General features: G+C 41.2%; 2 protein-coding genes across 6 annotated transcripts in view; both read left to right on the top strand.

Moving 5' to 3' along the window:
- The first annotated feature begins 10,285 nt into the window (after window positions 1-10,285).
- On the top strand, window positions 10,286-104,376 carry CCDC88C (coiled-coil domain containing 88C). Its single transcript, XM_069858689.1, has 30 exons — window positions 10,286-10,460; window positions 10,546-10,646; window positions 18,720-18,828; window positions 48,812-48,881; window positions 57,425-57,483; window positions 59,088-59,171; window positions 60,499-60,639; window positions 61,353-61,537; window positions 62,112-62,193; window positions 62,629-62,787; window positions 68,751-68,897; window positions 70,315-70,459; window positions 71,992-72,173; window positions 76,056-76,193; window positions 77,642-78,712; window positions 80,942-81,069; window positions 81,958-82,099; window positions 82,362-82,550; window positions 82,916-83,077; window positions 84,001-84,278; window positions 88,407-88,550; window positions 90,183-90,369; window positions 90,608-90,753; window positions 92,159-92,248; window positions 93,035-93,276; window positions 97,045-97,227; window positions 97,634-97,702; window positions 98,493-98,561; window positions 99,326-99,627; window positions 102,062-104,376. Exons 1-30 carry the CDS (start codon window positions 10,401-10,403, stop codon window positions 103,073-103,075), a joined length of 6,078 nt encoding a protein of 2,025 aa, XP_069714790.1. The 5' UTR covers window positions 10,286-10,400; the 3' UTR covers window positions 103,076-104,376.
- A 9,472-nt stretch (window positions 104,377-113,848) lies between these two features.
- GPR68 (G protein-coupled receptor 68) overlaps window positions 113,849-113,901 on the top strand; it is a 17,673-nt gene continuing 17,620 nt past the window's right edge. For all 5 annotated transcript variants that reach the window (XM_069858746.1, XM_069858750.1, XM_069858749.1 and 2 more), the window contains exon 1: window positions 113,849-113,901. This exon is cut by the window's right edge and continues 180 nt beyond it. The gene's annotated coding sequence lies outside the window, so the exon portion shown is untranslated.

Below are 113,901 nucleotides of genomic sequence, written 5' to 3'. Positions count from 1 at the left end.
TTTCATAACTGAGAACAATGATGGTAGACTAACTCATCAGAATGCAAGATGGATGACTTAGGAATACCAGTATACTGACTCATTTGACTTACAAAAATAAAAAAGAAATAATTAAAGCTGAAGGAAAATGGCATTAGTGGTATTTTTTTAAAACCTCTTGATTCCCTTTGGAATACGAGTTTTAGCGGACAAAGATGGTTGTAGAATAAACTCTTTACAAGGATACCATCTTTTGAAATTTATTCTAACACTCGATTGAAAAACAGCAATTAAACTTTGGGTCTAACATTCTGTGCCCTTTTCCCAAAGATCTAAATAATATTAGTTACTAATGTGAAACTAGATGTGATATCCTGCTTACTCGCTGCTTTTAATGAAGAAGGCTTGGATTGTGCAGCATTGCTCGTTCTGAAGGGAGTCTGTGAAGGGGGAGATCAGTCTCTTTGCAGACAAGACACTTCTTGTGTGTGGTTTTGAGAGCTGATTTTGTTTGGGGCATTCAAAGCACTGATGTTAAAAAAATCGTGATGTTATACATGAATGTATCACATACATGTAGATATCAGATAAATGAAATCCGAGGCCAGATCGTATGTGATCACACCCTTTCTTTCTGAAAACCGTGTTGTGTGACAGGTTTTATGCTAACTACAGATGTCGAAGCTTTTGTGCTTGGCCTTTGTTAGTAAGTGCTAGTAACTTCAGATTTAAATTAACAGTGTGCGTTACAGGAAAATAATTAGCCACCTTTCTCTCAAAAAGTTCATTTGAAATCACTTTCCGAAGTTGAGATTTTACCATGAGTTTGACTTGTCTTTTGCAGGGCAAATTTCAGCAATAAATTTTACAGAAAGGGGTAAGAATTGAGCACTTGATCACTACCTGCTCAGGTACGATTCACTGCTGCAGAACAGAGTCCCCGCGCTGTCTCAGTAGCCTGTCCAAAACCTGATTTTTGCAACTTTGGTGTCAGAGCAGACATTGTGACAGGGTAGTCTATAATTTTGCAGGGTTTCTTAATTAGCCTGAATTTAGATCTTTCCCAATCTCCTTGAGCATAAAGCTCTCAAAATCTATCCATACCGTTGTTTTCATGTCCTCCAGGCTATATCTCAGGAAGTTGTTCTTCTGAGTTGGTTGAAGGAACATTTTTTTGACGTTCAAGTACTTAAAGCATTAAATTTAATAATACTATCCTCTTAAAAGGTTACTGGGTTTGGTCAAAATAATAATGGAAGTAGGAATGTGTTTGAACTTCTTTTTATGAAGCTCTAGAGGACTGGTAAGATATTAAGCTGCACATCTTGTAATGCTTTCTGACTTGCAGTAAGATGGTTAGTTGTCTTTTCAGAGATCTAATGCTTGTGACCTGACAGGACATGTCTACACTTAGATGATCTATTTGTGGAAGCTGGAAGTAGTCAGAAATTAAATTGGGGATGGTGGTGACATTGCTCTTGCTCAGTGACTTTCACTTTTGTATTCATGGAAATGTTGAAATATATTTCAGGGAAAGAAAACAAGAGTGGGAATGTGAGATGTGGATGAAAGAAAGGGGGAATGGTAAAAAATTATGTTACAGAAGAGCATTCTATTCTAGATCTTTCTCTGGGCTGATAATTGGGTTTTTTTTTTTAGTTTTAATACCATTTGTCCACATCCCAAGAGAGCTGCATGTGTATTGCATTAAACATGGCTCAGTTGTCATAATTGCATTTTAACTGAATACTTAAGTATGGTTTACAGGGCAAACCCTCAAGTGTCATATCAGCCCTGTATTCCTTCAGTGATTGAAAGACTTGATGCTGGTTATAGAGATGTACGCCTCACAGATTTAAGCCTCAGCTTGCTGGGGATGCTGGAAAAAAATATAGAGTACCTGGGGGAAGCACACCCTTACATTAACGTGTAAGCAATTCCAGGTAACCTGGAATATTTCCAGATTTTCTTCGACTATACGACAAGAGGGTGGCTGTTTTCAGGTAACAGTGCACATCAACAAAACCAGATCTCCTACATCACAAGGATGGGAGGATCGGGAAGCTGGTGCATCTAACAATAAGTTACTTCTAAAATGTACCTGTCTGTAATACACGTACTTGGAAAAAAGATCAGCCTGTTCATCCATCCCTCATGGCCCACCCAGGTAAGACATGGTGCTCTCATGGAATTAAGTGTCAAGTAGACCAAATCCTTTTAATATGCCAAGGATGAAGCTGTTGAGAGAAGTTCTGGCTGTGTTTATCTCTGCACACTTCAAGCTGTTCTTACATTGCAGTGTGGTTCCAGAGAGAATTGGCTACCTTTCAATGTCACACAAGTTATATTGTTTGCCTTGCTAAATTATGTTTCCTAGCACCTGTAGAGTGACAACAGATGTTCAGCCTTACCTTTATGAACCCTTTTACAACTGTAGAGGCAGCCTGAAGCCATGCTGTGTGTTCTAAAGCAATACTGCAGTTCCCCTGCCTTGCGGATGTCAAGACTTGAATCTAGGTAAGCTGTGAAAGCAGGAGAGCAGATGAGTTACTGCTTGGGCTCTCACACGGTATAAGCATTGAACTGGGCAAGCGTTCAGAGACGTTACCCACAACTGGAGTTTTTCAAGATGAGTTGCCCCCATGCATGTTCTTCACCTTATATTGCTTTCTACTGCTAGCGTCCAGGAGAACAGAAGGTAGATACAGCTTATAGTTCAGTCCAGAATGGAGGCAGGGTGTGCAGGCGTGCTGCAGATAGAGCAAAACCTCTGTGGAAGGATTGGTAATGCCCACCAGCAACCAGAGTCACAATATAAAGTCTATTGCTCGTGTGAGGGAAACACAACTTACTATTATTTTCATAGGTAGCTGGCTATCTGGGGAGCTTGTATCTCAATTTAATATTGCTCTAGTCACCACCACATTTGTTGGAGTGTGTAAATCTTCTGGGTTTTTTTTTTTTAATAAATTGAAATTAGGACTTTTCTAAGCTGAAATGAAACCCTGTAGACTGCTGGGCAAAAGGCAATCTAAAAAAAGAATGGGAGAGACTTAGTCCTCTGTATGCCAATTATATTTATGAGCAATAAAAATAATAGATAAGCCAGTGGATAATAGTAAACAAAAAAAAAAAAGCAGGTAGATGCTGCTGGCAAATGATTGAAATAGCTACTGAGGTACCATCATTTCAGACCTGTGCTGGTATCCTTGCTGTGCACTGCTGCATCTCCTGGAGATGGATGGTAGCTGTCTCAGAGCGGCTCTGAAATGGCTTCATCTGAACAACTGGTTTAGGCTAAGACCTGGACGTTATTCAGTGTAGGGTGGTATGTGCTCACAAAATCGGCATCTGTAACATAGACTGGGGATGATTTGGGCTGCATAAGGTTGACTTTGATACTCATAAGCTTTCTTATACTCCACTTATGCATGTAAATTAAAGTTTATACTGCCTGCGGGCTGCCCACCTGAAAGGGTTCAGAAGCAATTCAGTAGCTGCATGTCTCGCTGTTATTGAGCATTGCTTCTGGAAGTACATGCATACCAGAGCCCCCTTACATTATGCTCAGGAGTTTTCAGACCAGGCCAGTCATTTCTCTTCTGTACCAGATGTAGACTTAAGTGGCTGGAATCTTGGAAAGTTGATTTGAAATTGTTGCTTGCCACAATAAGGGTTATTTTAAACCTGCTGATGATGTGTGGCCCTTTGGCAGCAGTGGTGGTCAGGTAGTAGGTTAGGCTAGAGAGCTTGGGGCAGTTTCCCAACCTGGTGAGGCCAGAGATGGTACAGCTGTACCTTTCTCTGTCATCAAACTGCTGTTGAATGGTCAAGGATCCCCAAAGGAAGCTGTGATCAGGGATGTGCCATTTCTTAATCTTGCCATTCAGCAGGATTTGATCAACCTTGTGACCAGGGATGTGGAGGTAATTGGAAGCAGCTCTGGATGAACTGATTTACTAAAGTCCACTAACAACAAAATTCTATGCTAATAACAATGAATGTTGGAGAGAAACTTTAAAAAAAAACACATTTCACCATCTGCTTCTGCTTCTAACAGCTGAAAATGTTAAATTAAACCCACCTTATCTGGAAAAAAAAAGCTTGTTTCCTTCCCATGGCTCCCCCGATCTGCATAAGACGTAAATTTGTAGTTCACCACTGTCTTTGGGGTGTCCTTACAGTTACCTGGTCCAAATGTAAAAGCAAGCTGCAGCTTGCCTGTACTCCAGAGCCATACCTGGCAATTAAAAGAATTTTGCAAGCTAGATGTGTGATGTCAATAGCTAAACCGTTCACATCATCACCTCATCTATTCCTAGCTGTTATCCAGACATTGGAAAGGTAGTTCCATATCAATGTAGCCCAGCTCTTAATAACTGGTTGGTTGACAGCCCTTTCCCACTGAGCATCAAGGCTTCCTCTACTGTGGTACTAATACATGATGGCTGTTTTAGGATGCTGCTAGTATCAAAATGTGTCTGGCAGCTTGCAGTATTCTACAGGCATTTGTAAATATTAGCAAAATATGGCTAGATGGCTGATGTAGATCAGATACGACTGTGTACAGTGTAGTCAATACAATCGCTACAACAGATGTCTGGTCTTCCCCAGCTACTGCTAAATCAGGGGATGTTAAACTGGATACTAGGAAAAATTGCTTTACTGAAAGAGTGGTAGAGTATGGGAATGGGCTGCCCAGTGAAGGGGTGGAGTCACCGTCCCTGGAGGCATTCAAAAAACATGTAGACGTTGCGCTTTGTGACACAGTTTAGTAGGCATGGTAGTGTTGGCATGATGGTTGGACTGGATGATCTCAAAGATCTTTTCCAATATTAAGGATCCTATGAGTCTACCAAATGGTGAGAGAACTGAGTTATGCTGAGTGATAATCTGCCTACTGATTCTGCATCAGAGTATGAGGACAGGCAGGAGGTAAGTTTAGCTAAGGAGGAGAAGGGCTTTTGAAGAGCAGTCTCACCGAAGTAGTCTTTGCATGCTCTGCAGTGAGTTTAGTCACTACAGCATCTGTGAAGCACAGATTTTATAATGCAAATAGGATTCTCTCAAGCATCTGTAACCGAAAAATAATCTCACTTCTAAGAGAGAAAGTCAAGCCCAGGTGATTTAAAGTCAATTTCTGTTCATATTGACCTTGTCTAAATGAGATTAAACTTACATAATTCAACTAGAATCAAAGTCCTCCTTCTGTGTTTCAGCGCATTCAGACAGTGGACACGATACATAAACCACTGATCACCGATTTTTTTTTTTGCCATATTCCTGTAAAGCAGCTTTCTATAACCCCTTATTTGGGGTTATAGCTGGACAACCTTCAGTCAGTGCCTTCTGTCACAACACCTCAAAACTGGAGTCTTTAATTTCCTTAGTTCCTCAGATTCCCAACATTTGTCCCACATCTGTCTGACTCACACACAAAAGGGAATTCAGGGTGCTGTCTGAACAGGTAGCACAGACACAAATATCCATCGCGTTGCCCACTATTGCAAGAAATGTTTCTCCTCTTGGGGGATTCCAGAGGTGGTGGCAACAGCCTCCCTGACAAGGTTTTTCCTTGCATGTGAATTTACACTTTTCTTCAGCTCTGGCCAGCCTAAGTACTTTCCAAAGCCACTTATAAAGTCTTTGGTTGTGTTTGCCTGTTGTTTTTTAGTTACTCAATGTCATCAGTATAGATATTTAAATACTCTGCATAACTAAAATGCTGGAGCAATAGTTGAAGAATGAACAATTCCCTAAAGAGTTGAACCTTCAAAATAGTGTTCTGTTTTTCTAAGGACATTTGCTAGTGATGATTGATAGGAATTGAGTGATTATTTGAAAATATTTTAATTTTCAAAAAAAAGCCAACCAAATTTTATTCTCAAATGATCAGTATTAAACCTTTAATGTGATCAAAAGATATTCCACTTGATACATTTTAATTCTTTCTCTGATTCCCTTTTTCCCTTTAGAGTGGCTAGTAACAGTCCCTGGTGCGGTGCTATTGGTTCTTCTATTGGTTCTCTTCGTAATTCCCAGTTAGTGCTGCTGGCGTAGCTCCTTTTTTACCTCCTGCCAAAGAGACAGAAACTGAGGAATATATATGGCAATCATCTGCTTGGTTATGTTCTGCGCCTTGATGAGAACCCAAGCTTTTGGATAACGCCATTACACAATTATTTTGGTTCTTGTCCTTTCAGTAATTACCTCCTCAACAGCTTGGGCCCAGTTGTGCCTCTAAAAATTAACAGACACCTTCCCCTCTCTGCTGCTGCTTCAAATCACATCATCTCCTATTAGCTCGACGTGTAGTTCCCACACGCCTGTACCTGAGCTCACCACTTCAGATCACCACAGCCAGCCTTTGTTACTAGCACCTCTTTAGCTTATAAGGCTAACTTGAATAAATTTGTTCTCTTCCCTCAGGACGTGGAGCCCTCCTCTGCTACTGTGGCACTCATTGCTTCTCTGAAGGGTTCAACTCAAGGAGATTATGCCATCGTTCCTCTGTCTGCCTGGGATGCAGGTATTCTGCCCTCGCTTTCACGTTTATGCAAAGAGCTCTAAACCACTGCTGCTCCTTCATCTTCTCCCCCTATCTTTTGATCAGTATTGACGTTTTTGTTTGCCTTGTGTATTTATTGTCTGTGGACTCAGATGTTTAGGAGAAATTCTGCCCAAACTCTCTCTCCTTGTATTTCAGATACTGTGTTCTGCTAATCTTGTCAGCAGCCTACACAGCTGGCTTAAATTTCAGCATTAAATGAACATCTTGCCCTGTATCAAAGGTTAATGCTACTTTTTTGAGGGAGTTTCTCACTGAATATTTTCTTTCAAATACCAGCCACAGAGACTCTGTAAATCACCAGCATCTCCCCCACATTCAGATTGATCTAAAGTGCATAAACAAATAGTCCAGGGGTTTTGGTTTTGTTTTGGTAGCACATATGGTTTTGTTTCCTTTTATTTTCATTTGAAATTCTCTAACAGAGTTTCTTTACCAGCTTTGTCCAAACAAAATGAACAGTATCGAAAACAGCATTCCAGAATTGGATATTTTGAGGAGCAAAGCTATCTTCTGGCATTCTTCTTTCTTTTTTTTTTTTTATTTCCTGGCACCCATTGTTTACAGCTCAAGAGTCTATTTAAAGTAAACTTGCTTTGTAACTGAGAAGCTGGTTGATGAACAGTAGTGTCATATTTACAAGAAAGCTGCTTATTGACAGTCCCAAGCAAAGGAGAAGAAAAAGCTGTTACCCGATTACCGTGAGTTTAACTCTTGTATTGTAACCCTGTAAATTGTTACTCCCATCCCTCAGCAACTTACACTTCAGACAGAAGATGAATGGTGGAGCTTTGTTGATGGTTGTAATCGTTGCTAGGGGACAGTCTGAGGGAGGTGAATCATGCCATTTACAGTCAGCCTGAAGGGAACATTTGGAAATGCTTGAGCTTAGAAATTTCCTTCTGTGGCCTGTGTTGCTGAGAGTCACTGTTCTGTGGCTGTGAAGAGTACTTTACAAATACACATGATGATAACAGAGGCATTAAATATCCCGGTGCTTTTAGTTGCTTGTACCTTTGTAGGTGTTTTAAATCATTGTCCTAGTGCTTCTTACTTCTTTATATAATCATGTTTTTAGTTAAAAACTGACCATCTCTGCAAATGATATAAAAAGAATGTCGTTGCAAATCACATTAAAATTAAATACTACAAATTTTCATCATTTCTTTACTGTGAGAAGCATGATTTCCAAATGCAATTGCAAGTCCATGTCAGGATCTGAGCTTTCTTGAATGTGTATCATAGAATCATAGAATAGTTTGAGTTGGAAGGGAACTTAGAGCCCCTCCAGTTCCCACCCTGCCATGGGCAGGGACACCTCCCATTGGATTAGGTTAAATCCAGTGTTAAATCCAGCTGGAGGCCAGTGACAAGTGGGGTTCCCCAGGGCTCAGTGCTTGGTCCAGCCCTGTTCAATGTCTTTATCAATGACCTGGATGAAGGCATCGAGTGCACCCTTAGCAAGTTTGCAGACGACACTAAGCTGGCTGGAAGTGTCGATCTGCTGGAGGGTAGGGAGGCTCTGCAAAGGGATCTGAACAGGCTGGACCGCTGGGCTGAGTCCAATGGCATGAGGTTTAATAAGGTCAAATGCTGGTTCCTGCACTTGGGGCACAACAACCCTGTGCAGCTACAGACTAGGAGAAGTCTGGATGGAAAGCTGCCTGGAGGAGAGGGACCTGGGTGTGTTGGTTGACAGTGACTGAACATGAGCCAGCAGTGTGCCCAGGTGGCCAAGAAGGCCAATGGCATCTTGGCTTGGATCAGAAACGGCGTGACCAGCAGGTCCAGGGAGGTTATTCTCCCTCTGTACTTGGCACTGGTGAGACCGCTCCTCGAATCCTGTGTTCAGTTCTGGGCTCCTCACCACAAGAAGGATGTTGAGGCTCTGGAGAGAGTCCAGAGAAGAGCAATGAGGCTGGTGAGGGGGCTGGAGAACAGGCCTTATGAGGAACGGCTGAGAGAGCTGGGGTTGTTTAGCCTGGAGAAGAGGAGGCTGAGGGGTGACCTCATTGCTCTCTATAACTACCTGAAAGGAGGTTGTGGAGAGGAGGGTGCTGGCCTCTTCTCCCAAGTGACAGGGGACAGGACAAGAAGGAATGGCCTCAGGCTCCGCCAGGGGAGGTTTAGGCTGGACATTAGGAAAAAATTTTTCACAGAAAGGGTCATTGGGCACCGGAACAGGCTGCCCAGGGAGGTGGTTGATTCACCTTCCCTGGAGGTGTTTAAGGCACGGGTGGACGAGGTGCTGAGGGGCATGGTTTAGTGTTCGATAGGAATGGTTGGACTCGATGATCCGGTGGGTCTCTTCCAACCCGGTTATTCTATGATTCTAGGATAGGTTATCCAAGGTCCCATCCAGCCTGGCCTTGAACACCCCCAGGGACGGGGCAGCCCCAGCTTCTCTGGCAGCCTGTGCCAGCGCCTCCCCGCTCTCAGCGTGACGAAACTCACCTCACAAACCGCACGGGCTGCGTTTCACACGGCGCTTTCCCACGCGGGAGCAGCGCTGTTTGCCGCTGGGTTTCTGCTCCAGCCCTGGGAACATCCCACTCGCCGCCGCCAGGGGGCGCCCGCCCCCCCAGCTCCTGCCCCGCCGGCACAACCCAGCGCGTCGCATCCGAGCCTTGAAGAGCAGGAAAGCGGTCGTAGAGGCTGCGCTCGGCCTGCTCGGAAGAGGACTGTCTATTTTTCACGCGTAATTACTTCGGTTTTCTCTTGACTCGGTTGATGAACGCATCCGTGCTCTGCTGCGAGAGCTGCGGCGACGGCTTTAAAATCGTGTTCAAGGAAACTTGTTCACAAAGCAGGCGATTAGGGGCTTCGAGAAGTATACGTGTTCTCCTTCCAACTGTTTCCTGGCAAACCTCCCTTCTTTTCAGGTTCAGAAACACTTAGACACGATCAAGAGTTCATTTAACTGTGTGTCCCCTCCTCTCGAGAAACAGAGTGAAGCAGCTGTACCGGCTTGCAGCCTCACCGGGCTTCAACTTCATGACTCAATCATATTTCTTCAAAACCCGGGGCTGTAATTAACAAAGCAGTCATCATCCAGAGCACTGGGGATTTGTTTATTTATTTATTTTTAAACTAAAGATAGAATCGATCCTGTCCCTGCAGGAAAGTCTAGACCTCAGCTGCAGTACTGTGTCCAGTTCTGGAATTCTCAACATAAGAAGGATATGGAGCTGTTGGAACGGGTCCAGAGGAGGCTACAAAGATGATCAGAGGGCTGGAGCACCTCTGCTGTGAGGGCAGGCTGAGAGAGTTGGGGTTATTCAGCCTGAAGAAGAGAAGGCTCCATGGAGACTTTATAGCCTGAAGGGGCTACAAGAAATCTGGGGAGGGACTGTTTACAAAGGCCTGTAGTGGCAGGACTGGGGGCAATGGGTATAAACTGGAGAGGGGCAGATTTAGACTAGACATAAGGAGGAATTTCTTCATGCTGAGGGTGGTGAGGCGCTGGCACAGGTTGCCCAGCGAAGCTGTGGCTGCCCCATCCCTGGAGGTGTTCAAGGCCAGGTTGGATGGGGCCCTGGGCAGCCTGGGCTGGTGGGAGGTGTCCCTGCTCATGGCCGGGGAGGTGGAACTGGCTAAAGACGAGCTTGTTGCGGGGTCGCTCCGGAGCCTTGCAGAGCGGGGCGGCTCCGCCCCCCGGTGCCGCGCCGCCCCCCTGACCCCATTGGCCGCCGCGGGGCGCGGTGCCGGGGCGGCCGCAGCCGCCGCCGCTGGGCAGGGACCCCGCGCGGGCGGAGGGGGCGATGCGCCGGGCATTGTTCGCCCCGTAGGCGGCGGGGCGCGGGCTCCCGGCGGCCTTTGTCTCCCGAGCGCTCCCGCCGCCCCCCGCCCGGCCATGGACGTGACGGTGTCCGAGCTGCTGGAGCGGTTCCTGCGCAGCCCGCTGGTGACCTGGGTGAGCGCGGCGCTCCGCGGGCGCGGCGGGGGCGCGGCTCCCCGGCCACCCCCCGACCCGACCCCTCCGCTCTTCTCTCCCGCAGGTGAAAACCTTCGGGGCGCTGGGGAGCGGCGACGAGGACGGCCTCGGCGTCTACATGGAGCTGGCGGACGGCGTCGCGCTCAACAAGATCATGCTGCAAATGTGAGCGCCTTCCCCTTTATCCCCTTCGCGGGGCGGTTCGGAACGAACAACAACGAGGGGAGCACCCCTCCTCCCTCCCGCTGCCCCCTCCGCTTCTATATCTGGGGTTTTTCCAGCGATTTGTTGGGTGGCGTGGGTTTTTTCCCCTCTTTTTTTAATCCCCCGAGCGGTTTCTTTCTCGTAGCTGTTCATATGTGCTTATGGGGAAGGTCTGTGGCGGTGCAAATAAGGAAATGAAAGCCCTTTATCGTATGAAGCTTTGCTGGGAAGATTTCATCTGAAGTGTATCTACCCTCCCCTGTAAACTTCAATATCATATACGTAATTTAATGAAACAAAAACTAGCTTCAGTGATGGCGGTAGGGGTATTCCTTGAGGAAACTTACGGATAACTTGAAAGAGCAAACTTACTGATAGCTTAAAAGAGCAAACTCTGAAAATACGTTAATACTGAAGCTCATAAAAGTTAAATTTTTCTGACCACATCCTTTCCTGTTGCCAGTGTGACTGCGTGCCAATCCTGGCTGTTTTGTGTCATTTCTGTACTTGCTTTGAAATATTCTGAAGTGCATCTGTGAAAGAGTTTGTAGGGAGGCTTCTTTGACTTGCAGAGGAGGAGACCTCAGAAATTTTGGCACCTTGCCTTTTTTCACTAAATAAAATCAATTGAAGTGTGGCCAGGGATTTGCAGTGTTAGGCCTAGTCCAAGCACTTCAATGAAGAATCCATAGAAAAGGTAGAGAACCCATGTCCCACCTACTCAGGTTGGCAAGTTTTGTTATCTTCCTGTACCTGGCAGCTCCGTCTGGAAAGGAAATTGAATTTTCTTCTGGTTTGATGTCGCTAACAGTGGAAGTTGTGAACTGGAACTTGAGATAAAGAAGATTCATGATTCAGAACAGAATCCAGGTTGCATCAATTGGGGATAACAAATTAGAGGTGTAAAATGTTAGCAGGGATGGAAACCTGATGTAAAGAGAAGACTTAATTTCCAGCATTTTTCAAGGAGTAATTTTACTTTCTGTAAACTGGAGAACTTGAATATAAGTGCTAAAATCTAGACTTGTAGTTTTTTCAAGCTGTGAGAAATTGGATTTCAGTTTATGACTATTGTGTTTGGCACAGAGATGAGCAACCAAACTATCAAGGAACAGCAGCAGTTTAGTCTGCTGCAGGTTTAGCTAACTAAACTATCACTATTATCTGATATGTGAAAGAAGCTTATTTCAAACCAAGAAAAATCAACTTAGTTTTAGCCTATTTAATTAAAAAAATAATCAAGAATGGCTTAAGTATTACATGGCTTTTGAATGACTGTGGCCTTCTTATGAGTGATGGATTTTAGAAGTGCTTTACCAGCAAACTAATTTATTGCAAACAAGTAGTTGGTAGTTGGCCACTGAGGTATATTTAAGGAGACATAAAATTGTTAAAGTCTATGGAACAACTTAAGGCCCTGGGGACAAGGAGTGATCAATAGGATCTCATTAAAATGGGGAGATAAGCATATATGCTGACTGAGTGCAGTAACACTCATTGGCACTTTGTGGGATGTTCTGCATTTGTGAGAAATGTCCTGGTGTGTTTGCTTGCCTTAAGCAGTCAGGAAAATAAGTTTGTTTCTTCCAAAAGATATCTCTTCGAGCAGTGTTGCAGAAAGTGGTGGGAAGCACAAGCAGTGTGGAGTAGGAAACTGTCCCTTTATACACAATCAGGGCTTTTCACTCTCCTCTGTAGGCAGCCTTGGCAGTGCTTCTGATGGTGTCTGAGGAGCTTGACACCAAAAGCTTTCTTCTAAGAGCCCAAACCTGTTTAACTTGGGAAGCATCGTGGTTGTAGTGATGTATTGCAACCTAGCGAGGCGCTCAGGAGAGATGCTGTCTATGACCTTCAGTTTTCCTGACTCTAACCTTTAGACATTGTGGTGCAATTACTGCTTGTCTGCAAATCAGGAGAGCCTTGCAAGACGTGTTTCTGCCCCACAAAGCTTTTGGAATAGAAAAATACTTGTGTTTTTTTGAAATGCTTATTTGTTGCTTTTTCAAGTCCTGGACCCTAAAGATGACTTTCAGTGCTCAGCTTGAGATTTCTTCCTGCTGAAATTGTATTAATGAGAGCCTTTGAGATATGTGATAGAATTTGATGTGCCATGCTGCGATAGTGTTGATTGCCTGAAAATATAGACGTGTGCATGCACGCACGTGTGGAGAGTAGAGGGTAGCAGCATGAAGGACCTGGGATCTCGATGTGCCTAGCTGTCTCCTCACTCGTCTGTTATTTTGCTTTTAGTTTTTTAGGTTAAATATCCTACTTGCCTGCTCGTCGAAACACAGATAATACAGGCACGTGAGCCTGCAGGTAAACACCAGGTGTGATGCAGTACATTGCTGTAGATAGCAGGTTTCTTTTGGTGAAGATATCAAAAGCCAAATTCTGGGCAATTTTGTTATTAAAAATAAAACATTTTTGTCCTGCAGCTAAGCAGATTTAAAGTTTAATCCATGCCCAAAAAGACAGGTGGATCTGTGAAGAAATCCAGACATACCTGTTGAGTGGAGATTGCTGAGTGAAAGTGTGGCCTTAGCTGTTTGAGGTGCAAGTGGGCTGTCCAAGTTCTAGCAGCCACCTTTAGTTTTTGTTGTAATAGGTTGGATTTCATCCAAACGCTGTCTGGCAACTTAGAGTGTGTGGGGAAGATCCCAACTGCTTGATGTTGTGCCATCAACATTTTTTAAGTGCTGGGTTCGTATTGGTGAGGCAGCTGTGTCACCAGAGAGATACATGACACCTGCTTTTCCTGCCTGGGACCTGCTGCTGGCTGTGTGACAGGAGGTGAAAACAGGGATGTGTCTTCGCTCTGTCCTGTTTGGAGGTGAGCTGCCACCAGGAATGCTAGCCCCAAGGCACACCAAATGTGTCCAGGGTGCAAGAGTTGGGAAAGGGAGCCTGGCCTGAGCTTAGGTGGGCTCTGGCCACAATGTGGTCAGTAGATAACCAGCTGTTGGGCTTTGCTGGTGATCCCTAAAAAGTCAAGACCATTCTTAAAAGAGTTGGGGATTCCTTAGACCTCAGTATTGGTGCCTAGCTGCTTAACTGCTTAAATCTCACAGGAAGAGGCAGACAGCAGCATTTGGTTTCCCCAGTTACATTTTAAAACAAGACCAATGTTTTTTTCAAGTCATTTTGCTGTAAATGAGTGGTTTCCTTTTCCTGTGTTCTGTCCAAGTGCATACCCCAACCTGATCGTGTGTGGAGGGCGTGTTGATTTCTGCAGACTTGCGGTACTGGCAGAATACTCTGCTTACGGAAGTGTTTGTTAGCCTTCAAGGGGGAACTGCTGTGTCTTGAGCTTCTGTGTTTCTGGGGGATTTATGTGTATCAGGTTAACGAGCTTCTCTGTGGATAAATTTTAAAGAACTTTTTCAGGTGGTTGTGTGTCACTTCCTGGTGTGAAGCGAGCACGTGGCAGCGCTGCGCCCGCTGCCTTCAGTGGCACAGTTGCAGCTGTGGCAAAATGCCTGCTAGCAGAAGCAAATATTTGCCCTGCTTACCTACTTATAGAAAGTTTTACTTGGGAAATGGTGTGGGATTTTACAAACACAGGCACATACGCACATAAGTGTTTTCATATTGACTTATCCTAATTCTTCTAATTGATAGTAGGCTCAGCTTTTCTGTTAAAATGGAAATGTGTATGGAGAATAGAGCTGATAAAATTACTTGTATTAAAATTGCATAATGAAAATGCACAATAATAGGTTTTTCAATTTCAATTGCAGCTGTCATGGTTTGTAATACAGTCAGTCTGTCATCTTTAATGTAGACCATGTGACAGCAACAGCCACATTGTGCATGCAACTTCTTGTGGTTTGTAGCAAATGGCACGAACACTGGAAGGCTAAAGATATGCATGCATGCATTTACTTAAAAATCCTATTTAAAGGTACGTTCTTCTACCATTTTCCAGGCAATTTAGAGACCCTTCCAGCCCTCCATGATGTCATCCTGCTTCATGTTAGAGGGAGAGTTAAACTGGTCCAAGAGTGGGGTATTTTCAGTTAGCAAGCAAAGTGCCACAGGACGCTCAGCGTGTAGACACAGCTGGTTCCTTCTGGTGTCTCATAACCCTTGGGGCCTGGCTTGCAGGCTTCCCCCTTACTTATCAGAATTACTTGTCAGAAATTGCTTAAATGGGTTTTTCATTTTGAATTTTAAAAATGAAATGTGGTTTGGTTGGTTGGTTGTCTTTTCCCCCTGTTACTTTGATTTTATTAATTGGCGACTTAAGGGATTGCATCTTAAAGCACTTGTGCTGCTGGCCCCACCTCTACTGAACTCGTAACTTGACCTCTGTGTCCTGGCCCTTCCTTTCCTCTGTGCTCTTGTAAAAGTCATGAGGGTGTACAGACTGGAGAGCTTTAAAATGTTTGGGTGTATAATAAGGTTTGAGGCTTTTCTTCTGTTTATTTGGTTTGGGTGGGTTTTACTGGTTTGCAGAGGACCTCCCTTAGTCACACCTCAGCCATGCTGCTCAGTCTTATTTAGATAACTTTTTTGATCTTGAGGAGTAGGTGGTTTTTAAAAAACAGAACTGTAGTTTTCATTTTATTTCTGTGTAAGGGAAAGACCAAACATCAAAGGACTGAAAAAGCATCTTGCTGAGGTGGTGTTTGGGGACAGGAATCTATTCGAGTTACCTGGGTGCAAAACTCTTTAATTTTCACATGATCCTTGGAAAGAGTTTCTTTCCTTAAAATTCTTCATAAACAAATTTCACCAACCAAGCAAGTGCTACAGTGTGCAGACAGTGGTACCAAGAGCCCTGTTTTCTTTAGGGTAGAGACATCTTTGAAAGCAGGATTTGCCTCTTATGGTTTAATTTTACTTAGGTGCTTTCCTTGAGGACTCTCCTTCCCCCTCCTGCTTTTCCAGCTGTTCAGGTTGTAATGTTTCAAGTACATGGATCTTTCTAGGTTTTCAGCCTTTTCCTTTCACTTCTCTTGGGATTGGTGGGTGCGTGTGGCTGTGGGGTTTTCTGTGCTCCTTCTCTGGGTGCGGGTTACCCCAGGCCTGCTCAGTCTCAGGGGGTTCAAGAGAGACCTGGCTGCCTCTGGGCCACTCTCTGCCTCCCTCTGGAGAGGAGATAACTACTGGGTCCAGGTCTCCTTCTGTAGCAGGAGCTGCCTCTCCTGGCCTCTCTCTGTCCCCTTCCATGTCTCCCAGGATGTCTCAGGAGCCTGGTGAGTGACATGGAGGAGGCAGCAGCACCGGGAGGGATGCAGCAGACCTCCTTGCATAACCTGTGACACTGTTACTCTAGGCAGGAGGTGTGACTCCAGGAAATGTTTGAAAAATGCAACAAATAGGTTCTTTTTGAATAAACACATGCCTCAAATCCTTGATTCTTTTAAGTGTTCATCTCCATGCATATTAGGTCAAAAGATGTCTTGCCAGTTCAACTGGATAAAGCTGAGCTTACCTGGTAAATGTAAAAGAGTAAGTCTGTCTTTTGGGAACCTCCTACTGCCTCCAAGAGCAACTTTCTGCATCTCCTCCAAGTTCTTGGTTGTGGAGCTAGGACAGCTGTAGTCTGTACTTGAGCTTATCTGACTCAGCATTAAGGAAAAAAAATGATAATAAATGAAGAACAAATGGGATATTGCTTGTTGAGAAGGAATTGTTTAGTTTTGCCTGTGGAGACAATAAGCCCCGCAGTAGTTTGAGGTGTAGGCTGTGCTGGCTTTTTGCATATTGTGTAAAGTGTCCTCTCTGAAGTCGGCTGAGGTGCTGGATGAAGTAGGTTGCACAACATATTCAGAAATCCAAACCGTCATTTTTTCGAGCTATATTCTGTTTTCAGAAAAGCTTTTAGCTTCCTTGTCTGTGAGGTGGAGGAGGCAGGACTGCCAGGGTGACACTGTGTGCTGTGGCTTGGCTCCCGGTTAAGAGGGCCCACAGGTCAGTGGTGTTAAAGGCTCTTGGGGCAACCAGTTACCCTTAATGAATGTGATAGGATAAAAGCTCCAGAATTGCACAGTCCTGCCAGAGCCTATGTTGTTGTAGTAGACTATGAACTCCACTGCCAAAAGATGAGTGGGTCTTGCCTTGGAAGGAGGAGTTATTGTGTGTCTTATGTGCTTCTGAAAACCTCATAAAAGTCCTGCAGTTACACTGACTACAGCTGTTGAATAAATTGTCTCTCATTTGCTGTGGTCAGTGGGTGCTTTTTGTGGATTTTTGTCCTTTTCAGTGTAGTTTTGGGAAGGGTCATGGAGCATTGCTGCACTATAAAGTCAAAGCTTTCTCTTCCTGGCTGTAAACCTGGGTCACTGCCAGACAGTGGTATGGCAGCGTGCTGCCTACATGAGCTTTCACGTGAGAATAAGAAATGTAGGCTGACCCTCTGCTTGGCCAGCCTCTCTTTACTGTGCATTTCTTCCCTTTTAGTTTGCTGGTTTGTTGTCATGACCTTGCCTAAAGAGGCTAAGCATCCAGCTTCCTTCAGGATCCAGGATCTGCTCGGGGGGTGCTGAAGGCAAGGTGCACTCAGTTCAAGCCCGTTTACAGTTCAGCTTGCTGTGTTGCTGAAGACCTGTGCTGTCAAACTGTGTGGGTATGGCTTCTGCACTTGTACATCTGGGCATCAGGAAGAAGGAATACTTATTACAGATTTTACTTTAGAAATTTGTTACGGTTGCCTCTGTTCTCTTTGTTATCATAATTTGTGACAGTGCCAGTCAGTATACAAAATCCTTTGCTGCTCTAAAGGCTGTTCAGGGTCCTGCTGGTTTACATCAGTGGTGGTTTCGGCCATCTGTACTTCAGTTTGCTTAAACATAAATACTATGTCTGATATCTGCTGCCAAAGTAGTTTTCACTCACCTCTGGAATATCTACGGATTGTGTCATATTTATACATATAGCACTGCTTTCACTAGAGAGATGCTTTGGGATGGTTGTGCATTAAAAGAAAAAAAAGAGGGGAAAAGCAGTTTGACATACTTATGTAATCTTTGGCAGATATATTTTAAAAATAAATATTGGATCAGTTCCTCTTTTATTTCCTTGTCAATGCCCGAGTTCAATATTTGGCCCTGGAAGAGCTGTGAATGGCTTAATTAATAGCCAAAGTGAAGCTCTGGGAGGCAGGTGTTTAGATTGTGTAGGAGTTTGCTGATAACAGTCTTTATTAGAGGAGAAATGCAAGGCTTTGATCTATGCCAATAGGCAGATAAAGGTTTTCAAGTTCCTTTTTTTGAAATGTGTTAGGGTGTACATAGAGAATCTGAAGGTGCACATTCATATTACATTACTTGCAGCTTTTCTCTTGTGGTTTTTTTTTTATTTTAGAAATAAATTTGCTTCAGATAAAATCTCATTTTGCCTCCTTTAAAATCAAACAAAAACGTTGGGCTTCTTTACGCTGTTTTCCTGTCTTGCTTATATCTCTTACCTGTGTTTATATTTTGTTCATATCTTGAAGCTTACTAGAACTGTTTGTTTGTGACACAGTAGGTGGGTGTATGAGAGAGATCTCATTAGACCCTATGAATATAATAGAAGTTCAGTGCTCTCTTTACCCTTCACTTCAGTGTTTAAATACATCTGGGTTCCGCAGTTCGCGTAGTGACCATTGATCAAGTGTTAATGTACTCCTCTTGTCATGGAACTCCAAAGCCAAGGAAGGCATGGTCGTCTTTGCTAGGTTTCCCTTTATTTGAATAAGATAAACCCCTTATTATCAGAGACTGCTTTGATCTAGTGTGCACAAACTAAATATGCTCTTTGCTTTGGGGAAATATAAATAAGGAGGGAAGCTACCCTGAACTGCTGTGTGAGTTAACCTAAAGTAGGTTACTCTGTGGCAAACAGGAAGATTTCCAACTTACACATAGGTGCAAAGGTGATGAGTTTATTCTTTCATGAGTTAATGTATATGTAGCCTGTATAATTATGTCAGCATAATTAATGGGTAAATTTTTAAAGGTTTTCCTAATCGTGCGTTATTGAGATGCTGAATCTTAGCACTGATTAAACTAGTGATACTTTATTTTCGTTTTCCTCTTTTTATAGAGATCCTCGACCTACCAACCAACGTGTCAACAAGCATGTAAATAATGACACCTATCTTCGAGTTCAAAACCTGACCATCTTAATAAGAAACATTAAGACTTATTATCAGGTGAGATTTATGCTCTCTGCTCATTGATCTATGGTGATTGCTACAATGTTTCAGCTAGTGCAGGGAGTGGTGACTCACAAAGAAACTTGCTACAGGAAACAGAGGGGAAATTATATTTGTGTAGAAGTACTTGCAGCCTTTTTTCCCTCATGCAACAACAATGCTTCCCAGCAGCTCCCCCTCCCCAGCTTTTTTTTCTTTTTAGAAGAAATTGTGCTCCAAAGTTGTGATATCGCTTGGAGATATATGTAGTAAAAAGGCTCTTTTGTGTTGGGGTTGTGGAGCATGTTTGTGAGAGGGTTTACTGAAATTGAAATTATGTTTTAGGGTATAAAACTTGTTTAAAACAAGCAAGCTTCTCTTCAAGGGGCTGACAGCAAATACGTTATTACAAAGAAATGTCTTTAATGCTAGTATAAAAACCTCAAATTGATACAGGCAGAGGAAATTTGTACTTATCTCACAGGTAGACTTCTTATGCTGGGTACCTGTTCTTTGATGTTAAAGCAGCTGTTTGTTTTGAACTCCTTCTCTAAGAGACTTGAAGAGTAGGAATTACTGCAAATTCTCACAAATACTGCACTACTTAGGCGACATCCCTGAACTGGCTGTCAGTGTTCCCTTGCTCTAATAGTGCCTCCCTAATAGCAGCATGGTAACAACTGGGCATGTTTGCAGGTACAGATACATGTTGGATGCTGCTAGAAAGCCACAGGAGTGAACTCAGTTACTTCAAATAGAATTTCTGTATATACTCTGTTGTGTATATTTAGACTCCTTAGTGAGAGGGGTAACTGTTCTGCTGTTTCCTTTTACTCATCTTTTGCCAGATTTGAATATTGTGCAGTATAAACCAGACTGAAACCACTGAGGAGCATTAAGATGCTCCTCTACATACATGTCTCGATCACCTAAAGGACAAAACAACTAAATTGTAGGAGTTGATGTCAGTGTGCTCATTCTGCTGTTCTTCTTTTTTGTACATACAGAAGAGACTGTGCATTGGTTTTATCTTCAAAATACAGAAGAGATGTAATGCTTAACTACAGTAGTGCCTTTTGATGCTATTCTCTTCCAGAGCTTGCCAACTGCTATTCCATGTTATTGCCACTACTCTGCTTCTGGGCTTGCTTTGAGAAGCCTAGAAGAGAGAGGGCTTGTGAAAAAAATCCAGTGGGGTGGATTGCTCATCTATGCAAATTCCAGAGGCCTGCTAGGAAAATTAAGTGTGCAATTCGGGTTTTAGAGTTTGTAGGAAAGTATCACATATTTATAAAGACAGCCGACTTGTGTCTCAATTTTTGGGGACTGGTGATGCTAATGCAATGTGATGTCGTTCCTGAGAGTTGTGATTTCTAAGGGGGAATTCTGTTTGGTCATAACTAGAGTCTAAAGGGTGGTTGTTTTGTTTGTTTGTTTCTCTGTTACTCACTGAACAGTATAAATATATATGAAGCCTACAAGGAAAAGGCACCAGGTTTAAGGACAGGGACAGGACTATTCTTTCTCCCTCTCTCCTCACCCCTACAAGATTTTAAGTTTGAGAGTCTGGTTCTTAGGGTGTTGAAACTATAGCTTTTTATTCATGCAAATTCTTTGTCTTGGAGCTGATAATATAACAGCTTTTAAGAGTACTGCAAAAGAGATCAGATTCAGGAAAAAAGTGATTCAGAATCATGTGATATGTTACTTCATGTCCTGACCTAGCTGTTGAGCTGTGTAATCGTAATCCAATAAAGCTAGGAACAACTAAAACAGGGTAAGACACAGTTTTCAGTGGGAAACAGCGGTTGATGCTTGCAATAGCAGGCTTAACAGCAGTGTTCCTTCTGTAGTCCAGAAATAAAGTACTATGAATCTTGCTGCCAGAAGAATGTATATACTTTAGGTAAGCAAAGCAGTTGTGAGAGCTCATCATTCTTTGCATTTGGTGCTGAAATGTGTAATTACTACGAAGTTTAAAATAAAATCACTTTTTATTTTTTGTGATGATAGCATTATATAAGAAACTTATTTGTTCTTATCACAGTTGCATCTTCAGGGCAAATCCAAGGTCTTGATGCTAATCTGAGATTCCTTTCGTGTGGTGGCATGCAGCCTTCAACTCTCCATAGTCTGGGAGGAGTTAAGGCCATCTATGTTGTAACTGAGCTCTATATGTGAATGATGCAGAGTATAGTGTCATGTCTGTACTAATGTCTCTATTAAATATTTGGAGAGTTTCTTGTGATTTGGTGCCTAGGTAGCTTTTACAATTTTTTTCAACATGCAACCAAAGGGATGCTTTGGAAAATATTTAATATTATTAGGCCTCTTCTCTCTTGAACATTAAAGATATTTTTTAATGGGTTGAAGTTGTGGGCATTGTTTGGTGAAATAGTATTAATACGTTAGCTGAAGTTAAAATTAGGGTAATGTTTTACTGACTGAAAAAATGTGATGAAATTTGGTTGCAGGCTGGAAGTGGGAGGGAAAAGTTCCTGACAAACAATGGGAACATGAATTTGCTGCTTCCTCAAGAGAAACAAAAGCTCTAAAAATACAATGTTGGCCTTGACATTTTACATTCCCTTTCACTTAATGGACCCAAGTGTCATTTACAGCTTAGTTACTGAATTTGATAAACCAGGTAATCTAGAATAAGCAAAATGCCACCTCATGCTTTGTTGAAGGACGTTGGTGTGTGTGAGAGGATATGTGACCCTCCCTGCACTGGGCAGGAGCGATCAAGAGTATGAGATGAATTCATGGTACTATAAACTGTATCTGAGGAAAATGACATACGTGGCTACTAAAATTAACTGATATTCAGAAGCCAGTTGGCATTTCAGATCATGTAATTGTCTGGTATATCTGTTCCTAATATCCGATTTCATATATGTTTGTCCAGCTAATCTCTGTTAAACAAAATTCGCATTAACATAGGTCATATTACTTCAGAAAACAAGGACAGGGCTAATGCAGAAGTGTGGATCCAAATATTCTCCATGGTGTTGGGGCTTTCCTGATCTCTTATGAGAGTCTGTGCTGGGAATGACTATGAACAAAGCAGATTATTGATGGAATTCAGCTTTGATTTGAGGCGTAAAGATGAGTTCCTGTCTGTGCTTCAGCAAACGTTACGTAGGAGGGGTAAATGCAATGAAGAAGCCTTTTTCCAGTACAAATAACCTACAGTTTTTATGAGTTGGTGAACTTGAATTTGTCTGAAGAGCTGCCTTCTTGCAAGTTTCAGCTCTACAGAACTGGATTGTTCATGGCTGCTAGGGAAAATATTGTGTCACGACTCTCAAAAGGGGGGACAGCATTGGTTCCTGCAGGTTTTGGTGTTTGTTTGTTTGTTTTCATTGGGTATGTAATATTTGTTACTGGTGGTAAAAGGCAACACTTCTGCATTTCCTGCTCTCTGAGCAGCTGCATCTTTGCAGGTCTGTTAGTGGCTTAAAAGGCATCACTTGAAACAGGCAAGTGACTCATTTTGCTGTGGGATTTCATGAGTATTCAAGAGAATTTGTCATTAATTGCATTTAATAACTGTTACAGAACTGGTTCACTGGAGAAACGGCTGGTAATAAAACTTCTGGAATTGGTGCCATATCTTAGAAAAGGGCTGAGCACAGCAGAATGTGTTCATTGCTCATAGTGTGAGTTTTATGTGTCTCTTCTTGCTCTGACTGAATTCAGACACTTGGCTGTCCTGAAAATGGAATCCAAAATGGTTTTGTAGGGAATAGCTTAGTACAGAGAATTACAGGTTACTGTCTGTAACTGCAGCGAGGGTGCTGATTAAAGGTGTCAATGGAGAACTGAGTGTATCGGAGAAGAAACAGTTCAGGTCTGAGTAGTGCAAGACTGAAGGAAGTTTGGCTTCACTGAAATCGCTTGACCCTTGGTGACAGTTATTTTGGCCTTAATTCCCTGGGGCCTTGTGCTTCTTTTCCAAATGGTGATTAGTCCCAGCTGTGGCAACTGTCCTTACAGTGGTGTGGCACGATCCCTGTTTCTGGCAGTTTGTTGGCAATGTTTGAAAAAAGAAACAAGAAAGGAACAAAAACACCCTTAAATCTGCAACAACCTGTGCAAGAGCTATTATTTTTGCTAGTTCTGTCACTACTGAAGAAGAAAACTAGAAAATCTGAGGGGTGTTGACCCATCTTTTTGCCATGTTGTAGAGAATATTTAGATTGTGCTGGTACTTGAAATGTCCAGGTAAGAGCAGCTGCCCTTTCTGCAGCGTTCGGAGAATGTGTTCAGACCTATAGTTCTGGAAGAATCCTAAGACAGGCTGGCAGAGGAAGCATTGCTGTGCTTCCTCTGCTCAGGTGTCAGTCCTTGGGTTTAGATTGTTCTAAGGAAATAAAAATCACTTTGATACCAGTTTATAAAAACTGAAATTATGGAAGGATCTGTTTGTTGAGTGCTAGTTACCTGACTTTCAAAAATGCATGTAGCCACTCCAAAAGTATACACTGCACTCTCAAGCAAAAATTCCTACCATTTACATGAAAAACTTGAGGTTGATGGAGAGAAGAAGAAAAAATAACGTGATCATCCCTTGGCTAGTCCTGGCATGGGTATTACAGCGTCTGGAGTATATGGATGAGAAACACTGTCGAAAGAGGTGTTGCAATGTGGTCAGGGCTGTGGGTTTTTTGCCTCTATTTTCTGCAGTTGCGGCTACTAAATACCTAGCAGTGTACCTTGCTTTATGTTTCTAAACAGTCTGGAAATATCTCTTCATTTAAAAAAAATAATCTTGCTGCTAGACAGTTCTGAAACGAGTTGAGACTGTGTGGCTTCAATAAAAAACTACTAAGTCTTAGCATTTGCATTGAAGTGAGGGCATGGAGGGGTAAAGGTGAAATCACTCACTGAATTTTTAGCACCACAAATGCTACCTTCCCCATATAAACTCACTTAGCTGGGCTTGGAGATAATGGTGAGCAGGGATGCCTTACTTGTAAGGCATGTTTCCTCAATGTCCTTCTCCTTTTACCTCGTGGCTCTGCATTTATGTAACTCAAGTACAAGCAGCAGGGTTTTATAAGGCATATTAAAGGGAGTTAGTTGCCCATGAGTTTGGCTGTTGCTGTGAGCACTTTGGTGCTGGGGCTGCAGTTGTGCTGTGTATCCAACCTCTGGAAAAGAGAGACTGTTTTGTCTTCAGGCTGGGCAAAAGCTGGTTTACCCAGGGGTCAGCAAAAGCCTTGCAACAGCAGTAGCTCCCAGATCAGTATACAGCTCCTGCTTCTGTAATTGAAGCATTGAGTCAGGTTTAGAGCTCTTGACTGGACTGCAAAGAGGAATTCAGATTTGGAGCTCCAGATTTGGGCAGAAGTTATGGACTGGCAATTGTACTCAATCCATAAATAAAGTTCTGGAAGTAGCAATGTTGTCTTCTGTGAGCTAAAGTCTTTTCCTACTGGTGAGGCTGGTTCCAGTGGGCTAATAATAGAGTGCTTAGCAAGGTAAACACAGAAATGCTAGAAATGCACATAAATTTGCACACCTTGAAGTCAAGAAGCGTTCCTCTGTTTTGAGGGAGAGAGTTTGTACCCACATCTGCCTACTGACTTAGGGTGTACAATAAATGTTAGTATGACAAATAAGTCAGAAATAAGGTACTAGTGCCAAGATGCTCTGTTGTTTCAGTAAGGCAGTGAGCTAGGACTTGGAAGATACTGCCGCTATGCCACAGGCACAACCTGGAGTAGGACCTTATTAGCTCTGTATTTACTTCCATTCCTATTCTTCATTTGACTTCTCTATTTAGTTTAAGCTTGCTACAGGCACAGACTGTCTGTATGTATTTATGCAGTCCTTAGCTTAATGAGGCCACCGTGGTTCTGCAGTGACAAAAATGTTTTGCGTTAGGTTTTCTGTTCCGTAGTGGCATGATCATAGAGCATGAAGTCTGCATGTAAGACTGGTATTGTGAAGATGTTCAGTTATTGCAGTGGTGGCTACAGGGCAAGGGAATAACTGACCTTGGCACAGACATTCTTGGAAATGCTGAACTGGTGACGTTAGTCTCTGATTTAGTCTTTCACCTGAAAATACAGGCACTATCCTGCTGCAAGTAGAACCAGAGTAAGAAAAATCACAAAGATCATGATCTCTTTATATAGATTCTGTTATTAAGCATTTTGGTAGGCTAAAGGCTGGGACAGGTGACTCATCACTACCAGCCAGACCATCTGATGCTTTTTTAATGAGAATTGTCTTATTCATTTCCAGAAGAACTAGACAAAATAAACATTTCTGTCCCAGAGTTGAAATAAGTTTCTGTGGAGGTCAGTTTGAAAAGTGTTCCCAGGTTGATGAGAGCTACCATTTCAGATGGCTGGTAACATGCAGTTGGACACCTGCTTGAGATTACTGGCTGTGATTCTAAGATGCATTTCAGCCGATATATTGCATTGTGTCTGGAAGGCTAATGGAGGACTGAGCTTAGAGTGGCATATTTTCCTCACCGCCCCTCCCCCCCACAAAGCTCCACATTTTAATACAGAATGAAATAGTGACCCCAAACAGATGGAAGAGAATGGATTGGCTTTTAAACTACTTTATTGCCTGTAATTTCCTGGAGGCAGAATATGGGAAAGGGCAGAATAGGCTGGCATGTGTCTGTGTAGTCCTGTCTTTGTTTTGCTTAATAAGCCAGAGGGGTGTGTATTCGTTGTGCAGACAAATGAAGAAACTGAGCCAAGAAAAGCGAGGAGCAGTGTCCTAAAATATGGAGGCAAATGAAAGTGACCTGTGAAAATTTTACAGTATGGAATAGCTGTTTGGTTCCCACACAGCAGTACTTACTTAACCTCTGACATGTTAATTGAAAACAATTCTTGCGATGTCTGAATTGCAGAATGCATCCACTGTGCCCTTTATATGGCTTAAAAAAGGGTTCTGTGAGAGTGTGTGTGGCTTTTCTTAATGAAAGCCAAGGCCTAATGTTAATCTCCTTGACTGTTGCTGTGATTACCAGTGCTAAAGCCGCAGGGTACTTCAGTCCTCTACTATGTATGTATTTTTGGATATTAGGTTTTTAAGACGTAAGTCACTGTTCAGGCAGTCTCACCAGACAGCCGTGCTTAGTCCTGCTGTCTAGATTTCAGGCAAAGACCCATTTTTGTCAGCTGTAATTTTGTGAAGGAGTTTTGTCAAGCCTACCAATTTTGGATAAGTTAGAAAATAGCCTGCATGCCACTTGCAGCTGAAAATAGCTTTGAGATTTATTTTTCTAGAAGATAATAAGAAATGAAAGTTAAAGATTGCTTTATTGCTGGTTTTTCTGTAATGAATTTAGTGTCATTTAGTCCTTTTCATTAAACACTCTTTAAAAAGACAAGAAGATGAATTCCATAAATTTATGGAGTATGATTGCAAAACAAATCCTATAATTGCATACCAGTTCCCAGAGCAGATAATTTATATTTTTTCATGGCAGGTAGCAAATGAAACTGATTTATGTTCTTATTTTATTTACATGTTCTGTCTATGAGAATGGTGTTTAATCCAGCATGGCTTTTACTGAGGATATTGTCACGTGCTGTGTTGGTGGCACACTAGATTCAGTCCACAGTCTTACACAGCTTTGACTCTGGATTAAGGTTTGATATTAAGGTTGGTTCCCATCAGTTCCAGTGACATCTGTGACCCTGCTGTGCAGGAGGAGCAAAGGTTTCTCTTTGTGCCTCTAACTCATCTGGCCCAGGCTTTCCACTCTGACAATGTTGTAATTAGCTTTCTGTACAAAAGTCTGTAACAAACTCTCACCTTTTTGTACACTGATTTCTTCTTTAATTACTTACTAAACCTGAAAGCAGTTCTTCTACAGTGTGTTTTCATCTGATATTTGAGTTGTCATTTAAAGTGATACTTGTCATTTTGGAAGAGTGATTATCTGAGATCTCTCATGCATTTCTGAACCTGATAGAGCATCGTGTCCAGAAGCAGAGTTGTATTTACTTCAGGACACTAAATGTGGTTTTGCTTAAGCTTATGTTGACCTCAAATACGTTTGGCAAAGGTAAATGCTCTTGGGCCGAGAAATGGATGTGGAGGTTGTGGAGTCACTTACCCTGGTTAAGAATGATGGGATTTACCCTTCCAGTGCAGTCTCTGGCTCTGAGGAAGCAACAGACTTGGGGACAGGGGAAAGTTTTAGTATGCTAGTTTCTTTGCTGAAGACAAACCACAGGAAAAGGCTGCGTTTTTTGCTTTACATGCATGTGGACTTCATGTCAGCACAAATTAAGGAAGGCACCTGCTCATGAATACACAGAAATCAAGGCGCTGTCACTCGCCAATGCACGCATACATCTCACATTTGAAAATATGTTGTTTTTTAAAAGGAAGGATTTAAACAAGTGAACTCTAAGGAACAGGTAAAGCAGAAAATTAATGTGTATGTGCCCTGTACTTTAAATAAGCAGAATGACCTTTTTTTGTAGCTGTTTAGATGGGCTGCTTGAATGTGAGCTGTGTGCAAGCTGGTGCCTCTCCTGTTTCCCATTATGGTTAAGAGATGGAGCTGAAGGAGACTTAAGTGTTTAAAGTCTGCTGGGTCCTCATGTGGCCAGTAAGTGTCTAAATAAAAATCTGCTCAGCAGACTGAAATGGCCCCAGTGGAGCTGTCACTGTCTGTTCTCTTTCATAATTCGCATTATTGAAAGTCTCTAGATGTTTATTTAATTTGTTTTTTTAGACTTAGAATTGCATAGTTAGTGCCTGCTAGGTGATCAAGATAACAGTGATAGACAGCTGCTCCTTTGGGGGTTGGTAGGAAAGACTCGTGGCCTTTGCACAAAGGAAAAATATTGCATGTATTCCATTTAAATATCTTCCTGTTGTGTGCAAAATATTACTTACAGCATTATTAGTATTTTAAAAAATTCTAAACTATAGTAGGTGTTGTTCTTTCTGTAGGAAAAAGTCAACGATTTTAGTTAATGTTAACTGATTTCACAAACATCTAAGTTGCTTGCTGTAAGGTTGAGAGTCAAAAGAAGAAAGCTAAAGAGGTGTTTTGTTTTGATTTGAGGGGCTGGAGGGGCTGTGTGTTTTTCTGGTTTTGTGTTTTGATTTTTTAAGTGGTGCTTCCATCTGTCCACTGGAAAGCTGTTTGTAAGCATCAGATTTGTATTGCTGAAAGACCTGTTTGGCGCAATGTGTTAGGAAAAAAAGGGAAGGGTGGTGCTGAGGTTAATGCCTGGTTTATTTTGGAGCAAAGTGGCTGGAGTCCTACCAGAGGCATAAGCATTTATCACTAGAAACTGGAAGAAGGTGAAATTCTTTTTAAGTTGTAATATTAAATATAGAATTATTATGTAGGCTAAAAGGCTAATTTCTCAGGATCCGGGTTCCAAAGAAACAGAATCAGTCCTGAGAAGCAGTTGCCTTAAAAGTAATGTGTGCTTCACGTTGTTGTTTTTTTTAAAAAAACACGAAGCTTCTAGTTTGACTAATTACCAGTTTCAGTTACTCGGAGTCTCTCAAACGTGTTCAGTTACTTCAAAGGAGAACTAGAGTTTAACTACAAGGAGTTGCTTTTTAATGCAATAAATGTCTTAAAGTCACTTGTTCAATTTTGATCTTTCAAAAAGGAGGGGTGAGAAGAAGTAATAACCAGCCAAACAAAAAACCCACCCTGTGTGTTCTGTATTTTCCTGAGTATGAGAAAGCTAAGTGTCAGTATTGAAGGCTTTGTCTTTTGTTTTCAAGTTTTGTGGCAAATGCTTATCTGAACAGCACGTGGATGTATCTTTACAGTTTTACATGCAGAAGGAATTAGTCTGCAGTAGAGGACCACAAAAGCTGCCGTTATTAGAAGCCTTGCTTACACTTCAGTGCTTTGGCACTTAATCTAGCTCCCAGTTTCCAGTCATGCAGAAGAAACTAAACCAGAGTGCTCTGTTTTAATTCTCAAACTTGGTTGAGCTGTCCTGCGTTTCTTGCAGCACGCATTTCCTTTGTAGTCTGAGCCAAAACCTTGACTGGAAAGTTGATTTTGATCTCCCTTTTTCACATAGCCTTTTCTCTTCATAAATTGCTGGGTCCAAATTCTATGCAATTGAGGGATTTGAACTTCAAAACGTTTGTTATTGCTTGAAGATGTGTCTCTCTAAGATGCAGACACAGTTTGGCCTCTCGTTTCTGAAAGTATCTCAGTTAACTTGCAATTACACTTCCTTTGTATGACACAGGACCAGATTTAAATGGCACTGACTTTCTTGGACTGACTTGATGCGGTCTGAGATGCCGAGCATCTTGCATGCCAGGGTCCTTAAGCAGTTTTGCTTTGATACCCTTGGATGTTGTGAAGCCAGACTTGTCCACCAGATCGTGGTTTGTTTTGGCTCTTTTCCTTGACAGCATATTGCAGCTCTTACCAGTGTCAAACTATTTATCACGCTTTATCAGTACTTAGAGATTTTGCAGTGTTTATGGCTACTGTTGAATATCTGCAGAAGGACTCATTCTGACTTGCTTTCCCAGTTGTGAGCTTAGCAGTTTTGGAGGCTTTGAACTCCCTGCCCAACCTTCCAGTAAGAGACGCACTGTGTGGGTGTGACAGAGTAAAAAGTAATTGTTTAGCTAACAGTCTAAACTGAACTGTTGTATTCTCCCAGCATGCAGGATTTGCAGTCAGGCCTGTACTGTCACCCATATATAAAGGACCAATCACTTGAAGCTTCTTGTGAGTTTGCTTATAAACAACTAGAAATACGTTTCTAACCAGTGACTTAACCACCTGAGACTCTAAAGGGAAAATCTTAAATACATTTAAAAGAAAAAAACCAAATCCAAACAAAGTCACTCATGCAAGATGCAAAGAACATGGCAAGCAGGTGCATTCAGGACATTAGTTTTAAGTAAGTTTATTATATGGCAGTTTTTAATGTCCCTCTGCAGCACCATGAAACCAGAGGCTGTAGTTGCCAGTTGTGTCTGTGATATTTTTGCATAGGTGAATCTGAGACTCTAAAGCAGCTGTCTGACCAGCATGCCAAAGACTGTTACCAGGTTAGCTCTAGATTTACGTCATTATGGGGTGGGTTTTTTTCCAGTATGTACCATCACAATTCTCTGTTTGTGGGGGTTTTTTTGTGTTTGTGTAACTGGTAGAGAGGTGCTGCTGGAAGATAAAACTGCATAAGCAAAGAAGAGGTTGGAGATAACTTGTGTTTTACTTGCCAAAACAATCTGTATTTAAAAACAAACAAACCAACCTCAACCCCAGCCCCCCACCGAAGGAAAAAGAAAAGTTGGTATCAAAGACTACTTTTTTGAACTGTATTTTTCATTGAGGTTTTTTTTTCCTCCTTTAAGTAACAGTAAATGCACTGTGTGGGAGCATGCTGTGACCTTAGAGTTGCTTCCCTGTTTATCTTCTCTGTGTGCTGGTGCCAGTGATGGGGAGTGGTTGACTCCCACAGTATTCTTTCACTGGGGTACACACAACGATTGTATTTTTTTCTTTGCTGGGATGATAAGGTATGTTTCCCTGCCTAATGTGATAACAACAACTTGTGAAAGGGACAAGTGTACAAGTTCAGAGATACCTGGAACTCCTCACCATGGAGTTTTGTTGTACTGTCAAGTTAGAAAGTTATAAAGAAGTGTACGTGAGTGTAAAAGAGGAGAGCTGAAACTGCAAAAAAATACTGATAATTATTTCATATCCTTCTTCCTCCCTGCCTTCCCACCCCCCAGGGTGAAATGTTTAATATGGCCTGAAATGTTTCATTTGGGGCACTTGTAAGAAAAGCAGATGTAAAAAGCTAGTTTTACAAAACAAGAAAAAGACTGGTGTCAAAGTACATTTCTATGTCTTATATGAAATAGACTAAGAATATGAAATAAATTAAATGGAACTGTTGTCAGGGGGAAAGACCATGAATACCCTGAATCCAGAATACTGGTTGATAGATTTTCTTGGCAGAAGGGGAAAATCTGGGTTACGATCTCATGTGCTCGGTTCATGGTAGTTACTGCACCAACAACTTTGAAATTTCTACTTTATTGCTAGGTAGATTTCATAGAATCATAGAATAACCAGGTTGGAAGAGACCCACCGGATCATCGAGTCCAACCATTCCTATCAAACACTAAACCATGCCCCTTAGCACCTCGTCCACCCGTCCCTTAAACACCTCCAGGGAAGGTGAATCAACCACCTCCCTGGGCAGCCTGTTCCAGTGCCCAGTGACCCTTTCTGTGAAGAATTTTTTCCTAATGTCCAGCCTAAACCTCCCCTGGTGGAGCTTGAGGCCATTCCCTCTTGTCCTGTCCCCTGTCACTTGGGAGAAGAGGCCAGCACCCTCCTCTCTACAACCTCCTTTCAGGTAGTTGTAGAGAGCAATGAGGTCTCCCCTCAGCCTCCTCTTCTCCAGGCTAAACAACCCCAGCTCCCTCAGCCGCTCCTCATAAGGCCTGTTCTCCAGCCCCCTCACCAGCTTTGTTACTCTTTTCCGGACTCGCTCCAGAGCCTCAAGATTCGTTGATCTTGACAGTGCTGTTGACTCACCTAAGTCAAGAATCCATGTGAACAGAAACATATAGCTCCCCAAATTTCTGTAATTTGCAGCACAGGCCTTGGATCACTGCTGGGTTCTAAGAACCTGTTTTGTTTTCTCACTCTGTGACATATGCTGCGACTGCCGTGAGCAAAAATTGTCTCCAAATCGGTTCATGTTGTATGAGGGTGTGTGACATGAGGTAACACAGAATCCACCTTTGGGAGCTATGACAGATAAAGTAAATTCAGTTTGAAGAAGTTCCCTTGTGAATGCTCATGCTCCTGGTTCCTCAAGGGACAAAGCTTTGTGGGGGAGTGTTTGTTGTCTATTCTGGTGTCTTGCTGTTTTGCAATACAAAAGGAAGCTCCCATTGACTAGACTTCCCTCTTGCACCAAATGGTTTAATAGGGCCATCCGCAGTGACAGAAGCTGGTTTTTCCCTAGGTAAGGCAGCTGGGAACTGCAGTCATGATCAGCTGCTTTAACAAGGCAGCTCCTCCCCACATAAACTCTGAGGCTTATTGCACTACTGTATCTTAGTATGTACCATCAGTATCTAGCTGGGTAGCAAAGATGTGTCATTTAATTATTTTGTATACGCAAAGAAGCGTTAAAATGCCATGCTGGAATTGCAGCACGGTGCTTTTTGCTGGGTGCTCTGAAAAGCCTGCTAGAAGGGTATGCACAGCTCCTTCTGCTAGTCTTAAATTAGGAAAGAATACAAAAGATTTTTTTATTCTGGTGCAAATCTCAAGGCCTCAGGGCAGTTGTTTGTTCATGAAAAGGCAGAATTTGGCTCTTATAACGTTAACTGAGATCTGCTCACTTCACTTACTATTGTGAGGACGGGGAGAGGGAGTTTTTTCTGTCAGTTTAAGCACTCCAAGTCTGTTTAATCATCACACGCTCTGTGTGATATGGACCCTTTTGAGTTCCACACCTTTGGCACACGCTGCTGCTGTGTCGAAGAGAAATTATGAATGGAGTGGTATGGTTTCCTCGCACTTGGGAAGCCATCAAAGTTTGTGTTGAACAGGACAACCAGGCTGACTAATGTAATGCGACATTACATACACAGCAGCCCAAGATGACTTCTATTTGCAGGGACAAGTTTTGGTGGTTGGTTGGGGTTTTTTGTTTGTTTGGCTTTGGTTTTGTTTTTTTAGCATATCATCTAAACAATTATAAAACAGAAAAATAACATTTAAAAATTATTGTCATTTTAAGGAACTAGCTACGAGAGGGTAGAGTTTAACTACTACCTCTCACCTTTTTTAATGACAAGCCATTAATTTTCCTTTGATATTCTGAGCAAGTCTGTTCCAGTTCCCAAGACATATGCTGTATGCCCTCGAGGGGGAAAGCAGTTAAGAATTACAAGGAGTATTATGCTTCATAGAAGTAATCAACCTGCTGGAGTAATAACCTGCTGTGTGCTCCTAAGTCTGTCTTTATCAGGGTTTTAAAGTGGTGACTGATATATGAGGAATATGTCATTCTTGAGATTAACAAGACAGTTGCAGTTGAGAGAGGAGGAATGCATTTATTTTCGTGTTCTGTAACACTGACATTTGTGCAAGAAGTTTCAGACTTGAGTAACTGCTTAAACTGTTGCTGCAATCCGTGAGATATTCTGGCTCTTCTGCTGAGATAGAACAGGGTACAGGTTTAGCTGAACATACTTCATTATGCTGTAACTCTTAACAGTGCAAATTCTCATTTCTTGATTGTATTAACTGCCTGAGATTTCAGTGTGAGACATCTTCTATGGCAGAAACAGTCCATTTAAACCAGTCTTGCTTTCTATGTGTCTTACTGAGATAAATGTTCTCTGTAATAATTTCTCTAGCTTTCTTTCAGTTGGATAACTAACCCTGGTGAAGTGGTTCTTAGGTTGGTTTAATACACTGTGGTATAGGAGGACCTCCTGGTGTGGAATAGTGTCTCATTCTTGGCCACTGGATTTCATGCAGTCTGATTTGGGAAAAGCTTGGGAATGCAGTAATTCGCTTTGAAGAACTGTGGTGGATCTGTGTTTCATGCCTGTCTGGACCCAGGAATTCAAACGCTGTCTTCTGGATTAACCACTGGACTGGCCTCTTCCTCGGTTAATTGTCTGCATGTGAAGAACAGCATAGCTGATGAGGCAGATGAATTGAAAATGCACATCAAAGTATATGATTTAACATTTAATTACAAATTTAGTTAGTGAAAAAAGTTAGTGCTAATTAAAGAATTGGTGAGTATTAAGAGTTCAGAATTTAATGTTCACGTTGTTTGGCTGCTAAATTAAAAGAAAAAAAACTGCGTGAGGTGTCCAAAGAGAAAGTAAAGAGCTTACACATCTAGCTGTATATAACTGAGGTATTTTTAATTGATAATGAGGAGTGGTGTGTTACAAAGCAGTGGAAACCACTTTGCATTGTCTGCACTCTTAAAGAGGGGCTCATTAAAAATGCACTTTTAGTCACCACCTGTTATTCGTTTAATATGATGGGTGCTTTACATCAGTGTTGTATTATTTTTGTCATCCTTCTTTTCCAAAGTCATCACTTTGAACCATATGGGCAGAAATATATTCTGAGCATCTGATTTCTGTCCTGGACATTCCCTGAGGTAAAGACTCCAGTGTCCATGTTTATGACCAACCAGTGCAGCCTTTCATGTCAGCTTTTCACCAGGATTTCATACCTTCTGCATATGAAAGATGCAATTAGGAGATTCACAGCTGTGATGCTGCAAGGAGACAACAAGGGGCTGCACTTGATTAGGCAGCAAAAGCCTCTCTGCTCAAAGCAATACATAAAAAGCAACTATTTTAGAAAGGGGAGAGAGCTTTCTGCAGGTCTGGTGTCCCACACAATCCCTGCTTTCCCCCATGGTTTCCACCTGACAGCAGGCACGTGCTGGGGTACCTGTGGAGAAAGTTGTGCAGTGACCTGGTGTCTGTCTGGTATGGTGGCCCTTGTCCTTCCCTTGCTGAGGCTGACCCAAGGGTGTGCCCTGTCAGAATTTCTCAGAAACTTGTAGAAGTTTGAATCCTCTGGCTGCCTCTCATAAAAATCGGGATGAAAAATACTTGTTGACTTGTTTTCATTCCCTCTCCTTGACTGCTCCAAATCTTCTCCAGTTACAAGTGTAACTGGGAATGAAGAGCCCAATTAAATGTGCCGCAGTGCTGCAGTTCAGCACTCTGGCTTTTTTGACTGTGTATATCTTCTGTGCTTCGGAGGTGCAATGTTTGTACTGTGTTGTCTTCCATTTCTCTCTTATCAAAGTAGTATGTCCAGTTAACACTTCCATGAATTGTACATGCTGAGCAGAGTATACGTATTGTACTGCAATATATTTTCTCATATATAGGAGTGAGGGAATGAATAGATGGCAGCGTGTCCATTTCTTTTCGTGTGGTGTGAAATCTTCTATTTAACACGACCAGTGACCAGGTTTCATTCTCATTCTTCTGCCCTGTGCACGTACCAAAAACCTGCCATGCAACCTGGTGTAATCAGCAGTCTGCTCACAGGAGGCCCAGAGCTGAAAACAGCAGGAGTTTTGCAGCTTGGAGGCTGAATGGTGTTGGCAGAACTGTTTGCAGAAGCTTGCTTAGTTCCTGCCCACATTGTGCTGAGCCAATTTCAAAAGGGCTTTTGCCTGTACCTCATGAGAATGACTTTCAGTCACAATTCACAAGGAATCATGTATCTGCTAATTTGAAACACAGCAAATGCTCTTTTCATTTTCGGTTTCAGTTGTGTCTGTTTCTGTATCACTGCTTAGAAAGCGACATCAGTGACTACAGATTAGCTCAGGGGAAACTCTAGTTTTTACTACTGTGCATTAATGTTCAGTAGTAAATTTTGGAGACTTTACAGATTGTCCACGTATTTACACTGTCACTACAAATTGCTCAGGTTGGAGATTCAAACTTAAATGCCTGATTTCAGCACCTTATATTTACCATGTGTCTTAATGATGTGTAGAAAGAAACATTTGCTTATGTTGAGATTTAGAGAAATGGTGAATTCAGGTAGTACTATTGAGGTTCCGAGACTTGGATTCAGGTACTGCATCATAACTACTGCACTTTCTCTGATCATTTGCTCCAGATAGTAAGCATTTGTTTCTCTCTTTAAAATTAGTGGGAGCTGCATGTTTTCTAAGCACTGAGAAGTAAGATTAGTGGTTTAGATTCCCAGCATCAAAACGTGAGCTATTACTGTAGGTTTGCAAAGCACAAATTGTTGTACTGCGGCATTTCTTTTGGTGAGTGACTGCACTAATTCCCATACAGCTCCAGTTTCTGGTCAGTCATTCATCACTCAAGCAGTTCATGATGCTTTCAGCAAAAAACAGGTTTGTCGAAGTAACTCAATGCCTCCACCAAAGTATGTTTAAACAATGAGGCAGAGCCATTTTACTAAGTTATGTGAAAAGCTGCATGTAAACCAGAATAGAAGAGTCCTTACTGTAGCACTTAACGTCATCAACATTTTGGAGCTTACAGTGGACCTAACGTTGCTCCTTTCCTTGTTGTATAGCTGGATCTCCCTACCAAGGTTTGTGCTTTGCTGAGATGAAGGGTGTAAAGACTTTCTGCTGATAAAATGTTGTTCGTGCTACCTTTCTCTGGTTGTAGTGCCCCTTAAAAATTTTGACTGAGGCTGCTACAAGGAGTCAGACCTCTTCCAGGCCACCAAGGAAGTTTGGCATGCTTTGAACACTGCTAGGCTTAGATCTGCTGCTTAGTAGTTGCCACAACAACTTTTGTGTAACCTGCATCTTTAAAAATTCTAATAATCTTTAGTTTTACGGATCAATGCAGCCCAAATGTGCTAGACTGGAGGAGGTGTTGCTGCTCTCTGCAGCCTGAGGCTTGAATCGCGCTTACCTGAAGCAATCTTGCTGGGGATTTGCCCTCCCTTCTGCTTTCAGATGGCTGAGGGGCCAGCCCATCATGGTTACACTGCTGTTTTGTGATCTGTTTGATGGGAAGCACAAGTCACTTGATACGTCCTATTATGTTTCCCTCGATTTTGTTGCTTAAATAGTAAACCTGAGCTCTGCTGCTGCAGGTAAGGGATAGGCTCCACAGTGAGGCAGCTTGGAAATTGCCTAGAGACATAAATGCCTGTCACCTTCATGCACCATTAAAGGACACTGAAGGCTGAGAAGTGTAATTGAAAAATGACACCAGTAATACGAAAAGGTTTGGGTAGTATGCATAGTTCTTTTTCTGCCGGTAGCCAGAGCAGCTCCTTGTGTATGGGAGATCTTGCTGGTTTTGGAACTTTTGTGACCGTTTTTAAGCTTTTTCTCAGTAAATATAAGGTTTTGAAAGTCACTTTCTCTTTGAATTGTAGGTGAGGCTTTTGTGTGAGCACGTGATAGACCAGATTTGCTTTCAGGAGAACACTAGACATCACAGCTTAAGAGGAAATTGTATTTTGTTGACATAGAAAATCCAGTGGTCAGAAGCCTTAAAACTAGCATAGCAGGAGTATTAGAAGTTAATCTTTCCCGAATGTTAATAATAACATAGTGACACAGCTTACCTCTGTGACAGATGGCATAAAGAAAGGATCTTCTAGGATATAACTGCACCCTTCACATTTTTTCTTATTTTATCATGAGTATTTCCAGGTTGTTGTATGCATTAAGTGTGCCTTGACTGCTGGTGAGTACTGACAAAGAAAAGTATAAAATGGGGAGAAAAAGTCTTTAAAAATGCACGTCAATTATTTAACTGGGTTTTCTACATCAGAAGCTCACCATTGCTGCTTAACTCTGCCTCAGCTGTCTGCTAGGGCTGTTGGGAAAGAGAAATCTTAAATTGAGGTCTGTGGTATGAGGCTGATGGGGGAGCAAGAAGGGTAAAGCTCTACTGAGTTAATGAATGTGAACAGTTATGAGGTATCTGCAAGATTCACAGTAGATTACACAGATTGTATTAAGCAGAGTTAATCAGTCCTTTCAGATACTTAAGGGAGTGCTGTTAAGGACTGGCTAGACTGAAAATTCTTGAGTGAGTGTTTGCATGTGCAGATATGCATATGTGTGTGAATTCATGGCCTGGATTACTATTGATAAGTAAATTTTGCCCAGCAGCTACCACAGAGGGACATTGGCTATATCCTGTTCTGTGTATTGGTGAAACTATGACAGCTGTTGGAAGTGACTTTTCCTTCCGTCTTTTTTTATTTTTCCATAACTCTCCTCTTGAATATGAAGTATTTAATGAAGTATTTCCCCTGCTGTGCAGCTGCAACAGTAAGGAGATCTTTGCAATCCCGTGATGTTAACTGCTGCTTGACTTGTGGATTCATTGTGGCTTTGTGGATTTTCACAGTTAATTTTTTTAATGGTTTTCTCTCTTGCACATGTGTGAAATAGAACATGGAGGGGGACTGGGTTTTCTAAGTGTGTAGAGGAATCTGTCATAAGAGAGGATTTAATGATTGCAGATTTAAAATCTTAATATACCACTGCACTTTGTGTTGTGTTTTTCCATACTTGTTCATAATGTTTGAGGTTTTGTTTTATCTGTTTTTAAAAAAAAGGAAGTGTCAAAGCAACTCATTTCTTGTGTAATTTCTCTGGCTCAAAATAACTCAAATAACTGAATTTTCCTGACCCTGAAAGACCAGCCTTAAATTTTATCAAGTACAGAGTGTCACATTTTATCACTTTTGCGGACTGTTCTGTGTTTTGTGTTTAAGAAGCCAGCTTGTTCCTGTGTAGTGTGGGGTAAAACTCCTAGAACTCTCACTCCTATGCCGTGGGACTGTGAATGTTTGAATGTGGGACAGCAAGTCTAACAGTTTCCAGAAGGATTTTGTTTTACCAGGCTTTAATGGGTATATTAATTCCAAAGTAAGAGTGGGGAGAAATAGCAGAAACATTTATGTGTATATACACACATAACTGTGAGTGTGCGTATATGTACGGAGATGCTCATGTGTTTATCCACTTCTTCTAGGGCATAATATTTCTGTTACTAAGTGGTGCCCAGAAGGCGAGCTTAGCTGAGATGGGGATGGCACACGATGGGACCTGAGCCACAGTGTCCTGGGGCTGAACATGTCCTGGGGCTGCCCCAGGGACCCTCTTGGACCCACTGGCCTTGGGCAGCTGCTGAGACTTATCATGCATCGTGCAGCACCATCCCTTTTTGTCATGGTAGCTCCCGGGGAGCAGCTCACAGATGCCAGTGAAAAGTCTCCTTGGGGTGGGACCCAAGGGGAAGGCTCCTCTGCCACCTCCTCGGTGACAACAAGCTGGGAAAGCCAGGGAGGCTGTTCCTGACAGCCTGACCCGGTAATTACCTCTAGCTGGGCTTTGCCGAGGTGCAAATTACTATTGGCAGTAAATTCCGTGAATAACCAAGTGTCAACTGCAAATGACTGTCTTCTCCCTGCAGGTAACTGTTCCCTCCTCCCAGGGGGGTGCAGTAACTGCAGATAGAAAGGTTGTTGGCTATTGAAAACAAGTGAGCATAGAAAATGCAGAAAGGGGGTGATGAGAGAGGCCCAGAGGCAGGGAGGGCAGGGCCTTCCCTCTCACATTTTATTCACTATTAGATTTTACTGCTGCTAGTTTCGGTCGTCTCTCTCTTTATTCCTTTTTTTCATGCTGTTCAATATACGTTCTGCTTCAGCATAATTGTAAAGTTCGTAACGTTGACCTGCAATAATACCCCATAGAGGATTTTTTTACTGTTTGACAGGGATGAACTGAGGACTCTCTGTACTCACTCTATTTGAGTTTTTAGTGCCCTTGGTAACTGGTTGGTAACAAGAGTTTGATTGCAAAAGAGGACTCTTGGCAATGAGAAGATCAGGTTATTACAGGAGATGAATGAGAAAGCAGCTAATGTAATCAGATGAGTAGAAGGTATGGGCTCCTTTGTTTTTGCTTTAAGCTACAGACATTGTCAGTAAAACCTTTCCCTCCCTGTACTTTCCCAGCCATCTAATTTGTTCCATAGCATCTTATTGCCTGGTCAGGCATCCTTGCAAGGTAGGATAGCTTGTCCCTGTGCCACCTCTGTCTTCCTTTCAAACTAGCTGAAAGCTTCCCTCTTCTGTAAATCCAGCATGGATTTTTGCAAAGTTGTCTGCAAATGCCCCAAGGACCTCTCTTTTTGCCCATGCCGCTCTCCTCTGTTGAAGTTAGATAGTAAACCAGTGGGAAAATGTCTGCATGCTTCCTGAAACATGGCTTTGTTGTTCCATACTAGGTTGCCCATAAGATGACCAAGCACAAGAAGGTTAAAGCTTGTTGGAAGCACATGGTTGAAAATCTTTAAATAAGTTTTTGGAAATTAATCAGTTTAAACTTAATTGATTTATATTTTTTCTCCACGTTTATATACGTGTTGGGGCGGTGGTGAGGTGAAGTAGGATGAGTGTGTTTTATCCCATAAAATCCCTGTTGATTATCAATGCCTGAATGCTGTCCGTGTATTTACTGTTCCTCAGATTCTAGGTGTTATTTTCCACTTTTCTGCAGTACCATCCATTCAAGTTTCTCAAAACAGTTTAACAATGTAACGTGAATTAAATCTTGTTTATTTAAGGAGCATAATCTTGGAAAGACCAAGCACATGTACGCTTGTCTCTGAGCATTTAACTACCTTGTGTTTGAGCATGGATGTAGTGAAGGGAAGGCACGGCACCTTTTGCTAACAATAAGAAATACTTTTCTCTGTGAGCTGACCCCATGGCAATCAAGAGGGCTGCTGGGACAGCAGTGTTACTCAGCATTAGTAAGAGTGGCAGGGTGAAGCAGCCTATTTCTTTTGGGGACTGAGAGGTAGATTGAAAATTACCGACAAGTTCCTGCGTTGAGCAGGACATAAGAGTGTTGGATTGATAACAGCCAACCTGGATGTTAGTTTCACTTCTGTTACCCTTAGTCACTGATGAAATTTTACTCATACATTCACGTGAAACTCAATTGGATCGGTTAGGCCTTCTGATTGCTACTAAAATATTGTTCATAGCAAGGAGTTAATTAGAAATCTTTCTGTATCTCATTCTCCTGTGTGCCCCCTGCCTGCTTCATTGGCTTTTGTTTTCTAGTTTCACAGAGTTTTTTTCTTATTTACACTTCAATGGCTTTGATTTGATTTTTTAGTATTTGTACTAGCAATCCTCAAAATGGTTCTTGTCGCACATACCTCTGTGCCCTTCTGGGATTAAGAGTTTGTTTTACAGAGATTTCCCCAAGATGCATCATTGTCTTTCAGGCAGTGTTTATAGTAATAAATGACTTGATACTGGCAAAAGTGCAGAATGTGCATATGTTTATTCTGTGTAGCTTCCACTTGCTGTTCTTTAGGAAAGCAATATTTCTATGATGTGTAACCGATATTCCTACATCTTCCTGTTTCTAGCTCCTTTGTATTCCTGTACTTTTGGCTCCTGCTTTTTCAGGCATTGCGTTATGATTGTCATTCCACTGGTTCAGCTGCTGCTTTGGAGTTCTTGGTGCTTTTTCAGAGCCTGGGACTCAGACTGCAGTTAAAGTTGCAACATAGATCTCTAGCTCTGAACCTCTAAATAATCCACACAACACCATGTGCTTGCCTCAGGTTAATTGTTTTTGCACTTTTTTATGGCAGCATATAAGTTGTATTAACTAATTCCGTGTGTTTTATATGAACTAGTATTATCTGCCCAGCTAGGTGTTTACTGTGTCTGTTCCATATAAACATATAAAACTCCAAGTTTTAGAAGTACGTGTAATGAGAGAAATAGTAGAAAACGCGTTTTATGCATAATATCCTAGATATGCTTTTATTGCTTTGGTGTTTGTTTCTTGATGGCAAGCTGTATTTTACATTTTATTCCAGTTAGCAAGGGCAGTGGAGCAGAGTTTGTACTTCATAGCTCTGCATGGCTACTGTGCTTTGGGATCAGGCTTCAGTGTTAAAAGCTGAATTTAGAGTGAACACTTTTGGCTTTATTATCCCAGCAACATATGCTCAAACCATGTATGGGAAAACTGACTTCCATTTAAAACAAGTGAGTGTGCCTGATGCTGAGTTCCGGAGAATTCAGAAGTGCTTCAAGTCTGTTCTGATTGCCTGTGGTGTTTCTTTTTAAAGTGTGTTAAGCTGAATTATTACAGTCCTTGGAGACCACCATAGATTAGCTGGAAGCATGTTGAACAGATGGATTGCATTTTATCTGGTTATGTTTGTAATGTCAAGTGACAGGGCTTTAATACAGCACATTTCTTATTGCCTGTTACTGCATAAACCACCCCAGGACGAATCTAAGGTGAAATAAAATAGAAGTCAAGAGTAATTTGTCTGAATACCATTACAAACATGTTAAGTCACTAAGTCACTTGCATGAGCTTTGAAGAGAGAAGTTGAGGATAAATCAATAAGGTTTTTATTTTCAGCGAAGTAGGTAAATTAGTCAAAGGTGCTGCTGGCAATAAAAGCAGGAGAACAGAGTGTTCCACAATTGGATTTTCTTCTCTTTGGGTCAAATCAATCTCTCCAACTAGGCATAACCATAGGTCTGTATGTTTTATTAACGTTAGTGATTCAGCTTGGAGTCAGTTAACCCATGGCAGAAAATCTGATGTTACATGGTCATTGAACATTTTTTAATTTAGTTTGATTGAAACAAAATTATTTCCTCTGCAGCTGGTGGTAAGGGGGGCAGCAGCTTCTCCATTATTTATTCTACTTGACTGGAAGTAAAAATAATTGTACCCTAAAATATTTTATTTAAATATACTTTCATTTTTTTGTTATTTGATGTAAGCATTGTGCATTGTAAACTATTTGAATTGGTCTTAAAGCGAATGTTTTTATCAGGCTGTGCCTTGCTCACTTTGCCTTCTGATGTCCAAATCATCTAGTTCTGTGCCAGCCTGGAGCAGCTGATTTAACCAGTTCATAAAGCAGCAAGGGTGTGCATAGTGGATCATATTATGACCACAAAATCATATTTTTATTTCCTTCCTCCACTGTTTGTTACTACTTTTTTCATAAGCCCACTGATGCCTTGTGTATATATAACAAGCTTTTTGTTCCAGGGATGTCTTCCCATTTATTTGTACAGCTTGCAGCGGATGAGGTTTTGCTCTAGGCTGGAACCTTTGCACTACTCTAATACAAATAACAAAACCTGAGCCATAACAATTAATTGAGTGGATTATTGTGCCTGGGTCCTGTCTGTTTTTTAATGTGATACTTGTATTATGTGCTATTCAAATTGCATATGTGTGGATTTGTTCTTTGGTGTTTTTCATTACAGTATACTTCTCCCATGAGTATGTTTCTGTTATTTGGTGGGTTATCTTCACCCGTACAGGCTGAGCATGGTTAAGACTAGGTACGATTCCTTCACGTCCCCTCCTACTGAGATTCCAGTCTATGATTGTCAGAACTGATTATTTTCAGCAGATGAGGCAACAGTTATTTTAGTGGCTTTTGAGTTTCCACTTGAAGGATCTTTACAAGCATGCTTTGTAATTTGCTGGTTTTCAGGAAAAAAAAATCCCTTTAAAGACAGCTAATCCTCTAGTCTGTCACATAACAAATACAATTGTTACAGAGATGAGCAAAGTTCTTAATCAAACTTTGTCATGTATATAATGTGTTGACAGGGAAATGGTGAGCACTGAGTCACATGCATAGTCTCATCAGGAATGCGCGCATGGTAACATACACAGGGAAAACATCTCAGTAAAAGATTTGTTTGTGTTTCACTTCCTTGTCATTCCCCTGCAGCCACTTGTTTCATCTTGTCTAATCTTTTGTGGGACCTTGTCAAACAGTTTACCAAATATTGCTACACGTTATTTCCCTGACACTCCTCAGATAATTATAACTGAACTAAATTTTTTAAAAAAAGGTTAAAAGAAGCTCATATAGGTTGGAAGACAATTACTTTTTCTTTTGAAATGTAACCTCCTTGTTGTAGGCCAGAAAATAATTTGTTTCCATTACTATATTAAAACAAAACTGGAAACTTTGAAAAAAAGTGGTTTAAAAAACAACCCGTGTCTCAATTTGCTTTGCACAATATGTTTTAATGTTAAAACTTGTTCGTTAGCCTGAGTATTCACTCTTCCTTAGAGTTCTGATTGCAGAAAAGCTTTTCAGTTGTCCCCTGGCTTGGAGTGCATCTTGCCTGGGAAACAAAGCTTGGAGTCTGTCTTTGTGGTACCATCCAAAGGGACCTTAAGCTTTGTAGGAGCAAAGCTTAGTACTGCTGAGAGGCTCTGAGCTGGTTGAAATGGCCACTGCTGTGCCTCTGAGCTTTGACTCTTACTGAGACCGTATCTGAGCATGTATTGTCTCCTTCACCAAATGTTTTCCACTCCAAGGATGTTTGTGAGATCAGGTCCACGCTGAGGTGTTACTGGAGGAAGATGTTGGCTGTGCTGCATGGATAGGACTCTGCTAAACTTTCCTGCTCTGCTAGCCCGAGTTGCAGCTGAAATGTAGGACAGATTCACTGGCCTAGGTAGTGTTTGCTCTTGCTGATATAAATAAAGCTGAAGACGGTTTTCCTCATGGGCATTTTAAGTAGGAAAGCACAATTTGGCTTCCAGTCAGCTGGGCAATTAGCATTTTATAGGCAAGCAATATACTTAAGTGGAATTTCTTGGCTTGAGCATTGAATTACAAGGCCAATAGGCAGCGGCCGCTCTTACATGATTTATTTAGTACTCCCTCCTTGTTTAGGATGCAGGCAGAGGTTAATTTAATTCTGCATGGGAAGCTAGTGGTTACTCTACGTTAATGCTGTGCTCCACTGCAGTGCAGGGGAAAGTTCTTGTGTAGATGTTGCATTTGCCTGCTCTCTCAGCCATGGAAAGGACAATTTTACCTCCTTATTTCCTAGCAATGCATTCTTTTCAAGAGCCGTTTGCACGCTTACATGGACACTTAAATGCAGCCAAGAATAATACCTTAAGACCATTTAATTCCATGCTGTTGAATATGTGTGTTTAAGAAGCAAATGTGTATTGTAGTATAGTATGAGCCAAGGAGACTTTGTTCCTACAAAATTACAAGGGGCCCACTTACCCTGTTACAGGTAAATAAAACGTTAATGTGTGACCATGGTGATTTGAGTGTGAGAGCTGCCACTGCATCTCTTCCGATGAGGCAGAGAGCAAATATCCGGTGCGTGTGATCTTAGAATGTTAGAAAGAGTAGGGAAAACATGCCTCAGCACTCCAGAAACAGATTAGAAACTTTTAGATGGAAGGCATGAAAATATTTTTTTCATGCTCTTAATAAGCCTAAGCACTTAACTTGGTGCGTAGAATTTTACCCAGAACCTTGTACATGTCTTAATTTTTCCTAAAGGCTTTGACTCCTAGAATCAATGTGAGGGAATTCTGGGGGGGTGGTGTTTTGGTTTGGTTTTGTTTTTTTTTTTAATTTAAACTCTTTCTTAGCAAATTGATTGCAGAGACCCTGCAAATGTGAAGGGTGTGTGCAGCAAGGGCTTGGATGCCAGCAGGCTGCTGATGAGTACATAGCATTTATTTATGTTTAACCTCATGATTTCTAGGTAACTTATAATGTTTTTGAATCCCTGTTGTACCAGTCCTGGAGTGCCTCACTGCTTTCAGCAAACTTACCTCTGGCTGAGGCAGTATCCTTCTTGTTGTCAGATCTGCCAGTTGTCTCAGCCTGCTTTGCGCTCTGCACCTCTGCAGGCAAGCGTAGCAGAGGGAGCAAGCGAGGACTGAACACCCAGTCTGACCTTCCCTTAGAAAACCCTCCCTCTCAATACAAGGTCATGTAACTCTGCACACAGAAACCTTTTTGGGCTCTGTCTACTGGGTTTGGAGGTCTGGCTCAAGTAGTGTTGCTTCTGATGTTTACGTTTTAAGATAGTAGCATTGACCTGCCACCTGGAAGCATCCATTAATGCAATCATCACCGCTGTCAAATGAGCTGAGATTTTGGACAAATCTCTTCAAGCTTAAAACATCCTGGTCTTTGGCAGAGAAGCATTTCGGGCACCTACAGGTGCTGTGGTGAGGCTTGATAGGGATTTGTTTTGAATTGGATTCCTTAAATAACACTTCTGATACCAAAATTATTTTTTTAATGGAAATCTCATTAGCAACAGTTTTTTTTAAAAAAGCAAATGGTAGACTGGGGGGGGCTGATTCCTGACTCACAGTAGCCGGCCTCCGAGTTAATGGTCTCCTTGTAAAGCTGGCAGCTTAGACCCCAATTGTTCTAATGATCAGGGAAATCATTAACATATTTTGTTGCTGTAACCTTTACTGTTTTAACTAAGCTTTAATGGTTCTGTAAAAATTAAAAGGTTTCTCACAGGAGGAAGTACATTTTTTGCTTGTACAGTTGATTTCCAGAGTACTGTGGAGTTTTGTGGGCTAGTTAGTGTTTGAAAGCCCTGCTTTGCTCTCCAGCAGCTCCTGCCTGGGCATGCTGCCCTTAGATATGCCAGTCACCTGGGGCAGAAAGACATGTATGTGCCATCTCTGCCTCCTCTGCAGCATCTCACAGCTTTGTTTGGTTTCAAGCGTAACAGCATTTTTTTATATAATACGATAACTTACTGCCCTTCAGGGTAAACAATGGATTTTATCTACCATTTCTTTGGCTGGTACTCAGCAGCGTGTCCAGATTAACCCAGTGTCCCAGTGTAACTGTACTCTGGAGGATGTTCAGATCCGTGGAGCTTTTTGGTCCTCGGTGCCAATTCACAGGCTCTAGCAGCACAGCTTCCTGCCTGGAGCCCAAGTTTCACAGGGTCTTTTCAGTGGAATGGTAAAACATGAGGGGAGCGCAAAGGTCAGACTGAGGCACAGCATTTTGCTGTAAACCTGCATTGTTTCTGCTTCAGATAAAGAAAACAAGAAATTATTGGTGAGTGGATAGATATTGAAGAATTCCTTACTTGCTGCTAGGTCAGGGGACTTTGGTTGTATTTCCAGATGTGGGATTTTAAGCAATGGATCTGAGACACGGTCACATTATCCCTGCTACCGAGTCAGTCACTGGGCATCAGCTGAGCTTTACTAATTCTGTGGTTTTATCCTGAGCAAAATCTGAGCTAAATTGATTAGCGGCAGTGTTAGAGCTTTCAGTTAACACGTTTCATTTCACGCTTGTAGCTGTGCAGGTGGGTAGTTTATAAGTACATCTCTGTTAACAGCAGATAGTTTATTAAACTGAAGTAACTTTTGCTGTGACTCACTTGCCTTGTTTTGAAAAATGAGGGCAATGACATTGACCTTTCTTTATGAAGTGTTGAGATCTACTGGTGAGCTGCACTGCATTGCAGCTTGGAATGATTATCACAAGCACTACTCTGAAGGCAGAGACAATTAGAACAGTCAAGGTAGTTATCTGTTTAAATAATTTATTTTAAAAATAAACAGGTCAGAGTATCATCTCTTGCAACAATTTGCATCTTTCAATCTGAATTAAGAAATCACTCTTCGCAGGCCCTGGGCCATTTCTGCTTGTATTCAGTGACTTTCAGATTCTTGCCAGAAAATACGAAGTTCAAACAGGCAGGAGGGCGTTCAGTCATGGTTCTGTTGGATGGTATACTCAAATAATTTTACAGAAGGAGCTGGTGGGAATGCTAACAGAATGAAGGTTAGCTGTAATGTCTTTTGTGTCTGCCAGTTAAATAGCCACCAATCTGATGATTACACAAAGACAACACAAATTCTTTATGCATTCCTGCCTCAGTGCTGCTCCACATGCTGAGTGACTGGAAGCACAATTCTTTCTCTTTCTTGCCATGGAAATCACTGGTTAAAGCTCAGTACTTCAGTATATGCAAATGCTGAATTCTTGTTCAAAGCCTCAGTGCCAGGCTGTATCGTCATAGGAGATGTTGCAGTGCAGCCATTTGCTGTTAAATCCAAAAGGTTTGCACCCGTTTGGGAACAGGGTGCAAAGAGGGGCTAACAAACTTTTATTTAACGTGTCTCGAGTACACAAACTATAAAATGTGTTCAGCTAACGACTCAATGATGTTTGGTCCACATCAGCCTAACTTCACATTTTGTGTAAAGGTTTGTCGAGCCTTCTTTCTTAACAGCACCCAAACCCTATCAGCTGTGACACTGAGATATTTCTGCTTTATCCAAAAGAGAAACTGCTGAGGAGTGTGTTCTAGGTAAAGATCAGAGGGGGAAAAAAAAGATGTGTTATATCCAAAACGTTTTTTTAGGTTATCCATCCTGATTTCTTATCAAATGCTGCAGGCTCGCTGAAATATTTCCTCTTCCCATCAGGCTTTATTTTCCTCCTATGGTAACTTTGAAAGCAGAGAAATGACAATGGGGTGACTGGGAAGGGGAAGTGTTTGGGTGAATGGGTGATTGTTCCAGGAAACTGTCTGCAGTGCTTTCTCCCCCTGCTCTGAATGCGCTGCAAGTATCAATGCTGTGCCCTCCAAGTGGCCTAGAGCTGGGCTGGGAAACAGAGACAAGCAGGGAAAAGGCACCTGCCAACCATTTGGTAGAGCTGTATGTGTGACCCTTTGTTTCCTGAACACCAGCACAGTGCTTTAATCACAAAATCATTTTCCTCCCAGGCTTCTTATGTGAAATAAATACTGGACTGCAAAATGTTTTTTTCAGATGATCACAAGAGAGTGCTGGTGACTGCAGGGTGAAGCTAACAACCACACTCCTTTGCTCCATGTGTTACTGTGGTGCATAGCTGAATGTATTACCGTGCAGTCTCCTTTGCAATGTATTTATTTGTCTATCCATTCTGTCATTTCAGAGTAGCTTCAGGCAGTTGATGTTTAAATACTGAACCTGACGAACTAAAGCACCTCTCTTCCCTCATCTCCCTGAAAACAAAGACTTTTAAATGAGGTTCATTACTTACTTCAATCTGTTTTATTCTTCACTAAAAAAAAACCCACAAACAAGTCTAGAACTTTAAATCCAGTTTCTCTGAGCAGTGCCAGACCCCTGTTCAATACTTTGCCCCCACACCCACTTCCCCAGCCCATCAATAAAATCTCAAACCCATGAAATAATTTGACCAATTATTTGAATTACTCAGACTTCACAGAATGTCTTAGGTACCTTTGATGAACCAACTGCATTTATACAGCTGCTGTCATGTTCCAGGGTGTGTGTTGAACATCAAATGAATACAGGTCATGCTTGGAGTAAAGTCATGATTGATGGGTGTGCCCAGCATGGCCACGCACTTATCCTGATTAGTGCCATGGGACATTTAAGTTCTATATTAGCCATTGTTAAGAAAAGTGATTAGTGCATGTTAGCTGTGCAACCTGATGCCATCTTCAAATACTGATTTCTCTTTCAAGTGGGGCTTCCTCTTGTGACCTCTGACCTGCCAGTACATTAAAAGCTCTGTAATGGATAGAGCTCTGTATTCCTTGTGGTGTGATTGATTGGAATTCCTTCACACAGAACTTTGCCTGTTGTTCTCTTTTGTTTAGGAGGTCCTCCAGCAGCTGATTGTGATGAATTTACCAAATGTTTTGATGATTGGCAAAGATCCTCTTTCTGGTGAGTAGTTTGTTGGGTTCTTCACCCTCCTCCTCTGAAATGCTAAGTAAAACTTGTATTTTTTTTCCTTAAATAACAAACTTGCGTATAGTTTACTTAAAAGCATTTGTAACCAAACTACAAATGTCTGAGTACCTCTGAGTATCACAGTTCAAGGTATCCTTTACATACAGATACAATATTTAATATATGTGTGTTTGCACATCATACACGTGCACATATGATAGTTCTTGCCAAAGCAGAGCAGCAGTTATTTGTTTGAAAGTCATGTCTCTTCATTCCTTGCTGCAAGTGATCTAGGATACAGTCTGCCATAGGAGAATTGTTTGTCCTCCAAATTTTCTGTCCCGTTTGCCTGTACAATCAGTTCTGTTGTGGCAATATGTACATACTGGAAGAATCTTACAGAGATCCCATAAAGTGTGAAGGAACTGTTGTAAATGAAGCATGGGAAGAAAAATATGTGAGGACGGGGAGAAAGAAAAAAAAATAAAACAAATTGGAAAAAGTGAAAGAGAAAATGTACAAGGAGAAAAACATCTGTCTGTCCATGTTGCCTGGGCAAGACGTCTGTCACATAAGGTATCACATCACAAGTGACCTGGAGGCTAATGAACTCATGTGCAGAGTCCAGTGCCCTTGATGAGACAAAATGAAACCTGTTTATCCTGGAGATGAAGTTGATTTCTCCTTAGAACGACCTTTCTGAAATGAAAGGTTTTGTTACTGTGGTTTTTACTATGTTTTTTCTTCCCCCCATGCACGTTCTGTTTCTGCTTTAGCCCTGTGCCAGTGCCAAGGACAATGTATTTGTTTTTACCAAAGAAGGAAACCTGGGTGAACCCCGTCAGCAGTGATGGGGAATGACACAGTAATCGGCATCTCTAGAACAAACAAATGGCAGAAAGCTTGTGGAAGACTTTATTTTGCTGCTCTTAGCAGCAGTAGTTTGTGTATGTACAAAATAGGGTTTATATCGGAAAAGAATATTAAATCACTGAAACACAGTCTTGCCACTTCTGCAGTAAAATCAAGCTGGGGGTAAGGCATCCACTTCTTCAGCAAGCAGATTTAAGTCTAACATGCCAGTCTTGATTCTCCTGTACTGCTACTGCTTCAGCTAAAGAAGAAAACAGAAATACAAGTTGTTGCTTTTCTTGGTCACATGGGCAATGGGCAGAGCCTGGGCTGCCAGCATCAAGAGTGCTGGTGAACAGAGACATCTGGGCCGACAGGGCAATGTCTCTGCTGGCTAAGTGTCAATGGAAAAGGCTGGCTGGTTTCTTTTCACGGCCATTTCTCAGCGACAGCTGGCAGGAGACTCACAGTGCAGTAGCCATAGTGTTGGTTCCTGGGGAAGCTGCACACTTGAAAGCTGTCCTGCATTTAGCTGTAATTTCTCATTATTGACTTGCTGGATTTTGTCAGCACGTTAGATCTCTCTTTCTTTGAAGAAAGTTCCTGGTGTGTTTCTCTTAGGAAAGATATTGGTCATCCTTGGGTTCCTGTCATCCAACTCCTCTAATTACAACCAGAAATTTAACTTCACTTTGTGACACCTTTTAAAATGTGGTGGTTTGGTTTTGTTTGGTTGTTTTTTAAAATACTGTACTATAAAAAAAAAATTATCTATTGCTGATTTATTATTGCCATTATTCAGAACATGGGAAGAGAGGATAAAGAATGCAAAAAAGTAACTTCTGGATGCCTAAAATTGATGGGGTACGTGTGTATAAAAACTGATAAGTTCTTCTTTAGCTGTTCTAGATAATGGTTTTTAGAACCAGACCTAGGTTAGACTCTATAAAGGAAGGTGATGAGCAAAGAAAAAAGTTGGGCTGTACTTGCTTCAAGGAATGTATTCAAGGAGGAGAGTGTCTGAGGGGTAGGATTTTAAGAGAAGTTTGTCTTACTCGTACATTAGATAGATGATCACTAGGAAGATGCGCTGAGGAAATGGTTAGAGAAGTGGAGAATTAGAACTTCCTTTGGGAAGTCGAACCCATCTGAGGGCTGAAAGGAAGCTCAGGAACAGGGGAGAGGAAAGCTAAGAAAGAAGTTGTTAGTAAAACCTAATACAAAAAGGTGAATGAAGGAATAGGCTGTGGTGAGCAATGTGCGTGAATGGTGACCAGGTGACTGTCAGGTTGATGTCTTTGTTACTGGGTGTCTTGCAGAGAGGAGTGAGAGGAAGGCAGGGGCTCTTGGGAGGGGAAAAGTGAGTGAAATGAGAGATTCTTTCTGTGAGTGAGGCTGCAGATTGAATTGAGATGTGAGATCAAAGCAGTCATCAGCATGGGAAGCAATGCTTCTGGCTTGAATGCAGAGAAACTCCAGAGGAAGCTAACAGAGAGAGAGGAGACTGGTAACGACTGCAGTATGGGGAGAAGAAGTGATGGGAATGGTTATTTGAGGGAAGTGTTTAAAAATGGCAAGCACAGTAGAGGAGAAACGTTCTGTTGCTCTGTGCCAGTGATCCAGTCCACAACAGAGACTGAGAGGGAAGGGGGAGATTTGTGGAGAGGGCATTTGCAGGGACAGTGCTAGGCAATGTGAGGAGTGCTAGGAGCTGGCGATCAAGGTGCAGGTGGTCTGCAGGGCTGGGATGGATCTGAAGCAGTGATGAAATTCCAGTTTTGACTGTAGGAAGCTTTCTGGGAAAAAAGGTTCCTCTCGACCAGAGAATGAGAAATCACATTCCTCAAACAAATGGAACAGGCTGCCCATGGAGGTGGTTGAGTCACCATCTGTGGAGGTATTTAAAAGACGGGTGGATGAAGTGCTGAGGGCCATGGTTTGGTGGTTGTTAGGGATGGTTGGACTCGATGATCCTGGGCCTCTTTTCCAATCTGGTGATTCTGTAAAATGCAGTGTTACTTTGTACTGTTGGAGCTGGGAAGGCTCCTAAACTGTATTGGCTCCTTAGGTCCAAGGCCAGAAAGCTGTTAGATCATTTGATATGATTCACTGTGTAACAATTTCAGTGACTTGTAACAAGGCATGTGATGTTTAGCTATGCATGTTTTTCAGGGCTGTCTGTTCACCAGTGCTGTCTGCAAATTTTGGGGTTTTTCCTTCTAAATCACAGCCACAATTGGTCTTACATGTATTATCTTTAACACTGTTCAGTTTATAATGCTATTCTTACTATTTAGCTGATGTTTAGCTCTCAGTGGTTGGGAGTATTGAGGGCTTCTGCAGGTCTGCTTCGAACATGCGACTATTGGAAAAAAAGAGCTGCTGCCACTAAAATTGCAGTAGCAGTTGGGCTTTTACATAGGAGAAGTCACATGTCTGCTGGGTTTAAGGAGCTTTACTTGCTTTCATGTCCTCTACATAATTTTTGTTCCAGGCCATGACAGTTACGCCAACTTCAGTTCGTTTGGCCCCTGGCATAAAAGTTGCAAAAAATATTTATAAGAAGGTGAAGGTTTTGACTGTTTTCTAGAATTTGGCGAGCTGAAAGATTAACTCAAGGATTTAGAAATTTTTCCCAGGAATCTGACTCATAGAACGATGCAGCTGATGTTACAGGATTTATGCTCTTCTCTGCACCATACAGTAGACAGCTACTACTGTTACTTTTCCTCTCTGCTTTTGTCTTCCTCCATGTTTTTTTCCTTGCCGAGCAGTATTTTTCAATTAATCACTGCACCACAAATCCCTCTGTGCTCAGTATGAGAATCATCAGCGATTGTCATCAATATAAATCACTGCAATCACCTTTTATAATTCCCTCTGGTTTTAGCGTGCCTTATAAACGGCCACTCATTCATGTGCCGACACAAGGAATATCAGTGTACAAACCGGTTCTGAACCTCTATTTAGAGGCATTGTTTAATTTCTTAGTTTCTAGACATGCTTAGTTTAACACAGCCAGTGAGCATACTTGGAAACTAATGGCAGTCAATCCTCTGAAACAGTCATAGTTAATTTGTGCTGGGGCTGGGTGAATTGTACCTTATTTTGGACCAAGAATGGAAATGAACTTTTATTTACCTGAAATCAGATCATTTCTGTCTCTTCAAAAAACTTTGCTATTTCAATCCCCTTTTCAAATTACGTGGTAAGTTTGTGAATGAGAGTGCCCAAAATCCTTGTTAATACATGTGCATAGAAGGTGCTTTTCATTAAAATCATAAAAGATGTCTGCTCTCACTGGGATATTTTTTCATGTCTGGTTTCCTTCCTGATTTTGTTTCACTATCCTCTAGAGGCACAAAGGTTCATAAAATATGAAGTTAATAACAAAACACTGCCTCAGTAGTGTGAATTTAGCATTCAAGCTTTTTTCATTCAGGATGTCTCTACAGCTGGGAAAAGTGGCTTGTGTGTTTCACCCCTTCCCATGCTCTCTATACATCCACGAACTGTCACGTGCGGCATTGCATGCACGGGAGCTCCCTCTCCTCGGCTGGAGGAGCATTGAAGTAGAAATGTGCAGAAAGAAGCATCGCAAGCTCAAACTTTCATGTGCTTGGGCTTTCTTATTTCCGTTTTCTCTGACATTTTTCCTATCCCCCTCTCATTTTTTTTCATCAATTGTATTTTCTCTGTACCTTGATCCTCCTTTTTCTGTTGTTGTGTCTCTTAATCCCTCTGCCTGCCTTCTCCTTGAGTCCTGCCATCTGTTTCCCACCCTCCATCCCCTATGAGAGCAGAGGGGTCTCCTGGCTCTGGCACAGGGAGGCTCCCAGGATGCACAGGTGGTGCTCGGGCTTTCCCTCCCTTTATTTTCCAGAAAACCCGCTGGGCCTCTCTCACTGTTGGGAGCAGATGGTCTTTCTGCAAATCCCCTAGGTGGCTGGCTCCCTTGCAAGCACAAGCACGTGGGCTGAGAGCAGCTGCCCTGGAATTTTCAAAAAGCTGTAAAAGAAAAGAGGGGTTTTGAAATTAGCACCTTTCTGTAAGTGCTCGATTGAAACCTGTCCATTTGCTTCAGCTTGTGGGTACCTGTCTGCCAGGAGCTGCCCCAGAACTAAGCGTCTGCATCCTGGGTCATAGGAGGACACTGTGTTGCTAAGGTCAGCTAATAAGCCTGGGTGGACCCAGCAGACTTCATTCCCAGCTGTCTAGGAAGAACTTGTGTCATCCAAGTGAGCCAACACAGGGAAGCCTGCACATTCTTGCTTATGTACTGCACAAGGAACTTCACCACCTTGTTAGATTAGCACAAATCAAGGCTTTTGTAAAGCACTACAGAATCATTCACTGTTCAGGAGGCATGACTGAGGATAAAGATAGCTTGCTTTTGTTCAGCATACATTACAAGATAAACGCACTGTCCTGAATGTAGAACTTAGCTGCTCTGCTGTGTAGTAATCCTAGATGTGCTTCCAATTTACTTACTAACCTTGGGCACTCCACTGAAGTGTGTAGTATCTCAGCTCTACTGTGGGTGAGGTGAAAAGAGAGAGGGGTAATTAATCCCTTCCTGGCTCATTTGAGGCTTAAATGAAGGCTGTTTAAAACACTTCAGATTGGTGGAGAGGGTTTTTTTTTTCATACTCATACCCTACATCTACCGAATGTCTCCTATAAATGATGATATTCTATGAGGCTTATGAGTGATCTCGCAGTGCCTTTAATGCAAACAAACTGTCTCTACCTCATGGGAAACAACTTCTGAATGAAAGTCCAAGGAATTGAACTCTCTAAAAGTCAGGCATGATCTTCTGAAGCACTCCTGTGGCTGGCAGAGTAGATCTGCGAAGTAGGCTTTTCAACCTTTAAAGTGTTTCTAATGGGTAGTACAGTCTCATTTATGTTACCCACGCATAGCATGTCTTCAAGTGTAAACTAATTTGTTATTAAAGAAATCTTGGAAGAATCCCGAGAGCTAAGTTTTCTGTGAAAGATGCCAGTGGGGAGAGCAAACTGCCAAATGTTATCTTGAAAACAATAGCTAGCTAAAGTTATGATTACCTTGAGTCTTTTAATTTCTCGCTCCTTTTGGTAAACTCTGTCTTGGCCTTACCTGCCGAAGAGGCTTGCCCTGTCTGCCTCAGCGTCTCTTCCTGGCTGGAGGACTTGAGTGGGGACAAGGTCTCAAAGTGATCTTTCCAAGCAAGGTCAGTCCCTGGTGGGAGAACAGGATTGACCTGTTTCACCTCACAAGGTCATGCAGCATCAGTGATGTCTATCTATTATATCATGGAGAGAACAGCATAGCCTGCTACCTTTGGTGCAGAAAAGCAGAGTGTGGTTTGAATGGCTTATGTAGCTCACATGTCTTTAGGATGGCATAGATGCTCTCACTGTTGGGAGGTAACCCTGATGTTTTCTAAAATCAAGCCACTAGGCTCACCCTGGGGATAGCTGTGATGCCATGGTGCACAGATCAGAATTTATGGTCAACAAATGGATGTGCCCAGAGCATGCAAGGGTTAGAGCACCTCTCTGGCATGTTCCGGAGTGAGCAGTCTACTCCTTCAGTCTCTCATGGAGATGTCCTTCCCTGAGTAAGTTTGAGAGAATGAGAGACATGCACCGAGGTCACTTGCTCTCCATAGCTTAGCAACTTGCTCTCACGTTCCACAGGCATGCTCTGAATATGTTCCCTGTCTGGATCAGCTCTGGAGCTGGTGCTGAATAAAACCTATGCTAAATCTCTAACAAGAACTCTCTTTCATGAAAAGAAGTATTCTGACCCTGGGCTTCTTCTGGTGTTGCTGAGGGTTATTTTTGTGACGCTGTCTACATTTAAGGTTGTGTTATTCAGTATCACACAGAACAATCAGACTTTTGGAGGCTGAAATGTTATTCGTGTATTTCATTAAATTTTTCAGAAAAGAGCAGGCCACGTATGCTGCTAGGTATGGGGAGGAGAGTAGGAATGTACATCTTTCAGAGACAGTCTTTAAATATACTGAAGGGAAATAAACAGTATTTTATTGGCAGGGTGAAATGTGAATGTGCATGTCTTAAATATAGAATCAAAATAGTTGGGTTGGAAGGGACCTTAAAGATCATCTAATTCCAGCCCCCCTGCGGTATGTCTGTCTGCAGAAGAGAAGAATCCCTGCTTGAAAAATCTTACTGATAAATAATGAGGTACTTGGATATTGAGAATTCTGATGTTGATTTGTACAGTATACCAATTATTTCAGTAGGGCATTCTTGAAACATTTTAATGATTTGGATTCCTAAAAGTTGCTGAAAAATTGCTTAACAAGTAAGGTACATTTAAAGACTGGTTTAGGGCATTGTCGTGCCCTAAAATCAGGAAATCAAAAAACAAATTATTTCCTAAGCTGCCTGCTTGTGGCTGCGCTGGCTTGCAGGGTTCCGAGAGTGGAAGTAACCCCCATGGTAATTTAGGTCAGTGTGCCTTTGTGCATCTATGGCAGCTTAATTGATGAGTCAGTTTAACTCTGGTTCCCAGCCCTGGGTTCTGCACATGCCTCTAACTTGCTGCCAGTGCACCCTTACAAGGGCATGGAGGATCATAGTTACCCTCAGAAATTATTATTGCCTCTTTAGTTGTTGGAGCAATTGAACACCTGAGTATAGCAGGGTATAAGATGAAAGCATTAATTCCACAGTTACCCACTCTGTGTCAGGAAGCGTGAGGGTGTCTAAGGATGAAAGAAAACTATATGTGACCTGTTTCTTTTTCCCTGTCTTCCCCCAGTGTGGATGAGGACAGGCTTTTCCTGAACCTAACTCCGTAATGGTTTTTCATTTCCTTATGGAAGCTCCTTGCCTTCCATCTCCCTCTGTCTATCTTTAATATGTAATTTTCCTTTACCACCCCAAAATCCCCGCATTAATTTTGTTCAAACAAGATCTGGAGTTGGCCAAAGCCACACTGATTGCCTTTGTGTGGCTTACTCCTAACCTTAGGCAGCAGTGGGCAGGGCAGTTGATTGCAGCAGGATTCCCCGCAGTGACAAACTGCATGTGTCTCCCCGCCCCGCGGCTCCCCAAGCATATGGTTAGCTGCATATCCTCCCTTCTACATCACTCATTTTTTTTATCCCTCTTAGCACATGGGGTTTGCGCTTCAAAGTGTGAATAGGCTTTGGTGCAAAACAGAGGCAGAATTTATTTGAGAGGGAATTTATGTGCACAGAATGGCATTCAGCTTTGGGAAGTCTTGAATGGCAACTATTTTACAGTTAGAGAATTTGGGACAAGTTCTTTTTTGAGAGTAACCCTCCTTCGCTTCTACCCAGGGTGGTTTTTGTTTGGTTTTGGTGGGTTTTTTTGCACCACTGTTAATCACAAACCAAGGGACAAACATCAGGCATATGTATTGATCTTTTTAAAGGATTTATTTTTTTTCCTACCAGCATTGGTCAGAAAAATCTCAGAAAATATAGATGAGGATAACACATGAGGAAAGAAAAGTCTTGCTGGATTTGGGATTTTAAAATAATCCATAGGAGTTGTATTGTTACATGGAGAGTATGGTAACATTATAATGAGCGGATGCATATTGTTCAGGCACTTATTCTTTTCAACGGATGTTTTAGAGAGGATCACTTGCAGGTACTTAATTTGTTGCATATATGAACTGATTCCTTTTTCTTCTTCTCTAGGTAAAAGTATGGATGAAATTAAGAAGCTGCTGTTGTTGGTTCTGGGATGTGCTGTGCAGGTGAACATTCATTAAAGGCTCAAAAAATAAGATTTTTTTTTTAATATGTTATTTTTTTCTGCACTGAAAAAAATCCACCCAAAGATCAGTGCTGTCTGAAAAGATCTGCAGCTCAAGACAGCTTGTGTGCTGAAACTGTGAGAAGACTCAATAGGTGAATGAAAGAAATGCAGTGGAAAAGAAGCACACTTGGTGATAGTGGTCGCCTCAGTTTGTTGCAGTGCTTAGTCAGCCATCGGATGCGTACACTTGGCAATTAGGTAGTCTGCTGTGATAACAAAGTGAAAAGAGATAAGCTTTGAGCAGTGTTCTTGGTATCAAGATTCGTACTGGTTTATTTTCTCACCATTTTAAAGTACAAAGTGGAACAGTACATATTAATGCCAAACAAACAAGATAGCTAAACATTTGTTTAATGAATCCTGATCTTATTTGTATAATGTTTTGTTTGAATATTATGTGTAGAAAATTCAAAATTAATAGCTAGTTTATATGTTCATGTGGGGGTTTTTATGTGGCATTTGTTAAAATAAACAGACAGGCAATGTATATGGGAAACTCCTCAGAAATGCACGACAGTTACCAGATAAAGCAATCAGTGTTCTGCCCACCAAACTTCTGTGGTGGTGAACAATAGATGCATTGCAGGCTAGTGTTTGCTTATAATTGACCTTGTTTATAGGCCTGTCTAGTGTTTTTGTCATGCCTTAGGACACTTACCCTGCTCAACTATGTCAAGTCGATTATGTCAGGGTAAAACTTTCTACATACGGCTGCTCTGAACTATCTCAGTGTTGCATTGGAGCACAAAGAATAAAGGTCTGATGTGGCAAGCTGCTGTGAATCCTCAGTCCTGACTTAGGGGTCTGAGGTCCTTTCCAGTGAAAGGAATGGTTGAGCTGAGAACCAGGCCCCAAAAAGATACTGTAAACGAGTTTAAAAAAATTAACGCTTAAGTTCCCCACAATACAGAGTTCAAGAAGGCAATAATGTTGTTAATGTACACAGATATACAGATAGCTGATGTCTACCTCTTTTAAAGCCTGAAGTAAAAGGTTTACTAAATTCTGTTTGTTTGAGATGTCACTTATTTTTATCCAAAATGTTTCCCAGCCCCATTTTTTATCTGAAGCCCATGTTGGCTTAGTCCAACAAGCAACATTATGCATTGATGTGAATAGTACCTGAAGTGATGCATCTGTTTTCATTTCCAAAACAAAGCGAAATGCAAACAGTGAAGCAGACAGGTTAAATGATGCAGTATCAGTGTAGGTTTATGTTTGTGCAGCTCCATTAATGAAGCTTTGATGATCACCTCTGACTGTTGCCCCACCTCTTGATCTCATCGCATACTGAGCTTGTTTTTAAAGAGCAAAAGCAGCTGTCTATTGGTGTTAATTGTACTGATTGTAATAACTTCAAATAATTTAGTGCATGACTTGGTTCATGCTCCATATGGAGCAATGAAGTATTATACCTTCTAGGGTAACAGAGTGTAAATCTTCAGCAATGTAGGAATTTTTTTTTTATTTTTTTAAATGAGAAATGGTGCAGTTTCAGAATACGTAGCACTATTTTAGGGGTTGTCTGTTTTCTTTTAACAGTGTGAAAGAAAAGAAGAGTTTATTGAAAGAATAAAACAACTGGATATTGAAACCCAAGCTGCCATTGTTTCACACATTCAGGAGGTAGGACTATCAATATCGTCTATTTTGACTTTTTATCTCTCTCTCCCTTCCTTGACTTAATAGGGTTGGGGGTTTTTTTGCAATAAAATACTAATGCTTGGAATTTCATAATGGATTCATGAACTTCACCAAGAAAAAGAAAGATTGAACATGTTACTATAGTCAATGAAATAAAAATGACGGGCGCTGGGAACATCACTTGTCTCGGTGGCCTTTTAAAGAGATGCAGTGGTAAATACCTTACTTGCCGGTTATAGGTTGTGTAGAAGGATTTGTTGTAAAAATATATGTGTAATATTTCCAAAAGGTGTATATGGCATAGAAGCTGCAGTGCCCCTTCACAGCGATGGAGTAGGCACTTAGTCCCAAGTCTTGTAGTAGGTGAGAGACGGACTCCCTACTGGCTTGCTTTGAACAGTAGTCTCCAAGTCTTGAAAGGTGTACTGTTTTTAAAGAGAAAATTGATCCAATGATGGGTATTCTTGGACTTCTGTGGTTTCTGTAGAAGGAAGGAATACAGGTAGGTGTTAGGAGCCAGTTTGCTTTGGAGACCCAAAGGAGGGCCATGGGGAAATGCCACCTGCACCTTGCCCCAGGTGGGCACTGACTGCAGCTGAGTGTCAGTGTGTGCAGGTGTAGAAAGTCTGGTACACAGATTTGAGGAACAAATTGTGAAAGTCTAAGACAAAAACTTTCTTATTAACATTTAATTAAATAGTTCTGCTTAAAAAAATATAACATGATGAACTAAGCACATTATGCAAAAACAGGAACGCTATTTAACTGAGCTTGAGACACTTGCCTGGCATTTCTGCTAAATGATTCAGAGGAAGTTAGTTTGGGTAAGATAGCAGTTGAAAGGTACACTGCCAGCAGCAACCAGAGACATTTCTGCTAAAGGCAGCTCCTCCCAGCTATATCAGCTGCAAATTGCAAATTCTAGAAAGCAGGGTAGCTTCTGAGCAAGACACCAGCCTAACTGTTCAGTGTGGGATCTGTCCCTTCACATGCCTGTGGTGACTGCGTCAGTGTTTACAGTGAAACGGTTGCATATTTCTATTATGCAAGCACAAGTGCTTTTGATCATAATATGTATCTGATCACTTCACAAAATCAGCCTGAAGTACAAAATAAAAACCAACCCTAAATACCAGAAATTGCTGGGTAGTGTAATGATTAAGGTAGTTGTTATTTACAAGCCGGTTTTGGCGAAATATGATGCATTTTTTAATTGATCAATAGAAGGACCTGTGGGATGCAGCAATATAGAGCAAACAAATTTACAAATCAGCCAGTGGAAAGTAAATTTTTTTGTTCCCGTGTCTAGGTGACTCACAACCAGGAGAATGTCTTTGACTTGCAGTGGCTGGAGCTCCCAGATATGGCCCCAGAAGAACTAGAGACTCTCTCCAGGAATATGGTTTTACACCTCAAGAGGCTCATTGATGAGAGAGATGAATGCACAGAAGTACGATGACTTATCTGTCCCATAAAGAGCTCACATGAAGCAGCAGATGCAGGCTCTATTCCTCCTCTTGTGTCCTGTTTGTGCACTGAGTTTCTATTTCTTCTGCACCTTTCTACTACACTTCTTAAAATCCTTAGGAAGATTTATAATGTAAACACTAAGGTGTGGTGAAACAGTTGCTAAAGAGGAGTGGGGTGACCAAAATATTTAAAGTCATGATTTGTTTTGAGATTTTCATCTCTGCATGTTTGCTCAGTTATTTATCTTTGAGTGACTGCTTCCCTGTCTCTGCCTTGGTATGTACCATCATGGGTTCCAGTGTCTTCTCTAGGTTTTTTCTGTGTGAAGACAGCCCTATCTCTTCCTAACACATCAGTTCCTTTTCCTTCATATCTCTAGAGGAGGCCTCTCTCCTTCTTTAACCTGTTCATTTTCTGTTACGCTTTTGACTGTTATTGCGTTAGTTAAAAATGTTAGTTGTTACAGGGTTTTATTGATTCTCCAAGCAAAATAGACTGCTTATTTTGAATGCTGGAAGGGCAATGTTTTAGTAGCCTGAGCATAGTGTGACCTTGCCTCCTGGCTATTGCTTAAATTCTGTATGATGCCAGGTTAATGATTTTCTACATTTATAAATAATATTTCGATATTGATAAACTATTTATAGTTATACTGTTTATCTCTTGACGCTATGTACTTTTCTGTATTTCCAGGTCGTTGTAGATCTCACTCAAGAGAGAGATTATCTGCAGTCTCTGCAGCCACCAAGTCCTCTGAAAGTACCAAGTCCAGATTCTTCACCCAACCCAGCCAACCCGCTTTCTAATGAAGACAAGCAGCATCTTGCAGTTGAACTGGCAGACACGAAGGCTAAATTGAGAAGAATCCGGCAGGAGCTGTGAGTTGCCAGTGATTTGTGCTTCTAGGGAGACTTGTGTATTAAGTCCTGTGCATCCTGAAAATGTAGTTGCCTGTTGACTTCAGTATACTAGCCTCTGTGGGAGCTCTCGGAATCACATCTTTCGCGTGTTTTTATTCATATCAGTAGGAAGCTACTATGGATGTTCCAGCTTTCTTCTTTCTTAACTGGTGTTCAGACACGGAGTGATGGCTACTTGCATTTTTCTTCTTGCATCTTCTATCTCTATTCAAAATGCTAGCTGCCAGCTGCACTTTTTAGTTGTTAGTGGGAGATCCAGAGGCTAGTGAAGCTAGTGTGACAGCAGTAGTGCCAAAGAGTTTTAAACAGAGTTACTTTGTATAAAAATAGAGTTGCAAACTTGAATCCCATTAGGTGTATTGTAAGAAAAAAATTCTCACTTTTATGAAGCTGTCATGACAAAGAGGTTCTGTGTTAAGAATATGCTAGTAGATTTCTGTCTTCCTTTCCAGATTCCTAGCAGTGTCCATTTAATCTATATTGTTTCGGAAAAAAAAAATTCTTACTAAAATTTTTCTAATCCTTTTTTTAGGGAAGAGAAGTCCGAGCAGCTTGTAGATTCGAAGCATGAAGTTGAGCAGCTTATCATAGAGCTGCAAAAAATAAAACAAGAGGTAAGATGGGCTTTTTTTACTGTGACAGTCTTCCCTATTTCAAAAAGCTTCTTTCAGTGTGAGGCTGAAAATACTACTATACCTATATTTTAATGAAGAAATCGGATTACTCCAGCAAACTGATGACTACAGCTGTGACATAGCAATGCTATGTTTTCCACTTAACTGGTGAGAGCAGTCTAGTCTGTTTAGCTTGCAAATAACCTAATGATGCATGAAGCTTATGCAGCATCAGGCATTAGAAATGTAAGAATCCCTACAGGCCAAAGAACCTCTGTCTTGTAGACAGGAGAATTCTCTTATTCCTGAACCAGGGGCATGCTTTTTTGCCTACGTATAAAATAAGTAAGTAAGTAAATAAATAAAAAGTTTAAAGAACGTGCTTTCAAGTATTAACCAAGATTTTTCCCCCTGCTTATTCCTTACTTTTCACAGAATATTCACCTGTCCTCAGATGCTCGCTCTGCCCGAGCATACAGAGATGAGCTTGACTCTCTGAGAGAGAGGGCCAACCGTGTGGAGAGACTTGAGATGGAACTTGTTCGGTGCAAAGAGAAACTTCATGATGTGGATTTTTACAAAGCTCGCATGGAGGCAAGTAAAAATTGGGAGAAAGATTTACTAAGTAAACCTTAGCGTTTGAGTTCTGTTGTGTACCAGTTCATTTGTCATTGAGCTGACTGTAGCAAAACATCAGAGCAAGTGGATATTTCACAACATACATCATAGTTATTGACTTGGCATCATTAAAACTTATTTCAGTGGCAAGAAAGACTTGGTGCGCACTAAAAAATAATACCCATTAGTTTTAATAAACTCTGCTTAGTTCAGCATTATTTGGCTAAACAGGACAGGCCTTTTCTGGATGCTTCTGCTAGAGAATCCAGACCTTTAGTCTAGCCTTGAAAATTGTTTCAGAGTTGTTTCTTTGACCAACATTTTAAATATCATGTATAAATTAGTTAAATGAATGTCTGGGTATTTTTCCTGAGGGGTTTTTGGCAAATGTAACTGATGTTAAAATGACTGGGCATTTTTAAGCATGACCTCAAGTTCTAGTCGCTCCATTTTGCAACTGTTGCTTTAGTAGTAGAAATGAGAGAAAATCTGGATCTTCCATAGTGCCCTTGAGTAGGGCATGTCAATGAGAAATGGATAGCTTTGTTCTAGTAGTAGTAATGCCAGTTACTCAGCTTAGTCACTTGAAGCTATGCCCATCCTGGAATTATTAATGAACTTAGGCTTGAAAGGACCTTGAAGATCATCTAGACAAACTTATTGTTCAAAGCATGGCTGACCTTAAATTTATGTCAGACTCTGCTTCCTTTCTGTCCTTTCAGTTTTGAGGCATTCTTACCTAAACTCTTTGTAATCCATGTACATTATACTTCAGCTGAAGTTAAATAAATACACAGACTTCAACACATGGAGGTTCAGTAATTTACAGCCTCACTATATGATTAGATAAAATCCCAGCTCTGAGATAGAAGAGTGATGTTGAAACTCACATCGGTCAGGCCTTTGGCTGAGAACATAGACTTTATTTCTGCTCTATAAATTCTACTTTGTATGAGATTTTTTTTCCCCCTCTTTTACCTAAGGGGCCAGCTAGCTGCTGCTTCTTCTGAATAAGTTCACTAAAATGGATAGTTATTAAGCTGTACTAGAATACAAAAGCCTGTCTTCCCTTTCAGTAGTTCCTAGTTTACTTAAGAAAGTATGAAGCTCTATGTCTCTCAGTTTTCCTCCCTCAAGCTAGCAAATCAGTCGTGCATTAACCCAGCACATGAGTGTGGCATCCTGGCATTTCCCTTTTGGCTGTGTGCTAGAGTTGCTTAGCTTCTACCTGCTGCCCAGAAAATTTAGCTGGAGCAAGGAGAAAAGTTTTTTAGTCTTGTCTTCACCTGAGATCAAGGGAGTAGCTATTTCTGGTTTTGAGTTCTCAGCTTACTTACTTGTCCTGCAGTAAGCAGTTTCCTGCTCTGCTATGTGCAGACTAATCTTGTGTAATATAGCATTCAGTAGAAAGACCTCTACTTTGATTTCAAATTTGTTCTAACTTTCGTTCCTCTCACCTGCCAGTTTCTGGTGAAAGTCTTGGAAGTCAGAGATGAGTGTTGGCTCTCCAAGGATACCTCCCTGAAATACAATAGTGGGACAAAGAATATTTCCCGTGGTTATGGCACTTCTAGATATGGCACTTGCCTAAGTCTGGGCCACAGTGTAGCTTCTAGCAAAAGTTGTCACTGCTGTAGGGGCTGAGCTCTTCTAATATGCAGCAGCATCTCACAGCTGTCTGCATGCTGCTCTGTGGTCTAGAATAGCTTGAGAGATTCGCATTCTCTTCCATTGCTGCTTAAGTCTTGGCACAGCCATGGACTGCCAGTGTTAAGCAGTGACAGCATCAGGCAAACTCCACTGGTTTCATGCTAATACATTCAGAGCATTCCACAGGGAACTGTCCCGTCTTTTTTATAGTCATGGAGTAGCACAAAGGTTGTGCATGATAGCCAGTATCCAACTTTCTGTGGTCCTCAGTTTTCAATGTTATTGTCTCAAGTCCTCCAGCCTTCCTAGACAAGGGTTAGTGGCTGGAGGCAGTTCAATGGCAGCTTGGATTCTTCCCACTCCCTTGAAAAATGGTAGGATCACAATTCCAAATTGTAAGATTTGTGCAGAGATGTAACACAGTAGGGATTTTTACCACTAGACAGTACAGTGCTGATTGAACTCATGGCATTTACTGGTTGTGGCTGGCTTCCTAAGGTCTAAGCCTTAAACCTGAACAAATCTTACAGAGGCAAAGCAATGATAATGCAGGTGTGTAAAGTACAGCATAAGCCACTTTTCTGTGGTAATGTGTGATACCTCAAGGCTAATAGGGTCTTGACAGGGTTGTTAATAAGCACTGCCAAATTGGTAAGTGAGAAGAAAAAGCGGGTTTACTTTTGTGCATCAATGCAGAAAGCTCTTAAATGAATGTTTAAAAATCTTTTCCTTCTTGTAGTTCACATACACGTTTGGTAGTTTGAGCAAAAAATAGAGAGTGTGCTCTGTGTATCATACCATGAAAAGCTTTTAGAAGAGTGAGCAAGCTTACAAGAAGTTTGTGGAAGCACATAATACAAATTGGCAGTGGTGGCAGGAAGAGATTTAAGGAGCTATTGCAGGAGTGCAATAGGACCAAATATTTCTTTACACGAATGCAACACCTTTAGGCATGTGTGTTGTTTTCCTTCTCTGTATGTCTTGACAAAGTTGTTCAGAAATGACATTTTAATTTGACCATCGTTTAAGGGACATGGAGATGAATATGCTCTGGAGACCTTCCTGCTGGATTGGCTTAATGAGGTCATAACTGTGAATGTGGAGAAAGCAGACTTAATTCAGGGCTTCCTCTGAGGAGATGTTTCTCTCCAATGTAAAGCTTCCCTCCAGCATTCCTCTCCATTGAACCTTGTGCTGCTCCAGGAGATCTGATTATTTTCCGAGGCTGGGGAGGCTGCCTTGCCAATTCTTCCTCTTTCTCACTGCAGTTACATTGCCATTTAGGATGGCAGGAAGAATTTCTGTGAACATTAGAAAAAGTGAAAGCATCTCTTGTATATTTTCATATATCTGTCCAAGACAATGTTTGATTGTAGCAAGATGTTAACTGTGTCATTGCTCAGTAGGGGCAACTTCTAAAATGCCAGAAGGGAGAGGTTTAAACTCTGTTAATAACTAGGTCTGGATGCATGCAAATTCTCTAGTTTTGGATTTAAATAGTCTGATTGCTACTTCAGTTTCTGAAAATGTTTTCCAGTAGCAACACACCCTGATTGTGCAACCACTTACTCCCACAGTTAATTGTAGCCATATGAGTACACAATGCGCATTCTTAAAGCTATTTCAAGGCACAATGATACAGGATCAAACCACAATATGTAATTTATTTTAAAAATTACAAAAGTAGAACTATGTGTTGGATATTAAACCATCACAATTTAAGTGACAAGAAAGGAATTTTTTAATCCCTTGCCTAGTAGATTCGAAAAATTTTAAAAAAAATAAATTCCACAGCTGACTATTTTTGCTTTTGGTTCAAAAAATAAACTCATGTTATTGCAAAATAATTTTGGTGGGTTTCCTAATTAAAGAAAAATTAAACATTAATTCCAGTGGAAGCACTACCATCCCATGACCACTATGGGCTGATTGTCTAACAAGTGCAAGTTGTAGCCAGACACATTTTTAGGTCAGCTCTGTTATCCCAGTGACTTCTGGGAGATGTTAGTGTTGGCCTGATTTTGTTACATCAGTTTTACCTTCCAGGCTTTGACATGTAACTCTACAAAGCTTCCATGGAGTAATTATTGAAATTTAATGAACTTCTCAATATTAAGACAACCTCAGATCATGGGTACACCAGTCAGCAATGTTGACCTCACCATAGCAGGCATTTCCGCCAGGTTATTAATTGAGATTTCATCAGAACTGCTTTGAACTGACATGTCTGTCCCTCCTGGGTGCTTGATGGAAAGTGCTTCAGTCTTCCACGTATTGCTGTGTGTGGTTTGTACCAGAGCCTGGGTACGCGAATGTACTTGGCAGATAGCTTGACTCTTCATGAGACACTAAAATAACTATTTCCTGCTTGGTAGGCAGTTTTGGACATAGTTCTGAGGCTGTGTTTTTGAGGTCAGACACCACCTTGCCTCTTAGGGCTGTGGTCCTGATTGAGTGGTGATGATCTAGCAAAGTAAACTCTTGTCACGTTGGTGTCTCATTACAGGTGTTCTGGCAGCTTACCTGACACCCAGCACATTGTGTCATGCACTTACCTCTGGTCTGTCATCTGTTTAGTGTCAGTGTTTTCAGTGTCCGCCCCAAAGTGACCGTGTTAACTCAGACTTGGTCAAAAATGGTGGTTCTATAAAACTAGTGTTTCTGTGTTATTATTTTAGTTACTTGCATACTCACACATTTTAATTGCAATAGTCACACCACTTCACAAGCACTCACTATTATGCTACTGTAGTGGGGAAATTTTTCCTCTCATATTTTGCAAGTTGGTAACTGACCCACTGAAACATCAATGGCAATGTGGTGCTGTACAAGAGAGACTTTCCATAGCGTGCCATCTACAGTCAAATTGCTGCAAACATTTAAGATTACTTGCAATAAAAAGCTATTAAATCATGGCCCCCTGTAGTGGCTGTTATTAGAGACTCCCAGCTTGTTCTTATTTAAAAAAACAAAAAGAAAAAGAAAAATAGCTGAACCCCTTAAGGCTGATTCCACCCCCTGAAATGAGAAGGTAGCTGTTGATTAAGCAGTGAAAGTGATTTGCTCATGCATAGTGATCTTCCAGGAATGTACTTGGTTTGGATGGTTGTGGTCTAAGAGAGCAGACGTGAACACTGATGTCAGCACAGACTTCATATTTTGAAGGTGGTTGTCCAGGAATAAAGTTGTCAAGCCTTAAGCATCTCATCCTACTTGTGTGCGCATTTCTGGTTTTGCATATTTTATTGGAGCAAGGATGGGGGGAGGAGGGACAGAAGCAAAGAAAAACAAAAGAACATTTCTTTAGAGAATCGAATAGGCTGCTTCTTGCCCCGCTGTAACTCCTCTGGGAAAAAAAATCCATCCTGTACCCATTTAATCTTTTAAATGCTGATACATTCCTGCCATAGAGAATTCTGTCTCTGACTCAAGACTTGTTTGACGATCAACAAGAGTAAAAGCTAGCAGTGAGGTATTATAACTTGAAATAAGACATGATTTAATAAATTTGTTTAAAACATGAGCAGGAATGCATGGCCAGATTTTATGCTTCAGGAATGTTCAGAATGAGTACAATTAACTTGTTTTGTAATGCTGTGGCTACCACAGAATAAGTTAAGCTTCTACTCAGTAAAAACAGTTCCAAAAGCTGTAATGGATAAGAGACATCACTTGTGGAGGTAATGCTCATGTGTTTATTGGGGTAGGGCAGGGTGTGTGTTAAGTGATCTGTATAAAACAACTTCTCTTGTTTCAGTGAATTAAAATTCTGTTCATGAGAGGGAGAGTGAAGCTTTATTAAACAGACATTTATGTGTAAGTGTGCTGAAATGGAGTATGGACACGATATATATTGATGAATGGTGCTCCCCAACATGCTTTGAATATGCTATAAGAACCCTTGAAAATAAATAAATTAAATCTGTTTGGATGCTGGGGACTACAGTGAGTTGGGTAACAAAATGGTATTATAACAGCAGGATTGAAATTGAACAGGTGCTCTTCTGTGTCTTGAGTCTTTGGTGCACCTCATATAAAGCAGAAGGAACTCCATTAGACGTGTAAATTCAGGAAAGAACAATAAGAAATACTAGATTTACTTGTGTTAATGACACAGATTACGAAGCATTGTATAATCTCCCATTAAAATATCAGGTAAAAATTTTTTTCATGAAACAGAAATTTCAGATTTCTTTCTTGTGTTTTGCAGTGTCATTTTACAAAAGTCACCTGGTCTTTGAAAATTTAATTTATGTAAGGAAATTAACGCTGTTGCTTTTCCTCCCTAGGAGTTAAGAGAAGACAACATCATATTAATTGAAACAAAGGCCATGCTAGAAGAACAGCTAACAATGGCAAGAGCTCGTGGTGATAAACTGCATGAATTGGAGAAGGAAAACTTGCAGTTGAAGTCCAAACTTCATGATGTAGAGCTGGTATGCCTTCTTTCACATTATGCTGTTTTTTTGAACTTCTGTTTTTATGCTAGGTCACAGATTCGCATCATAGAAACTGGTGGAGATAGGCAAATAGTGCTTTTAAAGAAGTCTTTAGTTTGAACTTTGTGTATGTGAATTCTTGAAATATTACTATGTTAACGCTGTAAATATTGCCGATGCTACTTTGTGCGGGACCAACGTATTTAATTTTATGCAAGAAGGTATGCCATGATTTTAAAATATGGATTGCTTTCATACATATTGATAACGGAGATGTTAAAATCTGTCAGTTAAGTAGAAATCTCTTAGGTACAGGAAATGAAATCTAATGATCTTTATTGTTGGAAACAAAACACCCAGTCATTACAATGACTTTAGGAATTCATTGCTGCTGTAAAAGACACAAAATTCCAAAGTTTATTTCTGTGTAAATCAGAGACGTAGCTTATTGCTTCATGGACAAGGAAACATAAGCATTAGCAGATTACTGTCCACAAACAAAAAGCAACATTGCCTTTTATAATATCACTAAAAATAATAAATACTTTCTCTCATCTCTTGTATTCTACTTAACAGTACTCATCCTTTCCTTCTGTGTTTTGAATTCTTGTGGGTTTAACTGTACAGGGTTTCCAGTAAAGTATGTTGGAAACAAAGATGTTGAGTGAGCTGTGTGGGGTTATACTTAGGCACTTATTCAAGACATTATAAGGTTCATGGCATGCTCTGGCTTTTCCAAAGTGACTGGTGATTTTGGATTATACTCTTGAATTTTTATTTTGAATTTTTGGGTGATGCTTTCTGAAAATTTGGGACCCTTTGAGGCGCCGCTTCAGCTCCCACAAATGCAAGTGGCCAAAATAATCACAGGAAGCAATGGTAGATTCATTCTACAGTTCATTTTTTCTGGATATTTTAAAACCCAAACTGAGGCAGATTTTACTTGTTAGTCTATATGACTGGATCCAAATTTGACTAAATGACTTTAAGAAGCTCTGTAGAATTCAAGGTTATATCAACAGTCTGTAGCATGTCAGTACACAATGCTGCCTGTTTTTGAAGAGCTGAGCTCTGGAGACAGCTTGTATCCAGCCTGCCTTACCAGCCTTACCTTACACTGGCCCTGTTATCACCCAGTATATTCTCACTTCAGTCACTCTCCCTCCAAGCGTATGATGGACCTGAGCTGACTCTGAACAGGGCCAGCTGGTTGTCTCTGCACTGCATTCTGTGGCACCTATGGTAGCCTGTAGCAAACATATAATGTTGTATGTGTATTTCAATATGAAAGTTCACAGTGTATAAGGGGGTTCTTCTACCCTCAAATCCTGTCGTGCTTGTGGAAGTTTCAGCTGGCAGAATAATCTTATGAATAAGCTGAATATGCAGTTTCCTTCATGTGTGTCTGGAACAGGACCGGGATACGGACAAGAAGAGAATTGAAGAGCTGCTGGAGGAGAACATGGTCTTGGAGATCGCACAGAAACAGAGCATGAATGAGTCTGCACACCTAGGCTGGGAACTAGAACAACTATCTAAAAACACAGATCTTGCAGATAGTGAGTACCAGCTGGGGTAGCTTTTGTTGTGTTTGTGGCGTCTTCCAGAGTAGACAAGTTGATTGTCTGAGACGGGAACAAAAGTTAAGTCCAAGCTTGGAGAACTTCCCTCATTCAGCTACTTGATTGTGAACTTAGTTTTTCAGAACTTGTAAAAATGTATTGCTTCTAGATTCTTTCACTTTCTTTTGAAAGCGTTAAAATATCTTCCTTTGATTGTCACTGAGAGCAACTTTTAAGTTAAATGATTAAAAGTTTAAAAAAGAAAGCTTCATAAATGACACAACAGAAATGTCACACCAAACACTGGATATTTCTCACTGAGTGGCTGGGAGGAGTCTGTGGTCTTTAGCACAATTAGTACGGACAATTAGCTAGTCTTTAAGTCCCAGGAAGTAGTATATGCTGAAGTCATTTATTTTTACTAGATACTGAAACATGTATACAGTTAAAATAACTGGCTGATTGGTTTTTTGAATGGTTGATTTGATTTCTGTAACTCGCAGACATAACTAATGCTTCCTTCACTAGTCAGGTTTTAGCATTGGATTCTCTATCTGACATTCATTTTGTCTATAATAGAAGCCTAAATAGCAATGCTAAATGGAACTGGGGAAAGACAAGCTATTTCATGCAGTTCAGTGTGCAGCTTTTATTGATTGATTACTCTCCTGGCTCTGCTAAGACTTGCACATTTGGCTTTGTGTACCAGGAGCAGTTTAACTTGAGAGATAAGAATAAATTAGTGTAAACAGATGTTCAGTTATCAGCAAAGCTGTGTAGAAGCATGACTTTGTTTTGTAAAGTAACTCCATGCATGCCTGACACCAGTTCTCAAACCCTCTTGCTTTCTAGGATCTGAGTTCTCTTTACTAGGATTAATGCCTAACTAATTGTTACCTTAAATTCAAAATCTTGCAAAGTAGGTGAACCTGAGCTTGAGAAGTGAATGGCACTGTGTTCCTCCTTATGTGTGATCAAGGATATTGCTTGTTGTATTAGTCAGAGGCGGAAAACCACAATTCTCTCAAAACTTAAAAATTCTGATGAAGAGTAGGTTAAAAACAAATGAAAAAAGATGAGATTCCTTCACTGTGCTGATCCACAGTGTTTCAGCACTGGCACTTCAGAACCTCTCTGATTGACCTCTTGCTGTTTTAGCAAACATTTCACAGTGATTTACTTTCTGCTTCAATTTATTTCCTTTTATGGAAAAATGCAAAAGCATCAAAGTATATTTTGCTACTAAAACCAAACATGCTGTTAACATGACTAAAGCATCTTTAAGAAAAGTTAGGAAAGTAGGTAACTTTTAAGGTGATTTTCTGTTCAGATACTTCCCCATTTATTAAAGGTCTTAATTGTTATCTATGAAAATGGGTTTGTTTTTAACAAAGTATTTACTTAGCAGTTAAGCTGAAATAATAAGGGTCTGATTGCAATTATCTTCATACAAGTGAATCTTAAGGACCTAGGAAGGATGATGTTTGTGAATTGGTTAGTGCCACCTTCTGATTCTCATGTTTCAACAGCCAGAAAGTCCTTTGTGTTTGAGTTGAATGAATGTGCTTCAAGTCGCATACTGAAACTAGAGAAGGATAATCAGAGTTTGCAGAACACAATCCAAGAGCTGAGAGATGCCTCCTTGACCTCCAGAGAGAGCAGCCTAAAGTTTGTGGAACTGGAAAAGGAAAATCAACAGCTTAGCAAAAAGGTAATATGCTCACAGGAACAAACAGAGCTCTTCAGATTTTCAACACAGTGTGCACAGGGCTGTATGGCATTCCTGAACAATGAGGGATTGCAGGGAATTCACCCACGTTTGCCAGAACACTGAATATGTTTTGGGGCCCATATATTTAATTGGTGTATCTATTGCTTTCTACTTCTCTGCCTACTTAGGTGCATCATTGTGAGCCACAGTGGCTGTTCCTTTTTCATAAAAGCTGTCTTTCAGTGCGTATTTCCCCCTGTTAGATTGTACTGTTAGCTGTGTCCCTTTTTGTTGTCTTATGGTAGTCACTCCTAGGCAAGGAAGCCGTGGACATACTGAACTACTTTGTTTATTTGAAAGTTTTAGTATTGTTTCCTTGTAAGTCAAATAAATCACACAGGTGAATTAAATGTCTCTTTTGCTGTCTGTAGTCCTGGATCAATTCTTTCTCTTTGTCTTGTCCTTTTGGCTATTAGAAGTACTCTAGCGCTTCCCTCTCTGCAAAGATCTTGGTTCTTTTAATCTTTGTAGCAATCATTCAGGTCATCACTTTTTAAATTTATTTTTGTATATGCATGTGTTGCAGTCTATTATTAACTGTGATTACATTTAGCTCAAATGCCAGCTCAGTGGTTGTCCTTGTGAAGCACTGCTCAGCTTACCTCCAGCCACTACTTTGTTTTTTGTCTGGCTAGTAACTTCCATCCTGCCTAACTGAATCAGGTGCTGGAGAAAGAGGCTACTTACTAGTCTGAATATAAAAAATTTCCATGTAATTTTTTTCCACATTTATACCTTTGCTAATTTAGACAGAATATAAAGATCATTTATCCTTTTGCCATTACTGCTGTAACATGCGTATGAGACAATGATACAATGATTTTATTGCTCTCTGGCCTGCTTGTGAGTGAACTGAATGCTTTAAAGGACAAGGAGACAAAAAATCTGGATACGAAATGCTGGTCATGGATTACCAGACTGTAACTAGCAAAGTGCCAGTTTCTCTTCCGAGGACAACAGGTATCCATCACTGGATCACTCCATCTTCTGGAGAGATTCTTTTGCTAAGTTGAGAGACAGTTCTGCTTCTTGGCTTTCTTCTATGAACAAGGAAAACTCAAAAAAATCAGTTCTCTGTATTCCTCCTTCCACACTCCCACTTATGACCTGTTGTGTATGAGTAATTCACTCCGGCTCTAATTTACATGCTTAAAATTTGAGATCAAGGCATATAAAGCAGTCAGCAGATACCTGTGGTGTTATCTGTGGTTTAAGTAATTTGAACAACTGTTGGCAACCTTTGGCTTTGCCCTAGGTGCGTCTCTCTGGGCACCTCTTGTTATAGCACTGCATTGGGGCCAACTGTTGTGATTCCAGAATTAGTCTGATGTTTTTGATGATGAATGTGTTAACGTGGTGGGGTCATCTACTGGTCTGGTAGTTAAATGAGACAAAAAATTGTAGTGGGTGGTGAAAGGGATGTGCTGTGTGCATCAAACCAATGAGAGAAAAAAAAGACATTTAAAACAGGCTGCCCAGGGAGGTGGTTGAGTCACCTTCCCTGGAGGTGTTTAAGGGATGGGTGGACGAGGTGCTGAAGGGCATGGTTTAGTGTTTGGTAGGAATGTTTGGACTCAATGATCCAATGGGTCTCTTCCAACCTGGTGATTCTGTGATTCTGTGAAAAATACTCATACTACAGCAGTTTAAATTCATGAACTCTTCACCAGAGAAACACAGATCAGTTGGGTTGTCGATGAACTTCACTTCCCATTAACAGACATTTGAGAAAAAAAGATAGTAGATGGTATTCTATAGTCTGTGTGAGACACAGAGTTGTCTCTCACTGTACAGAGCCCTGATGCATGCTATGTGAACAGTAAATACATGGGCAGCCTTTAGGCAGCTTTGACCACCAGGGATTTTATGGGATAAAACACAGAATCATAGAACATTTTTGGTTGGAAGGGACTCTTAAAGGTCATCTAGTCCAAACCCCCTGCAATAAGCAGGGACATCTTCAGCTAGATCAGGTTACTTAGAGCCATGTCCAACCTGACCTCGAATGTTTCCAAGGATGAGGCATCTGCCATCTCTCTGGGCACCCTGTGCCACCACCACCACCATCGTAACAAATTTCTGTTCCCCTGTCCACTGATGTAGTCAGTTCATCCTAGAAGGCCACTAGATTTAAGATATTTCAATTTTTTTTAATCTTCTCTTCCTCTAAAGTGCTTTTGTATTTCTCACAGGTGTACCCCCTTAATTAGAGGGTATGCATGTCCACAAGGGGGTGTGCTAAAGGAAAAAGGGGATAATAAGGGAAGTCTCTCTTTTTTTGCAGTGTGATTTCTGCAGTAGGCAGAGAAGGCAAGTTCTTAAGGACTGCTAAAGACAAGCATGTATAAAGACTCATGACAAGAGATAAAGTGTTTTTCTCAAATGTTGTATGCCTATGGATTTTTTGTAACTTTCCCAAGATACCCATAGTAAAATCTTGCTTCTCTGAATTTATTTAACTGGATACAGATTTCATCTTCTGTTTGAGACTCAGAAATTGTCCAAATATACTCGGCTGTCTGATGTAGTTCTTGGAAGGATCATGTAGGATTATTCAGATAGTAGAGGAGAAGTTGTCAGGAAAAGTCATGTACATATTTTTTCCTTTTCATATTTACATATTTTTTCTTGCAAGGATTTTAGAGGAGCTAATGAGAGAAAACCTTTCTGTCAGGCACAGTCCAGTAGCAGCAGCCCAAGTACCGATCTGTTTTCTCTCTGTTCCTAACTTCTTGGGCTGAAAGAAGCTGTACATAGTATTTCCTTACTTGCCTCCAGTTTTCTGGGAAGCACTAATTAAGACCAGCTATTGCTGAGTTACTGAGTTTATGTTCCAGCTTTCTCTGAACAGCTCCTTTGAGAGCAATGAACCTTACGTGGTTACATTTCTAACTGTTAAGCTCTTCTTATCTCCAATCTGGGCAGCCCCTGCTTGTTTAAACACTTCCTGTAATGAGGCACATGTTGACATAGGCAGAGCCCAGCCTCCAGCTATTTCCCACTTGTACGAATTATTGTTAATACCTTTTTCATTGACATTTTCACTGTCGGCAGAGTTCCTATTACCAACACAAAAAAATTAGCTGATACTTGTGCAGAGCTGTGCTCGCAGTACCTTACAAGCATGAAAAGGAATGCTTCCTGACTTGGGGAGCCTAGCTCTCTTAACCCCTTGCTTCTAAATCCTGAATAGCTGATTTTGAGTGCTAAGTGAATTATGAGTACAGCTTTCAAAAGGAGGGAGTAAGAAGACAACATTCATAGCAGGACTTGAGACCTTGTTCACACATCTTTCAGATCCAGTATTGTCACCTTCTGGAGAGAACAGAGAGCCAATGGAGCACAGAGAGAGGGAGGCTTAACTTGGAAACTCCAGTGCTTTTCCTATATTCTGGATTTTTTTTTTTCCAAATTCTGTTGCTCATGAAGTTGTTTTAATAACTTTCTCTGCATTCACTGGTAGATTAAGGCCATCAGTGATGAGAAGGCTAGGAGGAGGCAAGTTCTTCAGTAAGGTGAGCCCCAGCAACTTAATCACTGATGACAGGAGCACAGCAGGGCATTCAGGCAGGCGGGTGAAGCATTTCTTACTGCTGTACCTTATATGCTCTGATCATAATAAGCATGAAGGACATTCTTGGCACTGAGAGAAAAACAAGAATCCATTTCCTCCTCTGAGACTGCTAAACTGCAGAAGGGGAGGATTACATCTTTCTGCCATGGTTCCCATCTCATTCCTCCCGGTCTTCAAAATAACTTAAGTGCAAACAGTCATTGTGTCAGGCTGCAGCTCATGTGTCTTGGTGTGTTCTCTCCGCACAGATTGAGAAGCTGCAAAATCAAATTGAAAAAGAGAAGCAAAGTAACCAAGATCTGGAGACCTTGAGCGAGGACCTGATAAAAGATAAGGAACAGCTACAAGTTGTCATGGAGACTCTAAAAGCTGACAAAGACAGACAGGTGCAAACTTCACAATTGTAATACAAAAGTATAGGCTCAGAAATGGTAACTTACTGATGTCATTTAGAGTATCTAGTTCTCTCATGGAGAAAGGGCAATTTGAGCGCTATTAAGTGCGGGTTGAGCTTGTTGCAATGGAGGTAAAAGATTTCTTCAAGCAAAAAGCCCAGCATGTTTCGGTAGCTACTGCTCCTCTAACTGTAGGGGGATCTTCAGGCTGTTTTAAGGACAGTCTTTCCCGCTTTGGGGGAAGAAAACCCCTGGATCTTACTAAATTGGATACCGACTGGTTTTAGGATGTTCAAGTAAACCCCCATTTTATTGCAGAAGATTGGTCTTTTGCCAGCTGTATGTCCTGACCCGTTTGGTTAGGTCTCCTTAGACATTCCACCTTTTTTTCTGTATTTTAAAAGATGCTGAGAAAGCATTTATGTCTTCTGGATTGATATTTTAAATGCCTTTCAGCTTTTACTACTGTGCTGCAGTTCCTTGCAGTGTTCAATGCCTTGAAACTATCCTAGGTTCATGCCAGATATCATCTGTATTAATTTGATTAGTGAAGAAAATACAGAAACAGATCATTGGAGACTGATCTAGGTATTTTCCACTTGTACTAAAATTTACTCCAAAATTTGTGGGGTGAAGATCAATAACAGGATGTCTTGTTTGTGTAATGCTTTTCATCTTGAAGGGTTCTTAGTCAGACTTCTACCTGGGAAACTGCACTTTACCACCGGAGTCCTACATTTCAGTTACAGCACATACAGGCTCTTTGTGGTAATAATGAATGTTTCACAGGTAGGGCAGAAAGTAAAAACAGAAGGATCCTCCTTTGTCAGAAAACAGCAGATTCTGATTTTTTTTTTCAGGTACAAGTTCTTTTTGATTTCTGTGGATGCTCTCTAGATATGAGTGAAATTCAAATTGCAGTCTAAATCACAATCGCTTCAGCTGAAATTTGGCCAGTGGGTTAAGTGTACTAGTTTTATACAAATTGTGTCCCTAATGAGATCAATAACTGCTATAAATTTTCAAACATTTTGTGGTTTCTGATGCCTTATCAGAGAGGATTTGGATATTTGGACCCCAAAGATGTGAATTTAAACCTAAGCAGAAAGATACCCTTTATTTATTAGGAATTATTCTTAGCAAAGCATCCTCTCCATAGTCTTCTCTGAAGGTCGCTTGTCCACTTTCTCCCTCTGCCTCAACCTTCTTAGCTGGTGGGAGGGATATAACACCATTTTAATTTGTTAGAATCCCATGTTACCAGAGATAACAAATTTTTTATGTATTTTTGATGTTTGTTTTAGTCAGGGAAAACTGTTAAGGAATTTGTCTTGGGTTACATGGACACGTTTTCATCCTGTCTGCTTCAAGACCAACTTATACTGGATATTATAATGTAGACAAGTAGCATTTGCATTAATTTTGTGGTTTTTACATAGATAAAGGACCTTAAACAAGAAAATGATCACCTTAATCAAGTAGTCTTATCCCTGAGACAAAGATCTCAAGTGAGCAGCGAGGCAAGAGTAAAAGATATTGAAAAAGAAAACAAGATCCTTCATGAAACGGTTACAGAGACTAGTAGCAAACTAAGCAAGCTGGAATTTGAGAAGAAACAACTACAGAAGGATTTTGACCAGGTTAAAGAAAAAGTGGAAAGAGTTGAAGAAATGGAAAAAGAGCTCCATCGGCTCGAGAGAGAGAATGAACAGCTCACGAAGAAGGCAGCAGCGATGAAAATAGTGACAGACAAAGTTGAAGTTCTTGAGCAAGAGAATGGGAATCTGGAAGTGGAAAATAGGAAGCTGAGAAAATCCCTGGACACATTGCAGAATATTTCCATCCGACTGGGGGACCTGGAAAGGGACAACAAGCAGTTGGATGAAGAAAATCTGGAGCTTAGGAAAGTGGTGGAGGCCATGAGATTTACCAGCACAAAAATGGCACAAATTGAAGCAGAAAATAAAGATTTGGAGAGGGAGAAAGAGGACTTGAGGAAGAATGTGGAAATGTTAAAAGCAATGAGCAAGAAATCAGAGAGGCTGGAGTTAAGCTATCAGAGTGTCAACTCTGAAAACCAGAGACTTCAGCAAATCTTGGAGAACAGCAACAAAAAGATCCAGGAACTAGAAAAAGAAGTACAGGGAATGGAGAATGAAAATCAGGTCCTCCAGAGGAACCTTGAGGAGCTGAAGATTTCTTCCAAACGGCTAGAGAGGTTAGAAAAGGAAAACAAAACCCTAGAACAAGAAATATCTCAGCTTGAGAAAGACAAAAAAATGCTAGAGAAAGAAACAAAACGGCTTTGGCAACAAGTGGAGGTGAAAGATGCTATTTTGGACGATAGTACAGTAAAGTTGGCAGCTGCTGAGAGAGAAAACAAGGCACTGGAAAAAGAAATTGCTCGATTCAGAGATTCATCTAATAAGCTGAAAGAATTTGAAAAAGACAATAAAGATCTCATAAAGCAAGCTACAATTGATAAAAGAACACTAGCTACATTGAGAGAGGTAAGCAAAATACTACTACTGGTTTCAGTATGATGCTGTTTTTTATTTCAGCTCTTTGAAGTACCAAAGGGAGGCAGCTATGCCATGATTACTTAATACATGAACTAGGAGATTTTCACAGCCCTAACAGCCATCACTGAATAGAAATAGGTTTGCCTTGGAAAGTGGAACATGCCAAAAATTGCAATGTACCAATTTGTGTCCACAAACACAGTGTCTTCAAATGACATAGTTTACATGCAGAATAGGATCTTAACGTGGCTCCCACCTTGTAACTGTAAACTGAAGACTTAGATACTTTCTCTGACCCAGTGACCACGCAATTGTTTACTAGCATGAGAGCTTCAGCAGGAGAGATTGACTCCTGATCCAAGAAACCACTTGTTGAGGACGCATTAACATCCCTGTTCTAAAACAGACTTAGCTAAGATGAGAACCATCCCAGATGAGCAGCTTAACCCTTTCAGAAACAGCTGGAACAAGTTTTTGCTTTACAACTACCTACAGCGTTTTTCCCAAGAGTGTTCCATGCGGACTGAGAGCATGCTAAGCAACTCTGTTGAGCAGAAGCAATCTCTTCCAGCACCCTTCTCCACTGCAGAATGCAGTCATTGCACTTTTCCCAGTAGGCATCTTGTAAAAATACACCGTTGGCAACAGGACATTGGCAAACTAACGGTATGTGTGCCAGAACCCAGTGCTCTTAAAAGTGGCCTTTGAGCAGATTTGGGTTATTGCAACTTGCTCTCGTTGCCTGCCTGCTGTTGTCCTGCTGGAAACAGGATTTCCTGTGAAGTAGCAGTCGAAGGAATATGGTCAATGCTGTGGTAGCTCAGTGAACTAAATAAGTTTAGTAAGTCTAATGCAGCAAGTGATTACTTACTTGAAGATTTAGCACAATTTTAGGTTTTGAAGCATTAGTGTGATTTTGAGGAGGAAAAAAGGCTTATCAGAAGCATTTGAAGCAGTCCCAGGTTGTGTTTCTAGACAGCATCCCTTAAAAATAAATAAAATAATAGCATTTATGAGAAGGCTCCTTTTTTCATCTTTCCTTTCTCAGACCAGCAAATTCCCAATGGAGCAGACCCACACAGAAGCATATCTTCTTTTCCTTAGTTACTTTCTATGGATTCTATGGAGGGAGTTAATGGAAGTTGAAGGGACCCATTTACAGACTGTGAACAGGCCCTGACCTCAACCTTATCTTTTTTTCTCTTGCTATGTGAATATGTGTGGCTAAATTTTTTATTCCAGAGGACTGTCGAATACCTAGAGCTTGTTTAACAGATTATTTTTTTTAAATTTTATTCTTCTGTTTAATAGCCGAGATTTTTTTTTATCTTACTTGAAGTGCTTCAGTAACTACTTTTTTCTTTCATCATGCCTGATTTAAGAAGACTTTTTTTGCAGAAACATAAGCAATGCAGTCTCTATGGTACATTTGCATTTCGGAGAATTTTGAATGGTAGGAATCTTTGAACTTGGCTCTGCAGCAAAAATTATTTGTCCTTTTTAAATGTGCAGGCTGGTATTATGTCTTCTCCGGTGATTTCCACACTGACCACTTCAGTGGCATAACATCAAGGCATTATCTTAATATACTTTCTGGTGCAACTCTATCACATCTCCTTGTATGACGTCTTTGTCTGCATGTGCTTAAGCGTCTTCCAAAGAAACCTAAATGAAATCGTAATAGGCCAGCAGTTAGATACCAGAGTAAGTGACCAAGCTCTGTAGTCTCCAGATCTGTCCTGCTTCTTACATGACAATGTAACTATGCTTTTTAATTTTGGCAGTAATGTCAGAAACTCAGAGTCAATAGTTAAGTGCACTGTTACCAAGTTCCTTGGTAATAATACCTTGACCATATTATCTCAGGGAACTTTAATGCTGAAGTCCGGTCATTCCTCGCTGTGTGTGCAGCTTTTCACAGGGCTTTTTCTCCTAGCTAAGAGGTGGGAACTCCCTCTGCTGGTGTCCCCTGACCTGGACACATCACTTCTGTGGCGCAAGGGCAGGACGTCTCCTGGCCTGCATACATTCCCTTGTTTGACAGGCAGGCAGTCTGCCAGTATTAGCAGAAGTAATTAAGTTTGGAGTGTGAGACAAAAGCCAAAAGAAGCGTTCTTCAGATTTATTCCAAGCAAATTCTAAAATCAATCAGTTTAATTCTGCACTCAGCTATCACCACCCTTTGGACAGAAGCTAATCATCTTAGTGCTGTTACAGGATTTGGTCCTGGAGAAGCTGAAGAGTCAACAGTTGTCCAGTGAGCTGGACAAACTGAGCCAGGAACTGGAGAAGATAGGATTGAACAAAGAGCTGCTTCTACAGGATGACAATGGCAATGGCGACACGTAAGAAAACTGAGTGCTCTTAGTCTTTTGACTCTGCAGATGTTTCTTCAGCCTAACTCAAACCTCTTGCATTTCTTTTTCATTCTTATCTGTCTTGCTCCAATTACCCTTACCAATTTTGAACATAAAGCATAATTTTTTTTGTAGCATGTTTTACAAAGCTTTTTCTTGGATGGAAGTAAATACCATTTTCTCTCTCTGTGCATTGCTACAGTCTGTCTACTCCCCAGTAGAGTAACTGAGTAGCTATTTCAGTGGGTATTCCTCCTGATAGTCTCTTTACAAGTAAGAACAGTGTCTATTAAAGTGTCTTTCATAGCTCGGTGTAATTAGTGATTCAGCCACCTGTTAATATAAACATTGATGTTTCCCAAGAAATTCCTGATGGCAAGGAATTCCTTTGCCAGTCTTGTAGTAGTGAACAGAGAAACCCCAACAACCCATGTGTCTATAGGCCTCTTGGTAAGACCTAATTAGAGAAACATACCCATCTTGTAAGAACCCTTAGAGTCTACAGTGAATTTTCCTCCTTGTCAAGTATGTACAAAGGAGCCATGAGAAGAAATTTCTTATAGTATAGAGTAGTGTAATTAGGGGAAAAGAAGATAAAAATATATTTACTTTTAAGTTATGTAGTTCTTAGATATTTCTGTAGAACCATGCTGGCATTACCTTTATTAAAATTGATTGGATTTTCCAAAAGAAGGTTTCCCAGCTATAACATATCAGTGGCAATCTGGCAGTAGAGGAAAAAATTTCCTGAAGAAGCAAGTGCATTATGTAATGTAACGTGGTGATTTTTGGAATGGGTGAACGTGAAGTGTCATGTATAGGTGGTGGCTCATACCCTAGTTACAGACAATGGAGAGCTATTATCATGTTTTTCAGAAAATACAAGATTCTGGAGAGCAAAACTGAATCAGCACTAAAAACAACACTAGCTGTGAAAGAGGAAAAGATTGCAATGCTGGAAGCTCAAGTGAAAGACTCTCTGAACTTGAACCAGCAGTTACAGAATGATCTAAATATGGTAAGACTTTGAATTTTAATTGTTTACAATGTGGTTTTGCACATTCACGTGCCTTTTTTTTTTAACCCAGCAAGAACAAGTTACCTGGACTAGGAGCACAGCAGGAGGTGGTTTTCTCAGCTATCCCATGTTTTTTTCACTGCCATGGTGTTGTTTTTCTGCCTTGTTTTATGAGAGCATTGGCTGAGAAAGACCACAGTTGAAAGTAAAAAAATCCCACTGTTAAATCAGTGTTGGAGGTTGTTGCTTGTTGGCTTTGCAGGTAAAGAAGGACTTTAATGCACTTAAGCAGACTCAACAGGATGGGCAGTATGCTCAGAAGTCGCTGAGGTATCCTGCAGAGAGACTCATTCCCAACCACCAAATGAATGAGAAATCGGAAACAGGACACCAAGAAGCTACTATGGAGCTGCTGAAACTGAAGGACAGAGCAATTGAACTGGAAAGGAATGTAAGCCTTCTCCTATTTCCCATTATCTCTCAGACTTCCCTTGTAGTCATAAGTGGGTTTCTGGGAACTGTGTTTTTTAGCTTATAGGAATCTGGTGGATTTTCTGGAGCACAGAAGTAGCGTAAGTAATCTTAGGATTGCATAGGACTTTAATGCTATATATGTCTTGTATAACGTAATTGCAGGGATGAATCTTGTGCATAACATCTGTCCTACCTTGATTTAATGTTGGGAGGAGTTAGCTTTTGCACATTTTTTGTAGAATGATCATCACTAGTTGGTTCTCATCTTTGGTAGGATTCCAAATGATCAGGACATCTGTTTCATTTCTTCCTGTCACCCCTTCAATACCATCTCTCTTTCAGAATGCAGCCTTGCATACTGAGAAGCAGCTGCTTAAAGAACAGCTGAAGCATTTGGAAACACAGAACATCTCCTTCAGCAACCAGATCTTGACACTACAGAAGCAAAATGGCTTCCTTCAGGAGCACAACACTGCCCTGCAGACACAGACAGCCAAACTCCAGGTCAGGACAACCTTGCACCTCCTGCCAGGAGACTGGTTGTGGTTTTAGTAGTGTGGAGAAGATTACAGCAAATAAGAAAATGTTTGTATTGGTGGGCTGATGTGGTGATGCAAAGATGAAGCAATTAAGGTGGAGTTTAGTTTGAGGTCTGAATTTCTGCAGTCCAGGAGGGAAATTTTCTCTGTAGCTAATGTCTGGTAGCTATCTTAATTTTTTAAATCAGTACAGCAGAATCCAGATGTGTTGTTCCAGAAGCTGCGCTTCTGTAATAAAAGATGTTTGCTTTTTTTTTTCTGTTAACGCCATGCCTGTGAAAAAGCTTGGAAGAGGACACAAGTCAGCTCCAAGAGGCATTGTAGCAATGAGTTTCAATCACAGTTTCGTGCTTTCAGACAACATGTCAGAATTGCCAGTGGAAAACTCTGAAACATTAACTTTGAATAAAAATCACCTTAGCTGGAGAAAAAGAACAGTTTTGAAGGACGGCACTGGATTAGATGTGATTTTTTTTTTTATGTGCATTTCCCTTTTCAAGCTTTTCCTCATGCATGTTTACAGATAACATTTTGTTCTCGCTACTTATTTCTCACACATAATTGAAGTTTGTAAGCAGTATATAACATCAATGCACTACCTGTACTGAAATCACACTTGTTAGGAGTGTTGCCCCCATATATGGTGGAGCAGTTAATTTTCTTGAGTTTGGGTAAACTTAAGTTTTCATCACTTGTTGACAAACTTTGGCTTTGTACGCGATTGTCAGAGATGCAGTTGAGTTGTGAGTATTCCAGCTTATCTTGTTCTGCAGGGTCAAAAGCTTCTGCTAATGAAACAGGGTTGGGGTTTTTTTTCAGTTTGGAGGTTATCCTGATAACCAGCAGGTGTTAATAAGTAATGCTTGCTTTTTATTTGAGAAACTTTAGGTGGAAAATTCTACTCTCAGCTCCCAGAGTGCTTCACTGATGGCCCAGAATTCTTCACTCCAAAATCAGCAGACAGCCAAGGAGAATGAGAACGAAAATCTGCTGAAACAGAAGGAGCAGCTGAAAACTGAGTATGAGTCATTGCTTCAGGACCATGAACACCTTGCTTCGCTGCATGAAAGGCAGTCTGCAGAATATGAAATGCTAATAAACCAGCACAGCTGCCTGAAAACATTACACAAAAACCTGGATCTGGAGCACAAAAATCTGAGTGAGAGGTATGCTCATGGCTCAGGGGTGTATGGTAGCTGGAGTGTGCCCACGTTCACAACTTTAGCCTTAAGTGTTGGCTACAATTACAAATGGAATATGCTGTGTTGTTCCTCTGAAAAAATGTCTTCTCATTCTTGCTGTCATTCGGCGATTAGATCAAAATATTTGCAAAACTGTAGATTTTGGACCTCTAAAGCTGTCAGACCACAGATGACTCTCTTAATATTTGTGTACTACTACATAAATGCTACTCTGCCTATCCCTCAAAACTTTTCTTATGCAATGTGATGATTTTCCTCAAAACATCTGTATTTAGGTTTGATTTCTGTGCAAGATCATGAGTTGGGTTCAGAGCAAAATCAGTTTTGGTAAAGTGCAGATATAAACCTATTGTGATTAAAACATCCACCAGGGCTGTGTGACCAGACAGCTGCTTGGCTGTCAGCTAAATGAGCTGTAAGTGATTACACAGACACTGTTCCTGCTTACCAAGTCTCTCTCAGACTGATTAATCGTTGTCACTGATTCGGGCTTTGCCTGAGATTATCACACTGCAGTATGTTGAGGTGGTTTGCTGGACTCTTTCTTGATGAATACTAATTATTAAAGAGTTCCAGCCTAAGGAAAAAGTGGTTTTCTAAAAAATAGGTTATCTTTAGTGATAAGTGCTCAGGTCACCATTGTGAGCATTAACAACTGTGACTGTTACTGCCAATGAGAGATGTTGCAGGAGAGCAGATGGTGGCCTTTTCTGTGCTCAAAGCAGTTTGATTTTGGCAGTTTTAAGAGTGCAGTGTCCTCCTCAGCAGATCAGTCTCAAAAGATACTTATCAAAGTAATTTGTCCAAGGACAGCTGTATTTCCATTTAGCTGTTAAAAAAAAAAAAAAAAAGAGATAAACCACTTCCGTGTTTGTGTTTTGGTTTCCCTCCGTTATGTGCTACATGCAGTTCAGCTTGCTGAGGGACCAAAGAGGAGAAAGTTAGAAGATGACTGTTTTCTCCTGCCACTCTGAGGCATGTAACTGTTAAGCTGAAATATCTCACTTTCAACTTCAGCTAGAATGCACCACCTGCTAAATTTTTCTCAGTGCAGCCAAGTGTGCTGCGCAGTGTCCGAGAGATGGATTTTGCTTGTCACAACTCCAAGGTAATTGTTTTTTTCTCAGTTGGTGACAGCATTGTAATAGTTCTGTTGCTTTACACAGCATTGTGCTCCTGCACAAACCTATGACTGCAGCTTGTCTAGAAGAATCCACAGCAACTTCCTTTAGCTTGTGGACTCTCAACTTCATTCTGATGCATTTTGACCACAGAATATTTTCTGCACCTGTACAAACTTCATTAAACCTCTCTCAGCTATATCTGCACAGTATTAGCACTGTAGTGAGGATTTAATAATGGGTTGTGTGTAACTGCGGTGAAATGGCCTGTCAGCCCAGCAAACCACAGATGTGGGTTTGACTTAGTGAGAAAAAGAGAGTTAGTATGTTAGGATCATATACCATTAATAGCAGTTTCTTGACTTTGCAGTGTTGGGCTGACCGTCTCTGTGAATACAGAAAGGCTGGACTCTTTTACTGCATTTTAAAAATTTCTTTACATATTGCACATTATTAGGGGGAGGTAATAACTTACTAGCTATGACTAATTAGCAGATCCTTGAGCATTTCTTTGTTGTTTACTCTGGAGAAGTCTAATTTTGTGAAGACACTGGAAAAATGCATCTCACTGGAAAAAGAGAATCCCTGCTGTGGAGGGTTACATATTTCAAGGGCTTATTATTAGTTATATATATTATTATGTTATCAATGCTATCTGCTAATTATTTTTCTGTGTTCCTTTTGCAACGTGCTTTTTATCATAGCTGAGCATTTTTAAAGTTCTCTCAGTCACAAATACCTACCAACAGTGCTTCTCCTAACAAAGCAGCAGGAAAAGAGAAAGCCAAAAGTAGTAAAGAGGAATCAGTCCCAGGAGCAGATTGTGTCAGAGCCAAAATGGATTTTATTTGCATATATAAGGAAATATTTTTAAAACACTTGTGTCCAAGTGCTTGATGCTTGAAGGAGTGGAACGAACAAGTGTTGAATAACCTACAGGATAGGTAACCTTGCCCCTGGTGGTAGAGCTTGTCAGGTTGCACTAATCCTGCTCAAATGGCAGACTCTGTGCTGAATCTGGACTACAAGAACATTTTGCCTGGGGGGTTCATTAGGGCTCCAGATATGCAGAATCGCTTGCGTTTTTGCAAACAGTCTCTTCTTTCTTACCTTTCACCTAATATCTAGGGGAGCAGCTGTGGTCTACCTCAGGGATTCTCAAGCTTAAATGCAGGATGTGGACCTGGGGGAAGCTGGTAAAACTGGACCAGTATACTGCCTCCCTCTAAGTACCCCTCTTTAAAAAATCAAGAACTTGGATAAAAATGGATGGAGTGGCCCTATCATACAGAAATGGCAAAAGAGTTCACAACACAGTTTCTGCAAAGGCACCCATGGTAATCAGCGCCAAGGGACTGACTGTGGAGTTTGTCTTCTCAGACTCTGGGTTGGCAAGCCTTCTGTCCTAAATCTTTCTTGGAACTAGATATGAAACCTTCCTCTGCTTTTGGGTTCTTCCATTTGTTGAATTTGAAATGTCCTGGATCTGAATGGGAAAAGAAAACAAATAAATACGGTTAATTAAACTCCCCCGTTTTTACTAGGAGTGAATAGCAAAAAGCAGCTTTTGTTTGGGAGACAGGTACTTCTCTGTGTGGCGCTTCAATGGACTGGAATTTGGGACTGGCTGTAATTTGACCCTGGGATGAAGAGAATGGTAGCCTGAAAGAAAAACAAGTTGGCAAGAGTCAGTGTATTTGGTGCTGTCTGCTGCTTTTGTTTTTATTTTGAAGTTTTTGTGACTGCAGAGTAACTGTGCTCTGTATTCATCTCCACTGGGATGAGTCTCGCAGACAGATGATGCTTGTTCTCTCTAGCTTTTTCAAGCAAAGGTGCCTCTTCCACCGAGTTACTGTTTTAAATTGCTTAGAAAGGTGTTTCTCCATGACTGGCACTGGCAGTGACCTTTTATCACAATCACAGAGAAATGCACTGATGACTTCTGACATTCACTGCGCAGTGGCTCAAGTGCCTTCTGCTGGTGTGTGTATATGAGCACAGACCTTGACAGTGGCCATTAGAGGAAATACTGTCTTCTAAGAACAGTTTGTTGTTTTGCCAAGTGGTTTCAAGCCACCTTGTTCTTTGCAGTATTTTCCAAACGCAGGCAGTGTAGCAACCCAGGGAGCCTCATCCTGCCTGATCAATGCCTGTGCCAAGTATCAAGGGAGTTGTTCCACACCTCTGTTATTTTAGCATTCCAGAGATCAAAATTAAAGGCATAGTTGATGGCATCTGCTCTCTGTCTCTGTCTATCTCCGTATCCTGAATTATTTATGTGCAAATAGTATAAACTGAGTAACAGTGGAAGCCTGGATGTAAACACCAGTGTTGTTCTTGAGTTTCTCGCTAGTGAGTAAGTAGAGCCACTCAGCAGGTGGGTCCCTGCTTAAAGGTGTTCTGCCGTCAGTGCACTGATACTGGCGTCATCATGTGTCTGGAATATGCAGGAGATCATTAACTATGCAGAATGGTGTTACTTATACATATAACCTAATAAGTATTAAGTTGTTACCTAATAAACTGTTGCTCGTTCCATTGCTTTCTTGTTGGTTTTTGGCTCCTCCTTTCTCAGGAGCGAGATTTTTGAAACCTGTCACTGACAATTACTTGTGAGTGGAATTCCACTTAACTCCACTCACCCTGGAGATGCACATGCTTTTTACCAAATGATCAGAATCAAACTGAAATGAGGTTCTGGAAACTGAATTCCATTTAGCATTAAAATGCATGGGTTTTTTTTCTTTAAAGCCTTGCTTTTGGCTTGCAGACTAAACAAGCTGAATTTTCATGCATAGTATGGAATTCTCCAGCCTTGGTAGATGTTTAACCACACAAATGTGTATGAAACTAAGTAAGCAGGAAAAGAATTCCTTTCTGGCCCGTGTGGTATTACCTATTAAAATTCTAAAACTAGAGGAAGAAAAATGTTTAAATGAAAGCTGAGAGTATGCTGTTCCTCTTTTTGCAGATACAATGGTTTAATGAAACACAAGGCAGAACTGGAAGAGTTGGAAGTAGTTTTAAAAACTGAGAGGGAGGCTCTGCAACAAGAGAGGAGGTCAAATGCAATAACCACCGGGGAAAATCAGAAGCTGAGGGAGGAACTGGACAGGTATGATTCCCTTGCTAAATTTTTGCGTATGTCATTAAAAAGTCAGTTATGCAGAACACACCATTGCTTTGCTGTATTGTGTTAACTGTAACTCCAGAATACTGTCATCATATCTGTTAATTTTTCTCAGTTTCTGTCTTGATAATTTGATTGATTTTGTTTAACTCATTTACGGTTATCTGCTCCCTGGACACTGTCAACAAATGCTGTGATTCATTGCTTCACACGTGGTCTGATCCTGGGACTTCTGCTCATTCAAAATATGCTTCCACATGTGGCTCAGTTCACAGATGTTTCTGTAATGAGTTGTTGCCAAACATTTGTCTCTAAGTAGAACTACAAATACCCCAAACCTCCAGTAGTATCAAGAGCGGTGTGAAATGGTTGCTACCCCGTTTGGGGATTTTTTTTCCTTAAGGAGAACAGTATTATTTTTCAAGGTCAGGCTGGATGGGGCCTTGGGCAGCCTGGTCTGGTGGGAGGTGCCCCTGCCCATGGCAGGGGGGTTGGAACTAGATTATCTCTAAGGTCCCTTCCCACCCAAACTATTTTATGATTCTGTGATTTTTTTTTTTTTTACACAATATGATTTAGTTCTAGGAGTTACTATGGCTGTTTATTTTCTGCTGCACAAAGAAAGCTGCAATTTGTTGAGAGAGACTTGATTGTTGTTATTTAAAGTGGGCTTAGTGATTCATGTCATTACTGGGTAACTGTTCGTTCATGTTGAAACCTCTTTTCTGGGCTAGCATCCAAACTTCACATAACATAGCAGTAAAACTTACCCTCCCCCCCAACCTGTATCCTTGCTGGGGCTCTCTGCGTTATAATCAGTTCAGTGTCACTATTCACACTACAAAGACATTTTGAGAAATAGTTTGGAACAAATAAGGGGCCAAGGGCATATCAAGTTAAAGCAATGTCATATTGGATCATATTTAAAAATCACCGGTTAACTTTGATCACAAAAGTTTCATACACTGTCCCAGTTGTAATGTACTGCAGGGCTTTGCAAAGGAGATATCCTTAAGCTTGCTGTTTTCAACTCATTTTCTCTAGGGACAAAGGAAGATGTTGCTAAATGTTGATTGCGATGCTGGCAGAGAGCAAGGCTTGGCTGATCTTTTTTTCTTTATCTATTTATTTAATTGAATGCCTTTGTTTTTTATAGACGTTTTGAGATTTGCCAAAAGCTGTAAAAGAATGACACATCTTACAACACTACAGTGTCTGATAGTTCAGGACACTTTAATGCTTATATTTCATGCATCAGGAAAAAAAATTTATGAGTGTTCTTTATTTGTGCCAAATAGAGCTACCTTTATATCCAACTGCTCTTAAATATGTTCTGCTTCAGAATTTTGTTGTTTCCTGCGCGTTGAGGAAATAGAAGTTTTATGTTTCATCTCCTTGCTTTTCAGTTCTGTTGTAGATTTGAAATATTTTATAATGCTTTTACTATTTTCTAAATAAAATTTAATTATAGGCTTAAAAAAAATATGTCTTTAGGATTTAGTATTTGGAATGGAATGTTGGATTTAGTGACATCTGCACACTGGTGGTGTGGTCTTTGAATGTGAGATACTTTCTATGAAGTGTCCTTCCTAAGCCTGCTGGCTTCTTTGAGTTTAGGATGAATTTCTTGCACAACCAACTAAAGACAGAGTATGAAGGGCTGCATTCACACACTAAGGAGCTGAAAACTTCCTTGAACAACTCTCAGCTGGAGCTGAATCGTTGGCAGGCTCGCTACGATGAGCTGAAAGAACAGCACCAGTCCATGGATATCTCTCTGACCAAGCTTGATAACCACTGTGAGGTAAGTAGCTCTAGGTAGGTGTACTTCAGGGTTCCTGTTAGAGTGCTGCCATTCATAGTGTCAGTTTTTGGCACACTGTATATAGAAGGTCGAGCTATGTGGTCGTAAAAACACCCCTGCATACATCAAAGTTTATTGATTCATATCCTAGGTGGCTAGAATGTTGTGTTAGCTTGATTTTGGTGTGCTTGCAGGGAAGCCAGATGTAGAGAAGAGATGAATCTGTCTTGTTTTATAGCTGCTGTCCCGTCTAAAGGGAAATTTGGAAGAAGAAAACCATCATCTTCTGAGTCAGATTCAGATGCTGAGTCAGCAGAATCAGATGTTACTGGAGCAGAACATGGAGAACAAGGAGCAGTACCATGAAGAGCAGAAGCAGTACATGTAAGAAACTAGAGATTTGAATTGTGAAACCTAAAAAACTCATCTAGAGAAACAAATCATCTGTCAGGAGTAGAAGAACAGGCAAGGGATTGATAGATTTACTTGATATCTGGCTCCAAAAGGAGATGTTTAGCAGGAGATAATACGTAGTGGGGAGAAGCTGCAGAATTTCTTTGCATTGGCTTGCCGCCAAGTGATGTCTAGGAGACACCTGGACAAGCACAGCTCTTTTCAAATAGTATAGATGAACCCATGTGGAAAACATAGTTATAAAAGATGGAACGCTAAATCCAGTTTACTTCTCAAAGGTTTCTGATGAGCTTGGAGAAAGCTGATTTGCAATAAAAATGTAGTCTTATGAGAGTCATTTTATAGTTACATTCATGAAGAATAGCAGATATTCATACTCTGCTAGTTTTTGTCATTTGCACTATAAGAAATATTTCCTTTGATGTTGTTTTTAAGGATGCAAGCGTCAACATAAATCACCGCATCCCCCATGCACAGGGTGGTGTGCTTAAGTGAGATACCCTGTTTAAACATACTGTACATTTACAAAGAATCTGTTCTCACTGCAGTGAATTTCTCTTATAGGTATGAAAGATGGAAGAAAAGTGTTCTTAATCCCAAGAATTTTAGTCTAAGCACCTCAGGATGATGTGGGAGTTACTAAGTTTTATTTCAGAAAGGGACTATATGGTTGAAATGTTAGAAATTGTTTGCTGAAATTGGCTGAAAACAGTTCAAATGCATTCTAAGCATATTTATCCAGGTGTCTTACAGCTCTGTGGTGGAGGTGTATTAGACCTACCGCTTGAATGAAAAAAAAATTTGCCAACATCTGCTGCGCAGGTTAATGAAATAATGAGTAAAATAAGTAGTAAGACTAGGTGGCACTGCTGAAAGTGCTTTGACTCTGCTTGCAGGAGACCAAAGTAGTCTTAAAAAGATCAAACTTTTCTCTAGTTACAACAGAGTAAGCAGAACAGGAGTATAATACCCAGTTATCGCATAAACAAGAAGTTCAAACCATGTAGGGGTCTTAACCCTTGAGTAATTGTCAGTGATCTGTGAATAAGACTGAATAATCAGCAAATTAATTTTAAAATAAACAAAGTAATATTAATCTTAACAGCCACCAAACAAAGTCTGTCTGAGTCATCTAGCACCAGTCTACTGTTGTTCTTTCACCTTTCATGCTTATTGCACAGAAATCTCCCATCAGCAAGTTTGGCATGCTTTTGCGTTTGCCCTCTAAACAGACAGTGAATGAGCTCAGTAGAATTCTGCAAGTGATAGGAATATATTTCAGTTTCTTTCCACTCTTGGTGGCTTTGGGTCTACCATTTTTTCATTATGCCTCATTTCATACAGATGGTTCAGAATGTGCTTTTCTCCTTCACAGTGATAAATTGAATGCCTTAAGAAGACACAAGGAAAAACTCGAAGAGAAGATAATGGATCAGTACAAGTTTTATGATCCTACTCCAAAAAAGTAAGTCCTGTTATGGGTTCAGTTCCACTATTCTGAGGGTGAGAAAGGACTCTCATAACTGGAGGTAACAGAAATCTCATCTGAAATAAGGACAGTGTCACCTCCACTTCACGTCTCACTCCTCAAGCCATTCCCTGAAGCAGCAGGTTGTGTTGATACAGAGCACAGTATTTCATGTGGGGCCTTCTGCAGCAGTATTAATTGGAAAAGAGTCACTTCACTCTGATGAATATAATCTTGTCCCAAGCAGAGGAGGGGGACCCCCAGTATGGCAACTAAGCAGCAGTAGGAGCTTCCAGAGCTGCTCTTTCAAAGGAGAAAAAGCAGTCCATTGGAGAGAAAGGACTAAAATATTATATTGAGAATGACAAAAAAGAGCCAAGCTAATTCCACCATGCATAGTTCTGACTGGTAGCCTTCGCACAGAGAGAGATTAATCTTTAAAGCAATTTTCATGTCTTTCATTCTCAGACTGTTCCTGTAGTAGAGCTTTTCACACTGCTCAGATGTCTTATGTGGGTCCATACGTGTGATGTAGCAGAGGGAATGCTTGTCTTTCTCACATTGCCTGTGGGGAAGAAATATTTCTGTAAAACAGTTTTGACTTTGGAAGAGAAATGGTTCTCAGCCTTTGTGACATTCATGCTGCAACTTTCCAACCAATTAATGACAGTAAACATATAAGAATGTAGGATGGCTTGATGGTTTTAGCATAGCTGTAAACTTCTTTGTGGAGTGTATCTTGTAGTGTTTTATGAACCCCATTCACAAAAGCTGCTGTTTCAGGAAAAACCACTGGATTGGTGCCAGAGCCTTAGTGAAACTAATCAAGCCAAAGAAGGAGACTACAAGGGAACGGTTGAAACCAGCAGCAGAAAGCCCTCCATGGCATTCTGAATCTCCAGAGACGGTAAACTCTCCATCTGCCTCCCAAAAACTAAAACATCAACAGGAAACTCAGGATAATAACTCTCAAGGATCAAACTCTATGGAAGAGAGAGAGAACCCTGGGGGTTCTTCAAACAAAGGTAAGGAATTAGTTATATTCCTTTTTTTTTTAGTAAAATAGAAGTACTAGTAAGCAAAAAAGCACTAAACTAAAAAGCTGAATAAACTAAAAGATGAGATTTTTTGGTTTGGTTTGGTTTTGGTTTGGTTTGTTCCTTTTATCTCCTACTTCTCCCTTTAGATTTTGTATAGTTTATCGATTTGCCTGAATGTATTGCATGTACTGAAAAGTTGATGAAATATTTCATTTACTGGGGTTTTGCAACACAGCAGTTTAAAGTTGGACCATATAATATTACGGTTCATTAGCAAATATTCTGCATGTAGGTAATGACTGGTTTTACAGCCACTGCCAGGAGATGGCGCACATGCAAAAGAAATGACATAGAAAACGCTAATTTATTATTATGATTATTATTGTAATCAGTTATTTTGGAGGATAATCCCATGATTTGACTTCAAAACTAAGGATTTCTTAATGTAGAATGGTGAAAATATTTTTTTGAACACTCTAAGGTGAAGGTACAGAAGGTGGAATGATTTCTTTTTTGCTTAGTTACTTCATGGAGTAAATCAGGTGTTCCTAATCATGGGAAATTTAAAAGAAAATTTAAAATAAATACTTTGTGATCTTTATTAAAGGTAATATATATCTTAAGCTTTGCTTATTCTATTGACATCAGTTCTGTCAGCTTCTATTATATATATAGATCATTGTCCTCCAGGAATACTTTTCAAAAAGCATTTTCAAAATTAATCCTTAAATAATAATTCCTGTCTTCCCGGTGGGACGTGTGGGAAGCAGAAGGGGAGCAGCCAAGGAGGGTAGAACTGTTGTTGTAAACTACTGCAAGTGTCTGTCTGGCTGAAGTTTTTGTTTTGATTGGGGTTTATATTTCCCTTTCTCCAATTCATGGATGTTGTTTATGCATTTCAAATAAAAATGTGTGTCTCAGGTAATTCATATGATTCCAGGAGGTGTCAAGTGTTTAACATGCATCCAAATTTAAACCTGGTAATTTGGACTTGAGTTTGTGCAAAAGAAGGCCCTTGTGGAGTGCCAGAGATAACAAAAAGTCTCTAGGGCTTCAGTCTTCTTGGTATCAAATGAAACATGCTTATGTTGAGATGATGACAACCGGTAGTAAAGACTAGAAGACAATTTGAGTGTATTATCACCAAGTAACATGCACACCTGTTAAATTTTCCTGTATTAAGTAAGAACATTTTGGATCATCTAAGAGTAATTTCTTAAAGGACTTCCTTATATTTTATCTGTGTGTGTTAATCTGAGTCAGATTAACTATGATTAACTGTGTTAATCAGTTCTCCAAATATATGTGTTAGTCTTTGTTTATTCTTTTTCGGTTTTACTGGTTGTGTAGCCTTTAGTCTGTTTTAAGACACTTTAAGTTTTGTTTATAAGGGGTTTTTTACTTTTTTTTTTTCTTCTTCTTTTTGGGATACCTGGGTGATAACAATTTAGCTGCGCAGCGCAAAAAGATTGCCTTTTTGAGAAGCAAAATCAAGGATAAAGAAAAGTCTCCTAAGTCTCCATCGAATCGTCAGTCTCTGTCTAATCGGCTCCGATTCTGGTCTTCTTCCGACATCCCAACCTCTCCTAATGAACCTTTTTCTTTCCCGGAATTGGGAGATTTCTAACACCTTATCTTTAGCATTTATCTTAATTTATTTCTGACAATTATTTTAACAAAAAAAAATTAAAAAAAATGCCATGTGCCTTAGAAGAACACACACCTTGATAGAAACACTCAGCATGTCTTTACAATACTCTAAATACAAGCACACATTAGTGAACATGGACTTAAGTTTTCCTGTAGAAGATGAATCACTGTTGCACACTGTGGATCATTTCTTCAATGCAGCACATTTTAGGGGACCTCATGGCATACACTTTGCGTATGTATATTGGCTGTGGTGCATGTTATAAGTAAGTGAAGTTGCTATGTGCTTTGATATTTTCTTGCAATCACATACTTGCATTGTGTCCAGTTAAAGTGTTGAACTGATTCGCTGTTGCTATGCTTTCTACAGTGTTGTAGTCCTACTAAAGTACAAATTTAATACAAATCTAATTCAAATATAAGCATTCTCAAATACTGGAGATTTTTCCAATATTCTGTGCCACTAAATGCTAATAATTATAGGGTTTTTAACATTTTTGTCCGCTTTTAAACAATCTAGCTTTGAGTACAGAGTGGAAGCTATTTGAAAAATTACTCTCCGCAAAGTGTCTTGATGTTTGCATTCAAACCTGCTGTTTAGGAAGGTTTTACACTTCAGCTATGAAAATTCATCTTGAATGGACCTAGAGTTTCCATTTTTACTGCTTCAGTTTTGACAGATTTCTTTGGAAGAAGAAAGTAGATTTGTTGTCTTAAGGTTGGGAATAACCTTCATCATGAATTCATACTGTCTGACGGTCACAACTTGGTGGCTTTTGAAGTGAATGCTTGGGTCCAGTCCAGCACAGACAGAGAAACGCGTGCACCACAGGCCAATAGGCTACAGGGAGCTCAGCAAAAAATCTCATCTCCCTTCTCAGTCTGAGAAGCTGTCCCTCAGAGGCACAACCAAGGTCACTGGCACAGCAGCCTTTTGCTGCGCATTTTGGGATTTGTAATTAGTAATTCTGGCATCTGTGGAAGGTGTTAAGTGCATCTACAAGGTCAATTAGAAATACAGCTTTGCATGGCAAGCTTTAGCCAGTAAGTGCCCCTACAGGCATCCCATAAACTTCAGCTGTGAGAGAAAGTGCCAGCGCTGTGCTGTGGAGCCCATGCTAACTCTGGGAGAAAACGGTTTCTGAAGTCAGCTGCTTCCAGGAGTCATCTAAGATAACAGTAACTTGGTCCATTTCTCTAATATAGCTTTGCTGCTGCTCTGTGCTTTTAACTAACTGTCTGTCTGTTGTTTCTGCAAGTTGTTTTTTTGACCACTACACTCGGCTGTTTTCTCAGCATTTGGTTACTATTAGTTAAGGAAGTACTTCATAGAAATATATAAAAAGCTAGAATCTTGCATCTCATTAAGGGGGTTTCCTATAGTAAATTCTTTAGATTTTGTTGTATTTTATGTGTGCCCTAAAGCATTACATTCACATTACAAGAAAAACGTCTTCAGCCTTCTGAATCTAAACGGTATTCTGGCAGGTAGTTTTTGTTCTCATGCTAAGATCTCAGGAAGTCCACTTAATCATTGCACCGGAGCATCATAAGAGCATCAGAGTTTTAACCTTGCAGAGTCTGAGCTCTTACACAGCAAAGGGCTCAATCTGAAAACAGTAAGCTTAGTGTGCAGATCAAGCTAGATAGTTTCCAAATGGGTATTATTTCTCTTTGAACAAGAGCATGACTTCTGTCGCTTTTTCCTTATTTTATTTTATTACTGAAGTAAAAATTTATAAAATGTGTCTGCAAGGAATAATGTTATGGGAATTTCACACCTCACTCTTTTTTGCATTCACATCTTTGCTCCTTTTCTTCCTCCTTTCACAGTAATTGTCGCATGTATAATATCAACCCTCCCACTGGCACTAAGCAGCCCTTGTCACTCCCACACTTTACAGAGAGCACACACGATTGAAAAACTGGTGGCAGAAATTTCCTATCCAATACTGAACTGTTTATGGAGGAGCTTGCAGAACTGGTGCCTCTGTTGTGCAGTTTCTTTGTGCCTGCTTGTCATGTTTGTATGGGCAGATAAAATACACATCTCCTGATGCTATTTTTCATTGACTTGTATTTATTTACCTCTCCTCCCCTCAGTGCTAATGGACCTAAGGCAAAAGAGGGATTCCCATCACAGAGACAGCAATGATAATGTTGAAATCTCTCCAGACTCTGCCACAAAACAGTGCTGTGTGGAAATGGGTCCCAGGACTTACTCGACCTCAGCTATTCATCTGCACACTTCCACCCCCATCTCCAGGCTCCAGAGCAGACCAAAAGGTGCACGGTGCATTTGATGTGCCAGCTGTTTGTACAAGTCAAGCTACTTTGTAGTTCCTGCTTGGGTGAAACACAGCTTCTAGTAGCATTCAAGTACAAAAATAAAGCAGTAGTGTTTTCTCTTATCTCCTTAATGGTTTAATTGATCAGATACGGGTTTTCCTTACTCCTGTCATCAACTTGACAGACCACATTTATATGTTGGTTCTCTCGTGGTTCCCTGCCTAAGGGGTCACAGCAGTGGTTAGAAGATGGCTGCTCTTCCAATGCTGGCTCTTTAAAAATTTCTTTATCACTTCAGTCTTCTACTAGATACTCGGTCTACTGCTAGGTTGCATTGGAGACTGATGTGAAGGATTATCCTTCCTGTGTTTAATAGTGCCTTCTATGTTTTATTTCTTTTCAGGCTATAACTCAGAAGATAATCTATGTGAACTGTCCCCTGAGGTGGAGTTTGTAAGTGCCAGACAGCACGGTAAGCTTGTAGGGTATATGAATGCTCTAAGACTTGTTATGTTGCATGCACATGAACTGTCCTGGTGCATGTTACTTAAATTATTATGGTAGAATGAGATGAAGTAACGCACTGCTGGTTTGGGTATGTGGGTCTAAGTACTTCTGTTATTCTATTGAAAAGCTTTTAATGGACATTTTCCCAAAATAAATTTTCAAACACAATGCTGTCATTGAGGCGAGTTGCTTTGCCCTAGAGACAGACCCTTTAGTGCATTTTCTGCAGACCTTTTTCTGCATTTTCTGGACAGTGTTCAATTGCTTCCTTAAGGGAGTGAATCAGCAATGAAAAATTGGGGGGGGGCGGCGCTGTGGATGTGTGTCAGGAACACTGTTGCAGTGGCAGCACTGCCTGCTTAAGAGATTTGGGAATACTTAATTTGCAGGCTGGTTACCAGCTCCTTCCAAAGAAGCAAACAGAGAAAGAGACAACCACTTTTTGGTAAACTTCGTCATTGTTTACATTGCTTTGTTTAAAGTTGCTTAAAAAAAAAACAACCCAGAATGCATTTCTTTCTCCAAAACATAAGTGAGAAAAGCAAGATGGATCCTGAACCACTTGACCTGAAAAAATGGAAAGGGTTTCTACTCTGTCCAGGCTCTTGGCATCCTGTGTGTATGACATTGTTAAGGTTTTCAAAATGACTTAGTTGCACAGATCCTATTTTCAGAAGGCAGACTGTAGCCAAGTATTTTAGAGAATCAGAGGAACTTAAGGTCTGTTTGTTCAATGTTTGTTTTGTGTTTTTCAGTATCCAAGCCAAACAGTTTGGAGAGCAGTAGAAACGCTTCCAGCAGTAGTTCACCTCTCAATTTGAAAGGTAAAGGTTTTGCAGCTGAGTTCTGACAAACAGGAAGTGAAATTCCATGAAACTATGTGCAATATGCCATTTCCCATCCAATTAAATTTGAAAAATGTTTTGAAATTCTAATTATACAATCTGGACATGGCTGTCTTGGGAATCAAAACTGCTGGCAAGAAGTATTTTTCTAAGATTGATTCTGGCAAGGGATGGCTTTCAAGGCAGGCAGTATAGTTTTCCTTCAGTCTGACTGGCATACTGTGGGAAGTATCAGGCCACTCAGACTCCTTTTAGAACAACAGGTCTCTGCTGTGCTTACTCTGTACACAGCTTGTGTATGGAATCAATGTGTTCTGGAGATTTGCTTTTGCTGAAATTGTGCATCCTCAAAGGATGCCAGGAGACCCAGCATTGTGGAAAAAAATCACTTTCTGCTTTCCCAATGGCAGGTTCTGGCTCTCAGACCACACACAGCCAAGCCTGGGATATCTTTTAGTGGCACAGGGGTCGTAAAGAGGCCCACTAACCATCTGTGTTGTTGATATTCTTTAGACAGGCAGTGGTGCCTGTTTAATGCAGGTGTTCAAAGTACGCACTGTAAGATGTTTACTAGTTCTGACTGCCTTGAGTTCTGTGGGAGAAAAAGTTAAGGTCCAAAATGCCCCCTATTCTATGTGGAAATAGCTCTGGATGATAAAATTTCTACCTGAGTGAGAAGAAGAGGGAAGTGTCTTTAATGAGGGAAGAATAGTGTCTTTAATGATGTTTATGCTTCTCCTCAGGTTCCTTAGATCATATCCATGGTAGAACCGAGAGCCTCAGCAGTGAAGATACGGTGCCGAACAGAGAGACACCAGCCTTGCTCAGAGAGACTTGTTCCTTTCATTCTGCTTCTGCCATCCTAAGCCCCAGCAGCAGGCATGAGTCCTCCTCCCACAGGAAGGGTTTGATCTCTTATGATACACCTCAAAAGTGTGCTCCATCCCAGTCTTACGCAGGCAGGCAACGGTCCGCCTCACCTGGCAGTGAGATGGTAACTTTGGAAGAGTTCTTGGAAGAGAGCAACAGGCTATCCCCACCAAATGTAAGTAAACAGAACTAGATAGATCATCTCAGATGTCAAAAAACCTGTTCCAAGATGATTGAGGTGCATGAGGGCATAGGGAAACAAGGAAAGACAACAAGATTCTTACGTATGGAACTTGCAGAGATGAATGAAAAAGTTCAAGCAAATAAGGCAGAATTAACTTTCATACAGTACTCTGCTAATTTACCTTTGTGTATCAGCTATGGCAAATCAGGCAGATAATTCACTGCACATACTATGTATCAAACTGCTGAGACTTTTTAATATTAAACACTCGTAGTCAAGTTTTTTTATTATATCATCAGTTCTCAGCTCTGGGTACTTTTATTTGTGAACTGATCAGTTTTCTGTGTAATTTTCATCTGCTAAATCTGTAATTAGAAATGAAACCTAAGAGTAGTTTTCATTTGAAGTGCAAAATGTGCGGTTGTTAAAACAATCGCCTAATCTGAAAATACTATCAGTGCATTTGAGATAGAGTATTTTTCTTGCTGAAGGAAGTTCTCAATCCTTTCACCATGCTGCATGTTTTTGTGCTGACTGGTGCTGTTCTATTGGTTCCGTGACTGCAAGGATATGCTGTGTGCTGAAGTGCTTTGTCAGAAGTGAAATGTTTTCTAGATGATGTTTGTCTTTTACTGCTTGGATGTGCTGTACAGTAGTGAGGCAGTGCAGCGTTGAGCTTGTTAATATCTTAAGAACAATTCACTGATAGTGTAAGTGAGCAGATATTTCTGTTTCATGTACACCTTGGTAACAGTATCGAAATCAACAGAGCTGTACCATTTTATGGCAAGAGTAAATTCTGGTCCCTGAGTTTTCAGAGTGATGTTTAAATATACCTCTCATTCCCTTATTACCCTAAATACAATTCTTATCTTTTAGAGCTGTTTGAAATTTGGATTTTTTTTTTCCTTCTTTTGTGTTTAACTACCTGACCGCATCTCCATTTTAATTCTTCTTGTCATCCTTGTTGCTTTTCGGCGTTGGTGCAGTTTAAATGAAGAGTGCAATTATTTCATTGCACCAATTTCTGTTAGTAGCTGGTGCACTGTGTCTGTCTTGCTACTCCCTATTTCCTTCCCTCCATTTGAAACCTTTGCAGTCACTTTAATTGATCCTCATTCATGTCCAAACAGTGTGAGGCACAGAACAGGCAGGAGAAACTGGAGATCTGCTTCACTATATATCCCCAGGGTATCTGTTATTCTTGCAATGAATGCAATAGGTCCCAGCTTGCCACAGTGTTTGCTAGCATATTAATACCTATAGAAGCAGACTGTAACTCTTGGCTGTTATTTTAAAGGTTGCCAGATCACTTGTGTTAATTGCTCATGAAGTATTTCCAGTGCTTGTTCATAAACATGCATGTTTTCGCAGGACTAGTCATTCTGTAATGATAATGTGCATAACAGAAGTTTAAAGTGAAGTTAAAAATAACCCTCTTCAACATTTAGTTGAGCGCAGAAACCTTCCTGCTGCACTGTTACCATTGATGGTGTTCACCTCTAGCAAACAAGTTTTGTGACTAGAACAAAACATTTGGAACGTCAGTGAAATCAATATATTAAGCTTTAACATACTCGAGAGAATCGTAAAGAAATAAATTCCATGAGCTTTTTTGCATGGCTTTTGTGAAGACAACATGTCCCCTAACTATTCTGAGCATTCCTTGTACTGATAGTCCAGTGGCAGCTGACCAAACATCACCATTTCTGGATTGCATGGGCGATCCCCATGAAATATTCATTGCATATTTTCTTTTACTGACAGGTTAATTGTCTGACTTGAAATTTGAAATTTAATCATGGGCAAGCAATAACTTTTCCATTTTTTAATAATTTTTGGTAGCATTTCATTATATTGTACGTACAGCTTTTAACATTTATAATATATTCACTGGGAGAGGTGAGAGGAATTGATGGAGACGCAATGAAACTTCCTTGTAATGCTAGCACATCTCCCCCGAGTATTCTGTTCTGTTTTATCCCTGAAGTTACGGGTAGTGTGCTATCCAGATGAACTGTATTCTTGAAGATGACAGACCATCATTGATATCTGCTGATACCAATGGCTGTCATTAATATGATATTGATGTTACAGTGATGGTGGCTGATGTGAAAGGAAGCAAAAGAGCTGCTGCCCAGGTTGCAAGCGAGATGAAAAAGTTCAGATTAAAGACAATTTATCTGGCAAACAAAGCTGTCATGATCGAATTAAGATGGGCTTGCTACTCCTTGATTCATATCCTTGACTTGGATTTATATCAATTGTAAACATATTTTCTGTTCCTGAATTAAATATAACATCTATGGTTGTATTTCAGTTGAATTAAGTGGGAAGGAAGATTATCTGAACACAAAGCTCTGCATGATTCTTTAAACAAAAAGTGTTGTCATTAATGTGGCACGTGCATATTTTCTCACACCAGGACACCTCCAGTAACAGAGATGACTTGCTCAGCGATTATTTTAGGAAACCAAATGAGCCTTCAGCTACTGGGAGCCTGCTGGTTCAGCCATCCAGAAAAGAGGCTACTAAGATGCCCACTAGTCTTGTTGCTCCAACTGTAAAGATGACTGTCGCCAATGAAGAAGGAAGAACGGCCAAGCCTGGAAATTACATGAAGCCAAACCTCAGACAAGTTGAACCTGAGCTTCTGGCAAACTCCCAGGGATCCTTTAAGCTTTCTCACACACCACAGCACCAGCCCACCAGTGGAATGCGGCAGATTCCACAGCCTCAGCAGCCTGGAACCACGAGCAGGAGGAGTACGTCACTGAGCAGGGCATTTAGCTTAGCTTCTGCAGACCTCCTCAGAGGCGCTAGCCCAGAAACATACAGGCAGGAGAGCCCTCAGAAGTCAGCAGCAGAGCTGCGTGGGGGCAAGGACACTGTCAGTCATACTGCTAGGGCTTCTACACCAGTGAGCTCCCAGGTAACCTTAAGAGAGAGACCACAGTCTACAAAGATGGTGGGTTCCTTGCAAGGTGTTGATTCCCGCTGTCGGCAGCTTGAGACAAGGCGCCTTTCCCTGGCCTCATCAAAAGAGGAGAGGCCACTCTCCTTCCATCAGTTCTCTGCCTCACCCACTGCATCAACCAGCAACCTGCATGTGCAGCAACAGGAGCGTGTGAACCCTGGGCAACACTACTCGCCAGCTTCACACGCTTCCTCTAAAGTCAAACCCAAGCCGGCCTCTCGTTCTGGGGAGGTGGCCACCGTGGCCCCTGTCAGAGCTGTTTCTAGCAGCACTGAGGGAAATATTTCCCTGGGACAAGGCCAGAATGATGCTCTGCTTGCCAAGTGCCAGGGTAAGCTGCCAGAAAGCAGTGCTGGTACTGGGGAGGAGGCCATGAGGGGAAGCAGCTCCAATAGCACTCCTGGGTCTCCGGATCCCCAGGGGGATCAGCAGACCATTTGGTATGAGTATGGGTGTGTGTAACCCACAGATGCAGCTAGTAGTGTGCTTGTTTGGCATTGCTGACATCTGGTAGCCCTTTGTCTAGACAATGTGCCAGGTCTTAGAAGGCATCACTTGCGTGCTGATCCGAGTGTCCTCTGAGTACAGTTTCCTAGTTGGACAAAGCATGATCAAGAGAAACAGGGAGCAAAACTTCAGCCCTTCTTTTGACACTATTGTGCCTAAAACAAAGTAGAAGCCTGACCTAATCCCGCAGCCGGCTTGGCACCTGGTTCTCACAAGTGCTGAGCATTTCCCGCTCCAGGAGAAGCTCAGCAGGGTCCTCTGTCATTGCTGCACTGGGCACCCCTCCTACCTGCATTAAAGAAGAGTTTCACAGGTCACACGTGTGCTGAATCCAACCCTGCCACTGATGCATAAATTAATCGTACTGAAAGGGTCGTATAAAAGCCAAACTCCCCAAAGACAAAACTAGAGACTTGGCTTAAGTAGCTTAAAGAAAGCTGAAGAGCAAAAGTGTGTGGCTTTAACCATGGATCTGTTAAAACCAGTTTTTGCCACAGGTGCATTTTAAAGAGGTAGCATGTAGACTTCAAGGATCCCATCTTAACCTTCTGCACTGGGACTGTGTAAACAGAGAGACCAGTGTCACTACCGCCCTGCCTTCGCTATAGCGGCAGCTCAGAGGATCCTTGACTCTGCAAGCCAAGTGGTGCTGCATTTCTGCATTTTGAAACTTACTTTTATCTTTTATACAAACACTGGAACTAATGCAGCCTTTCAGGGGAGATGCCATTGCAATTGCAAAGGTGGCATCTCATGTACAAAAGTGTCTTGTATGTATATAAGAAGCTCAAGTATTGTACAAGAATGCTGTGTAAATTGTATTATTACATCCTTGTGTGCATGACAGCCCACATCCTAAGCAATGTGTGGGATTTTGTCTCTTAGAAATCCTTGTTTATGTCTCGAAGAACCTTGCTCAGTATAGAAAGCAAAATAATTTTGTAAACATGTGAAAGAAATATACTTTTAAAAATCTATTTATGTGCAAAGAAATTCCTTATATGTTTCCCTCCAGAGTGTCATCAGCTGCTTATGTATATATGATCAAATGTGTATCTCTAATTTCCTGTTTATAAAGCTGTTTTTCTTGAAATAGACTAAAAGGTTAAAAAAAAAAATACTTGTTTTGCTGGTTCTGATTTAATCTAGTACAAGCTAAAACTGATTCAGCCGAGGATGTTTTTGTTATCTAGTATGTAGTAAACCCATTCTGGAAACTACAAAATTGTTTATAATAAAGATTAAAATAAAATAGATGGATGTTGTACTTTGTTTTTCCTTGGGATAGAAAAACCAGACCATGATTAATGGTGCTGGATGGAGATCTGTCTGCAATGGCTTTGTGTAGAGCCTCAGTGTTGATTTTCATCTCGGTGTGGCCGAGTTTAGTTCGTTTCTGTAATGCCACAAAAGTTGTGTCAGAAATCTTTGCATTTGATTGTAGCCTCCTTACTGAAGACTTCAGGAGGATTGATCGTGCAAATTAAACGACTTCCAGGTCACTGTAGAATCAATCAAACTGTTCAATGTTTATGCTTCTCTGACCACTTCAGACAGTGCCAAGCAGGCTGTAATTTTAACCAAGCTTGCATTTTGTACAGTCTGTTCATGCTTAGCACGCTCCTGGTGCCTTACGAAAGTGAGAAATGATTCAGCTTTGAACATGAAGAGACTGGCAAAAGGAACTTTCTACATTTTCCGCTATTTTAATTGCAGACCATGGTTTTGCAACAATTTTAAAATTATATGCTATACAGGAAATTTAAAACATACTGAGTGTTTTTGGTAAACTGAAATTCTTGCAGAAATTCCCTCTCAGTATTGATTCTCGGCCAGATCATCAAAGACTGGTGTTTCTCCCTCGTTTCAGCTCCTTTCTGGAGGCCGATCACCCTGTGTGCCACACTGCTGAGGAATTGATCAGCCCCTGTCAGGGACTGTAGATACACTTTTGCTATAAATATCAGCCCATCACTTAGTTGTCCCTTAGTGTGTCCCAATACCTGTCCCACACTTAGATGTCATTTTCTGAGGTATTTACCATTATTTACTTTCTGAATTCTACCAAATTTGAATGATTAATGCTTACATCCTGCCTTTCTAGTACAGGATAATTTTAAATACAGACATTATAGCGAGGAACAGCTCCTGAAGCACCTGGTGCTTGGGCCTTCCTGAGAACGTTAAATAAAATTTTGGTAAAGGTGCCTGTCCTGTGTGGCAGGTGCAGTCATTTTGCAGTCTATGCAATTAATTAATTGTTTTCAAGTATTCTTTGGTGGCTCCCAGGTCAGCGTGCTCCCCCTGTGCATTGCAGCATCAGGTGAGAAACAGGGTGGGTGGGAGAAAAGGTTTGCTCATAGCTGAGGTGCTGCTGGTCTTTGCCTTTCTGCCTGCTCAGAGCTCCTTGAATACTGTGTTCAGTTCTGGGCCCCTCACCACAAGAAGGTTGTTGAGGCTCTGGAGCGAGTCCAGAGAAAAGCAATGAAGCTGGTGAAGGGGCTGCAGAACAGGCCTTATGAGGAACGGCTGAGGGAGCTGGGGTTGTTTAGCCTGGAGAAGAGGAGGCTGAGGGGAGACCTCATTGCTCTCTACAACTACCTGAAAGGAGGTTGTAGAGAGGAGGGTGCTGGCCTCTTCTCCCAAGTGACAGGGGACAGGACTAGAGGGAATGGCCTCAAGCTCCACCAGTGGAGGTTTAGGCTGGACATTAGGAAAAAATTCTTCACAGAAAGGGTCACTGGGCACTGGAACAGGCTGCCCAGGGAGGTGGTTGATTCACCTTCCCTGGAGGTGTTTAAGGGACGGGTGGACAAGGTGCTAAGGGGCATGGTTTAGTGTTTGATAGAAATGGTTGGACTCGATGATCCGGTGGGTCTCTTCCAACCTGGTTATTCTATGATTCTATGAAATCTACCTAGCAATAAAGTAGAAATTTCAAAGTTGTTGGTGCAGTAACTACCATGAACCGAGCACATGAGATCGTAACCCAGATTTTCCCCTTCTGCCAAGAAAATCTATCAACCAGTATTCTGGATTCAGGGTATTCATGGTCTTTCCCCCTGACAACAGTTCCATTTAATTTATTTCATATTCTTAGTCTATTTCATATAAGACATAGAAATGTACTTTGACACCAGTCTTTTTCTTGTTTTGTAAAACTAGCTTTTTACATCTGCTTTTCTTACAAGTGCCCCAAATGAAACATTTCAGGCCATATTAAACATTTCACCCTGGGGGGTGGGAAGGCAGGGAGGAAGAAGGATATGAAATAATTATCAGTATTTTTTTGCAGTTTCAGCTCTCCTCTTTTACACTCACGTACACTTCTTTATAACTTTCTAACTTGACAGTACAACAAAACTCCATGGTGAGGAGTTCCAGGTATCTCTGAACTTGTACACTTGTCCCTTTCACAAGTTGTTGTTATCACATTAGGGTGATTCTATGAACCTGGTGATTCTATGAACGGGTGTTTCTGTGTGTGAAAGCTGCCACGGGAGAGAAGTCAATTGTGTTTAGAGGAAGAATAGTCAGCAGATCCTTGTGCCAGTGGAGCTGGCAGCGTGTGTGTGGTAGCAGGACCTGCCAGGAGAGGTTTCTGCGAGGAAAAAGCGGAGGGGGCAGACCTGCCAGACCACCTGGGTCTTCTCGATTCCTTCCAAGAAGAAAAGGGAAACTGTGATGAAATAGCGGCTGTTTCGATTTGAACAACCAAAGGCTACCGAGACCCACCATGCAGGGCTGGATGTGGGCCCGGCTGCGGCCTTGCACTGGTATGTGTTGAGCACCAGGGAAAAGGGACTTCTCTCTCCTAGGATCTCCTCTGTGGCCAAGGGCTGTAGGATGCGGGTATTTCCTGAAGCTGGGGGAAGCGCGTGCTCTCGGAAGGTTGCTGATTATCTGTGCTTAAATAACGCTGTGAATGGTTCTGGACTTAATGCTTTAAGTAACGCTGTTCAGTAATGGAGCGCCGCTGTGTGTGTGGCGCCTTAAGTCTCCGGATCATGTTTTCTATTAAAGGGCAGATTTTTGAAGGGAATCCCATCCCAAGGAGGCAGCTAAGTAGCCGAAAGGCTTCTGAGAAAGCCAAGGGGTTGTGCCTTTGGCAAGACCCACTCTTTGCGGTGCACTCAAACTGGAGTCAGTGAAGCTGTTTAATGTGAAGAAACAAATGTTGGTTAAAATTGCATGCTCTGCGTTACTATGGTATTTGCTTCAAGTAAAAGAAATAGCCACTTGAGGAAACTGCTTCTCGGGAGCTGTGTGCTCTGTAGTGACAGTTCTCCTTCACAGGAAATCTGAAGCCTAGGTCCTTCACGGAGACACTATGTGATGGAAACTTTTTTAATATTAGATGTTCTTCAGCTGTTCCTCCCCTCCTTGGGAAGTGATTGTGAAGTGAACAGACCTTTTCTGATTTCGTTTAAGTGAGTTCAGAACATAAAATGTTCAGGAGATTTAAAAAATAGAGTTTACGTAATGAGGGAAGTTCCAAGTATGAGTGCATTGTAAAAATGGCTTGTACTTAGAAAAGTGACGCATCAAGGAACACCATGTGGTTGGAAATTTTTTCTGATCATCCAGATGTCTGGGGGCACATGAGAAGTTCAGCCAAAGGTAAACGGCTTTAAGACAGAACATGCGAGAAGTGCTCTAGAAATTGTTAGTTCTTGTGAAATGACTATAACCTGGATGTTAAATGGATGTAAAGAGATTAACACTTTTTTGTTTAAACATGAACCCAGCTGTGCAGAGAACATTTGAATTCTGGTTTTGCATTTTTACATGCAAGTTGGGTGGGGTGGAGAATCAGTTGTGGTAAGAGCTTCACTAACAAAATTTATCTTAACGATTGCTTCTCTGCCTATCAGAGACGTGGAATATCAGATCCTGGAGACGTTCAAGGCAAAGTGCAAAAATTGGGAACGTTTTTGCAAATTGCCAGTATCAGGCAGAATTAACAGTACAGAATGAAATATTTCAGTTACTAAAAATAACAAAGTTATCAAGGATTACTAGACTGGAGAAATAGCCTGGTGGGGCTATGCCAAAGCATGCGATGTGTGTGTTGCATACCAGAATGAGAAAGAGCAATAGATCTAAGCATTGGTGTTAGCCATGTGTTGCGCAAACGGAAAATGGAAGGAGCCCAGCTCTGTCTTCAGTGAGTAACACTCTACGGTGTGATCTGAAAGGCCTGGTAAAGCAGAGAGTGCTTAAGGAGGAGAAAATGAAACTATTGGTGAGACTCATTGCACCAGACTCTTATGAAGTCAAATAGGTTGATATAGAGTCATGGTGTCATAATGTTTTTGATTTATAGTGTGAGATGAGTTTATGGGAGAGCTAAGCAGCCTCTGCTTTGAAAAAAACATCATTAGGTAAAATATAAGAGGCTGCCCTTCCTTTCCAACATCATGAGCTGGCTGCCTTCAGATTCAGGATGGAGCTGGGCTGCCACAGTGGGAACACTAGGTGCCTTTATGTGAAAATCCCTGAAATTCAGAAGTCAAAGGTAACCTCACTCACTTTTTCAGTAGTTGGCATACTCTGAAAGCGTGAGATGCAATCATGGCAAGTGAAGCACAATTTGTGTTAGGGAAGAATATGAGAATTTGAGAAGGATATTCCAGCTGGAGAAGCACAACTCCCCAGTGGACTGCTGAGGCATCTCTAGAGGATTGTATTGGAGAGATGGGGGAGTTCTCTGCAAGAAGTATGTAGGAAAGTATGTCTGTGAAGAACTGAAGCGAGCATTTTGTAGAAGTGCTAATCTGATTGTTTTACCATTTTGCAGGGGACTTTGGAGCCCCTTTGGGATGTGGAAGATAATGTTCCCTTGTTCCTTTAAATATCTCTGACCAAAAGCCATGGAAAATGCTTCCGTGAATGTTTGCAAGAGTATTTTTTTCTCTAGTTATCCAAAACTTGGAATTTGCATGTGTGTGTATATACTGTGAGCCCATAAAATACCTAATTCACCAATGTGTGGGTCTCAGAGCCACTGGTTTCCTGGGGATGTCCAGCTGCAGCATCTTGTCCTTCTACAGAGCCAGAGAAGTCCCAATCAGTTTGAGAGTGCTCCTCTAGGACCATTTTGGCTATTTGTGAGTGAAAGCATAAGAAACACTGAGAATCAAGGAAAGGTCTGTGAAGGGAAATCTTGGGAACTTTTTTTAGAACTGCAATCCTCTGAGAAAGGATTGCTTGCTCATAGCAGTGCAAAAGCCTGTCAGAGTTCAAGGGTCATCTGGATGATGCTCTTCATCACATGATTTAGTGTTAAGTAGTCCTGTGAGGAGCAGGGACTTGGACTCAATGACCCTTATGGGTCCTTCCCAACCCAAGATATCCTATGATTCCATGAAAACACAAATGATGAAAACAGGCTTTGGTATTTCATTGAGAGGAGGATCTCTCTGCTGTTGCTCTTTTCTCTTACTTAAGTTGTTCCTGGATAGCCGAGGTGGTGCTTAATATATGTTTGATGTGGAACAGTGTATTTTTAATGTTTTTGTTTGTCCTTAAAACCACTTCTGAGAACAACCACAGGGTGTGTTACCAGAAAATTCTTTGCATAAAATATGCAAATAAAGGAGCCTTGCTACATCCTGCCCTACAGCTCAGATTGTGGAAGCAGCTGCTGCAGTCTGGCCAAACCCACCTTATCTCCAGCAACTTTCCTTTCTTCACAACTTCTTCTTTTCAATACTAGAGAACTTTCTGTTCTTAAACCTAAAGTGTAATCTTCAACTATTTCATACCTTTGAGTTCACCTTCCATACCCTGTTTCCCCTCCAGACCTAGTTCCAGCTTCCTCTACTCTTTCCCTGCCTGCTTCCCTTCCTAAAGGTTTTATTAATCTATCAACCAGCTCTCACCATTTTGCCATTTTTCATGCTGTTGTCATCTCTTTGTACCTTTATTCAAAGACCCCACCTGGAACACTGCGTCCAGCTCTGGAACCTTTAGCACAGGGAGAACATGGACTGGTGGGACTGGGTCCAGAGGAGGGCCACAAAAGTGATCAGAGGTTTGGAACAACTCTCCTGTGTGGAAATGCTGAGTTCAGCCTGGAGAAAAGAAGGATCCAGGGTGACCTTATTGTAGCCTTTCAGTTATTAAAGGGGGAATACAGATATGATGGCGACAGGCTTTTTAGTAGGGCCTGTAGCGACAGGGCAAGACGTAATGGTTTTAAACAAAAAGAGGGTAGATTTAGACTACGTATAAGGAAGAAACTTTTTATCATGCAACAGATTGCATTTCTAGCCCTGCAGAGCCTGGCTCGATGTGATTGAGCAGAGGTCTGGAAAACATGGTCTCTAAAGAAGACTGAAAAAATGGGGTTGTTTAGTCTACAACAGCTGTGTCTAGAGGGACCGCATGATTAATTCTTAGACATTTCAGTGATTAACGTTAAGAAACGTCAAAATAGACTGGTTTTCATATCCGCTCATAAAAGACAACAGAAAAAATAAATTGATTAGGAATATGGGAGATTAAGATTTTTATGTTTGTGCAAGTTTTTTTAAGAACAAGCCTAGCCAGGGGATGGAGACATTGCTTCCTCAGCAGCAAGTTAAGATAACAAGCTAAAGCTCTGGAGGAGGTAGTCTAGCTCAGAGTAAGGAGATGGTCTAGATGACCTCCTTCATGCTTCATTTCTGTGGCAGCTGTGACGTTTATAGCACCACTTTAGCTCCGTTCTTTTTGAAGGTTACTGCCTCTGGTTCTGACACATGCAAGCCAGGAGCGATTTGATTCAGTGGAGTTACTTAATCATCAGACACATTAAAACAATTTGACCAAAGTGAGCAAAAAGCAAGAATTGCCACTTGTACCGGACAGGAGCTATTTGACAGCTTTAATAGCTGCTATATAATTCATGGAGACGAAAGGCTACAAAAACAGTAATTTCTTTTCATTTTTAGAGTTTTAAATACGGCCCAAGGTGCAGTTGCTGAGTGTGTGTGATGGAGGCTGTGGTCTGCAACAGACACTGGTTTGCCCCCTTGGAATTGATGAGGGCAGGTGACCCAAGCCACCAAATCCTTCTCTTTTAGCAATCATCTGCTTTACGGCATCTGCACGTTGAGACAAGCAAAATAGAATGGCAGGATGAAAGAAGAGCAAAGCAGGATTTTTCTGGAGTATATTTTGCTCCATAATTTTTTGAAAAGGAGGTTTGTAGAAGTGGCTGTTTCTGCTTTGCTTGCAAGGCCTGATTTACCAGCTGCACTGGCCGAGTGCTGCCTTTTTAGCACATTCTTATAGACATATATTGTGCCTGATGACCAAGGCTTTGGCTCTGCTTTCTGGATATTATGGTCACCTGTATTTAGCATCTATATAATACATCTTTAACATATTCACAGCTTAGCATGACAGAATTGCAGCCAAGGTGGAAACTCGGAAAGAGATAATGCCCACAATGTTACTGCCACTGGCGTCTCTGCTTTCCCTGGCACTCACAGGGGTAATTGCTGTCTGTGGCTCTTCTCAGGACTTGTCCCCTGTCTGCAGCCTGGACCCTGCAGGAGGTGGATATTTTTTCCCTACAGCCACCAATGTGATCTCTGTCCTGGTCGTCTCTTGGGCAAGGCAAGTATTCCAGCACAATGCCGTGTTGTTCCTTACTGAAGAGTAGTGAACATATTACTAATGAAGTAACTACACTTTGTTTTCTTAATATCATCTTTTATATATTCTTTGAATCTAATGGGAGAGCTGGAGTGTCCAAAAATACATAGCTGTGGATTAAAAGGCACTGGAACTAAAATTTTACTTTGTTTCCTGAAAAATCCCGGTCTGTGTGGTATTCTTAATATATATGTTCTTTTACATGTACATAAAAATACATCTAATACTAAGTACTAAAACCAAAATCAAAACAAATCAGAGGAGGGAAAACTCCTGGTAGACTTGATAAATTTGATTCCAAACCTTCCTATTCCTTCTGGGAGTCTGTTCAGCCAGGAATGCTCTCTGCATCTCTGCCATCCTTTGAGCAGTACAGTGAGCCTTCAAAGGACTGTTCTGTGGGTTTTTTCTGCAGCCTTTTCTGGCCATGTTCAAGAATTTCCTATTTTTTCTGCTGCATCCTTCCTCAGAAGCTCAGAGATGTCCCTTAACCCTGTGGATAATTTTAGATCTCGTTCTGCTAGAGGCCCTTGCAAAGGAAGGGCTCTGCCATCTGGTAGCCTGTCATACCTGAAGAGCCCTTTGCCTGTGTTTGGAGTGAGGAATTATTTTTGATGCTGGTTCTGACGTCAGCCATGGGTACTCCTGGAGTATTTCCAGACTTTGTGAATATCATTGTATCCTCTCCCTGTTATTTTTTCCTATTTTGTTTCTGTGCTTATGTTGCTTTGCTTTCATTGAATCATAGAATCATTTGGTTCAAAAAGACCTCTGAGATCATGGAGTCCAACTGTACCTGTCCACCAGGCTGGAAATGGAGAACATGTTTCGGAGTACCCCACACAAGACTCCAATTTCCAGACTTACTGTCTCTGGCTGCACTTGGAGCACTGTTACCCCGTTACAGTGAGCAGATGCAAACTCTCATTACACGCTGTACTGAGCATGCAAGTGTCCCTGGTGTCCCTACAGCTGCACAGCAGAGCACTACAGCAGGTGAGTTGTGTGCCAGTTCAGAGCCTGATTTTGTTTCCAGCCTCAATGGTGTAATTCATATCTATTTGGTTTTTAAGACTAGTTCATTTCAGAGTGAATGACAGACACTTTAATACATATCCTACAGTGCAGATTTCACTCCAGGAATAAAGGTAGTGGTGTGAGTTAGCAGGAGGTCAGCTTTTACATAGAAGCATCAGGTTGGAAAAGACCTCTTGGATCATCGAGTCCAACCTCTCCTCTCTGCCCATAAACCATGTCCCTGAACACCTCCTCTACTCATCTTTTAAGTACCTCCAGGGACGGTGACTCAACCACCTCCCTGGGCAGCTTCTGCCAGTGTCCGATGACCTTTTCTGTGAAAAATTTCTTTCTGATATCCAGACTGAACCTCCCCTGGTCGAGCTTGAGGCTATTCCCTCTTGTCCTGTCCCCTGTCACTTGGGAGAAGAGGCCAGCTCCCTCCTCTCCACAACCTCCTTTCAGGTTGTTGTAGAGAGCAATGCGGTCTCCCCTCAGCCTCCTCTTCTCCAGCTCCCTCAGCCGCTCCTCGTAAGACTTGTTCTCCAACCCCTTCACCAGCTTCATTGCTCTTCTCTGGACACGCTCCAGAGCCTCAACATCTGCTACAGCCTTCCTGAATGACCTTGGACAAACCCTTTGATCTGTTTATGCCTCAGTCTGTCTTGTTGTATAGACGAGAGAGGAAGGAACCCACACACACAGCCCTCGCTCTTGCGCAGAGAAGATGCTCCCTCATGCAGAGATCAGCTGCTGCTGTGTTTGGACCTAATGAAGATCTGATCTTAACCTCTGGAAACAACTTGCTGTAAATAATACTAACAACACTCATGCTCTGTATACTTTGTAATATCCCTGTACAAGGCAACATCCATGTGTGTTTAGATAAGCTGTAAGCAGCAGTATTTAGGCTTTGCACCAGCTGCTGTGATCATAGTGCAGTTCTCTGCTGGTTTGTGTCTGTGACAGTAGGTGCGGCTGTGGACACCACTCTGCATGCATTGTAATATCTTCATTTAGTGTCTGTGTTTGGCACTCTCACCTCTTTCACTTATGAATGAGTGGGTGAGACAGAAGAGGGCTGGGCTGGGCTGACTCCTTTGCAGTTCAACCATAAA

Source organism: Phaenicophaeus curvirostris, chromosome 5 (assembly GCF_032191515.1).
Source record: "Phaenicophaeus curvirostris isolate KB17595 chromosome 5, BPBGC_Pcur_1.0, whole genome shotgun sequence".
NCBI lineage: Eukaryota > Metazoa > Chordata > Aves > Cuculiformes > Cuculidae > Phaenicophaeus > Phaenicophaeus curvirostris.
Note: the sequence above shows the minus strand (reverse complement) of the source record. Positions and strands in the feature narration are given on the sequence as shown.

Coding starts and splice junctions, on each gene's coding strand:
- CCDC88C (XM_069858689.1), top strand. CDS start 10,401: ATGGACGTGACGGTGTCCGAGCTGCTGGAGCGGTTCCTGCGCAGCCCG. Junction 48,882..57,424: donor TGGCAAAGATCCTCTTTCTG/GTGAGTAGTTTG, acceptor CTTCTTCTCTAG/GTAAAAGTATGGATGAAATT. Junction 59,172..60,498: donor TTGTTTCACACATTCAGGAG/GTAGGACTATCA, acceptor TCCCGTGTCTAG/GTGACTCACAACCAGGAGAA.